This window comes from Phasianus colchicus, chromosome 2 (genome assembly GCF_987193195.1).
Source record: "Phasianus colchicus chromosome 2, bPhaCol1.hap1.1, whole genome shotgun sequence".
NCBI lineage: Eukaryota > Metazoa > Chordata > Aves > Galliformes > Phasianidae > Phasianus > Phasianus colchicus.
In genome coordinates, this window is record NC_143437.1 from 17,748,587 (window position 1) to 17,852,865 (window position 104,279).

General features: G+C 39.5%; 1 protein-coding gene across 8 annotated transcripts; it reads right to left on the reverse strand.

The window, feature by feature from the left end:
- Positions 1-12,690: 12,690 nt before the first annotated feature.
- On the reverse strand, positions 12,691-99,060 carry DISP1 (dispatched RND transporter family member 1). Of its 8 annotated transcripts, none has more exons than XM_090135001.1 (10): positions 97,794-99,060; positions 69,944-70,079; positions 49,412-49,499; positions 45,107-45,643; positions 29,016-29,045; positions 25,850-25,973; positions 24,534-24,661; positions 24,039-24,136; positions 20,775-20,872; positions 12,692-16,411 (listed from the first exon to the last, which is right to left on the reverse strand). In XM_090135001.1, exons 1-10 carry the CDS (start codon positions 98,073-98,075, stop codon positions 12,773-12,775), a joined length of 5,160 nt encoding a protein of 1,719 aa, XP_089991127.1. In that variant the 5' UTR covers positions 98,076-99,060; the 3' UTR covers positions 12,692-12,772. The 8 variants fall into 8 exon arrangements, with proteins under 8 accessions (XP_089991132.1, XP_089991133.1, XP_089991131.1 ...); XM_090135002.1 differs by lacking the exon at positions 97,794-99,060 and adding an exon at positions 97,191-97,521; XM_090135003.1 differs by lacking the exon at positions 97,794-99,060 and adding an exon at positions 74,029-91,813.
- Positions 99,061-104,279: the final 5,219 nt, after the last annotated feature.

Genomic DNA, 104,279 nt, shown 5'->3' on the forward strand with positions numbered 1-104,279 from the left:
AGAGGTAAGGCACAGAGAAACTTAAAAGTACAAGTTGCTGCAGAAGCGAAGGCCAGAATCATAGTCCTTCTGTTTCTTGCTTTAGCCATCTCTTGGGCTATCTAAACACAAAGACTTCTGAAAGAATAATCGAATAGCTTACTTTTTGCTTAATTTAGTCGTTGAAATCAGTTTTTGCCAAGGATTGGGTGGACGCATCAAACACATCAGTGGGAAATCCAATTTTCTCTGATAGCATTTTCACTGTATGACTTCGTGACCTGCCTCTTTATAAGTTCTAAAGCTTTTGCTCCACAGGAAAGAAGGTTTGCTTAGAAAAAAGAAGTCATTTACTGCACAGTTTTCGCTACGCCAAATAACATAAATTATTTTTGTGTGAAAAATAGAAATCAGCAAGTAGAACGAAGCACTACTGGGATAGTCTAAGTTGAGATTAGAAAAGAAGGTAATTGCAAATAGAAATTCAAGAACACACCTGAATCTTGATGAGAATTTAAAATGCCCAAATAACTTCACTGAAACTTGGGCAGACACTAATTTTAGTCAAGTTAGCTGAAAAAGTCAGCGTAGAAGGTGACTTTACCTAGAAGCGACAGATAAACCAGATACCTCAGGCTCTGCCACACAGAGGCGACCATCAGTGTGTGCCTTAAAGCAGTGAAGGTTATGCGGGCAATTTGACACAGGCATACCTGACATTCTTCCCAAATTGGAGTGAAAAGACCAGGCTGTGATTTATACAAAAGGAGACAAAGCTGCACAAAGGCCAGGGGCAGGAAAGAGATCAAAGTTCTTAGACAGAACAAGCTAACCTTATCAGATTGAGGGTTTTTTTCATTTCAGGAACCAGTAAAACATTAATTTCCAGCAAAAATCTGATTGTGAAAATCATCTTCCCATGAAACAAAACATGCTTCAGCTTTCTGGTTTTTTGTTTTGTTTTGTTTTGTTTTTTGTCTAGTTGGTATTTCTTAATCATTTTTTTCTTCTTTCACTTTTTCAGTGGTAAAATAGAGAAGGTTCAGGAAGAGACAAAAAGAGAAAATGTCAAACAGCCACAAAGAAACCTTGACATCTTCGGTAAAAATGTTGGTGAAATATTTTGAATTAATTAATAAAGTGGTTATACTGTTTGCAAAGGTCTTCAAAATTGTGTTTTCTGCTTTTCTCATATCGTTACTTCCCTGCTTCATAAGCACTAAAATAACACTGAGTGTTACAAAACATTTCAAGATTTTCCCAACTGTATTTGAATAAAATTATGGTCATAACAGTTTCAACAACCTTCTGGGAGGAGGTCTGAGTTTCTGAAGCTGGCCATCATTCAGCCATCAGTCTGAAGACCAAGTGGGTAAGAAGACTCTTAGTTTCTTTAGTTTCTTTCTCCAGCTTCTCTCTTTAAGGACATTTACAGGAGCACAGGACTTACTGTGCCTCTTACTCTTACCCACTATTTCATGCTGAATGGCAAGCAGAACAAAACTAGCACTTGCTACTGCCAGTCTATGGCTAGTTACAGCTAAAGATGGTAATTTATAGGTCTGATGAATAGAGATTCTTTCTTTAATGGCTAAATGTAATATATTTGTTCTTTCTTTTAAAATTTGCTAGTTCAGACACTGATCTTAGATTTTCACTTAAGCCTCAGGCCCCTCGAATATCAAGATTCCTGACAGCTCCATGTGCATTCCAGAACTCTGACTCCACTAATTCTCTCCAGGCTGGTGGAAAGACAAAGTAGAAGAGCAGTCAGTCAGAAAGACACATTTATTTTCATCTCTCATGCATCTGATATCTGAGAAGAGCATCTCAGTGAGGCCCTAAGGGCAACAAGGATTTTGATTTACTCCAGAAACTGTTTTCATAGACATGTTGCTTTCTTGGCAAAATTTATAAGAAATTCTTGAACTATAAAGTCTCAGGGAAAGTTCTGACTTCCTGCCTCACTTGAACAAATACTATTTGCACTGTATTTAATATAACCCCTTACAGCAACAGCACTTATATTTTCCCAATGAAATGTCAGTATGTTTCATATTTAAAAACGTCACTGTTCATACTATCAATACTTATTGTACAAACACAATATTGAATAATTTTTTCAAATCTTCATTAACTTCAGGACCAACAGGAAGAGGAAATGAGGGCAGGAAAAACCTGCAATCACTGTTACGCACTGCCTGTAACATCAGGCACATTGCATCAGTGCACCGTTTTCCTTGTTCATTTCTCTCCAGCTCCAGCAGAACCAGCTCAGAGAACAAAAACTGGATTATATATTTGTCTGAATAATATCTAATATTTCAGCAGCTAATGAAAAATGATCAAAGATACCAGCTGTCGTACTTCAGGAGGATAAACCGATTATCAGCTGAGATCAAGAAAAAATAGCTTCCCCACCCTCATCCCTCAACACTTCAACATAATTACAATGGAAACACAATGAGGACTTAAACGTTTTTTGAGGCAGCCACAACTGGGTGCACTGGAAAGACAATAAGAAAGGAAAATGAGACAACTCATTTGCCTTGAAAATTCCTATAGCGGTAAAGAGTAGAGAGAGCAGCAATCCATATCAAGGTGAAAAAAAAAAAAAATTGGCTTTCCTCTTTAAATACTGGCAGATGAACCACATATGGCTGTTTTCTACAATTCATGTCAATGCACTAATGACTGCCCATTAAGGTACTAGTTATTTCCCAGCATATTGTCTGTGTATCCACCAAGGACCCATAATACAGTTCCAGTCATTTTCTGCACACAGTGTTTAATTCTGACTCTTCTAATTACATGTCCTGTAAGGTCAAACTGACACTGTTAACTCAACTCAAAAGCATTAAAGTCTAGTACTCAACAAGACAGTAATATACTCATTTAGAGGCACATACATGACTCACACTCAGCTCATCTGCCTCTACATACGTCCTTTTTATTCCTGTTCAATCAATACTAAAAAACCTCGGAGTAGCAAGTTTGGTCTTTGCTTTATTTACCAGTCAGAAGAAAGATTTATTCATCTACCACTAATGTAGATTTAACCCGTCATCTGACAATTGGACTTACCTATTTCACACAATTTTTTATATGAATAGTCATGAAAATAGTGAAGATGTAATTTATGAGACTGTGCCTACTCCTGGAGCTGTGTAAACTCTGAATCAGGAGTAGTTAATATGTACATTAATTACCTGGTTCTCTTTACTGCTTGTATCTGTGCCTCTCTGGGTAATACACCTGCCTTCCAGAGCTGATCTTATATTTGTGTGTAAAATCTGGAACACACACAAAGAGCTGTAGAAGCAGTGCAGAACTAAAAAAACTGGAGAACAAATCTACCTGCATTATTTTGCACTTTCTTTTACTGTTGTCCTATCCATAAGGTTGCAGAACTCAAGCAGATACCATGTTATGCCTGGCAGTCTTCCCTTCTGGGGAACATTCTTCTGCGCTTGGGGTAAACATGTTAGTAGAGGAAGGACAGGTGGGAGATTTAGAGGTATGAGAACGAAGTTCACAATTTAAGTACCCAAGTATGAAATGGCTTTCTAGGAAAGCTCTGAAATGTATCCACAGAGTGTTCTGATTCTGGATTCATCTGATAACTTCTAAGAGGTTTTTTTATCAGTCATCAAGAGAATGGGTATGCTGAGGCTGAGTGTTTGGCATGGTCCTAGAAGTGTGCAGCAGCTACAGCCAAACACAGATTAATATTCAACTTCTACTGTTGCTGAAGGTTGATCTATGTATTGATTTTAAAACTAGATCAGTACCTTGAATTGGTACTGAAGAGGCAGAGAGCAGGCTTTAGATTCCCACAATGGACGGAAGCCTGGAGAAGAGGAGCAGGCAGCCACATGCTGCCCCACTGACATCTGTGCATCTGCCTGAAATCCAGCTCTGGATATAACAAAGAAGGGCAGCCCCTCTGGTGGTAATGAATGACTTGGGATACTGCAGACAGATCTGTATATGGAAAGAAAGGCCAAATTTTCATAGAAAGCTGGAAGTAAAAGATGGCATTTTTAGAAACTAATGTAAACCTGAGCTTCCTTAAGTAAAGTATGCTGATGTGTTTCAAAGTTTGAACTGCATAAACACTAGAAGTAAATACTGTAAGAGCAGGATTTTTTTTTTTAACAGCCTCACCTTTATGACCTTATCTAACCTTTTAAAAAAGCCAATTTTCTGCTTGCTTACTTATTCTGTATTTTTATACACACATTTAAATCTATACATATGAAGCTAGAACTTCTCAAGAATTGCTTCCCACTGGAAATTACTCACTTTTCTTCATTCTCGGTTACAAGAAAGGTTACAAGGAAGACTGAATTGGAAATACAGCATTTTAGCACACAAGATTTAAAACTTCTTGATTAATACAAATAGCGCACACAAACAAGCATTACCAGGTGCCTTGGGTGAGTGCTGTCTGCTGCCATAGACTAAACTCCACACCTTTTCCTGTTAAAACCTATGCAAACAAACAAATGGGAACAATAGATTAGCCAACTGAATTAAACTTTCCCGAGTGCTGCAACACGTACTGAGTTTAAAGCATCAGCATAGGGAAGATGAGAGAAGAGCTGGGTTAAAAGCACGGGGAGTACTGTAAGCAGTGATAAGCTACCATGAAATAGGTGACCAGTTATCAAGAAGAGAGGGTTCTCTGTCCTTAAAAGACAATTACTACATAATATTGTATAATATGGCCTCAAACAAAATGCAACATTGACTTTGATGTCTTGTGGTGGCAAGGAGAAACAGAGTGAGTATCACAGGATGTCAATCCCTTCCCCTTTGCCTGGTCAAGTAAAAACATTTATGGAAATTAAGTAGCCCATTTATCAAGCTTGCAATCTCAATGAGGGAAGAAAATCTTTCTTTCTCTGCTTTTTCACTTTTTCCACGTTATTCCACACCGGGTTCAACCCACTGATACATCAGTTAACAAGAAAGAAAAAGACTACAATGCACTATTAGCCAGAAAGACAATGCAGTCCTTCAAAACCTTCTGAGGGAGATGTTCCACATCAGGCACAATTCACTGCTCCTAAAATAGGATCCTGGGCTCCTTGGATTGTCACTGGGAAGAGACAAAAGTGCTTCCAGAAGGTTGCACTTGGATCGGAAGTTTGAAGAAGATGGTGGGAGTACACCTCAGATTGCAACTGCACAGTCAGTAGGCTCCTACTTCACTTTCCTTTTTTTTTTTTTTTTAAACAATTGCAACAGAGGGATTTCAGGCATGACCACACAGCCCAGGATGCACACCACTTTCTCAGTGGCAGCAATGAGCTCTAGGTGCTGGTATCTGCTGCACCTCTACTCAAGCGGTCAGGAGCTCTCTGATTTCACTTATACTGAACCATTTCAGTATGTGGCAAAGCTTCCAAGCTGGGAACCAAATCTCAGTTCAGATAATCAATCACAGATCAGCTGGTATCCTGTGGAGAAGGGATGTCAGAGGTTGAGAACAGTAGTCTTTTGGCACTGCTCCAGTTTGTCTTCCCCATTTCCCTTCCGCTGCAGGAGAGGTTACAAATGATCTGCATCTAGTTGGATACACTGGAGATAAGACTTCAGATCCTCTAAAGAAGAAAACAAACCAACCTGAGAGCTGTGATAGCTCTGAGGAAACCCACATGCATTCAGGAACATCTAAATTAAAAATACAAAGAGGCTGTAGCTTCCTTGCTGTCTGGGCTTCCTAAGGAAGGGTGGACCCATTTCCAGATAGCATGGACTTGGGTGGAGAGAAGGAGGAAGACACTAGCAGCAACAACAACATCTGACCCAAATCTTTGCTCTCCTTATCTTAAAATACAATGCAAAACCTGAGCAAGAGTGAATGCTGAAGACTCCAGCAGGGCTGCACATCAATCAGGCTTTTCAGGCTAAAGTGTATCAAAAACCAGGAATAAGACAACAAATGTTAGATGTCAGGACAATGTCTGAGTTCTGGCACAGCCAGAAGACAAAACAGATTGAAATCCATGGCCTTCAGCTTTACAGTCTCCTGAGAAGCTCGTGCTGCCCCTGCTCCATTCCCAGTCCCCAGGTGGCAGAGGAGGTTACAATGCAAACAATAGCTGAATCGGGGCAAGGTCACTTAAATAAATGGGTCCTTCCAGCTTCCTCTGCTGACACGGGGCTCCAACAAGGCCCTGCGTGAGCAAGGGGGGCTCATCCTGCAGCAAGGGCTTTTGGCAGCAAGGATTTCAGGATACAAGCACCAGGAGGGAGTTGCTTGCAGATGCCCAGAGGGGAGGGGAATAACTCGCAGAGCAGCACTGTGTCAACAGACAAAAGGCAAATGCAGACCTAATATCAGAAAGATAAATGGTTGAGAGTTCTCAGGACTTGGGACTAATCCTTGGGGATTGCACAGCCCAGGGTCCCCTGCTGTGTAGGCCATCACACCTGCTTTGCTGCTGGAGATCAATCACTCTCATGCTCAGAGAACAAAGAGATATAATAGCGGGTCTCATTCAAGGTCTGTTTCTGGGAACCTGTATTTAAAAAGCAGGCACACAACAGAATAATTGCAGCCTCTCCAGACTGGTTGTCCCTCTGCATACAACAACCAGCGCTCGTCCATTAGGATGTTCAGACACTGCAAGGAACCAGAGCTGAGCCGGGAAGAACTGAAAGAGAACGAGGGTGGAAGGAGCCCTGAGAGGTGGGCTGGAAAGGTGCATGCTGGACACAGGGCTGTGTACAGAGACCCACTAGAAATGAAGTATATTACGCTTTTGTTTTACTGTTACAGATGAAGTTGTTATTTTTCTGTCCGTTGTTTCCAGCAGTTTTAATGATAACTGTACATACCTTGAATCATCTGTGTGTGCAGGGCCAGCATTTACACTTTTTTTATTTTAAAGACATCATGAAATACAATCATGAAGTACTAAAAATGGTAAATGAAAACAGAGTTTATGTGTCTCTGTAGTGCTGGACTATTAATAAAAATGCTGAAGTAATGACAACAACTTTAAACGTCAGTTTATAACAATAGGAGTTTAAGACTAGGGAATATTATTCTAGACTTAATATACCTAAAATATACATGAACTTAAACATAAGAGCATAGTATTTCTTTGACAGTGCCAGAACAGAAACAGATCAGGTCACTTTTTACATATAACCTGGGTGAAATGAAAAGCTGGACGATCAGTTTGGAAACCAGTAACAGCTATGAAAATCCAGGCATATATTTGGCACACCAAAAATCCAAGCACCTCCACAAAGCTTCAGTTATACAGTCTCATAAGGGCTTCATAAGATGACTTTATCTGCCTTCTGACTTTTCAAACATCTGTGCTAGTCAGCTTCTTTCTTCAGGGGAAAAACACAAGTACAGATTTCAACCTCCCTCCTCTGTTGCTCATAAAAAGTTAGCATCTGGCAGAAGACAAACAGGCAGACTCATGTTTTGCTCTTAAGATTGGTCCCAGTTTTGAACTGATCATTCAGGAGGCAGTTCAGGCTCCATCCAAAGTCCTGACTAGTGACAGTTGAATCTGCTGCACTAAGATGCCTGTGGACCTGCATAATAGATGCCAAGTGGACTATATCGAAGTTATAGTGCTAGAAACTATTTGGAGGCACTGAGTTACAGGTCTTCTTGAACACGCACCAACATTTATTGCAGGTTCACGAAATTTGCTCTTTTAAACCGCCACTGATGTTAAATGCATAGAAGTTTACAGTTCCCTAATTAAACATCAACAACCTTTTACATGCTATTGTTCGCTACTGAGTTGAATGCTTATGAATCTGAGATCATAAGTTTTTAGTTTCAAATGTGGTTTCCATGTATTTTCAAGATATTTAGTCCCTCTGTATTGTGTAGAAGAGTATTTCAATGCAAATAAGGACTTGAGGCATCAATCTCTCCTCAGCTTAGCTGGACTAGTTGAAGCCTGTAGATCTAAGTAAACTCAGTGCACCTACTGAGCTGTCTCAAATTCTCATGTATCTCTCATTTAACATCTATTAGTTCAAGTTCCATGTTGCTTTTCAGCTGCAATTGATGACAATGCCAGACAGAGCAACATCTGAATGATAGTCTCTCCATTAAGACATTTTCTTTTGGTACGGTATCTTTTCCCAGTACTGTTAAAATTATTACACATCATCAAACTTCTCTGGCACGTGACAAGAGATGTCAGAGGAGAGTTTCTTGAATTCTCATTCTACAGCAGCATGCTGTTCATCTGGGACATATTAAGTGAGGTCCTTACAGAACACAGAAAGCAGCAGAGTTCACCTCTTGGCAAGACACTCTAATCTGAGCATTTTTCAATCTTATGATGCTTTGCTTAATACTTCCTGAATTACTTTTATTTTTTTTTTTTTTACAGTGTTTTTGGGTTGTTTTTTGTTTGTTTTGTTTTTTTTTTGCTGTTTGTGTGAAGATAATGTTAAACAAAGAAGGTAAGAATGACCCACTACTTGTCATTTACGTTACAAAGTTCATGCTTTGGAACAGGGACTCAATGCTGCCTTTTTGAAGATTATGTATTTCAGTGCTATACCAAATAAAACCCCCAAGTCATGCAGCTACAAACTGATGTAAGTATTCAAAGTAGTGGCAATGTAACATTGTACTCATTATTTCTGCCCTATTTAGTGGCAAAATACTGCTGTGAACTGTTAGAAAACTGACGCGTTGTGTTCTCCAAATGGAATTATGCATCTCAAATGAGAAAGGATCAGAAACTATGCTACACAAGTTGTATTTCAAGAAGTCTAGAAAAATGTGAGCAAGAGAAGAGGAAGACCTGCTTCTAAATGAAGTTTTATAGCTACAAGAAATACATGGAAAATTACTTACCTTCAGTGTATTTTAATGTCAAAAAGAGCTACGTTTGACACATAACAAATTCAGTACTATGTCAGGAAAAAATTAAGCTACAAGGGCATCCAAGAAAAGGCAATAAATAAAAAAAAATTACTGTCTTAAGGATTTTGAACTCTACCTCTTCATGCTCACTGCAGCCACAGCTGCCCTTGACCTTCACATTCTCCACCAGTCTCCCCTTGTTGGTGAGAATGAGGTTCAGCACAGCACCTCTCCTCAATGGCTCCTCTGTCACCTGGATGAGAAAGTTATCATCAACAGAGGGAATTTATCATCAACCGGCATATTACTGGCAGAAGTGAAATTTAATACAGCTTGCCAGCATGTGGAAAAAATTTAAGGTCCAATTCAATGAAGTCAGTGTGAATTTGGTCTGAATCAGCCATCTGCTACCTATATTAAGCAGCATAATATTGTCTATATAAAGAAATTCTATTTTAATCACGTTTGACATTTCTTACAGTGCTACAACTTTGTCATTTGTCAACTTGCATATTTAGATCTCTCTCAAAATGATTGCTAATACTCCATATGACAAAATTAGAGGTGTTCCTAATCCAAAGCATTTTAAAGGAATACTTCTACATCAATTAATAAAGAACAAATAAAAGCAATTGCGGATTATTGTAAAATTATGGATATTAATTTTCTTAAAAAACACAATGATATAATAACTTTAAAATTCCCTTATATTAGTATAGAAGCTTCCAACCCATCTACAAACACTTTGTAGGAGGTTTCTGCATTCACAGTGATTATATATTAAGCATGGTGTTATATTTTGAAGGGCTTACTTTAAATTATCATACCATTTTAGTTTAAAACCAAAAAAACTAATCAGTCTATTACTCACATTACAAATATGACTGTAATTTGAAATACAGAGCCTATGGGCAACACAGACAACTGAGGTGTCTAATATGTAAAGTAGCTTCCTGAGGTATCAGGTTCAAGATGCAAGTCCTGCTCCCAAGAAGATTCTCATTCAAGGCATTCATTCTTAAAGAAAAGATACAACTAACTTCAGAGACACCAGCAGATTATTATCCTCCTACATGAAGTCTTTCTTTCTTCTCTTCAAATCAAATAGATGTTACTTGGAAGACTCACTGCAGGAGCAAGTTACAGCAAAGCCTTCCCACTGTCAGTCTTTCCTGTAGTCTTCATGTACTAAGCCATGCATCATCACCGCCACAACAATTAGTGAATACCCTGCCCAATTCAGTAGAGTATTGATGTTCATCAGCTTCCCATGGGACATGGCAATCTTTGGCAACTCTTACAAAGGCATGTCTTAGTAGGATACAGTAGTCATTGCTTAGATTTCACAGAGTAGAACAGGATCCCAACCTCTGCTTGTTTGCACCTACAAGCCTATAATAACTTAATATTTCTTTTTCTCTCATGGGTTTTCTAGAGACAGAGTAATGCCTATAGCCTCATTAGCTTTCAACTGTCACTGCAACCAGCCTGTATTCTCTTCTACTCTCCAGGAGTCTCGTGTTGAATGGAATTCTGAAATCTGCGCATTAATTGACAGAGACAATGCCCACACACACATTAATATTAAACTTACTCTCTTTCAATGATTGCTCCTTGTCCAGCTATGTGATTCAGAAAGAATAAAGAGGTTAGCAGGGGGGCAATGGCAAAGTCACATACAACAGCAATAGTGTTTGCTAGCCCATTTCAGTCTTTTCTAAGAGTACACTGCACTACAACTCCTCATCTGCCCATATTTTTTTTACTACATCAGCCCTTAAGAACTTAAAAAATATGAAAATATAAAGCAAGTCTTCATCGCTTACCTCACCATTATTTAATAGCATTTATTAGTAGAAGCAGTAAGGAGTTTCCTTATGCAGTATGCAGTTATGGAAACTGGCTCAGAATAAGTCTCAATTTTGAGCTAACCAGCTCAAAACATCCTATGTTCCGCAGATGTGTTCACTAGGATCCCTCTAAGGCCCATGTCTTAGAGGCACAGCCATGAGTGACAGCTGATATGACAGGCATTATGCAAGTGTTACGTGCTGCTTTGGCAAAGCCTCACTGGAGGTCAACTAAACTATCAAAACATCATTTTTATTTCAGGCTTACTGTTGTCTAACAGATTTATTCCCTAGCATGTTACATACATCCCTCACAGAAATTGTGTTCAGTCAGGTGCAATGGTTAGGAAGAAAGTTGGATAATAACACATGGCAATGGTCCAATTTATTTCTTAACCCTTTTATTTTCTTTAGATTGTCTAGCACTGCATGTCTTAACTCTTTATAATTAATAGCCTTTACAGTGCACAGAAAATCCTTGAGTTGCTTTCATTACAAATGTTTAGAAGGAATCTGGCTCTAAATTGAGTTATGGGTTTTAAAGGACCTAAGAATGAGTTTTATTTTATACCTAGGCTGCTACTCTACTTAAAAGTAACCATGTAAAATCATATTAGCTTCTTCAGTTGAGTTCAGACTCCTACTTGTCACTGGGATATACAAGCACTATCATGGTTACTCCCAGAGAAACCAAAATGGTTTACTATACAATACTCATCTTCTACATCCCTTCAATATGAACATAAGAACAGAAAATGACACGCTTTTCCTCCAGTGATTCCTCCAAGTATATGATTTCACATCAGTCTATGAAATCGATCTTCTGTTAACTACGCCAAATAAATCAACACCATCAGCATAATAAACTACTATCTATAGAGAGATTTGGCATTATGGTACCTACCAATTATGACATACTACACAGTTCCAGCTCTCAAATCCACTTTCTCTGATGCATGAGACCAGCAAGTGTCTCCATAACCAAATCATATCTGTCATTTGACTAAATGCTGCAGTTACACAAATACAGCATCTGAAATCCAGTTTCTCAGTCATAGGGTTTAGGACAATATTTGTACTTACACCTTAGAACTTTTCTGGGTAAGCAAAACACAGAGAATTGTATTTCCATTTATGCCTTTGAGCCTTCTAAATTGACTTCATCTGATCCTACAAGCAGTAAGAACACATGCATTCCCTATGCCTTTCTCTATGATAGTGTTACTTCTCATTTCCATACTATGCTGGGAAAAGTGCAGTATTGCACAGCTCTTTATGGCCGATTTTATATACATCATATTCACAAATTATACCTTTCTTGTCATCACTGAGAAGCAAATAACATCTGCATACTATTGTTTCCCCTTGTATTCTCCAGCATTTAATGCTAAGTCTATACAGTAACTGCCAGAAAGGGCAATTTAAAACATTTTACTACACTACATACATAGATTCGTAACAATGACAGCACAAGTGCTACTAACCTCCACAACAGCATTTCCTTTTTGTTAGGATTTTGTTAGGATTAATAGTTGAAAATACTCCCCAAGCACACTACACTCTCTGCTCTTCCAGACAACACTTAATTAACAGTTACAGTCCTCCCACTGTTTTGAGGCACACACCATTTTCAGAACAGAAGCCTGCTGTGTGGATAAAGGGAAATGATGCACTCAGAAAACGTGGTGGCAAACACACTTACCCCAGACACTGTCAATTCCACAAACCCTGGCTTCAGAAAATGGAGCGTTTCTTTGCAATGCTTTATTTCTGAAGATGATTTATACTGAAAATTCAAGCTCCAGTGCCCTAGGGCAAAAGTTAAATTAAGCATAATCCAGTTTATGAGCTACAGCAAGAAAAAAAAAAAAAAAATCAACCAAAAACATTCTGGACAACATCTGGTTTTACTATGTGTAATAGCTTTATGAAATGTATAAATATTACCCTTCTATAAAATACCCTTCTCATTCTAAAATGCAATTACAATTCATATTTATTCAGGACTTTCTTGTTTAGTGTCTTAAACATACTTCTAAAAAAAAAAAAGACACAGGATGGCCAAATTAAAGATTTATTATAGCGTTTTTATTAACAAACTTTCATTGGAAAGTTCTGGGCGCATTAACATAGGAGGCACATTGGCTTCGATGTTTGGCATTTGACAGTCAACAGAATTGCACTTCACTGCGACAGCTGTGCTACAACAGTGTGAGTTTTCATGGCAACCCTCACAGTGAGCCTCTCCTGCTGACCTATTCAGCAGGTGGTTTTTAGCAGCTTGGTCACCCCTCAAAACCTGGTCATTCTGCAAAGAACACTGATCTATCTTGCTCTCGGCTTTCTTTTTCTGCTTTGATATAGAGGCTTTCTTGCTTTCAACCCCATTGGCTTCTGTGCCACCCTTTCCATCACACTTGTCTGCCTTCTGACAGTGTCCCTTTTGGTTGTTAGATATGCTGTTCTCACACTCAGAGCAATGCACGATTAGAGGCCCTACATTTCGGCACAGAAATTGTGAGGAGCTCATCACCTTTGGAACCGTTCTTATGTTTTCCTCTGGGTTTTGGTGAGCATCTGTCCTGTTTACTCTTTGATGTGCCTGAAACTGTTGCACTGACTGGAGGAAAATATTTTTTGGCAGCGAGTTCTGTGTCATCGTTCTTTTGAGCCTTCCTTGAAGGCAGCTGCAGTGGAGGACATGCTGGACAGGATGCACATAACCTTCAGTAGTTTGCTGTAAAGTATTTATGGGAGTCACAGAGCTTTGGATCTGCACGGCCCCAGGTGAAGGAGAACACTGGTAACAGAAGGGATCGCTTAGCTGTTGACATGAGTGTGGGCTCCACTTTACTGTTACCTGCTTATATGGATCCGGGCAACTGCACTGCCTGTTCTGAGAGAAGAGTGGGCACAGAGCATGTTGGTCAATAGATGACTGTAGCACAGCTGAACTAGCAACATTTTTAATGCTTTTGCTCACTTCGCTATTATACACTGAATGCATAGGCATACATGTGTTCTGGGGCCTGCTGCTGAAGAGTTCCGAGCAGATGTGAGTTTCTTCATAAGTCACTTTCTCTGCAGGGTTACAGATACCTGCTTGTGACGCCAGTGGCTCCAGCTCATAGTGCTCATGCTCCATTTCTGGCTTCTGACCTCTGGAGTCCAGCTGGTATTTGCTAATGGGATGCGATTTATTTTGACCTCTTCCCCCCTGGGCTCCTGAAAAGGTCTGAGAAAAGGCATTACACCGCAGTTTTTTTGGTAGCGGGATCTGGCCACAAGTGCCCTGGGGTCCAAGGCATCGGCACATGCACTGAAAGAAGAATGTTGCAAAAGCCCAACTAATGCACATTATTAGCATCATGAAAGTGCCAAGCTGCGTGTATGCCAACACTGTAGAGGGCATCATCATTGCTCCAGCTACAAACGTTGTCAATGCAGCCATCGCAATAGCAGAACCCATTCGGCTTAGAGAAAAAATCACTTTCCCCTCTCGGTCAGGATCAGGGGCTAAGCGATAAGCTACTCCATAATGAACAGCAAAGTCTACAGACAAGCCGACAGCCACAGAAATAGTGACAGATTCTAATACATTTAGCTCCCATCCAAGAAGAACCAGAGAACCTACAGTGACAAAAATAGTTCCAGCGATTGAAACTATTGCGTAAAGGCTTATAATAATGTTCCAAGTCGTAAGAAGCATTACACTAAATGCAACAGCAACCGAAAGACCCATGGCAATCAGAGTACCATCAGAAAGACTGTCCTGCAGATCATAAAATTCTAAATTACTCACAAACCAACCATTGCTAAGACCTTCAGGAGCTGAACTAAGCTCACTTGAAATCCATGAGTCCACCTCTTTGTAGAACTGATGCATTTTCTCATAAGCCAGTGTGAAGAGGTAGGTGCTTTGGAACTCCAGCACCACTGCCCTGATAGTGTCATTCAGGTCAAAGCGAGGCCCTGGAGTTTTGCTATCCAAATGGTACCCTGTGCTTCTTTCTAGCTCCATTATAGCTCTCTTGATACATAACTCAAAGACTTCTTGTTTGTACGGAAAGCTCCAGTGGCTGCAGCAGGGGTAAAGAGATGGCTCATCACAGTCCTGGTTTTCCATCCACTGCTTAAATGTTTCAATAAAGCAGCTTGTGAAGTCTTGTTCTTCAGTCTGATAAAAGAATGTTTGATTTCTTAGCTTCTGACAGAAGCGTAAAATCCAAACCTGTGAAGCTGGGCTAGCGATATTAAAACTGCTATCTAGTTGCAGCTTCCCTTTACTTTTAGGATTTAAAGGGTCACCATTATCTTCAGGCGTGACACCCCAGATTACCGTAATTGGCATGTGGAGCTCCTCTCCGTGGTGGACACGTTCAAACATGAAAAGCTTTTTGTATTCTGCATCGTATCGTTCAAAGGGATGAGAAGACCTAAATACCTGAAACTCAGAGAGCTCCAATGATGGCAATTTCATCTTTGGATTTATACACACAATATATGCTCCCCCAATTGTTAAGGCAAGGAACCAGAAAAGCCAAATATAACGAAATTTGATAACAATGCATGGCAAAACTTTTTCAAAAAATATCCTGGATGCTTCTGAGACTGCAAAAATAACCTTGTGGAACATTTGGCACAACACAGTCCAGCAGTTTTTGTTGTTGTATACCCTCTGCTGAGGTTTTTTAAAGCAACTGAAAATATTGAGAAGATAACGTTCATGTAACACAACTACAGCAGGTAGCCAAGTAACCATCAAAACATAATTTACCAAGATGGCAGTGCCAGCATAGACACCAAAACATCTGATTGCTGTGATATTGCTGACATAATTAGCATAAAAGGCAGCAGCGGTGGTAAAACTGGTGACAAACATGGAAAGAGCAGCATGCTGCAACGTGATGCTCACTGTCTCAGAAGTTCCAGCGTGAGGTTTATCAAATTTTGTGTAGTTCCAAACGTCACATAAGACAAAAGCATCATCTGCTCCGATCCCAACAAGAATAATTAATGCAGTGAGATTCATGAATGGAAAGAACTCAAAATTAAATACTACTCGATACAGAAAATAAGAAACAATCAAGGAGCTAATTATTGCAAACATAGTCATCAGCGTGATAAACATGGACTTCGTGTACACACACATAACTAATAGAACAATTACAATGGCTATGGCAGGATACACAGTATCCATCAACAGGTAATCTTGAAACAAACTATGTTTTATTCCAAACTCAATTCCTGTGACGGTTGTCACACCATCTGAAGAGTTCCAGTTCTCAAAGTTATCAAGGTAAATACTCATCATGCTTTCTCCCTTCTCAGTTGGAGAGAAGAGCATGCTATATTTTAAAGCTGGTAAGACATAGTCAGCTGTCTTTGGGCTTAGAAAATCCTTGTCCACTAGATAGTGAAGGATCTGGTAAACAGCATTGTACTTGGTACATTTGCGAGGCACATTTGTACACTTGAGTTGGTCCTTCCTTTTGGCATTCATATCCCAGCAGTCTGGCCCCAGGGTTCCATTGTAATAGTATTTGGCACACGTGCGAAGCAGCTTTAGGGTGTGAGAGACGTCTCGTTCTACAATTTTTTGACATGATGACCTGTTGTTTAGGATGGCAATATAGTTGCCCAGTGTCCAGCTGGGACAGCAAGAAGCAGCAGTGGCTCTCTGGCAGAGATCACCAAACTGGGAATGGGATCTGATCTGTATAAAGACAGGCAGGGCAAAAATCCATTTTAAAGTAATAATGTGATTAGAAACATTCACACACAAATCCTGAGGTGATAAAAATTCAGCTTATGATTTTTTTTGTTATCATTTACAAATTCCTCTTTCTTTGCATGTTGTTTTTGATCAGCATCCTCTTACACAAACCAGACTAACCCAGCAGTAACTTAGCAGCCTGACCTGTCAAAGAAGGATAGAACTAGCAGAAGCGTTTAGACTACTGTACTTCTATTGTTAATGTTCTATTATTTGAAGATGATTGACTTTTTTTTTTTTTTTTAACAGACTGAGGACTAATTCTCTTCTATTATCTCATGCTACAGTCCTGAAAACATCCTATACATCAGTGAAGTTCCATTCTGCTTTGAATCACATACTGAAGGTATGTGAGAGAGGCAGGGACTTACATCCAGAAAGAACCAACGTGACATTTTTTACAATGACTTCCACCATTTGACCTCTCTTCTACAATCCTCACTTCACAAGTTTTTTCTTGCTCTGCAGCTGACATGTTTCCTCTCAAACAAGTCAGTCTGCTACACGTCCTGAGTGATACATGGATTTCCAAGGCACAGAATAATGCATCTGTGGCATAAAGCCCCATACAATTAGCCATGTTGCACAGAGATGGCAGTTGTGTCTCTGAATGCTGCACCCACTGTGGGAAGAAGCCCCAAGGCTCAGCACAGGAGCGAAGGAGCAGAGGAAGACGCAGCAGCAGTAAAGCTAGAGGAGTTACAGGGACAAGCAGGCACCACATGCAGACACAGCAGAGAGATCCCAGAATGGAGAACCTCTGTGTCAGCTCAAGTGAATGCACTAAGCCTAGGAACTACTATCAGAGCTTCACGAAAATGATAGCAATTTTAGCATTTTGGTTAAGAATTCCGTTGATAAATGAGCACTACTCCCCTACACAGACACTCTTCTTTCACTTTAAGAATATTTCAGATTTACTTGAAACCACTAAAGTGTAGGACTTCGCTAAATAAGCACAAGGCTCTCTAAGGCGAAATGAAGGCATCTTTAAAGTAGAATTGAAACTGCTAAGTAACAAGATTGTATCATGGAAATTTTCTCATCTTGGCAAAACTCCATCTTGACATGGCACAGAAAACTTAAGTCTTAAAAATTTCATGTCTGCTTCTACACTGGCTTGTATGTGATGATTCACAGAATCACAGAATGGCCAGGGTTGGAAGGGACCTCAAGCATCATGAATCTCCAACCCCCCTGCCACATGCAGGGCCACCAACCTCCTCATTTAATGCGAGACCAGGCTGCCCAGGGCCCCATCCAATCTGGCCTTGAACACTTCCAGGAATGGGGCATCCACAGCCTCTCTGGGCAGCTGCTCCATTACCTCACCACTCTCTCTGTAAAGAATTTCCCCCTGACATCCAATTGATTGAGAATGAACTCTTCAAATATTTAGATACATGTATAATTTCAGTCTTAATCAGGTTGCATATGATGCATATTAATAAAAGTCACTAAATTTATGTGGTCAAGAGTTTATAGGATTGAGACCGGAAATCATTATCCATGTATATTTCAGATCACCTAAATTTAAAACACATTACTTTGCTTTTCTAGCAAAACTGCATGGGTTTATTATTAGCAACCATTCATAATGCAGACAAAACCCTGCACTTGGGAATTCTCAGGACAGTTATAAAAACTTTAACATGGACTTAATTTTGTCAACCAGTTTCTGAACAATAACAAACTGGCATTCCAAAAAAACAGGATAATTCACATTTGATTGTTTCCAGATAGAAACACTTACACATGCAAACTCAGGAAAAACTGAACAACCTTCTAAACAAAAGGAAGCACTGGAATAGCATATCTGTATTTTTTGTGGCATGCCTCCAAGTTTATCTTACGAGGACATAATAGACAAACCCTTGGGTCAAGAAGGCAAACCAGGAGGAAAGGACTGTATTGTCTTCTCTGCATATTCACATCAAAATGGGACAACGAAGTTTATATGCTGTTCTTCAACACTTGCTGCAGGCCATAAACATTTACTTGTAAAGTAACTGTTGCCAAAGATAAAAGTAATATGAGCTAGCAGCTGGAAATTAGAAATTAAAATTCAAAATTTAGCTTGGGATAGCTTATTAAAATACTGTGTAAAATGTTAATATGTTGTAGCATTGGGCTTTGTTAGTGATCCAAAGGTATCACAAAGGCCATTTTGCTGTTGCCAAACTCAGTCTGCTGCTGGCAAGATTTCCATTTACTTTGGAACAACAGAAGAAACCAAGCAGTGCACATGCTCTATTCCACAGGCAGACCTGCCCAAATGGATATACGCAGTGACAAAAAACACAACTATAAGTTTTTTGGGAAGCAGTCTGAGGAGATTGTTTACAGACTTTGAAATTTATAAAATAAATGTTTATGGTTTATAGGAAAAACATCCTGCAATTGCCAGGTGAAAGAAAGGGCTTTTTTTTGTCTCATCCAAGTAGTTAAAAATCAGAACACCTTCTACAGCTATTTTGTATATAATACTTCCATGAACATTGTAGGACTAGCACATGCAGAACAGCTGTAAGATGGAGCCCGTGAGTGTCAGAAAAATATACAGTTAAAGTAGTTACATGCAGATGGGAACATGATTAACACAGGGGATATACTGTTAGCTCATATTTAATGAAATAATAGGTGTGCTTATCATTAGAAAATTGCATAAACTCTATTTCCAGGAAATAGCATCCAATCAACGACAGACAGACAAGAGTCTGTAAGACTGGGAGGTCACACAAGTCATCAGTTTCTTCTGACAACTACAGTGCAAGTTTGCATTCTCTCTAAAGTCTTGTAATTAGCAGTCTTGAACTTAGCATTCAAAACTGGGGCTTATCTCAGCACTTCATGAGCTCTAAAAGGTGTTGTTACAAATGCTCAGAAATTGTTAGAATTGTTTTTAAAAAAAGTTACTTTAAATATGAAACATTAAAAAAAAAAAAAGAAAAAAGCTTAATGTCTTCCCTAATTTTCGCTGTCGCAAAAGGTTATTCTTAACCACATTTCCTGACTCAACCAGTCATTGGATGATTCCCTAGCTCAAATAATTTGAAACGTAGCTGAACTAGTTTAAATACTGGACTTTTTTCTCCTGGCTCATTCTGACTGAAAGAGATAAAGATAAATAACATGAGCCATCATGTCAGAGCAATAATCTCTGATGAGGACATAAGGAATATTTCATAAGCATGTGAGGACAAAACCCACTTATACCAACAGAGGCCAATCAGAACAAAGTGCATGCCAGCAGGCTTCTAGAGAGATTCACTACACAGTGTTTCACTACAGCTCAACATTCTAAGCAAGAAAATGCCATCTGTTAGTGAAAGTACTTTGGGAATCTGGCAAAATAAAGAGAATTGTCTGAGAGGCAGTGATAAACAAATTAAGAATTCAAGTATTCCTCGTGAAAGAAATGTGGTATATTAATTGTTTTTTGTTGTTGTTGTTCTGGACAAGAAAGAAATCAGTATCTCATCAGCAAATCAGTTAATCACTATTAATAGAAGAAAGAAAAACTTATTGCTTAATTTCCATACAAAGTCAGCAGTACAAGTAAGTTTTACAGTTACGAAGATAAAAAGGTACTCATTTTCAGAAAGTGACAAGCTGATAGTTTAGAAGTGTGCCATCTGAACACTTACTTCATTTCAGTCTGTGTCAGCTAATTTCTATCAGCTGAAACTGGACATTGTTTTCAATCACTGTGCTGGATTATCTTCTAATACACATAACAGAAGCCATGGTAGCCAAAATATCTGCTTTCACTTTCTCAAATTTACAGAGAATTTAATGTTACTCTTACAATATCATTATCCAGATGTAATTAATTGGGTTGTTTATCTAGCTACTATATCTGTGTTCTTTCATGTTCAGCTGCCAACATGTTCTCTTTTGACCCCATAAATCTGACAGAGAAAACTGCTTATACTATGAGGGTACCTGATTGGGAAAAAGCAAGGAAATACTCTTATGGAAAACAAGGACAAAAAAACCGTAATAATGTTCAGAGAAGAAACAGCAATTGTTAAGATAGCCCTTTCTGCACAGAAGCTTCTAAAAGCAACCCTCCTCCACCTTATTCTGGATGGCATTAGTAGCAAAACCAAATTTCCCTGTACAATTCTGCAATACAGACAGTTGCTTCTTAGCTTCCTCCATAAGCAGACTGACCACTCTACAAGGGTGCAAAACACATGGAGAATTTGTACATACTGTTGGACAACGGGCAGTAAAATAAACTCTCAAATAAATGCTGCTTATCTGCATGTAAGACAAATTAAACAGCATCTTGACTTACCCTTAGGTTATCTACATTGCACATTGACTTAATTGCATTCAAATTCCATAAATTCTCTCCTTCTGTTGATGTAAACACCACTCGCGAATAGCGATCACCTGAAATTACATGAGAAGGGTTTATGGACTATGTGTGTGTGTCTGATATCAAAAACTGAGACAGAATCCCAGCACTCAAACAACGCCAGTGAGGTCTTTTTCAGTTCATGGGAATCCACCTCATTTTCAAAATGATCTATTTATCTGTAAGACTCAGTCCACATGAAAGTTTCGTTTTACTTAAAGTGCTTATAGTAAATACGTCTTCTTAAATATAATATACCACTTAGAAGCTCTACAGACTTCTATTCAAGTATTCTATCTTCTGAACTATGACAAAAAGAAAAAAATCAGAAGATCTAATCAGCAAACTACAAAATTTTTGGCACTGCATAATGGTAGTGCATAGATAATAGTAATCAAAGGCTAATTTTGTAAGGCATTTTGGAATATAAATAATAATTATAAAGATGTTTCTACAAGACTGTTTTTGCTTTAGAAGCAAATGACTGCAGTAGAAATTTTTGTGATACCCTTAAGGCCATTTAAAATAATTCTACATTTAGACACACAGAGCTTAAATTACAATTAAATTACATTTATTAGAAGACAGCATTTAGGAAAGAAAATCTTTACTTAGTGGCAGCAAAATCTTTATGGATAGCTAATAAAAGAACCATACATACATGCACAAATATATGGCATTATGGTATGTAGTAACACAATATGGTACCCTGGATTAAGGAACTTTATCACATTAATTACAATACCCCAAACCCAAAAGGCTGATTTTTTTTCCTAATGTTGTGAAAATGCAGAGTTGTTGCCTTTCACAGAAATGCAATGAGAAAGACCTGAGGATAGATACTGCTTTATGATCTCTGACTGTGCTTTCAGGATCAAGGAAATGGAAATCCACTGATCCTGGAGAAGACTAAGAAAGATACCAATGATCAGTACGGGTCAAAAGGAAATCAACTGTTTTCTTTACCTAGCTAACTGGCAAACTCCCACAGAAGCACAATTCCTTCACAACTGCCACAACTGAGATGATGCAGAAACAGTAATGGAAAGAATGAGACTATACAGGAACAGCAGGCAGGGTCAAAGTAGCTAATTCTGCTCCAGGTTACAGTTATTGCTTGGTAGTGTTCCTAACAAATTTCCACTTCCTTATCTAATATCTGCTCAATTTAATTTGGTTCTGCTCACAGGCACAGAAATGACAACACTGATCACAGCTTCTCACTTAGATGCAAAGCTTTAATGTAACTGAAAAAAATCATAGATCTGTTATTCACCCATTTTTACTGGTCACTGTTCTCTCAGATCAATAAAATAAATAACTTTACAATTACACTTTCTGTTATCAGTCCTCAAATATAAAAATAGCCACAAAAGAGACCATGTCCCAGGGCACTCTCTAAATAAAGGCAAGTTCTACATCTGTTAATGCATGCTTTCTACCAGAACAGGACTGACCAAAGTGTTGCAGTACGACTTGCAAACAGTTTAATAAAGATTTCTTTTGTCCAATAGTTTAACTTAGACACCTTCATAAGCCTTCATTACTTCTGGGGGACTTTTTTGGTTGATCTGGTTTTGGTTTCTGTTTTGTTGTTTTAAAAAGCACTCTAAATTCTGGGCAGGATATGACCTGTAGTCTTTTAGAAAAGAGACTCATATAAACATACAGAGGAAAACTATTTTTAGTTTTCTTTTAGAATTGATGGCACAGACAAAACATATCTTCACTAGGGTGATTTAAGTACTGTGTCTTCCAACCGGACTTTTGCAAGGTCTTTGATGTGGTCCCCCACCTCATCCTTATCTCTAAATTAGAGAGATATGAATTTGAAGGGTGGACTGTTTGGTGGATAAAGAATTGTTTGGAAGGTCACTGCTAGAGGGCTGTAGTCGATGTCTTTATGTCTAAGTGGAGCTTGGTAACAAGCAGTGTCCCCCAAGGGTTTGTCTTGTGACCAGTGCTCTTTAACAGTGTTATCAAGAACATAGATGATGAGATCGAGTGCACTCTCAGCAAGTTTGTTATGACAGCAAACTAAATGCTGCAGTTGATGCAGCAGAAGGAAGGGATGTCATCCAGAGGGACCTTGATAAACTGGAAATGTGGGCCCTTGTGAACATAATGAGGCTCAACAAAGCAAAGTGCGAGGTTTTGCAGTTGGGTCAAACTAATCCCAGCTACATATACAGACTGAGAGAATAACTCCTTGAGAGTAGCCCTGCTGAGTAGGACTTAAGGGTCCTGGTTGATGAAAAACATAACATGAGCCAGCAGTGTGCACTTGCAGCTCAGAAGACCAATGGTATCCTGGGCTCCCTCAGAAGAGGGGTGGCAAACAGGTGACTGCACCCCTCTACTCTGCTCTCATGAGGCCCAAGCTGGAGTACTTCATCCAGTCTGGGGCCCCCAACATAGGAAGGATGTGGAGCTTTTGGAGAGGGTCCAGAGGAGGGCCACAAATACGATCAAAGGGCTGGAATACCTTTGCTATGAAGATAGGCTGAAGGAACTGGGCTTGTTCAGCCTGGAAAAAAAAGGCTGCAGGGGGACCTCAATTCAGCCTTACAATTTTAAAGGGAGTTAATAAGCATGAGGGAAATCAACTTTTTACAAGGGTAGATAGTAATAGGACAAGGGGGAATGATTTTAAACTTAAGGAAGGGAGATTTAGATTAGATGCCAGAGGGAAGTTTTTTACTGAGAGAGTGGTGAGGTGCTGAAACAGGTTGCCCAGAGAGGTTGTGGATGTCCCATCTCTGGAGGTCTTTAAGGCCAGGTTGGAAGGGGTCCTGAGTAATCTGATCTAGTACTTGACCTAATGGTTGGCAACACTGTCTGTAGCAGACAGGTTGGAACTTGATCATCCTTGAGGTGCCTTCCAACCCAAGCTGTTCTATCATATGGTTCTACAGTATGATATCTATAGGCATATATAAAACATTGCTCTTACAATGGTCAGCATTATCAACAACAGGATATCTGTATGGGAAATGGAACCTCTTTAAGAAACTAACTGCTTCCTAGGAAGAACCAACAGAATATAACATTTTAGAACAATTTCAAAGGCTTCTGTGCATGTAAAGAAGTGTTCGGAAGCAAGTAAAAAATATTTTCCTGATTGGGTATACAAGAGACAGAAGAGCTCAAAAATCATTCAAATGGAGAAGCTTATTTGCCTTAAATAATTTCTCCACTTACTTGGAATATCACAAAAAAAGGTATCCTTGTGAAAGTTCCATTCTGCTTGTCTCTTCTCCCTTTCATAGTGATCATCTGACCATCTGTCATCTTGGTGACTAAAACAGAATAAATGGCTTTAACTCACCTTAGAAAACAAATTGTTAAAAAGTAGTACCTAAACAAGTTACACATCTTAACAACTCTTATGTTACAATGCAACTTTTGTATTCAAGAACGGAAACATTCACTGTATTTTTTGTTATTAGAGACTTCAGAGGATATTTCATTGAGTACAGTACTAAAAATACCTGTGTTTCAGAGAGGACCTAAAATGACAAATCGTTTTAAAGAGTTTATGATAGGAAGTGTCCAGCCCTTGAGAAATGTAGGTGATCAGATCCAATATTTATTGATACATTGGCATTATATACAGTAACTTCCAAGAGCACTACAGCAAGAGTTATGTACACACACACAAAAACAAAACAATAAATCTTTAATACAAATTCTTACCTTTTAGCTTGCTCATCGGCATATTTAAAAGGATAATTCGCTAGTGTTGCTTTGTACCCTGTGTTTTTCACCATGTTGTTCCACGTAACCAATCTCTGTCCTATTGCAGTCCCTCTTGGTTCAAAACCCTAAGAATAAAATCCCATTAATACTTTTCATTTTTTAGCTCAAAAAGAAAGTGTAAGCATGATCAAAATGATGGAAAGTTTCTGTTAGGAATCATCATTACTTCAGGCATCTGCTCTAAAAGGCAAATGCTTTATAATGAGCCAGTCTGACAAAATAGTGACCCATTACATAAACTAAGAAGGGATTATGAATTCTTGCACATATTACTTATCTCCCTGAGAAATGGTGATAATTCAGCCTACCCAAATGTTCAGTTTACATATCAGAGCAGGGGTGCTCATAAACGTCCTGTTCTATATCTTAATTATTAGTCTTTACTGATTAAATATGATTTAAAAATATTCAAATCTATATTTTCTATTTCTCCAAGAATAAGGCAAGTCTTTAATTTCAAAAGTGACGTTGAAATAGGAATTGAATAACTCAATTGTTTTCAGTAAAGAGCCATTACATATGGATCTATACAAATATATACCACAAAAACATATATAACAATAACTTAGCCATATTTGAGGATAATAACTAAAGACAATTTTTCTGTAAGGCTAGTATGGGTAAGATAGCCCAGGAAAAATAAAAAATAAGCACAATATTTAACAGAGCCTGATTAAGACTACTTTCAGTCTTTCAATATGGATATTATTTCATCCCCAGAAGGCACATAGAATACCCTTTCCTTTAATAGATCCTGGCCCCCACTCTTTGAAACTTGATTTAGAACGTATGGCTTGTGTTGCATTGTGCTGTACATCTGAAACTGGGATGAATCTACATTATTCAATGTATAGCAGCTCTGCTGTAAGTCACATGAGATTTGATTAGCAAAATGAAGAAGTAATTGAAACTCTCGGACAATACACTCTGACAGCAACAGCATCTTTGTATTATCAATACTGAAACGTATTACTTTCAGTTGTATTTTCTAGGAATTAACAGGCTCTTGAACATCTCATTTCTTTCATACATCCATTAGACAAAAATTGCTTCTGTTGCCTTACTACTGAATAGAATCTCTCCGAAAGTCAACTCCCAAACAGATTCAAAGTGCAGGGAATCTCTTCTGGCAAACTAAGAGTCAGTGGAATGCACCAGCTGCTGTACTTATATATGATTTTTACTGCTAATATGGAAAAAACAGTAAACCAAAAATACTTATTTGACAGCACAAGTGACTAATATTTACTTACCAGCAATGGATCAGAGAAATCTGGGAGATCTGGAACTAATATTCCAACCAGTGCGCACACCACTATTAACACAGTACACATGCCCAGGACCACCACAGGCCAGTCAGCAATCAGAGCAGCATAGCTGCAGGGAGAGGAGTATGGAAAAAAAAGATGTTACAGAAATTAAAGTCATACACAAAAAAACCCCACTTGCTTTCATATCTCCTCCCAACTGAAACTTCCTATTCACATATAAAAAAGCTTTCCATTTCAGCCACAGGAAAAACAAGGGCTTTAATTTAGATTTCCTTTATGCTGCTACAGAGGTGATAAATTATGGGCTACTGAAAGACAGACTTCTGTTGTTCAGTACGTTAGCAATTAAAACTATCACAGCAATCGTTCATATAACATTTTTACATTAAAAATGCAAAGCAAGCATGTGTGAAATGAAAACTGTTTAAGCCTGGATACAAATTTTCAAGATGAATATTTCTTCCTTAATCTTATACTTAAATTCTGGCATGGATATTATCTAGAAAATGGATGTTTCATTAAAAATTTTAGGACAGAAAACATTACCATTTCTTATTTGAAAGTTTCAGCTTTTTAAAGAAAAATATCAGAGGAAAAACAGATTTTGAAGTAGAACCCCAAAAAACCGTTTTCATTAAATTCAAAACAGTCACTTAAAAGAAATACTCAAAGCCTACATTCTAAATATCCATAAAATCTGTTGTAAATTCAAAGGTGAAAGGGAGTTGCAACATGATACATAAGCTAAGCAGCATTCATTTTTTAGTCTCCTAGAATAATATACATCCTTACATTTCACCTCCCAGCATGTGCTCAACTTCTAGAATACAAAAAATTTTACATAAAAATTTTATTTCCATTATTTTTGGAATATATTTTTATTTCCACTAAGTTGACAAAAGAGCATGAAAACTAAAAATCTTCATTTCTTAATTTTTTTTCTCAAAGCAAAGAGTTAACTCATTCAGGTTATGTTCCAAGGGTAACATTTTCTAATCTGGGGATCAAAGAGCACAGAAAGTCCCACAAAGTTTAAAAGGTATTTAAAAATAATTGTAGGCTATGAATCATTCTGTGCTAATTGTCTCTGTACACACTAAATATTGATCATGAAGATTTATACACCACTTCCTCCTCAACTTGCCTGCAATGTACCATGAAAGTATGTTTATAGCAGTGCTCTCTCCGTACTTACTTCTACTATTTTAACAGATTATGTTTCCTTTTCAGTTTCAGACCAACCCATTACCTAATCACAAGTTGATTATCTGCTGTATAGAAACTTTCCACCCCATTCCTAAGATGAGATGTAATGCCCAGCTCCTTCCTCACTCCAGGAACAGCTTCTCCCTTTTCTAACTGTAATACCAACAGCTGTGAGCAAGTTGTCTTCCTAGCATGTGGAAGTAGGCAGGTATGGTCAAGGGGTCCAAACATAGCATTAAGGAGACAGGAAGTCCAAAGTACGGGGTGTGTCCCAAAGACCTATTAGGGAGATGTGGAATAATTCTACTTTCACCCAAGAGGTTAATTAGCAAAAGCTTGAAAAGCAGTCTGAAGCATTAGTTTTTATTAAAGTGAATCACAGAGGGGCAGCTTGCCAAATGAGCAACTGTACAAAGTAAAAGTAAAGGGAAGTAAATGACCTAATAGAATTTTCCTATTTATAGGATTTAATGTTTTCATAAACACCAAGTGCTATGTTGACTAGCTATTCCAAACATTTGCTCTGAAGTCATAAAATCCTACCTAAATTATTTGTTTTCCTATTCATCACTACTGTAGTGCCAGGTTTAGCCCTTTGGCATCTTGTCTCTTTGCTTCCACTCTCAACAGAGCAGCTCTGAAGTTGCTTAAGTCCTTCAGTCATGACCTGCATCTGAGATGAATTGTTCAGAAACTTGACAAGCCACACTCAGAAGACAGCAAGTGTTTGTTTACGTTTGCACGACTGGTCTGTTTGTCACAGCAGGTACCAACATTCACATTAGCAAAGCTGACCTGAACTAGAACATAACAGCTCTAATCATGCTACATTTTATTTGTGTGAATGTCACTTGGTACTACTGAGGGCTGTGAATCCAGCCAAGTTCCCTAGAGGCAGCTCTGTCAGCTTACTCGAAGTGGCTAAACAGATAGCAGTTTTTTTATTTTTGGCCCATTAAAAAGCCAGAAAACGAGTCTAATTACATTTTCTCAGTGAAAAGTAAGCCACTGTCCTAACTTAGATTCTCTGATAATTTCTGAGTCCAAGAGAAAAGCCTGTTCTAAAGCCATTCTTCAGTTAAGGCACCACTCACGTTCATAAAGTACATCTCTAGTGCTAAGCATGTACTTTAGTATCAGGATAGCACCTCATACTTTTTCACACCTCATTAAAACTACAAGTGTGCAATAAGCTGGGCATATGGCTAAGTTTCCACACCATCCCCCCCCCCCCCAATTATTGAAGCACTATGTGATGAATTTTCAGTGTTTAAGGCACTGACTGGAATCTCTTATTTAAGTCATTTCATCCACTGCTTTCAACATTGTTGTCCTTTTTTTCTTCCCCCCTATGATTTAAAAAATTAAAAATGTTGAGGAGATACAATACAGAAAACAATCTATACCAATTTCACCAATTTGGCGCCACTAAAAACTGGTCTCAAGAAGGCAGTTTCTTAAAAAGAAAAAAGAGAAAAGATAACATCCTGCTTTTCCTTCCATTTTAAGCTAAGGCATAAAATCTGGGTAGCGTCAAACATTTCAGTTCAGCACCTATATGTGGACACATTCAGTTTAACCACTGCCCCAGTCTCACACAGAGAAACAGCACCATGTACAGATTCAGCACAGTAAAGAAGTCATTACAAGCAATGGAATTCACAGATGCCTGAGCAGGGATGTTAAAGGAGCATGACCCTGACTAATCCTTTCAGTGGTTATTTAGGAATCCACTGAAGATGAATTCTTCTAAAAGTTTCCAAAATTCATAACCCATTGTGTAAAGAGACAATTTTTTTAAAAATCTTTTTTCATTTGATTATCTACCATTTTTCTTGAATATCCCCTACTCTTAGGTTGTGTGGTAAATAACAGCTTTGCCATCACCTTATGCCTTTATGATCCTGTAAATGTTTCATGTGACAGTGTTATCATACGTTACCTTTTTGGTAACTTGAATGGTCTGGCTGGCCTGGAAAAGAGAGGGAAAAAAAGAGTAATTGAAAATATATGAAATATACATGCATGTGCCAATTTTTCTTTTAATTCTTCCCAGACAAGGATAAGCAACTAAATCATAAAAAATCAACCATTTTAGAATCTGATTTTTTTTTAAAAAGTCACACAATCACAGCCAATTGAGCCTTTGCAAACATATAATTCAGGGAATAATTATAGCTACAAAGACAGCTGGGTTTTTGAAAGTAAAATTTCATGCAGCTGATTTCTGTGATTACTGTTTAAGTGTCTGTTCCAGTTTTCAACAAAAGAGTTAATAAACAAGATTAAAATTCAATACCATTAAAAATCATGACAACGTTTGCATGTTATGGTAAAGGACAACCAAAACACCATGTTCTAAAACTGCAATTCATGAAACTTTTTAACTGTGCTCTGTAATTCCATTATAAGAAATGGTTTTGGACATAGCTTTTCTTTTGTCACAAGTATAAAGTAACCTGTGCAATTTTCTGTTATGTATTAAAAATCCAATAAAAACAATTTGATGAGGAAACAGCAAATCCAAATGCAAATTATTCATACCTGCAACTATCCAGCAAGCACTTCATTTTGTTATCTATTGATCAGCAAATCCCACATACATTTCACTTTAATTCCCACAAATAATCTGTAAGTCTTTCAAAGAATTTCTAATCTATGAAAGTGATATACAATCAGTATGTACAACATCTAACCATACTTAGGCTTTGGTTAAGTTATGAACTTGTTTTACCACAAAGGATGTATTTAATACTACTTCTTAAGGAAGTAGAGAAAACAATGGATTAAGAAACAGCTGCTTACCTAAAATAGGTCACTCAGTACATCTGCACTGAGGTTTCCAAAGAAGTATTTGTATACTTTCAGACCACTGGATTAACAGCTCAAACTTTGGACCCTTTGTGGGTTGTCTTGAAAGTCTGTAGCCAAATTCAGTGCTCGAGAATGAGATCTGCTGTCATTTAAAAGTAAGATTCACCACGCAGGTTTGAAACTGTAGCCCAAGGGAACAGCCATTCTGGCATAGCTACCTCAAACCAGCTGCAACCACGCCTGTACAAATGACAGTACTGCTCAGACTACGTCTACTTCTAATTCATATAAAAGTGAGCCTTGAAGTCAAAGTCTATTACAGCAAACAAAAAGTATGATCTAAGTAAAACAGCTCCTAACACAGCAACAGGCAGTCTAATTCAGATGCATGTTTTAAGTGTTGTCAAATAACATGACAGCAAAAGGAATGATGAAAATAGAATTGACCGAGAAAAATAAACACTAGCATTCTTATTGTTCCCTTCTTCAGTGGAAAGGATGGATGAAAAAAGCCCTCTTTCACTCTTCACACTCATTCATTGTATGTCTCAGGCAATATGGCACAAATGTAATGGTGACGGAACATTTCATCAAGAAACACAAAGTCTCTCTCTACATATTTCCTCAAGAAATAAAGATCTGTTTTAATTTAACTGTGATATTCTTATCACATAAGAATTATATAAAAAGAGATTTTTCCACTGCAGTGTGGAAATGCTCCAACCCAACAAAGCATTGTAGCAGCTAAAGGGAACAAGAACAGAGCAGCACAATCTCTGCTATCAGCCCCCAGGAGGCTGGAGAAGGAGAGCAGGAGAGGAGATTCAGATTCCCCAGTCCGCAGCTGCAGTAAGTCCAACACTGAGAAAAGGTACAGACAAGAGTTTTCTGTGAAATTTAGCCCCAGAAATGAAGGCTACATTTACAAAATGTTATCAAATTTTAGTTTGTAGTCTTAGTTAAAGAAATACTGAACACACTCATTTTCCAACTAATACCAAAACTTTCCTGGTACTTCTGGTGCCAAGGGAAGAATAGCATACTTGTCAGCTACTACAGATACCCAAATAAACTGATTTCTGAAGTGATTTTTGCAGCAGTAAGCTGCCTGAGGCTGCAAAGAAGCTGTGTGGCAGGCTCAAGAGGCTTCTTGTCATCCCACCTACAGCCTCAGCCACAAAACCACCTTCACACTGGCTAGCACAAACGATAAGAAACTGGGCACTGGGGTCGGAAACCACTGAACTCGAATCTGGAGGGAGTTTTCTATGTGGAGATAAATACTGCAACAGGGAGGCCTTTCATGGACCAATTGAGCACCAAGAGCACAGGCTGAGTCCACACTTCCATGCCCGTATGGAACAGGACAGAGCTTGAGTCAGATAACATGCTTTTGTAATTGCAGCATGTATTCTTGAGATTCTAGATTAAAGAGAAACAATATCCACACATATTTACTGCTAATAGGGTGGTTCAAAAATTTATTTCTAGCTTTTATTTTTAAAGATCTGCATTTCCATACATCCAAGTTACTTGTGAAAGTCAGTCCCTTTCTTAGCTGTGCCATAATGGACCTCACTACAAGCTACACCACTGTACAACTATTTAACACAACAAACAGCCATGCAAGGACAAGTAAAGTACAGGTGGTCATAATTCAGGTCTATACTGATGTGTGTTAAGGTTTGACAATTCCAATTTAATTTATACTGACAGATTAAATTGCCTTCTATGTGCTCAAACTTCATCAATTTTAGTGCCCTCTTTTCCAACAGTGCTAACCTCCATGGTAGAAAAACCAAGCAGGTGCTTTATTTGAGGTCTAACTCCCCCAGAGAGAATGCTTCCCTCTGCCCGGGCTGCAGCACCACTCTCCACACAACAAAACACCATGACCAGTGATCTCCCTGACCCCATAAAGGATTGGCTGCTTCATCTGGAGAGTCATGTCCACACGTCCCCCAGACCTGAGGTTTGCTCAGGCAGTGAGATACAAAACTGCCACAGAATCATACAAGCTCCTAAAAAAGCTAGCAAGACAAAATTTTGTTGGGAAGGACTAATGTGAAATCAATATTGCTCTAGGGATGATGTATGCAGCCTCTCAATGCATCTTATTGCGTACTGTCTTTTTCTGCAGCTCTCTTAGCCCTTTCTGCACAGAAAATCTTTGTAAAAGTGAATGACTTAAATACCTCTTCATCAAAATATACCCTGTATTTCAATTATGTCATTATAACAATTATACAGCAAGTCAGATTTTCTCAGCAGAATTCAAGATTTGTTTAAGATTAAACTTGCAAAATTAACTTTAGCTAATTTATGTACACAGAAAGAATACAAGCACCAGTACATTCGTTTCATACCTTCTCTCTTTACCATCAAAACCAAACTACATTTCCCTCTGTTTCCTCCACCTGCAAAATATATTCAGTGCCGAACAAATGATGATGATTAAGTTCTTCAAAGTTAGGGAGGGTTAAAGGTCACACCTGCTATCATACTGTTTTGTTTCGAAAAGCATGCATTAAAGAAACCTGTGTACACCAGAGTGAATTCCAGCAGTGTAACCAATCCCTTGCAGCTGTTGTGATGACTCTATTATATAAGGCAATAGGAAAAGTTATCCCTGTAAACTATGCACAAAAATTCTTTAGTTATGCTCTAAAATACAGAAATGCATGATAAAACCAGATCTTTCCCACTTAATTAATGCTGCTGTGTCTAATTTTTGGGGCATTATACTCCCATTTAGTCAGTTTAAATAACACCACTAAGCTCTGAAAAAAAAAAAGTCTAGACAGAAAAAAATAATCAGTTTTCATGAGAAAGAAATGGTGAATTCTGCAACTGTGTTGGGACAAAAGCCAAGCTGATGCATGTATCGAATTACCCTTGTAGTTAGTTCTCAGAGATTTGATAGCGGAAAGTGACAATCACTTTTGTTTATGATAGGACCAGCAAAATAAGGGTATTACATTAGTTACAGTCACATTAAAATCCAAGGCACACTGTATTAAGGGGGAAGAAAAGCACAGGTTATACACTACTTCCATTTACTGCAAGCCTTGCCTCTATTCAGCGGATGCTTTGCTTCAAGCTGTCCTTCTCTAATGGCCAGTTTAGACCAAACATCATACAATTAGGAACTACAGAATGAGGAGATAAATAGATTGGTTATAAATCCTTTATATTCCTCAACATGAAATTTGCCTGATTGCCTAGCATGCTTCTGTGCAAAATGGTGAAAAGGAGGAGTGCTGGTTTTGAAAAGCACTGCCATAAGATCAGACAGCTTATGGCAGGTGATGACAAGTAACAAGTAACAGGAGGGAGGACTGGGGCACCAGTTTGGACTGGATGACTACAACACTACTATTCACCTATTCATCCTAAGCAAGCACTTTTCACTCAGCACTTCTATCAATATTTTGAACAGTGTAGAAATAGAAAACATTCACATCCTTGTGTATATATCAGCTTTCAGTGGGCAAATGACAAATACAAAAAAATCAACTGTTTTACATCTTGTTCAACCTGAGAGAGAACACTACAAGTACTCTAGCTTCCTGAAGCAGAACACATAGTGACACATACTGCTTTCTTCTCAGAATGGCCAAAATTCCTTTCAACTGCAGCACTGAAACTGGGTAAAGTTTTCTCATGCAAGTTAGCAGATTGGCATGGGTGTAACAGGAGAGCTTCCTGTCCTCATTTCAAGAACCACTGCAAAAAGGCAAGCTCTTGGAAATTTTAAGTATGATTAAATCTAGTTCTACAGCCTTTACATTACTTGGACATTACATGCCACAAAGCAATGTTTCATGAGCATATTCCCCAACATGTAACTGTTTCAAATGAATTTAACACTTAATAATAAAATTATGGACGGCTTATTGTTTATGCAGTGCATTTGTTTTGCTTATCTACTGCATTTCATGGGAATACAAACTGGAATGTATCAGATGACAATATAAGTACCTACATATTCCAAGACATTCTTTTACAATTTTTCCTCACAAATCTTGATTGTGAAAAAAGCTATCAACTCAAATAACCACTTTCACTTCATAACGCAAATAATCAATAGTAGCTGCCTCATGAGCTGATGCAAGAAATGCTGCAGAAAGGGTGTATGGCATAGAAAATGTGTTGAAAATTGTCCTTTGATGGATACTTAGAAGAGCATTTTCTACCTAATGTGAAACAATCAGTGTTTAAAAATGTGTAGGGGCATAATAAGTTAAAAGATTGAAAAAGATACTAATATGATTTTTAATATAAACATTCCTGCCTACTTGTTTATGTAAGTAGTTTTACTAAGTCAGTTGAAGAGGGTCAATACATTTCAAAACATGCTTTTGTACTAAGTTGGCCAAACAATGTGTTCTTAAAACACCTTAAATCCCTATCACAACTCTAGATATTACCCTGGCTAAATATTTGGATTCTGAATTATTTCATGACACTTAGATGCAATTAATTTCTATTATGCAGTGCACAGATGTAGAGACTGAAGCTCAGACGCAGAAGGGCTTTTCTCCTTTGTTCCATGGAGAAATAAGAAACAAGGTAGGCTTTGAGCTGAAATTTACACTGTGGGGTTTCCAGCCCAGACACAAGGCAGTGCTAAGGCACTGATTGGGATTGCTGTGCCCTATTCTAAGCTATAAGGCAAGAACTCAAAGCACCACAGAGAAATCTGAAAGTATCAATGCAGGTGCATCTTCTGTAAGAGAAGGAAACCCTCTAGCCTTGGCTAAGTGTTGCCATTGCACAGAACCACAGACTGGCTGAGGCTGGCAGGGACCTCTGGGTCCACCAGATCCCTGCTCAAGCAGGGACATTCAGTGCAGGCTGCCCAGGCCCATATACAGTCTCCAAGGAGAAGACTCCATAGCCTCTCTGGGCAACCTGTGCTCTGTCATCTGCACAACACGAAACTGCTGACTGATGTTCAGACAGCTCCAGCTGGAACGAGCACTACCTGAGGATGCTCTGCTCTTCTTTGTGCCAATGTCTGCCAAGAAGTTTACTGCACATTCCCAGATAAATGGAGGATAAGCATCTCAAACACCAGGCTTTGCAACCTCAGTGCAAAAACTGCTCTCAGATGTCAAAGTAATGACTGCTGACAAATTCAGTAAATCCAGCTGGAATCCATGCTCAGCTGCATTTCAGTAGGAACAGTTATACTGGACCATAATTTGAGGGCTCAAACATATGTCCAAGTGTAGAACAGAAAAAAAACACACAGCACATTTGTAAAATAGTGTGCTCTTCAGGACACTAACTATACCTTCTTTTTGGAGCACCTTGTATACCACAGGTGCCTAAAGATAGTGGTTAAAAAAAATAATGACTATAAGGTAATAACATAAAAACTAATTTTGCATTTAATTTACTGATGAGATGTGAATGTTAAATTAACAATAAACAGCTCTACTTACTGGAAAAAATATCAACATAAAGCTTCCTCTGTCCAAGGATTATGAGGTGTTAAACCTCAAAGCTTTGCCATGCCAGAGGGCATGTTGGTAGATCCGGTTGAAAGAAGCGATAAAACAGCTTTTCACCATTATTACACTGAAGGATAAGCTAAATCCCTGCAGGACAGAATGAGATATGCATCTTATTGTACACCTTCCATTAGAACACGCAATATGAAATAAATCCCTGCAGAGAAAGAAAATCCTAGTGTTTTTGGAATGTTATTGACCCATGAGAACAATTTTAATTGCTCTAAAATATCAAGCTAGCTTTTGACACTGTCAGATATAACACCTTTCCTGTGTTATCATTTTAACACTCAAGCAACAAGCAAAGCAATTAAGTTGTAATAAAAAAAAAATAAAAATTGCAAACCTCCAAATTAAATTTTTTGTTCTTGCTCACATAAAATGTCCAAAACAACTCAAAAAGATTTTACTTTTTCTTTCTCTCTAGAATGTCAGGGAGAGATGACCTGAAACTACTGCTATTTCATCCCATCAAAAAGTGTGAAATCTCAACGTTGCACCTTCGATTAACCTTATACTTATGAATTATTTCTACTAAAACTATTCTTATGCATAATTTTAAGCAAAATGAAAGACCTTGTAGCAGAGACCAAAAATCAATAGCTTGCCAATTCACATTTTTATAGCTGAGATACCAAATTTTATAAAGGTTCTTATCTCTTCTTCTTGTATGCTTCCCCATCTTCTCAGTTCCAATTGAGGATTTGTTCTGTTTACAGGAAGTATGAACAAATAATATTATCATTCTCAAAGTAAAAATATAGCAAGGAAGGTGTTATCACTAATAAAATCATTTCCATGTGACACTTAAATTGAAGAATCCTGAGTGAAATATAGCCTAAAAGTGTATCTTCTGTTGGCCTATAGCATGCACAATGGGTAAAAAAAAGACTTTTTTAAAATCAGTGACTTAACTGTGACAAGGTTTTGGTATCTCTCTTTCTGCTCTGAAATTAATATTAAATATTGAAAATAAATATTAACCTACTTTCGAAAAAGTGAAAGGTAGAATTAGCATCTCTCAGTCACAAACTTCCAGCTTATGGCAACATACAACAGATTAACTGAGCAGGAAAATACACTTCTATCATCAGGTCAACATAAATATGGGAAAAGGTCTATGCATCCCATATATGTATTTTAATTTGGAAGTTATTTCAATAAGATTAATATCCCAGTTCATATGTGCTAAAAATGAAATACCAATAAAATTTTAACACACAGATGACTTGAAACTGAAATGCTCCTACAAACACTTCCAAGGTTTTAGGTTCTCAGCGCTTTTTTCCTTTTCTGCTTCATATGAACTGAAACATCACAGGAACCTGTGTTTACTGAAAGCCTTTAGCTTAAGTCAGAACTTCATTTTTGCTAACTTCTGATGTCTTCTTTCACCTTCAAGAACTGACTAAATATTATCAACTGCTAAGAAATGTGGCTCTGTTCCTTAATAGAGTCAAGCCTGTTCACTTGTCTTGAGCAGGAAGTAAGCACCTTCCCTGTAGGAAAATCCAACAGTGTATGAGGGACTTATGTGGTATACACCCTACAATTATTTTTCCTCTTTCCCTCAGAAATTCCTCTCCAATGATTGAAGCCACTTTTATACACCGTTCTCAGAATACAAATAAGAAAATTGTTATTAAGTGTGCCATCAAACACATTTAAAATGGATTGTCCCAATTCTAAATGGCAAAGTTCATACATAATGTCAAGTATATTCTTCTGCAAAAGGTTCATTTGAAGATATATATATAGTCTTTTAATTTCTGAAGCACTGAAGGCAGGGCCACATATAGCACCGCATGGCAAGTTGAACAACAGTGCTGAACTATTCAAAACAATAAAAAAGGCTTAGAAAAATACAACCATGAATCATTATTTGAGAACAAGCCAGCAGCTAATTTGGAGCAGACTAATATTATTGCAAGACCCCTCACAAGCCTAAAACCGTTAGTCTTTTTTCTTTTCTCTATAATTACAGTGAAATTAATAGATACGTTCGGGGATTTAAATGATGATCAGAGTAGTTTTCAGCAGTTTTACTGGCAAAAAGTTCCTTCCTTAGAAATATTTTATTTCAAAGCTGTTTTTATTACACTTCCCAGTTGAATGGAGGAATGCAAGGTCATGGTCACATCTTGTATTTCTCTGACAGACAGGAAATTAATACGACCCAACTAAACAACATACAGAGCACAAAAAGCTTCATCAGATGATACCAAGTGGAATGAGAGAGATGTACAAGAACACCTATTTTTGTAAAGGTATTTCTCCACAAAAACTGTAAACCATGTTCTTATAGGCATTAATGACTATCAACAAGTGTACCTAAGTTTGACTCTGGAATAGGGGGACTTCAGGTGTAATATATGTTACTTCAACAGGCACAGGCTTTGCTCTTCCTTCCTGGACAGATGGAGGAATTTGTGGCTGTAAGTCACCAGAGGGATCATTTTTGCTCACAGAAGCTTAGAAGACCTCCTTTGAACACAAAGCTTTTTTCCAGACAGAATACATTCCCCTCCAGTTTCTTCCAAAATATCAGACTAACTACTGGGACAAATGCTAATTTTAACCTCTCTACGTTTTAACAACTTACAGTACATGAAAATACCATTAATTAGTTTAAATTCAGAAAGGTATTTCACATCAAACAAACATATTGGTGTTATGATCCTGTTCCAACATTTGTGAATTTAGTCACTTAGAGTATCATAATTTTTAAATGATATAAAGCAAATGTATGTTCAACACAACTAAGAGATTAAAAAGGATTTCGTATGCAACTAGAAAAAAAGGCTCTTTAGGATATGGTAACTTCACTGACTAACTGAGCATACATTATGTGGCATCACCTGCTGCATTTCCTGAGAGTAAATCTGTTTTGCTTACTCAGTGGAAAGCAAGCAAAAAAGAAACATTTACAGTACATCTCAATGGTTTCAGTACTGTAGCTAAGATGCCAAAAAAGTATTGCAAGATAAATCAGGACTGTAATACAAATGTAATATAATCAAAACCATCCAGCAAAAGTTCATGACTGAATGGAACTTTTCCTGATCCAGTACAATTATCTATTTTTACTTTGGAAATGAAGTTTTTCTAAAGGGCTCACGGTTTCTGAAATGTGATCAGCTGTAATAGCTTAGAGTTTCTACCTGTAGCTCCAGCTACCTGTACTGATCAATCCATGGTACTATGTAATTTGTATTTTGTATTAACAGCCAAGGCTTTAAGGCATATGTTCATTCAGTAGATAGATAGCCTGATATCATGGGCAGGAACTTCACATCGAACTCAGAGTAACAAAATAAGTGAATCTGCTCAGACACAAGTGCATTATCCTTTTGCACTTCTTTACATGCGTGGTTTTTTTTGGGGGGGTACTTTTTTGTTGTTTTATCTTTTTTGTTTTTGGTGTTGTTTTCACTGTTCAGGCACCACTGAGTACTTAAAAGCACATCCATTGATTATTACTTTCTAGGAGTGGAAGAACACATTGAAATATCAAAGAGGAAGGACAGGTGATTTTGGAACAAGCCACAGCCAATTACAGAAACTTACACACAGCTTTCCAAAGTCAATTACCCTATTGCAGCACATTCTCTGCCACTCAGGAAAGCTGAAAATTTCCAAGAAATATTCAAATCTTCCAAATCTAGTCTCTTTAATAAAGCTGAAAATCAAGTAGCTGGTTATGTTTATTTTTGCTCTTTGTTGAACAGTGTTATTTTGTTTCCCATTTGAAACATACTGCAACCTCCTATTAGGTTAAAGGTACATGAGAAGAACTACACACAGGGAAAGCCCTGGAACAAACTGCTATTATTTTAGCTATACAAATGGTCAGCTTTAATGCTATCTTAACACACAGATTAGTTCTTTTCAAGAATGAACACAGCCAATACTGTTTTTTTTCTCAGTCCATTTAATACAAAAGGAGTCCTCCTATTTTCTTATTGCTTTTCTCTCATTATCAGCTAATTATATCCTCCAAAGACTACAGTCCACAGGCCCAGCAGACTGCTACTCAAGTCCTACTGCTCTGTTGTTCACAGCAAGCTGAGGGATTCAGGGCACAGGAAGTTTGTTTTTCAAGCTTGCAAAACCTGGAGTCTGTAAATGGCAGAGATGAGGGTCCCAGCATCTCCCAGCTGCTCCTTAGCAGAGCACCAACCTGTCATGTCTTCTTTGTTTTCAGATTAATGCTTGACTCAAAGCAGTGTTTTTTCTAGACAAACCTTAATGCTTGATTACTACAATTAAAAGCCTACAAGAATCCCTTGGACTGCCTAATGAAGTAGCTGTGATGCTTTGTTTTTAAGTGCACTTTATTTTTTTCTACATGTGTTACTTTTAATTTGGTTGACCACTGAACTATTAATGACATTTTTAATTCAGATTCTGGTCTCTGTACTCTGTTCTTTGCTTTCAGCTCTGTGCAAGACTAACAAAACGCAGCACGATGGTTGCATAGCTGACAAAGAACAATAATTAGCACCGGAACAGTAAATGGATTAATAAAACCAGAATAAACCTCTTAAACTATCAGTGAGAATAATAACTTAAAACTAAGTAAAATTGAAAAAAAAATGCATAAAATTGAGAAAACACAACTTGGATTGTTGTGTACCATGAAAACAAAATCCAGAGAAAGAATAAGAAACCATTTGTTCGGTCACAGGGAGAGCTCTTCCTGTACACTTGCACAACAGATTATCTGCATTTGGATTCAGATTCAGAACAAAATACAACCATGAAATTGCTATACATTCCTTGTCCATTAATCATTTATATTAAAATCCAAGAATGCCAATGTGCTGCTAATACTGAGGCATGAATGGGAGCACCTAATTTGTGGTTCTCATTCGCCTCCAGCCTCTCCGTTCTGGGAAATCACAGGAAACCAAGAATCCCTATTCTAGCATGGAGTAAATGACTTTAACAAGATTAAAGTCAGAATTTGTATTGTTTCCACATAAATGACCAACAAGCAGCAACTCATGCTCTACAGCATGAATCAGGATATTTGCAACATGTGAAACACTGAATGAAATAGCAGCAGCAGCTTCTGCCTTTCAGCTGAAGGTTCAGAAACAATCTTCAATAATCTAATTTAAAGGAAGGGAATTAAGTTTTTAATTGACCTATAATACAACATTCATATTATACAAAAGACATTAATGCATATTCTGCATAAAAAGTGAAAAGAAAAGCATCCTCTGTGTTAAATATAGCAGAAGCTAACAATTTTCAAAACTGGAAAGCAGATAGGTGGAAAATATTTTGCCTAAAATCTCTACGTAGTTCTTATGAGCAGTTAATGTTGCTGACATAAAAAACTATCCTTAGAACTATTGTATACACATGTATACATATAACTAGCTCTGCAAGCCAGGCCGAATATACTAGATAACAATTATCCTTTTCCTGGAATCAAGCAGGGAGCTGTTTCATAACAAAGTCTTGTTATTAAGACTGGTATTTGGCAAACTTTCCCTTGCTTTTTGAAAAAACAAGAGCTTTTTATTTCTTTCTGGTTCTAATATTTGTGCCAAGTCACTAGAAACAAAATGTAAAATGGGTGAGAGGTGGTTATAATGCACTATCATCACAGCCTTTGCATTTTCATAGAATTCCTTTTTGAAGTATCAAAATGTAAGTACTGAAGTACAGCTGTAATGATGTTCAAACTGTGTGTGGCACACAACTCTGTGAGATACAGCAGAATTCTGAATACCAGAACCATAACATAAATCTGTAGCACAAAACTGCCCTGGCATTTTCCTTATCACCACTTTTGGCAGCTCCCTGACCTCTCCTTCCCTGCCTTCTGTCTCTGAATCCATAGATAGAAGTTTTCTATATTGTATCACAAAAGATAGATTTCAAAAGAGGTAGCATTGAGATTAGTAAGGATACAGGTACTTTTTAACTTGAGTTTTCCCATTAAAAAGTTCACATAGAAGTGTGAGAGAAGCAGTTTAACTGGGACCATATACAGCAGCCACACACATTGTTAACATATGCTTTCCACAAATTAAGACTGAACCTTTTCTGCACATTCTTCCTTCCTCTTCTGTCCCTACTGACATGCCTGCATTCATGTATAAATAACAGATTTTGAAAGATACCAGCAATGTTTTTTAAGAGTTTTCTGATGTTATACTTCCTAAGTGTTTAGCTCTGGTGGAATACGCAACCCAGCACTGTTTATTTTATTTTGCTTTCATCCCATTAAACATGCTGCTGGGCAGCACGTTTTTACACTTCCCTAGTGACTCCTAACTTGGTCCTCCCAGTTGTCAAGCATCAGTCTTCATCACTTGTTAACAACAGATTGTTTGGGTCCTCTTCATTTCTACGGTCTGTCCAGTGAAGGATGCTGATGATGACAGAAGCAGATGGTGGCAAAGGAAGGGCAATAACCACCACCTTCCAGGGGTTCCAAGCCCTACACATTTGTTTATATATAAATGCTTTCAGACACAGACAGTTACTCCAAAATAAGACTTTCAAAGGGACAGGGTGGAAAATCCTCCAGTAATACCTATACAGAAGAACTAATTGTACCATTCAGATTGATCAGTTTAGAAGCTGTCAGAAAGCAAAGTGAGTCCCCTGGACAGTGACATTCTGATGTGGACAGACAGCTGGAATTTCAAAGAAACTGTTTGTGCAGTCAAAATACTCTGTTCACTACAAAAGAGGGATGAACATGTTTGAATGAAATACATCTCAACAGAGTGCACAAAATACCACAAAAACTCTGCTCAATATTCTCTAACCTCAGAAAAATATCTGAAAGTTAGAACCATTATGACCAACAGTTGACCTGCTTTACTAGCTATCATAATAAAGATTTGTTTTGCCACCATCACAGTGTATACCACCAACCACTAAAAAGGTTTTGTTTATGTAAGACGCCTTTCTCATCTAAAAAAATACAGTTCCCCAGGCATTCAACATCATATATAGATGCCATTTCCATAAAATCTTATTTATAAACTTCAAAGCTGAACACTACAAAATTCCAGATCCAGTCAGCTTTAAGAGGATAGGACAAGTGTGGCATTATTTCAATGTCTTCTTTATGCACTCCAATCCACAATGATATTCCAGATCCACATTCCTTTAAACTTAGGTCACTGACAAATGTTAAGCCTTGGGCTTAAAAACCTGACAAAACCTGTCGTGCTGAAACAATTGGTTACCTGCCCAGAGCTGTAAGCATGAGTGATATTTGCAATTTGCAAAAATTGTTCGCCTTCCTCTACTGAATCATTTCCCCCACTAAAAACCCTAACCAATATTCAAATGTGTATTTTTAAATACAAAGGACCTAAAACAAAGCTAGTTTGACTACATTCTGAATTTAATTTATGCAACATAGGAGAACATGCATTTTAAGTAACCCTGTTAAAACATGCACATTTTATAAAACTGGATGATTTCCAATTAGCCTTGTAAGAAAAATGCCTGGAAAAGAAGCTATTCTGCAGATTTCAGGCTCAAAATACAGTAAAATTAAAGTGTGGAACAGTAGTCATTTAAAAATATCTCATGTACAGCATTACTAATCTCTTTAGCACTGCAAAGTAACTACTGATAAACCAGATTGCTGCTTCTTGAGCATACATCTATCCCTGTGCAAGACTATATCCAATTGCATTGTTTTTAACTCCCACCAACATATCTTTGTTGACAATGGTCTCTCTGTATGCTAAACTGGATTCACAATGCAACAAGAGAATATAACATTTAGACATACCTTGTAGACTACTCAGAAAAGTGTGTGGTTCCATGCCGATAACACCAGCTTCTTCAGCATGGCAAGGGACCTAAGTTCTATTTACCCTATTTTTGGCTAAAAATGAGTGATAGCAACTAGAGGCTGGATGGCTTTTAGCAGATGGATGACAATATTTAATTTGCATACCGCAAGCATCTTCTCATTGAGAAAACTCAGTTGCATTAACTACAAGGAATACCAGAAAAGAAACAGTGAACTTTTGATAGGGACATGTAGAGCATGCTAAAAAAGGCAGATGGTTTAAAGGTCAGATTCTATCCTTATTTTGACTACTAACATTCAAACGAACATTTATCAAATTATAATTTATGTAGTAACGTCACAGTGAGGAAGTGCAAGATTAAAAAAAGCATCTTGGCTCAAGATCCTAATCAGAGGAGTTCAAACAAACAAAAAACACCAACACACAGTATTTCCGAAATAGTCTGGGAATCATTATTTATCTGAAAGAAGAACTTTCCAGTGCTCTTACCCAGAGCAAGAACAGAAACCCAGATTATGCATCAAATCTCATTCCCCTCCTCAAGACTATGGGATACAGATGAAGTTTAACAGTCCTGGCTCCAGAGCAAGAAAAACAGCAAAATTAGTGCACCCACTTTGACACTGAAAAGCATGCTTGACTGATTCAGTAACTGTTCACCTCCTGCATACAACATTACATAAAAGTTTTCATCTCTTCTTAACAATTACACAGCTACGGGGTGGAAAAAACAGGTTTGATGGTAAGCTGTTGAACAATTAAGATTTTTACATTTGTAAGAGGAATAATCGGCAGGGAAAGCTGACTTGCACTTTATATTATCCTTATTTTCATCTGCTTTCACCTTAAGGAAAAAAAGCTTTATTCACTTTGACATTTTCCACATTGGATATTTCTCCCAGTCTGATATTCTCAGAAGTTTAACATTAGTTCATTTCAACAAGACAAAATACATACAACTGTCTGAAAATAACTTGTAGCTCCAACTTTTAGAACAAGGATGCAGATGTTGGACAACAGGGAGAAAAGGAGACATTTACTGCCCAGTGAAAAACCATGCAGTTTGGCTCAAGTGCAACTCAGAAAAAAAAAGTAAAAGCTTAGAAGTATGTTATGGCAATAGGGAATTCAAGTTTTAGAAATTGCCTCTTGGACTGACAGCAATATTGACTGCTTGGAACCAGCAGGCTGTAGTAGAATTCCCTTGTGATCACTGCTTCCTGTAGCTTGGATATTGTCATGGAATCTCCAAAAGTAGCAGATAAAGAGGTAAGTGTCTATGAAGTAGAGGGCAGAAAGGATTAAAAACCTGGAGCAATCCGAAATTGCTCAGTCCTAGCACAATATAGAAGATACGCTGAAAACACATGGGGGCAACTCACTGAAACAGATGGTCTGACAAAGAAAAAACAATCAGTACATTTACAGTTGGAGTTACTGAAAATATTTTCCAGTGCATCTTTTTGGGGAAATACGAGTTTTGGTTAAACTATGCAGACATTTCACATTCTTTCAGTGCTCTCTCAGCTATTTCTGCAGTAGTTTGTTTCACATAATGTAGGTGTACATTGTGTCTTGGAAAAGACATAATGGGCTTTCAAACAACCCCCAGGAAGAAAAAGCAGCCTTTTTTTTTTTTTCTAGAAAGAACTAATTTGCTTCAAAAATATTCATGTAGCACAACAAAACTAGGTTCCCAATTTGGACCCTTCTGAGAAAAGTTATGCTGGTAATGCAAAGATCAACTTGTAAGAACACTTGGGAAGAAATATGGTTCATCTCTTCCGGATCTTTTAATTTTGTTGTTGTTGTTGTTAAGATATTTAAATATTTATGAAGTATTTATTAAACAGTTACCCACACTGAAAACTAACAACAATAAAAATAAGCAAACTGCTTACCTTATCCTGGCTATATGCTGTTGCACAGGCTGATGCTGAAAATGGTCAGGCCACTGATGGTGAAGGCAGAAGGATGGGGAAGGCTGAAGACAGCAGGCAGGCTGATATATGGGTGTGTGTTTTCGGCAAATAGATGCTGAATACTCAGTGTGTGGCTGCATGCAGCACGAAGTCATAGGAGATGGTGCTGAGCTGCCAACCACTGAATGACATTCTTGCCTGTTATTATGGCTACTTATAGAATGATGGTATGGGCAAGGGTGGCAGCACTGTGACAACATCTGCTGAGTTCTTTGGTTGTCTAAAGGCAGAAAGGATGGTTTGATTGTACCATTAAATTGCAGGCAGCCATTTGGATTTCCTTTTGCTCTTGGTGTTTCCTTGGATGGGAGCTGCTGGAAAGCAACGTCTCCATCATTAGCCGCAGCAATACCTGGGCTGGTAGCATTTGACAAGATGCTGCCATTGCTCAGGACCACAGACTCACTGACATCACTCATTGCCATGCTCCAAGTTCTTGATAGACGACAGATGTTCCTGAAGAAATAAAAATAGAGAAAAATTTACAGAACTGCCATGTCTTCAGATGCTCAGAGATTACTTTTAAATTAGCAAAGCTTCTCTCATCATCTCACAGACAAATGGAAAGGACTAACATGCCAGGAAAGTTTTGAAGGACCTTCTTGTTCAACAAAAAGTTACATTTTGGTTTAATCGCTTAGCATTTATGTAACTCAAATGACAGACTCTGGGTCACAGCCAACAAGTTATGGCTGAGAAGCAGGGGAACAAGATCATGTTGTGTAAGACTAAGTAACAGCCACTCTTTACGAAAATAGACTTCAGCATAAACTGCGTAACCATCCACACCTTGCACCACAGTTTGCCTGTGTTCTTTGAAAGCCAGCAGAAGAGAGGACCACACAGCATAGATTAATAATCACTGATGTGGTGATTTTGGTAACTCTCCTTCTCATCCTCCCATTTCTACTGAAAATCATGAGTATTCATATTTCTGATGATACTCTTTTAAAAATGCTTTATTTAAATGAATCAAACTTTTGTCAAAATTGTTCTGTGGTAGACCAGGTCTTTAGCAGAAGTGCAAAATGAATTGTTATCAACACTAAAAATTTGTAATACAATCACATGCCTTTCCTAAGCTTAAAAAAAATCCTAGGATTCAATTACTACTGACTGAAAAGCTCATCCATCCCATGACATATCCCAAAGGCAATTAAGAAATGTACTGTATTGAAAATAAAGGATACTAAAGACTTTTTTTTTTTTGGGGGGGGGGGGGGGAAACCTAAATCAGTAAAAGGATTTCCTTGTGTTAATTATAACTGTGCTTTAATGAGACTTGAAAATAAGTTAAATTATATTGATAAGTAACAGGAAAGGCAAAACATCATATTGAGCTAGGAAAGAAATTGCTTCCCAAATAACATAACTTTTTTGGATGGGAAGGGAGGAGAAAAGAGAGAGAACAATAAGGAAAGACAAACACTAACTATATAAATGCTATTTAGAAGAATAACTCAACATTTGCTTAAAAACTAGAAACAGTTCATTACAACCAGTTTGGCTAGTGATGTTAGCTATCTCATACTGAACTTAATCAACAACAATACAAGCGGAAATTACAAGGTTTGCATTATGGACACTGAGCTTTACAGAAAGACAACACAAAGACAGATAAGCAAGAAAGTTTCTAACTTGTTTTCTTCTCTGCTACCTTTGGAGAGTGCTCAGCGCTAAGCCTGCCCAGCCAGCTGAGCTATTTAATTGCCTGAATGCTAATTCTGAGCAGAAAGTGCTTTGCACAGAGGAATGTTGCCCTCAGCAGCCCCCCTGCGCGGGATCTCCCCGAGACATAACTAAATCCTTCACTTCTGAAACGAAAATTAATCCCGGGCTATTTGTTCTAGATCATGAGCAGAGCCAGATTCCCTGGGAAGTCACTTGCATTTAGATAAGCACTCAGAGCAGGAGGTTTTTCCAGAGTCTAATTCCACACATTCCTGCCCTGTACCCCTCCCCACGTCAAGCGCCTTGAGGACTTTTCACAGAACACAGAGAGTAAATTCAAGTGGTCAGCTAAAGTTTGTTTCAGGCTGAAGAGATGCACTGCTAATGTGAAATGCTGCTGTGTTTGAACAGTCGAGTTTGATCAGAACTGCAGGCAGCTTCAAAGACCACTGGATTGGCAGAGCCTTAACAGACAGCAAAGCAGAGAAAGCTCCCACTGAGTGGGTCGGCAGTGTTTTGGGCATTGCTGACTAATTATTTTCTCGTTCACTCATATAACAGTTAGGATGCGCAGTGGTGGGGTTACATTTCTTTCTCTGAATTAGTTTGACACAGCTATATCATCATTTGAAACTGTAATCCAATCAAAGTTACAGCTCCACAAATTATTATTACAACCAAACATCAGGCATGGAGATGCTGCAGCTATCTAGTCCTTCCAGAAGACAAACCACATCCTTTCCACTGTAAGCCCAGGCCATCTGTATGTGCAGTAGTTGAGACAGCACTCCATAACTTTTAGTAGCTGTTTCCCATCACTCTGTGAAGAAAAGCAGGCATTTCTGCAAGAGGTAAATCCACAACACAGGCACAGCATTATAGCTCATGCCCTCAGAACCAGCGCTCTCTGTGCAGGTTTGGGACGACTGTGGTGTCTGCGCCCTGTTGAGCAGCAACATGGGAGCTAGGGCTTCTGCTCCAGCCAGCCCTGCAGCCAACACTTAGTATGATCAAAGATGAAAATCCTTATTTTCAACTGATGTAATATCTACCTGCATATGTTCAGTTTAAACACAATCTTCAGAATGACTCTTCAGAAACCAGAAAATTCAAAGACAAGTCAAAGATCCATCAGCAGAACCACAACATCTGAGCGACATAACTCTGATTCAGTTCTCCTAGTGAACAGATTATACAGCAACTACTCCAAGCTATAAAAATTAATAGACCAAACTCACTCTTTTTCCCTTCACAAGCCTTGAGAAGCACTTGAGCTCTACCCACCTAATTTCACTGAGCCTGAGAAAGCATGGAAGCACCTGCTCACCTTCAAGTTCTCTCCAAGCTGTATTAAAGTCAGCATAACTATTCTGCGTGCCTATGGTAGCCATGTGATGAGGTGCTGTGTTCCATTGCAGCTTAGAACTAAGGCTTACACTAACACTCAAAGTAAAATGAGCTGTGCTGTTTATTTTCATTTGCGTTGGTAGCTTTATTTGGTATTCTTTAATAGAGTGGTGGGTTGTGGTTTTGTTTGGTTGGTCTGGTTTTCTGATTATTTTTTGTTTTGTTTTGTTTCACTGTTATTATCTCAACTCAGAGCTGAAGGCTTGGAAGTGACAGACATTCTGAGCAATACAGTGATGGATATAATACCAGTTTTAGTACACAAAGCCCTAGATAATAGGAGATTAAATGCAATTAGAAAAAATGTTAATCTAGATGTTTAATATGCTACACTTGGTTATCCATCCCTCTTCACCTCTCCAGTTGGACTCAGTATTTTAAAAATAAATGACTGCTTAGAAATCATGCCAGCTGCACTGCTAGAGGAAGAACACCAGAATTATCTTCAATTACCCCACGCCTGATAACAATAACTGCTAAGAAGGCACTTCAGCCATACAGTTTGGAACAGCGTCATATCTGGAAAGTACCACAGTCTGCAGAGGCAATGCTACGCAGTGACAGCTTTATGGAGTAATCTCTTTATTATTTGTAGAGCTAACATCGAACACAGCTTACCCAGCAGACATCTGCCATCTACACTGTAGGCCCTTCAGGAAATAAAGTAATGCAGCACCACACTGAAACTATGTAGGATTTGGTGTTCCCTAACTAGTGTGCTCATTTGAGACTTGGATTAAGTTCACCTGTTCCTTTGGCTTCAATTGAACTGTTTTTTCTTCACTTTAAAGTTTCCTTAAAAAAAAAAAAAAGACTTAAAGAAACATTGGTTCAACAAATCCCATCTGGATTCATAATGCCTGCAACTGAAAATGACAGAAGTGCAAGAGGCAACGATGTTGTGGAAATTTAGTATAACCTGGTATGTTAGCACAGATAATTTATAGATTGTTAGAAGAGCTAGTTTCTGCATTGTTGGGGTTTTAAAAACATTTAACAAAAGATGCTTATGTTCAAAATCTCCATCTTGCACTAAAATAAAGTTAAACTGTTATATAAGCATTTTTATTTTTATTTAAGGTAGGACAAAACTCAAATTTCACTGAAGAGTTACGGAAAGCCTTGCAGCTGCAGTCAGCATCCTACCATTCAGCCAAAGGAACTGCTCCAGGTTTTGCGGTCCTTTCAGACCTGTCCGCTACAAAGCACGATGGTTCGGATGTGAACTTACTGCCTGAAGGGGAAAAAAAAGAAAAAAGAAAAATCTTTTCATGTCAAAAGTTCATCTAAAGCAGTTTAATTCAAAAAGTAGTGCATTCTTGAAATAAGCAACATTTAACAATCCCATAGCTACCTATTAAGTCTCCTTCCAGATGAAATGTTATAATGGACTTACAGTCCCTTAAGAGGCTACAGGTTTTTTCATGTGGCAAATGGGTTATGCGGTTGAAACTGTAAACTTGGATAAATCCTCTCCAGACTTCGTTTGCTGTGCCAGTGAACGCACAGACACTCTAAGGAGGGTTTTCTCCTCCTTCACATCACCAAAATTCTTTGCATCTTTGGTTTTTCTTAGCATTTCCAGAAGTAACAGGTGGTGCCTGGTGTTTGATACTGTTTTTTATGGGAGACGTCTAGTTATCTATCATTGCAGTGTTCTTCAGCAAGACAAACAGCTTTTTAATGTTTTATGGTTGTTGATCTCCATTTTGGCTCTCAGCTGGACATTTTTCAAATTCTCTAGCTCTTATGCATTCATATGTGGTGCTTGGTTTCTCTCAATACCCTGATTCTTGCTTTTCTATTTCAGCTGTTAACCACTAGGTCTTCCCTGAAAAGCTTGCACTTTACAAAACACAGGCACTCTCTAGAAACAAGGATTCCCTGTCCTTTCCACTTGGTTCTCAGGTATTTAAGGTATATTTCAGACAGTTTATCTTCAGGAAAATTCTTTCATGAGCACATGGGTTTATGTGATTAATGCAACTGCCTCACTTTGAGGATCAATATGATTTTCAGTTCCTACTTCTGAGAGCAGTGATTATAGTCAATTTATTTTCTGAGCAGTCTATAAATACTCCCAATTAATGTCTCCCCCATAAGGAGCAGACTTTCAGCAGTCTGTGCACTTCTACCATGCGATAGTAGTTAGAGGACGGTTACGAAGCAGAAGAGATTTGCAGAATGGAAATTTCCCCTCTTTCATTTTGTACCTAGTTTTTCAAAAAAGAAGAAGAAAAGAGCCAATTCTTCCATTCCTCTCAACAGCCTGACCCGCTACGAAGCTGTCCCATCCTGAACCTGAGCCACCATGATTTCATTTCCTGCATCACAGGCTGGCTGAGGAATGGCAATTCATGTGACAGGGAGTTTCCAGATGTCCCTACGCCAGCGCGTAGCTCACGGTGCAGATGGGCACTGGTGAGTCAGTGTTGCCGAGCTGGCACACAGAGCCACTCACCACCACCACCACCACCACCAGCTGTGGGAGCTGGGAAAGGTTGCAGAGGGTGGGAAAGATTGCTCAAGAAATGCAAACATCTATTTTGCTTTTAAGCTAAAGTTACTTTTCTTGGCACAAACAACAGCAGACCATTTACAGAAATCATTTGCCAGGCTTTGCTTAAAGAAATCAATTGCAGTGCTTTAGCTAGAAAGTCAGAGCTCATAATAATTAAGCTAAAAATAGAAGTAACAAGGAGCTCTGAAAATTCTTTTCTAGAAGTTTTGTGCCATGATTCAATTTTATTTTAAAATAAACACATACGCATAGGGAAAATGGAAAAATATATACATAATAAGAAGAGCAGAAAAGAGCTTCACATAACCAGAGTTTTGAAGAGGGAAAGAGAGAGAGATACAGATGGACCTGATGAGAACAAACCATCCTTCAAGAAAAGCATGCCTAGCTCTGGAAGGCACATACACCTCAGTACAGTGTAAGAGCATAGCGATCTCACTGCTTACAGCTGGGAGGGTCTCATCACACCAAATCTTATGTACACAACTTGCTGACTTGCCATTACCATATGAAAGATATCTCATTTTTTGTAGTTGAAAAAATTCTGACTCAAGATAGCTCTAATCCTGCTTACACAGGGGGATCACACACACACACACACACACACAAACACACACACACACACACACACACACACACACACACACACACACACACACCCCAACCCACATCTTTCTTTATCTAAAAGAAGCTACTTGTATTGAAAGTCCAGCAGGCTCATCTTGCAGTGCCATTTACATACTACAGCTGTAAAGGGAGACAAAAAGAAGTGCTCCTAAGGATACAGCCCCAGCTACCCTCCCGCTGTCCTGACCACATCACCACCTCACACTGCAGGTTAAAGAACCTCTTGACAATCTCTTTCAAAACAGGTTTTCTGTCCATATCGGAAAACTACACCGGAAAATCTTTTAAGCATCTGCTGCTAACAACAGCCTTCCCCCGTTCTGAGCAGCAGGGCTCAGACAGGTACAAAGCGCGGAGCCGGCAGAGCGCCCCGGCACCTAGCAGGGCAGCAGTTTCACACCTCCAGCCAGCCCAACAACGAGTCTCTCCGAAAGCGACGCACTCCCGCAGAACCCTTCCGCTTCCCCTCCCGCCGGAGCCTCCCCGTGCCCAGCCGCGCAGGACGGCCCCACGGCCGCCGGTATGACAGCGGATCTGCTCGGACAGCCGGAGCGCGACGCGGGCTGCTTCTCTCTGTTCTCTCGCCTCCCGCAAGCGGAGGGCTCCGCTTAACGCTGCAAAGCAGCGTTTCAGCGTAAATAAACCGAATGCGGGCAGCACTCCTAGCAAGATCTACACCGTAACGCTTTCTTTTCTTTTCCAGCCGGCGCGAGCTCCCCCGGCACTTACCAGGCGCGGGCCGAGCAGATCGCAGCCCCGACCCGAGCGCGGTGCCGGCCGCCCGCTCGAACAATGGCACGGTGCCGAGCAGCGCGCAGCGAGCAGCCGGCGGCGGCGGGGGCCGGGCCGGGGCGGGCGCGGCGGGGCCGGGCCCCCCTGGGGAAGAGCCGCCTCCCCCCGCCTCAGCGAAGCACGGGGAGCGGCCGCGAGGCTCCCGCGCCGAGTCTGGGGGCCTCGGCCCCGCGCTGCCGCCCGTCTTTGATCCTCCTGATGAAAGCCAGTGCGGAGATTAAAGCCATATTCCGCAGCGGCGGGCACCCACTGGGACCGGTGGGTTTCAACCGCCCCGCGCCTCTCTCCTCTCACACACACGCCTGCACAGAAAGGGAAAGTGGAATCAACTCGCCCGCAAACCGCAAGCGAGGGAAATAATCGGGGAAAGCGGGACACGGAATAGCGCCCGGTGTCACTTGGAGCGCTGTCTGAACTTCCTCGCTCCTCGGCAGCTCCCGCTCCCAACATCAGCGCCTACTTCCACCGCGCGGCTGTCAGCCACCTGCAGGGACTGCAAACCCGAGAGCCTGTCTGCTTACACAGGTACCTTACAGTCATAAGGTACCACAAACGAAAAACAGAGATCATAGAATCATTAAGGTTGGAAAAGATCTCTAAGGTCACCTAGTCCAACCATCCACCTACCAAGGATACTACTGCCCACTGACCACGTCCCTCAGTGCCGCATCTCCACAGTGCCTGAACACCTCCAGGCAAAGTGACTCCACCACCCCCCGGGCAGTCTGTGCCACTGCATCACTGCCCTTCTTGAGAACTGTTTCAATTCATAACCACCCTGAACCTCTCCTGTTGCAACTTGAGGCCGTTCCCCCTCATCCTATCACTGCTACCAAAGAGCAGAGGCTGACCCCCACCTGGCCACAACCTCCTTTCAGGCAGTTGTAGAGTTGTACTGATCATCAAAACCACCGAGTCCTGAGGAGACTTGAACCCTGAGTTCAAGGGCCACGAATGCAAAGCAGCACACAGAACAGGAAAGCGCTCACAGTTTGTTATGGTAGGAGACACAGCACTCACTGGATCTGCAGCTGTATTCTGAGGAACTTTAAAAAATACTACTATGGGAAATGCCACAATTTGGTTTCAGCTTGCTCTTACTAGCTCCCAAGCCTTACAAGCCTCATGTTCTGGGAGACAACTCCTGTTTCTTCCTCAGCTCTGAGCATCTCCAATGCAAATCTTAGAACTAGCATCCTTCTGGGGCAGATCTAATCATTCAGCTCACTCCGCTCAGCAGATCCCAGCTCACCTGAGGCTGTCTTTGGTGAAGTGCTCTTTTCTCCCTCCTCTTAAAAAATACGAAGCTCTGATTTCAGGCCAAGTTTTCTGGTAGGGTGAAGAATGCAGTTCTAGTAAAAGGAATTTCTCATTCATGGGCATCTTTACCCTTACCACAAGAACCACTTGGACTCCGTTGCCTCAGTGTTCCCCCAGAAATAGGCATCCTAGCTCTGGACTGAGTTCATGTGCACAACAGCTCCCCCTACTCGTCACAATCTGGCCTTTAACAGATGTTGAAAGATTTCAACACTTAGAAAGGGGAAACTTTTTTTTAAACCAAAGCCTCTGGCCTTTCTTACTTACAAAAAGAATTTTACTGGCGTCAGCAGCCCTTTTTCCCCCCTTCCACACAACATCAGCATCATACCTAGAAGAAAATTTTTCTGACATTAATGGATTCTTTAATAGAAAAAATATTTTCCACTAACGTAGAGCCTTTCACTGCTGGTGATCCAGGACTGCTTTTAGTGAATAAAACACTAATACTGCAAAGCAGATAGCTTTAAACCACAAGACAAAAAATGCAAAGAGGACCACGGTAAGGTATTTACTTTCTGAATATTCAAAATACACAATAAATGCCTAGAAGTGTCACAACAATAACCTCAAAGCTGTTTTTTCAAAACCACAGAACTCTACATATTTTTTTGCAAAACTATTTACTAATGAAGTTTTTAATTACGCAAATACTGCTGCATATCAGTTTACTGCTGATACTGTGCCACATCTACTCGCTAAGCATCCCGAGGCCTGTTAATGTTTTCTCACCACTTTGATATGGGAAGAAGAGCGCTATAAAGATCAAAAGGATTACAGCCTACTAAAGCTCTTGGTATTATATGTACTGCACAGATCAGTGTTACTATATCTTGACTTATCAACTCACCGCAGGTACTTTGTTCCCAAGGATGATAGTAAAGTGAAGATATAATGTATGTTCATAGGTTACACTAATAAAACATTTCCTGTGCAAATTAAATTTAAATACTGTATCATATTTTTGAGTTACAGACCTATTCAATTACTGGCTTTACAGCATCTGAAAGACAAACTCAGCACTGTGAGCAGCTGCAAGAAGAAACGTTTTCCCACATACTATCCTCATAAAGCCTCGATTGTCTGATATCCACGTCAGTGTCCACTTCTGTACTGTATTCAGCTTTTAATGTTGCTACATATCCTGCTGCTCATCTCCAGTGACATCAAATGCTGACTTCATCATTTGTAAATGAACAATCAGGAGATAAAACAGAGCTCTGCACCATGTGGAGTACAGGCACAGGAAAACTGGGGAAGGTAGAGAAGAAGGGATGCATTTAGAAAAATTAAAGACAGATTGAAGATGTCAGATTTGATCTGTGGAAACCTAGACAAGATAAATGAGTAACGCTATGCTATCTACCACCTGGAAACGCATAGACACACAGAACCTACAGGATATTTGCACTCCCAACAAAGCCTTGCTTTAAGTCAGTACCATATTCCCCAATTCAAGAAGTTCTAATCTATGGGTCTATCACGACATTTTACAAGCAACAGCTCCTGCCAAATACCGTAATTTCATAAAGCTTAGCTATGCACAAAATAAAAAAAATGAATTGTTACATCATATTGAATATTAAGTAAACCATAACATCTAAAAATGATAATTTGTGATCAGAACCTCAAGCCTTGGTTAACAGATGGGCTATTCTGGCAAACAGAGGTACTTCGCATGTTCTGATCAAAGAAAAAATCCACTGAACTTAGAAGAATTTGCAAGCCATCATCATAATTCATCATAAGGATGAGTTTATTTCTTCAGAAACAAACAAAAACACTGATTGCAAAATAACATTTTTCATCATATGCTTAACATCAATATAAAACATGCAGTGAAAATAGTAAGATAGCTCCTAGAACTTAAAAAACAAACAAACAAAAAAAACCTGTTTTGAGGAGCACCATAATCAAGATTCAACTGGATTATAATTTCATAGAATCACTAAGGTTCAAAAATACCACTAAGATCACCTAGCCCAACTGTCCACCTACCACCAATGTTGCCCATGTTCCTTATTAAGGCATCTACAATTCTTGACCACCCCCAGGGACAGTGACTCCATGACCTCCCTGGGCAGCCTGTACCACTGCCTCACCACTTCTTCTGAGAATGGTGCTCCTCGTTATTGTTTCCACATTAATACATTTGAGGCATTACTTCCAGAGTGACCTAAAATGAAATGTATTTACAGGTTTGGCTGACACACTGCATTATGGAGTACGAAGTTTGATTAATCTCTATTCAAACAAGGTACAAAGGGCTTGCAGACTTGATCACCATCCTTTTCTGAAAACAACAGGCAATGCCAGCAAGCACCATCCCCTTCTCTTGGCTGGATGCCTTCATGTGACTCTGAGCTTAATATGACATTACTCACAGATAGTTATTGTAGCAGCAGTATCTTTCAGAGACACATATTCAAGAGAGGCTGAAGGACTCTGACAGTGTTAAACTTCAGTAGGAGAGCTGGTGGCTTTTTCTGGGTGCTCTGGGGACAAATTGATGCTAAAGCACTATGTAAGATGTAAGCGCTCAGGAAAAAAAAAACCTTAGAGGTTTTGCAATCCTTGAAGGCCAAACAGAGGACAGCTGAGGCACTGCAGAAATTCTGCTGAATTGCTAATAAATTGGAGAGAATAAGGGACTATGGAATAGGAATAAAGAGCTAATGAGAGGCTAAAAAGACAGCACAAGGACTGTATGTGGCACACATGCTCTGCGAGTACTTTATTACACCTACACTGAATTTCCATTACAATTCCTATCCATCTACAAAACTTCCTCTCTTGGACATGATATTGGTTATTGCAACTCAGATGCTACAGCCTAGGACTGGCAGTGGGCAGTTTAAATCCATCATTGCAGTTACAGAAAAATGCATCAGGGAACCAATCATTTATTACTGTTCATGCTAAAATATATTTTTGTACAACATCTGAAAAAATACTGAGCTAACAGCAGCTACTTGAATTATTCAGAAGCACACACTGGCATTTTCCAGATTACAACAGTAGACAGGAAGATACCAGCAAGCACAGCATTGAGAAGTTAATCAGACAATCAACTTGATCCATCAGGTTACCAGGCCTAATTCAGCTCTAATCCTGTCACACCATACAATTCTGCAGAGAGAACTTAGAGTCTACACAGTACTCCCAAGTGGCCCTGGATCTAGAAATATGTTGTAAAGTCAGATTGATTTATCTGAGGCTGCAGATATACAGATGTGATTCAATGGCTTTAGACCTAAACTGAAGCTGCACGTATGAAGCATCGTTCCTGTGACAGAAACTCAAATCTGGCACTCTGGAGCCTCTGAACAGCCAGAAGAGCTAATTCACAATCTAGGTTACACAGCCACAGATAGAAGAAGAAAATTTAAAAGAATAAGAAAGGCCCCTAGAGTGAAAAATGTACTTAAATGTGTGGGTTTCTCTCTCTGAGATGCAGAACGAAGATGACAAGTGGATGAAACAAAGTACTAAATGTAAGAACTCAAATCCTCTTACACTGGCATTGTTCTATACTTTTTTTCTACCCCCGAGGGGGTAAAGGAGACAAACCTGGACATAAATATAGGTTGCAATATAAGCAAAATGGATTAAGTACCATCATGTCCCTAGCTGAAGCCTTAAGTACTGAGACTCCCACCTGACTGTTAGTCCCATGAAAATGAAATATTGCCTGATCAATGGATGACGTGAATGAAGTAAATTGGCTGTCCTTCTCCAGTTTCCACTCATCCAGACTTCATCACAAGATCTTTCATAATTTATGTCCCTAAAAAAAGCCATGGGTGAAGCAAATGAAGAGACTGAAAAATTTTCAACTCTGCAAAGCAGTCTTCTCCAGCACTAGAATGCAGAAGTGTTAAACACTATTGCTATTCCTGGTCTATTCTGGTGGATTTGGGTTTGGGGTTTCTTTTGGTGGCATTTTGGGGAATTTCTCCCCTCTACCAAATAAACAAAGAATTCCTGGTTCATAATTGGGAAATTTGCACACTAAATTTTATGCAACAGATCAACTTTCTTTTAATATTCTGGAAGCTGGACCTGTGTTACTTCACATGATATGAACTCACAAAGGCAAAGCACACAAATACATTTCTGTGGGCAAAGACTTTCGCTGTCCACATAGTGCCTAGAAAAATATCTTCTCCCTTGTGTAATTAAAAACTCAGGCCAATGATACTGCAAACAAATAAAGCAGAATTCTAAACTATTTTGATTGATTTTCTTTAAATGTTCTTGAAGTATGATAGTGACATTTTGCAGTCCTCTTTTTCTAACTGAAAAATGACTCGCTGAAGTATTTCTTTAACTGTTTTTCATTGAGATTCTGGGTTTTATCACAAATCACTGTATGTTAAGGTTGAGTCTTATGAAATATAAGACTATCTTGTTCAACCTACTTACAGAACAAAAATACAAACATAAGCTGAATGATTTTTTCTGTGAAGATCTAATAGAGGTAAGTCTTAAAAAAAAAACATTCAATCTGCAAAACTGCTTTAATATGTAAAGTTCATGAGTAAGTGTTACTAACATCTGAAAGTTTTCAGACACTGACATGAAGACACCTCATTTAAAAGTATAAGCAAAACTGGAAGCAGAATTGAGCATGTATAATTTTTGATTCATCTTTGGCTCACAACATTTTGGAGAAATTTTTAATCGCTTATCTTCAGTTGTAACAGTTTTATCCGGCAAAGAGAGCTCCAATAATAAGCTACATTAAAATGCAGCTGCATAAACGTGCTTACACAGTTACATTTTCTCATTCACATTCCTTTCTCACAGCTGTACCTTTTCCACTACGAACAAAGTACACTTCAGTGTACCTTATGTGAGCGCATGCATGCAGAATCCACTTATAAAACAGTCAAGAATGAACACAGAGGGAAAAATAACAGAATGCTTTACCTGAACAGAAATAAACAAGTGACATAAAAAGCAGCAATAATTCCATTACTTGGGCAACACCAGTATTACAAGCACCATCCTGATGTATGGTGAAAATTCCTACTGCAGTATGTTTTCCTAAATAAGGGGAGAAATACATTTTACCAACTCTGTTACAGTAATTACTATGTTACGACTAACTTGCCTATAATCAAAGAAATAACAAAACTCTATGTTTTTCCCATCATTTAGAAAAATCCATACAGCAGTAGTCCATAAAATATAACTACTATTTTTAACTGGAAAAAAAGGGGGAAAGTGACTCTCTCTCGCTTTTAACTTGGGGACAATTGTTTTGTGCTTAAATTTCAGGAAATAAAAAATATAACGTTAATACTTATTTCAACTGCAAAAGTACTGCTAACTCAAACACTCAGATTAAAATTATTCATTTCATTATTTCATCTCAGCTAAAGAGAACAGAAAGGTATTGATTCATTTAAGAGCAAATTTTGGTTATTCTGAAATACTTCTACCTATTGAAATTTCAGCTTTCAACCTATATGCAGTTCCCCAGCTTTATAGAAACAACGAGAAAAAACATCCATCCCTTCTTAATTATCAATTGTTTTCTGAAGGAGTTTCAAAAAGTAATGGCCTAAGCCTTCAAACAATGCATGAAAAAGCTCCTACTCTCCTTCTGTGCACAACCTCCATCACACCTTCGCCACTCCTCATTAGGAAAGTGAAATGAGCACTGGCATTTTCTCCTTCAAGAAAAAAAAAGATCTGAGTGTTTTGAGTAAACATTGCTAGAGCCCATAGAGAAGGTTTTATTTGATGTGAGCTTTACTGACACACTAATGAAGGCCTGACAGACAAGGCAAGAGAAAACGTTATTTGAGCACAAACTCAATGTTTGCTCACTAGACCACTTGCCTTTCAGAGGGTTACCCTTACACAACTCAGGCAATGTGATGTCAATCTTTTCTCGCTGTCTCTTGGCAAACAGATGTGAGCCTGGGAACTTCTCCTACTTTCAGATACATGAGGAACCAGACTGTTCGCAGCATCGGCCTTCATACCTTTAGAAGGAGATGTCAGATTTCTCTGGGACTCTCTGATTTCACACTGTTTAGGCTAAACTCCAGTGACTGTCTACCATACATGAGTCACATCAGTTCCATAGCTGCTCTCTGAAGTAAGTTTGAGACATGTCTGTCTGATCTGCTCTTCTAAGCTGAAAAACTTGAGACAAGTCTAAACTATGAAACACCCATGTAACATTTCTCTTTTTTTTTCCTAAAGCTATCAATTCCTTTTATATTACGCCTAAGGATATTGAGATTTATCTTAAAATCTTGATTCTCTGGAGTCACAGTTCTGAGCTGTATTCTCATCAGCAGAAAACCACAATCAATCAGTTCTGAATCTAAAAAACCTCTGGAAAAGCACAGGGTGTATAACAATTGCATTTTGATTGTAAGAAATAAATCAAGAAATACTAGATCATGAAGGACATGAGGCCCATTTAACAAACAATTGCTGCACTGAAGACATCTAGTATGGAAGAGTGGTCTAAGATAATGTACTTGCAGGCTTTTCAAATCCAGTGATAGCTCCTGAGAATTACATTTAAGTAAGCACTGTTGGATAGCTATTTAAAGATCAAACTCAAGATCAGACTTTGATAACTTCTACTACAGTGTCCATGAGGTATGTCACCAATTTCAGTTAGAATATACTGCTTTTTCTAATTAAAATATGCTACCCATTTTATATGTATTAAATATGCCCTGCTTCTAGGAGATTCGACTGAACAGGACTTGGATCTACTTCTTAGATGAACTGTCGTATCAGATTAACTCTCTTCACATAACAATTTAGGAATCTGAAGAGGATTAGCTGCTGAAAGGTATTTACAAGTACAGTTTCTTTGCTGTGATCTGAGGATCATGAAATACTGCAGGACTCTGAAGCAGCAGGAGTGAGTCTGGTTTGGGGCACAAGAAATGAGGGTATGGAAATTAAGAGAAGACCAATAACTTTTGGTCATTACAAAGTAAAACTGTGGAGAGCTTTTTATATATCCTGGCAAACCAGAGTGACTGGGTATATGCCAGCAGCAGTACAGTTGTACAAAGTGCCCCTCCAACCCACCTCCATACCAGACAGACAGAAGCTACCGAAGGCTTCTGGCAGCTGTATGGCAGCAGCTGCAAAACAGTTTCATGGCTATGAGCAGCTTGGTCCTTTTGCAGCTCTTTCCCTTCCAGTCCTCTTAACTGGCACACATACCTGTTTCACAGCATGGTCATTGCTAATTTTAATAAAGGTAACAGATCTGTTTATTACTCGCCATTGAATCTTTATAGCTAGTCTTGAAGTAGTAAAATACAAATTTTTTTTTACAATTTAAAATCTTATTTAACAGAACAGTCTTGTTTAGTCTAGAGCATTTAACAGTCACCAGCCAGATACTAATTTAATGTGAGCAAAGCACGTGTCAGGTATTGATGTTCCCAGCAAGGACTCAGGGCCCAGTCAGCCACTGAGCTGATGAGCAGCAACAAGGTCAATCCATTGGTTGGAAGACATACATCCTTGCACACTATATGCCCTTTCCAAAACAACTTCTGTATAAATCTATCAGGGAGTTTGACAAACTGAGAAAAGTGAACCAAGTTTTTTCTTACTAGTTCATCTGGGTGCACTAAATGTAAATTTCTACTCAAACAGCAAAAAAAACCCACCTCACACTCTCCTAAAGACTTCACTTCAGAGAGAAACTACGATAGCCAGAAAGAAAATAAGTAAATAAAATCAAAAAAAGCATCCCAATCAATTTCAGAAGACTTGTTCTTCATACCTGTATGCCACATCCACTACACTTTTTCTCACATATGAAGTCATTCCTAGGTGTTAGAAAATACCCACCTGCGTTCTTCCTGGCTTTGTGGTATGGCCAAGCATGAGACGTAGGGCAGGACCAGCAGTATTTGTGTATAGAGAATGCAAACAGGTGACCTCAAGTTCCTCAGCTACTAAGCAAGCAGTGAGGGCAAACCATGCATTCCACTGACAGGGAAAGAAGAAAAGAAAGGAGCCCAGAATGCTTGCGCCAGGTTAGAGGACAAGAGGTTTGAATGCTAGGGAACAATTTTATAAAGCCTACCATGTTAACATGCTACATTACCCTCCCACCCTTCCTACTCACAGATTTGTCTTAATCATAGTAAATTCCCCAAATACAACTCACTGCATACCTGCACAAGCACATTTCCTGGTGTAAGGATGGTGACCATATCAGGCAAGAACAAACAGTGGTTATTCTTTCAGTAGCACCAACTTCCCTCAATGGCTTTGATGACTGAGGCCCATTCAGAAGTATAAATGTATGTAGATTGTATATTATAACATATTCAGTAAAAGTGTTTGAGTGTTTGATAGATTTTGCTAAAACTTAAAAATTTTGCTCAAGACAACAAAAATAGAACTGCAAATAGAAGGACTAAGCATAAGCAAGAGGCACAATAACTGGTTGAAAAAAATTCTATAAAACAAGCTACTGCTGAATTAGTTCAGAACTCTCACAGCATAACAAGCCAAAGGGCTGTGTTTCAAATGCTTACACACTGGAGTTCCAGCCCCTGTATGCAGGGATTTCTTTCATTAGGACAAGACAGAGGAGAACTAAATTAACGTTCAAAGCCAATATTAAAAATAATTACAATTTGTAAGGCCACTGAAGGAGTTATTCTTGGGTTTCTTGCTTTGCAATAAACCACCATAATAATTTTATACAAATTTTCATCACAATTGCTGCATTGCCATCTACTAGCATGGCTACCGTAACACCAGTCAGAAGCTTCAGTGCCCTTTAGAATCAGTCAGAGCACAATTAACATGGTCAGGGTTCTTGTTCACAGGGTTCTAAAAGACTGCAGCCATCATGAGCTCATTTGCAAGAGCGGTAAACATGAGAAAGCAACAGCAAGCAAAGCTGTGTTCCATTAGAATGGCAGGGGTAAAAAAATACGGCATTAGTGTGACTTCAGATGGAGGTAATTGAAGAAAAATTCTGTGCCATACAGTATTTAAAAAGCCCCCTACACTTCAAAAATAAAAGAAAAGCTAGGTCCTGTTAAAGTTACTATGCTCCCCCCACCTTATATTTAAGATGGAAAGAAATACTTCCCTCAGGGAAAGGGGCCCAGCTCATAATTTCTGGATTAAACCCATTACTATTAGCTGCAGAGTGAAATTATTAGTGACAGGTTCACTGAATTACCTCTTTACAGAGGTCAGTAGAGCTTCCTAGAAACCTAAAACTGCCATTGTAAATTTAGCTAATAACAAATACGTTTTTTAAACTATCAAAATTAGAAGTAAACACACGAACTTGTTTTAACACTCTAATTATGGTACAATACTTTTCATTTTCTTCACTTCAAAGTTATAAACTCAGAAATACTCGAGTGCTGGCATGCATCACTATTACCTCAACATTTTACGTCCACATCTGTGGATACAGAACTGCTGTTGATTTTCAGTGTGCTCATTCCTCTCTTAAAACTGTAGAGCAGATCAAGAATACTTTCTGACAAGTACACAAGCTGTAGCTTGATCATGCACTTAAAACAGAAGTGACTTTCACTACGCAAAGTTTCTTCACTATGAAATGAAAAAACTGTATATATATCAGGAATCCGGAGGGGAAAAAAAAAGAAACAAGAAACAGCATGTACAAAATCTTACCTTCATTCTGTTTATCAGTGTCATTTTAAAGCTTCACACAATTATTTACAAAACACCTTGGGCAAAAATTGTTCAGTCCATCACTTTACAGGCCCTGCTTAGCTCTGCTTATGCTTCCAAGACTAATAATAAACTCCATGCAATTTCATGTAAAACACACACAATCCTCAAAGTACAGCCTGTGTTTCCTCCTTCCCAGGTAAGTGACCTCAAGGTTGGATTACAAAGCCCCGTTTCCCTTGCTTGCACTCTTCCTCACCACGGACCTGTAAATTTTGCACTCCTAATTGCACAAAGAATGTTCCTGTTCCCAATCCAGGCAAAGCTGAGTAGCTAAGTCTCTGGTCAGAAATCCAAGTTTGAAATCCTTCTGAAGGAAACTCCCCACTCCTTCTTAATCCCCATGCAATGAGCAACTTTTTGCCTGTTTCCCCCCAAGTTCTGGTGGATGTTGTCAGACTTGACCAGGAACCTTAGAAGCAATGACAATAGCTAAAAGCATCTTGAAGTCCCCATTTTTAATTAAACCTCACCTCAAAATGCATGCCATTTTGTATTGCAACAGTGCCATCTTTGTTAGTACTGAACCTATAGAGGTTCTACAGTTCCACATGCCTTACATAGATTTGAAGTGTGTTGCTATAAATGTTTTATTTGCCTCTAAAAAGCTATTGTACAAAGGTATCTGAATCCTACTGACCCCGATCACAAGATCCCTGGAAAGATCACCAAAATCCAACTGGTGTCATATAGACCCTGTCCATGAAATAAACAGGTACCAATTTGCAATTATAAAACCAAACAACCACAGAGTGCAGATTTCATGGTCTAGCTTCAATTTACAGTTGCTTTTATAATGTCCTCTTTTTTTTCCACTCAAGATTTTCAGGGTTTTTGTTTTAACAACTAACACATCTCGTGCAATTACAAAAATACCCAGTAAGAGATAGCGATGCAAAAGGATGAAAAATTACTTTAATAATCAACTCTGAGATTCAGATTGCCTTTTGTGCTTGGCTTCTGAACAGAGTAGGAAAACAGCCTCCTTTGCTGTGCCAGATTCCATATCATAGTGGCAAAGAACATCACATTGTTCATCTACCTTCTGGCACCAGGTTTAGCTCTTCAGATCTCCAAGTTGAGTAAATGGTCTTACTGAAATAAGAATTTCTTTGAGTTGTTCCATTTTCTGGAATTTACTCTAAATTCAATAAGATTCAGGCAAGTACTTAAATAGTAAAGTGTGTCACTCCCACAAACAAAACTAAAATAAAAATCATAAGTAGGTATCTAAGATGCTGAGAAACTCAGGAGAAAACTGAAGTCTTAAGAGTAGTTTAAATTACTCTACAAAAAAATATTTCACAGTAGTTTGCATTCTGTGGGTCTAGCTTCCTTTGCAACAAAAGTCACCTGAATCTGAAGAGAAACTTCTGCTAGTCTTCAAGTCATTAGGTGATCTGAAACTCAACAAACTCCATCAGGGGCTGCAATGAATTACCTACCATCTGGAAACTGTAAAAATCAAAATTATATTAAGAGTAACAAAAAAAATATTGAAGCACGATGGTAAAGTCTGACAGCCTTCCAGGAGAATTAACTGCCTTTTCTGATGCACCATTCCACTAGAGCACTCTGAGTGAAAGCTAAGAGGCAGGAGGCATCAGAGAACGCTACTGAGTAGGCTGTCTCACCTGTGGGCAGCTGTCAGCCAAACCCTTGGAGACAAGCCCTTTTCCTTTCTATACAGATATCTAGCATTCTTTCATTTTAGCTCTGAAATCAGATTGCCTAACAAAAACAAAGAGACAAAAAAAAACCAAACAAACAAGTTTCAGGACATTAAAAATCTTTGCAAAAGTACAGCTACCTTTCTCCAGCCAGCTCTGTACAGTCTCTTCCTGAAAAATATAACATAGTTCAAAATTAAGTCAAAGGATTATTTGGAGTTGTCTCAAAAATCACGAGCCAAATATCAGCTGAAGTTACAGCAAAGGCCTTTATACAGGCTCATAAGTCACATGGCAAATTTTGGCAGAAACAGACTTCAGCCCTTACAACGTGCACATTCAGTTTCTTGAACACAGTGCCAAAACTCTTGCAAAGATAAGTGAAATATACCAGGAAAACTGTTTTTAATATCTACAGAGTTACTCAACCTGAACTGAATTTATCAAGATAAAGAATACATTTTTCTTTCTACTCTGAGGACAGATGAATCTTCTTTCTCAATATCTAACAGTTGCTGCAAACAAGAGATGCTAGAAATTCTCTAGGATTCAACAACAATCTGTTAGGTCCAAAGGGCTTTGTAACTTAAAAAACGAGAATTAGATTTTCTACACCATCATCTTGATTGTACTCGGCTTCATTTATTTCATCCAACGTCACCTAAGTTTGACATTCTCTCATACCTGCAGTTGTTGTCCATAAAATGACTGTGATTCTGTGACTTGTTCATTTTCCATACTGGCCTTAACTCAGCGCAATATTAGTTCCCGCGACCATCATAGAGTAACTGATCAAAAACATGCTCCACTGAGAGGAAAAGCAAAAAAACAATCTGACTAAGAACTAAAAAGGCTGCCCTTTCAAAAAAGATTTCTTGCCTGGGAAATTGTGTGGTCTATTCGACATAGAACAGTTCTGCTTATTCCTTAATCCAAAAATGAAAATCATAACCTTTAACCAATTTACTGAAAAGCTTTTCTTTGTTCCACCCACAATTTAAGCCAAATGCATCTCAGCACTGGATCCCAAGCTTTAATTTCCTTTTACTTCTGCTATTGTTACACCAGCACTTTAAATATTTACCCTTCCCAGATTCCTAAAATGGAAGGAGACATGGCCCTTTTGTAGTGCAGATGATTTGCACAGACCACAAGTAGCGGAGAAATTCTCACGCTTTCATGAGAGGGAATTGGATTTAGAGGACACTTTGTTCATGACAGGGTAAACTACTCTTTAATAAATTTCAATTGAAGGCTCTTTCTAACACAGAGGGATTATGTACACCTTCCTCATATACAACGATAAACACTGAAGGCATCGATAAACATTCCTTAGAGAAATGAAGACTTACATTTTTTCATGAAGAGTAGATGTGAGTCAATTGCATCTATATCTGGAAGCACTTAGCACTAAGCTGTTGAAAAGTTGTTTCACTGTATATGCCACTTCAATTTATCTCCAAAAACATTAAACTGTTACAGTGAAAGATTCAGCAGAAGTAAAAGCTTCACACACATACACCAAAATAAACAAAAAGCCCAACAAGGTTAGAAACAAAACGCAAGGATTGAACCACATGGAAAACAAAACTGCAGTTTCCTGGCTAAGGAGTGCTCTGGAGTGTGCATTGGCAGCTTTGCCACCGCCACCAATGTGGGCAGGCAGCTGTCTGTGCAAAGCCCCAAACATTCAGCACAGCCACCTACAAGATGCATGATCCATGTCCCATTTATCAATCAAAGCTTCTGTTCACTGCTAGATTTGACAAGCTACAGTAAAATCTAAACAAGATGTAAACAAAGGATGCTGTGGTGTAATTGGAGACAAAAATCAGTTTTTTCCTTTTTTTCTTTTGTAGGCACTGAATGACACTCTCCTAGCTTCACAGCAGTCTGTTGCTAAAGCATTTATTCCTCCTGTTGCAGTGTAACAGTACAGGAGACTAACGAAAACCCACTACAGCCATTCCATGAGTCTTAACTGAAGCTGAGAAGTATCAGTATATTATGGTATCCTTCATTTGAAAAAGGTCAAGTTGCATTTTAACTAGAAAGAAAACGTTGGCGCTCCAAGCATCTTCATTTCTTTGCATGTTCATCCCATGGATAAAGGTAGATTCCCCCCTCCCTTACAGGTACTGAAAGCTTGGGGGATAAGAAAATAAATGAGATTGCCATAGACCCAAGAGTTCCCTAAGAATCCATATGCAATGATTGACAGAGGAATATAATAAAACTGAGAATGAGCAGAAGTCTTCTGCAGAGCAGGGAGGTGCAATTTCTCACCATCCAGCTCCAAGCCCTGCTGCTGGCTGCATTCTCTGCGTTGGGAGAAGCATGCATGGCCAAGGCAGAACAGAGAGAAGCAAGCAGAGTGCCAAAACCTGCCTTTCACCTTAATGGAGCAAAATAACTCTGAAAAAAGATCGATTTCTGTAAAATGTGAAAACATACTTAAAAGATAGAGTTGTTAGTACCAAATCCATTTCACACAGCTCTACCACTCTAAAAGGAATGTCTCTTCTTAAGCTCCAGACATGGCAGCATCTCCTTCATTTATAATTTCCTTTGTTTCTTCTTTCTCATTTTCTATTTCTGTGTTTATGTCCTTCATTCCTGGCTTTGCCTAATTACAAAATCTTCTAAGCAGAAACTCTGAAGATTTCTAAAAGCGGCAAGCAGTCTCTAGATAAGGAAGGAAAGCACTCTGAATCTGTCCTGTAGGCAGTCTTAAAATACCTCTCTGCATAAACACTATTTGTCACTGCAAGAAGTTTAGATGTGCAGGACAGCTTTAACCTGCAACTAAGAAGCTTCTGTGGGTTCTGCGGATTCCATTAACCGGTTTTGCCTTTTCATCATTGCAGCATACTGCATTGCAATTGCATCTTCCACAACACTGAAATGGCAGGCATCATAAAGCTCATTTATGAGGCATGTTTTCGCTTTTCCAATTTAGGTTAAAATTATTTGAAAGCAATCTGTCCTACAAGGAAAGAATCGGATGACGAAATAAAATTTTGTTAGAGATTGGAGAGAAACTAATCTTCAAAGAAGTCAGTGTATGGATTATTTTTTTCCTCCCAAATCGACTTCAAAATCATTTTGAAATGATTCTTTTTCAATTGGTTACAATATTCAGCAAGTTAGATTACAACTACACTTGACCAATTTCAAATCAAACTAGGCAGCTACTTTCTACTGTCAGAAGATCACTGAAAAAATGCTAGCTATTCATCACCAAAACTCCTATCACTTTGAAAGAAAATACTGAAAACTAGTAAGCCTTGAAAACACAGAACTTTAAAAATAGCAATAGATGCCATCAAACTATATGTAGACTTTTCTTAATTCATATTTAAAAAGACTTCAAAGCAGACAGATAAGGCAGCTAGCAACACTAGAAAACTGTAATAGCATCAGTTACGTGGAGACACAACAAAGAAATACGCTTGTAGTACTGCATGGTAAGGCACAAAAGTTATCTTGCCTTGACTGAGGCACAGTTCTCAGAGCAGCCAAGGTTAATTTGCATAGTAATGATCAGTCTTAAAGTGAGACATGTTTAGATATAGTTAACAGTTCTGTATATATTTTAAGAAGTAACATCCAGAAACAAGATGAGCCTTTCAGAGCAGTCAGCAAACAGAACAGAAACCTTCCCAACACTCAAGAACTGGAATCACCATATTTCCAGGGGCTGAGCAAGGTCCTTCCCTTCCTTGGCCAGGGAAGAGCGTGACTCTCAGGCAGCAGCTGCCTGCACATTTAAGTCTCTGCTGGAAACCATGCTCACACACAACATCTGATGTACTTCAGGTAACTGAAAAACTTCATTACAGCATTCCAAATATGTTTTCAGGAACAGGGGCACATTGAGTTAGGGACTAAAGAAGTGGAGTTGTCAGTTGTAACTGCATCAGAAAGAAAAACAGGAACACATTTCCTGGGGTTTTTAAAATTACACTTCAAGAGCTATTGTTAGTAATAGTTGCTCCGAGCTGTAAAAACTGCAGCCTTGGAGGGCAAAAGTCAGAGAAACCCTACTGATTTTCCCCGGATTACTCACAGAATTAATAAGATCATTTGAAAGCCAGCCTTGAGGTTATTAGAAATCTCCTCACGTGCCCACAGTATACTTTTGCAGCATTCCTGTTTACAACTCTTTAATGAAGTGCAGCACCAAAGTGGAAATCCTCCTGCCTGCTACTAGACAGTGCTGAAACACAATCTGGATATTTACCTATTTGCAATTGAAAAGTTTACAAAAAAAAATGAAGCAGACAAATCTTTGTTAACTTTTTCCTATGTGGTTCTAAAGCACGTTATAGCAAATCATCACAGAAGCATCAAAACATTATCAATAATATTGATATGAAAATGCAAATGTTCACAATTATTTATGATATAATACACAGTTCAATTTTACAGTGTCATGGAAAATTTTACTTTTAAAAATATTTTTTAAAGCAATTAATCTCAGACAGATAGAAACAATCCAAATAAAAAGCGAGTAGTTTAATTGAGCACTGCTGTTTTGACACAGACTGAGAAATTCTAAAGATCAAGAGAACCGAATGGTGACGTTCAAACATTCCTATCAAGAACAAACCATAGGGTTTATTACAGATATGTCTTTCCTACACTGTGTGTAAGCACATAGAGGATTTCAGCCCAACCAATGCCATCATTTGAGCCCAAGTACCCAATTCTATATAAACACTTGTTTCCATTAGGTTCAGTACTTTCGTACAGAACAGAAAGTAAATCGACTACCACCTTCCAGCATCAAAACATGACTTGCCAGTCAGAAACTCAGACATACACAGCTTGGAATGGGAGGTCAGCAGGGCTCACAACCAGAGCCTGTATGCCAAAAATCACCAGCCACAGGGCAGCCACTCAGTAAGTTGAGAAGAATAAAGCAGAGCTAAGTAGAGATTCACATCAGACAAATAATAAGTAACACATACATGACAAAGCAGGACTCCCACATAGGAGCACCACTGGTGTTCTCACCTTGCAGTGTTCCACTTTCCTCCTCCAGAAGAGGAAGATCTCTTTCTCCTCCAGGATCTCCAGCTTGTTGGCAGTAGGAGATCTCCCTTGGCCAGCTCCACCACTGGTACTGGAACTCTTGGTAGCTTGGTTCAGCCTTTGAGGTGGGAGAGAAGAAACAAAACCCACGGCATCATCAACAGGGACACAGGGTGGGATATTAAGAAAAAATTACTCTCACAGTGGTGATGCACTGGTACAGGCTGCCCAGGGAGGTAGGAGTCACTATCCCTGGAGGCATTTAAGACTTCCGTGGATGTAGGGACATGGTTAGTGGGAATGGTGGGGATGGGCTGACAGTTGGACTAGACGTTTCTAGCTGTCTATTGCAACTTCAATGATTCTATGATTCTCTAGGTGCTCTTGAAGTGAAGCACGCAGCACCGCTGAAAGTGTTACATATTCAGAGAAAAGGTTCCCAGAAGAGCATGAAATGACTTAAAAGACTGAACTGATTTAAGAAGCAGAGTAAGGTTGTAGAACAGCGGAGATTGAACATCATTATCAGGTTGGAATACAAGGATACCTGGCCAAGACGTGCCAGGGAGGAACAACAAGGAACTTCTTTCCCTCCTTCAGAAGAGAGAAAGAAGGGAGAACAACCAAAGCAGCTGGCCACAGGTAACTAAGTACCTTTCTCTGTTACTAATTTACCATAGCTGTGGGAGGATTTTTTGTTCCATCAATGCAACAAATGTTGCAGAACATTAAGATAAGACATTCACTGTTGCAGTCCGGAAAAACATTTCCTGATATTTAACTTTTCTTCCTTCCTGCAACTCCAGCAATACGAAATGGAGCAAGCAGAAAAAAAGCTTTTCTACCAGCTACAGCTGTTTTACTTAAAATAAGTTATTAACAGAACAAAGCCAGCACATCAAGAGACAGAGGTAGCACAGGGATGCACACGTTTAGCATCTGAAACAAAAAGCTCTCTGAATACCAACTGCCTCAAGCTGCGATTCACGGAGTTTTGCCATTCCAAGAAGGGTTTACATGGCAAGAGTTCACCTTTACAACTGTGCAAACCTGGAGGAGACAGATTGCTTTTCTGGTTTTGGTTCTGAGTAGGGTGTTGGTTGTTTTTTGCATCCTGGAACTAGCCTTAAAGCACAGAGACATCCTAAGTCATACATCTTACTGCACGACATGCAGTTTTAGAGTCCCAAGACATTGCTGTCATTTGTTATCTAGGCACTGCTGATTCACTGTTTGCCTGCATGTGTTGAAAAGACTGCTGTCATATGCAACATTCTGCATCCAAGTTCAGCATCTTGTTTGTGTTAGCATGAACTTTTGCCCAGTCTTGACTGATTGTGCTTTTTGCACAGGAAAAGCTTAAGATGGAATTTAGGAATTCCTTTGTCGGAAGATTCTCCCTCCCTTTCCCCTCATGTGTACATATACATATAATCCATTGTATTTTGGGGTGGATAAGGAAGGAGGAACAAAGCTTTCAATTAATTATCAGAACAACAGATAAACATGGCTGCATATACTTTCAGTAAGTCAGACCAGGGGTTACCTACACACTGTACAAAGAGTATTATTCTCCCTGTACTTCAAATCACTTGGCTGGAACAGCACCTCCTTCTGACTTGGAAGAGGCTCACGTCTTCAAGCCCACCCTGAAGAGCAGCTTTTGGCCCTCTTCTCCTATGAAATGAACTTGCCATCTAATGTGCTGCCAGCAGCACGTTTGCCTGCTTGCAGAACATCACTACTTCCAGCTCGCCCAATGTACATTTTACAACTTGTATTTGTTCACTACACTCACATCAGGATACAGCCTTATGAGCAAAACGTAGGGATGACGCAGACAAGTAGTTGGTTACACATTGCACAGAATGTGAAAGACATTCACTTGCCTAGGAGAAGAGTTGTCTAAAGCAGTAAGATTTAAGGATAATTTCCACTGCTTTGACATGACACAACAGTTCCCTTATCTGCCAGCCCTGGCAAATAGGTAAGTTCTCAGACTATGAAAACCAGGCATCTGCCCTGCAGCTGCTGGGACAAACAGAAGGTAGGAAACGATGTTTTAATTTCCCGAAATCCTTATGGCTGGTAGTTTCTGGAGAAAACTCCTAGCTTTCATAGGGTTTGTACACTTGAATTGTTAGAGCACTGGACCCCAAAAACCAGCAGAGCTGTTCTCTGAAGAGTTTGGAGTTGTAGCTGCTCTTTACATACTTCAATGAACCAGTCACATCCATGCAGTCTCAACAGAAAAGTCCTATATTCTTTTTGCTATTTTTAAGCCAACCATAGGGCTACAAGTAACTCCACCCTCCTATCACCCAGAGAGTTCAACTACTACTAGCTCAACAGCTTCAGATCCTTAAAATGAAACAGGACTGCATTTACTCTCTATATTAAGCTTAGATGATACTGCCAAAACAGAGCAACTGCCATCAAGCAGTTATTTAAATACTATTAGAAATCAGAAGAATTTTAAATTAGTTTCTAACCTGAAAACAAGCATTTAGAGCTTACAAGACACTAAAATATACGGGATGCTGAATGGTTCAGTAAGTAACTATACCACATAGAGATTAGGAGAGAGAAATGAAGATCTCCACCATACTAGCTGATAGGCAGCTTCAGGCAGCACACATTAAAAAAAATCAGACAACTTTGTCACTGCTCATGCAAATGGAATGGGCAGCTTAATTTCAGAGCTGACTGTCTCAAAGGGTGAAGAACTTCTAAGCACACACGAAGCTACTTCTACTGCACTTAACCATCAAGCTCATTTTTTTTTAATTAAAAATCTCACTGCTCCTCAATAGATAGCTTTCACTCAGGAGAAATCTCAAGATTCTGGGAAGAGAATAGAAGTGCTCTCAAGACAGCCTGAAGTTGCTTGAGCACATCCTGAAGGTAATCCCTCCACATCAGAAGACCCCCAGGCATATTCCAGCCAAGGCCACCAGCTGCATTTGGTGCAAGGTGCAGAAGGTGCTACATGAATTAAGAGTCTGAGAAACCTGAATCACTCTGCCCTCACCCACAACATGAATACTTACTCTGTACCCAAAATGTAATCAAAACTATAATTTAAATAATCAAAAGGTAAATATTTCTCTGCAAACTGATGGCAAATTCCTAATCCTCTTAAAACTGATTTATGTCAGGAATATGATCTCATGTTTATATGTTCTTTACTTGAGGTGGAAAACTTAGTATGAGCTGTTTGTGAGCATTTGCCAAGACCACATCTCCACAAATGATACTTAGGGCAACAAGATAGGCTCAGAACAAAGCCTCTCATCGTCAGTATCAGAGTTTCATGCCACTTCACTTTTTTTTTTCTACGAAATCCAATTTTTCTTAAAGCTTTGGAATTGAGTTAAAAGAAGTCGTCGTACCTGGCCTGACAATAAACAGAGCTTGAACCTATTAGGCTCACAAGGGCAGGAAGGAATCTCAAGTAAATTTCTCAGTGGAACTCTGCTTGGAATTTCAGCGAGGTAATTAAGCATAGACCACTTCAAAGGGGGACGTGTCTACACTGATCACTATAACGTGCATTGCTGCAGAAGGGAAAAGCTAGTACTTCAAACAGCAACTGAATAAAATATGGATTTTTTTAAAAAAAGCCGCGTAAGAAACACAACACTGACAGACTATTTGAGCAGGCCTGCTTTTCATTTTTTCAATTAACCTTATTTATGCCTATATACAAGTATTTCTTAACAGACAACAGGACTTAGCTGTTAGCTCCAAATACCTTAACGTAATTAGAATGGTTTTAATCATCAGTTATGCCATGGCTCATAATCCTTCTGTGCAGACTGCAGGGTACAGTAAATCCAGTCCATCTTCTCTCTAGTTGACCTCAGGTAGTATCACACCTGAACGAGTCCCATTCAAGTCCACGTGTCTAATGTCTCCAGCTCACATCATACACGCTACGTTTACTGATAAATCACACACACCGACTTCTTGGCTTCTCCCTTCTACTTTGTGGTTTTCTACTCTCAAAATTGAAGCTTTTCGCAGACAACAAGGGGAAAACACTTTTCTGTGCAGTGCACACATACCCTAAACATTGATTATTCCTTCTTCATACTCACTGCCTCCCTCAATAGATCTGCAAGTTGCAGCTCCTCTTCTCAAAAGCCAAGCTGACAAAGCGTTCACTTCTTCCAGTTTGTCTGGAGCAGAAGTTAGACTTGCACCATTGCTTGCCCTCAATCTGCAAGCACGACTGAAAGAAACATTTAAACCACAGCATCAGAGAACAGAATCAGCTGCCAGACTTTAAATTAGTTATTACTTTGCAGCATCAGATAAGTTGTAGGGCAAATGACCACTATTTTGGCTAACAAAAGTTCCCGCTGTTACATAGGATCCGGATTTTTAGAAGAACAAGTAGAAATCTACTTGCCTTTATCCTAAAATAGAAATCTCATTTTCCAAACTATTAAAAAAAAAAAATCTGCAATTCTGAATTTATAGCAACTATATATTTTCATGAAAGGGTGGGTGTTGATGTATATTTTGTGGACTAAGGTGTGGAGGCTCAGTGAGTTGAACCTGTGCCACAGATGACGTCAGTCAGTTGCAAAAAAATGATTCTGGGTATAGCGTTAGAACTGGAAGTACAAGCCAACAGCTCTGGCTCTGTCTCTAGAGATCTCGACACAAGGCAATATTTCATTTGTAGGATGGAATACACAGAAAATAATGTACCTGTCTTCCACAACAGATGGATGACCAAATAGGTCAAGTATCCAAATTACATCAACAAGATACAGGGTGGTGTTCATTTGGCCTTTTTGTTTGTTTTTAATATGCTCTTTTTCAGTCATATTTTGTTCAATGAGCTTCAGATGAAGTATGCCATACTCCCAGATTTCCAAACTTACAACATATGCTAGCACTACACACACCACACTAAAGCACAAGTGTAAAAAAAATGAATGCCACCTCCTCAACAGCATCTCTCCCTGCACATGCATACAGACAGAAGTAGCTGCTGCACTGAATGTCACAGAGCTGAAATGTATTCGAGAAACTCTTCCCTTCCCCAGGCAGGATATTCTCTCATGGACTTCAGCAGCGCTAGGCTGCTTCCTTAATGAAGCTATGAAAGATACCCATAAGGCCTTAAGAAATTTAGCCTTACAAAAATATCGTTTTCTCACTTAACTATTGAGCAACACAGCAACATTCTAAGCATACACGTTGTTTTACAGCACAGCACTAACAAAAACTTGGTTTCTTGCACTGAACCAACGAACAGTGCAATTTGACAGTCAGATCACTAGAAGAGTGGCTGAAAAAAGTCCTGTCTGCAACACTGGCTAATACTGAAAGAACAAGGAGGTGGAGGGATGAGGTAATGGAAACTGAGAAAGCAGTTTATCACTCCTCTCTCCCTGGCTCCCCTTGCAGAGGGGCTTTCATCTGAGCACACAGGAACAGCAGAGGACTACGTTCCTACTTGTGACCCTTCTTTGAAAAAGTGCAGTACGAAGTGTCAAGAAGTAACAGAAGTGCTGGGGAAGATATGAAGAAATCTGGCATTCCAACACTCTCATTCCCAGTTTAAAACTGGGAGGCAGTCCTGCTGCTATTTCACAGTCTGCTGATTTGCTCTACTTTCCACAATCCAAGAATGCTTAAGAAGTTTTAAGCCTAATCTCTGTTTAATGTCTCAGATTAATCATGTTAAAATTCTGTTTCTGGAATTCAATGTCATCAGTGGCACTAGCAGACCTTTTAAAGCTCAATAACAAAACTAACAATTTCCTTGCTTCAGAAGATAATCAGGGACTCCTTTTTCTTGAAGATTCCAATGAAATGCATAAAGCATGCAAAATAAATCTGTGTATGCATACTCAGAGAAATCAAAAATAAATCATTCTGCATACTTGTTTCCAACATTTGTCAGATTATGAGAAACCCTTAGCAATGGTGCTGAAGCATACTTATTTGTGGATTTGAGAAAGCACTGCTCTTCTCTGCAGCTCATAAAATAATTTCTCTTGTAGAAATTAACTCCAATGTCATACTTAATTGTATACGCAATCGTATGTACTTCCAATTTTATGGCTGAAATGCAGGAATGATTGTGCTGAATCAACTCACAAGACAATGGATTTCTCAAAATCTCCAGTGATGACAAAATCAGACTCTTTAGAGCAAAGCATATGACTGCCACAGCACGGGCAGTTTCCCTGTAAGGAATGTTTTCCCCAAGCAGTCTTGGGCCCATAAGTTTCCACCAAGAACTGCAATTTCTGCATTATAAAGCAAGTAGATTTGTAGTAGTAGTTTGCGTGAGAGGCCATTTCTTCCACAGCAGTAGTACTTCGCAATTAAACAATTCGGACTTATGCCGTGCATGAAGTTGTACTAACACTGATGGATGCAGACAGTCATACTTTGTACTTCCAAAGCCCTCAGTAAGAGGCACAAGCCCTTAGTGTTTCTGCAGAAAGGAAAATCTGCAAAAACACTCATTTTTATAAGAAAATAAACAGTGAAATGAAAAAAAAATACATAATTAAAGGGACAAGACTTCAATAACACCCTGATTCTTACCTCCTATTTTTCCAAGCGAAACATATTATCTTAGAACTTCCCATTACTGTGCACACCCTTACTTTGTATCAGAAGGACTCACTTCACTATGGAGTGGTTGCTCAGAGCACTGCTTGGTCAAGTTTTCAATATTTCCTAAAGTGAAGATTTCAGGACCTCTATGAACAATCTGCTCCACTGCTCAATCACAACACACACGAAGTTTTTTCTTTCATTGAAATGGAATTTCCTCAATTTCAGTTTGTGCTTGTTGCCTCTTGCCCTTTCCCTGGACTGGGATGAAAACAGCAGGAGAGCCACAAATGAAAACTGCAAATTAAAAGTGCTGCCAAGCACAGACAGTTGCCAGGTAAGTGAGAGAAAAGATTTTTCTCATCTCAAGGTACTATTGTATTGTTTTGCTTATAAACGTAAATGGGAAATATTTCTAGCCTGCTAATTAGGCATTGCCTGTTTAAATACGTTGTGCTTTCATTTCACTGGGTTCTGTGAACATGGAAGCACAAAAGCACATACAGGCAAGTTATACATGTGAGCACTACTTTACATGCTCTGTCACCTAAAAAAAGCAAACTTATATTTTCCATTCCTGCAGACAAACTGTGCCAGTATCTTCACCCACACAGCTGTATTTTTCCTTTTGCCAAATGCAAAACAGTTACATTCTGAATTTCAAGTAAATATTCCTATAGTCAACACCAGGCTTTCCCCAATTACTTACCCAAGCAATGAAGCAAATAGAAGGTGAAGGGGAAGAAAAAAACAAATCCACAAATCACACAAATTAGATTGCTTCCAAGGACATGCTCAGTGGTTAAGTAAGGCACTGGTACAACTTTAGGCATACCTTCTCTCCTACAGAACCTCACCTGCCACAGCTTCCACTAAACCTCTGTCTCACCAGACATGAATACTCACATGTTCTCACCTCTACAATAGGACATGCTTACATCTGTGTTATTTTAATTGTAAAAGGCTTGGTAAAAGTAACTCTCATTACTTGGCTGCCTTTTAAAACTACTTAATTCAACTTCTCCCCTTCCAGTTCTTCAGATACACATATGGCTCATTTGAACAGCTCTTAGATTCAATTACCGTACTGGCAAAAAGCAGCTGCCACCTAAGATCTCTTTATCTTTGCTCTCATTTGACTCCTCACGCCCTTCAGCATTGTTGCTTCATTCTCCAAGCCTCTGCTTTTGCTCTGCTCTACCAGAATCACCAAGCTGACTTTTTCTGAATCACAAATTTTCCATCTAACCTCCATCACTTAAAGCCTTTCCTTAACAGAGCAGTGCTTTTGCCATCCTGATTATTATATCTTCCTAGAAGACATGAGGAAAAAAATTAAATATCGTAAGACATAAAGCTACAGAAATTGTGAAAAGAAATGGAATATGACACGACAAAAACTAGATAAGTGCACAAAGGAGTTATTCAAAAATAGGTAATTTCATTCCCCATAATCATCTCAAAGAGTTAAAGTTCACACATTTATGATATTTGTATTTTATAGTCTCACCTTACGTTCATTCTCCCTATCAGTTGTCTGCATCCTATGTATTTGCATACACTGCCATTATTTTCTTCCCACATCTTAGAAGCAGGGTACAGCTGGATGAAACCACCAAAGCTGCACTTGGCACAAGGACATCACAAAGCATGACAAAAAACTCAACAACTTATTACAGCCAGATGTTTCTCTTACTGAAGTTCCATGCTAAGGAGTCATTAGAAAGAATATTGCTGCCAACTGTAGCCTAGCAGTGGAGAGAGATGCAAGTTGTCTGCTCATAACGAGGGAACATTCAATAAAACCTAAATTTGGCACTTCGATATCTTTTAAATCAATCAGCATTTAGAATTTAGAATTGCTGCCATGCAATGCTAACCATGAAATACAGAAAGATTTAGTGCTCTGCACATTTCCACAGTTGACAAGAACATTTTAGCTGTTCATAGTGCAAATGCTGACAGTGACTTGGAAGAAAGATACAAGTCTGATGTTTAAGATGTTAAGCTTTGTAAGGCTAAACCCATAACAAATCACTCTCTCTAAGGCAATAAGATTCATGACAGAAAGATTCCAATTCCATACCTACCTGTGGCAGCCCTGGTGCCCATTTGCCCCTGAATTGAGCTGCTTCTGTTGGCAAAGACTGGGGAACATTAGCAAAGACTAGTTGAAGATCATTCTGTTCACCTCAAACAAATACCCTAGGTTGCATTTCTCCCTGTTCGACATGCTTCGACTGCTTCGAAGGTGGATCTGACACATGCCAGAGCTGGTATGCACGCGTGTGAACTTTGCTGCATTGTACTACTTCATCCCAGAAAAGGTAGAGTTTAACTAACGCTGAAACATTTATCTTGCCACTGTCTTTGTACAGAACATTTTAAAGGTGCAAGTCTTTCTCCACTGATCATAAAGGAAGCCTGGATGACTTGTACTCACTAGCTACATAATCTTTCTGGTAGCCAAACTTACCCAAGAGAAGCTCTCTTCTAAGCTGTTAAGGCAAAAAAGCCTCAACAGATTCTCCCCAGCACAGCCCAGCCACAGATATCAGACCCCAGCTAGGGAGCAGCCAGGTGGAATGAGACCGATTCGACTCACCCATTTCTATATTCTTTAAATGCCTTTTTTATTGAAGGCATATCTTATTTTCATAGAATATCCTGAGTTGGAAGGGACCCAAAAGGATCATCAAGTCCAACTCCCAGCTTCTCACAAGACCACCCAAAATCTAAACCCAGTGTCTGAGAGTATTATCCAAACACCCCTTGAACTCCAGCAGCCTGTTCCGTGCCTACTGCCCTCTGGGGCAGAACTTTTCCTTAACCCCCACTTGACACCCCCCCACACACAGCTCCATGCCATCCCCTCGGGCCCAGTCACTGTCACCAGAGTGCTGTTCCTCTGCTCCCTGTGAGGAGATGCAGCTGCCATGAAGCCTTCTCTCAGCTCCTCTGCTCTAGGCTGAAGAGCTCAAGGGAATCCAGCCGCTCCTCATGCATCTTGCCCTCCAGACTCTCTCATCTTTGTAGCCCTCCTCTGGGCACACACAATTGCATTAAGTACCTAAGCTGTGGTGCCCAGACCTGCAGCCAGTGCAGGAGATGAGGCCACACAGCACCAAGCAGAGCAGGACAAGCTCTCCCCTCACCCAGCAGCAGTGCCAGGCCTGAAGCAGCCCAGGGTACAGCTGGCCTTTGTGGTTGCCAGTGCACACTGCTGGCTCAGGTTCAACTTGCTGCCAGCCAGAACCCCCACAGCCCTTTCCCACACAGCTGCTCTTCAGCCTCTTGCCCCTAGCCTGTCCACATACCCAGAGTTGCCCCATATCAGCTGCAGAATCCAACACCTAGTGCTGTTAAACTTCATGCAGTTGGTGATTGCTCAACCCCATAATTTATCAAGATCTCTCTGTAAGACCTCTCTGCACTCAAGGGAGTCTGCAGCTCCTGCCAATTCACTGTTATCCACTAACTTAAATTCTCTCAGTTTCTCTTCTATGTTCTTTCTCTGTTGTTCTTCAACTTGCTTTTTCTTCAGCTTTTCAACTAAGTACTTTTCCCCATATTCTGTTCCTTTTTGCTTGCAAGAAGGATGCTTTTTCTATACACACTGGCATTTCAACAGACCTTATTAAAATCAGGACCTTCTTTTACTCTACTTACTCTGCCAACTTCCCTCAAACTACCAGAGTGTTAAAAGAAAGAACTGAATAAATTGCTATAGCAAAGGAATACCAGACATCTCTCCCGTTATTAATAAAGTTTTTCATACCTTAGGGTAGATTTGATGTTTCCTTTCATGCTAACAACAGCAATATTGGCATCGTGTTAATATTTACTTTTACTACCAAGATTATGGTGCTCCCAAAACAGTACTAAACATTGACTGAGTATTCTCAAGAAATAAAGTTCTAAACTTAATCTACTAAAAATAATATATTTTTTAAATCCTCTAATGACTATTAGAATGGAGAAAGCCATAAAAAACAGAATCTGGCTGAAGAAATTTCAAAGTACCATATTATATGGAAGTTTCTAGCATTTCATGGTCAGAAAATTGAGTTCTTCCTTATACAGAGCTACAAAGAGCTACTCAATCCTCTGGGATTCAGATTCTTCCCATCTGTTGAACAACATGGAACCAGTGCTACCAAAAGTCTCAGGCAACTCAGGCAAGCTATCTCTAGTTTAAACAAAAAAAAATAATCAACTTAAAGATTAGTATTTAAAAAGTCAAATATTAACATATCATTTGCAAAGCCAGGGTGAAAATCCTGACTTTCAGCCACTCACAGTTGACTGCTTGTTTATGATAGGTAGATTTTAATCAGAACATTTTTAGTCAATTACAGCTAAATTATTTCATTACAGTTACACTAAGAAGATGCACCCATCAAAATCTGCATCTGTTCAAACAATTTAGTCATTCCATCTGATTAGGTTTTTTTTTTATGTTGTTGCCGCCAGAAGTACTAGTTTGCTCTAGTGATCAATTTCTAATAGCCTACATGAAGTAATCTTGTCTTACCCTAATTGCCACTTAACCCTAAGTAACATGCAAGAAAAACCCCACAGGCACCAAAACCCAACATCATTTTGGTAGGCACCACCAACAGCATCCTTTGCCAAACACAAGGATTACTTTCATTCTGGTGAAGCAGTCTATGGACACCTGTCTGACTCCTGACACACCGTGGGTAAACAGCAGTACCTGACACAACACCTGCAGCATGACACAGAATAAGCAATCCTCACCTTATGACACTTTAAACAACCTCCAGATTCTCCCATGAATGTAAAGCCACCATTTATTTTAGTTTATTGAAGACTAAGCCTGCATGCTAATTTTTAAATCAGATTTTATTACCATTCTCTCCCAAAAGAAACTCAAGTATTATCCTGAAAAGTATTTTCAAGAATTTTTGTAAGTAATCTAAGTACTTTCCCTTGAAAGCAGGATTTCATTTTGTACATTCAGTTTAAAATAAGAAAAAGCCCATTAAAAAAACCCAAAATACACAAACTCCTTGGTTAGCTTTTGGCTTTTCTTTTTTTTAATTGAAAGTATTGAAGCTTTAAATTGTACACTTTTTTCAGAGAAATGAGAGAGCTCTTTAACAAAGCAGCAACCTGTGCTACAGCATGAATGTTGCCACTGTCTCCTTTTAGCAGATAGCTTCATTTATTTCACCAGTGCCAGTTTTCCTGTAACTATTTCTCCTCTCTCCAAGCTTTCCCGTCCTAACACTACGCAAACTCAACCTCACCCTCTGAAACAGCTTGGAAAAACTGGCACATGGCCAACTTGCAACTGATACCATGGTTTAAATACCTTCCCAGCAAAGTTGCACAAACTTCAAAATACTCTGGGATCAGTCATTAAAATGTTTTTGTTTCAGTTACAACACTAATGAAAACCAAATGTCTACATTTATTTTAGCCAGCTTTACGGCCTAGGGACTTTGCTCAAGAGAGAGGCCTGTATCAATCCTCATTTACCCAGCTGAATAGATTAGTCACAACATTGTACAGAGATATGGAGAATACTTTTAAAAGATTTAATTATAGGAGCGTTTCAGCCACAGATTTAATTAAGGAGGCTCAATTAATTGCCTCTGAAGTCTTCAATTACAGTGCACTTTCAGCTGCAATTTTACAAGGCTCCTTTTGCAAACAGATTGAAGACTCAAAGCTAATGCTACAAGATAAGCTCTTACAAACTGGATGGCTTTACCTATCCAAATAAGGCACACAGTAACAGATCTTGCCTGAAATTTAACTTTCCCCAAAGCATTTGTCTTAAAACCGCAGGAAGATTCACTGCATTATGCAAGTGTATCCCTACATATGCATACGTGACTCGTTCAACAAACAGAAATATTCTAGGTGGGAAATGGAGACCACAAAACAAAATGTTTTGTAAAAATCTGCCTTTCACCCAGATGCTGTGCCATTCTGCTGCTGGTTTAATCTTCACACTCTACAGTTAGGTCAGCAAGTTACATTTTTTCATACATGTTTAGCAGCCTATAGTGAACTGATGCCTCAGCACCATTTACCCCTAAAATTCATTTTAGAATACTTTGTACATAATTCTCTCCAAGGCAAACAATACCAAAGTTCTGATAAAACAAAATCAACACATGCTGACAAATCGCTCTCAAGATTTTTGAAAATGCCTACAAGAACTTTCAACAAGAGCACTATTTACCATCTTCTGCACCTCAAGACACTGGCAACACACACCGCGTGTTTCCAGCTAGCATTCAAACTCTTCAACCTTACAATTAATGACAGCTGCTAAAATGCCTAAAATATCACAGAAAAGGAACAAAAGCTTCACAACCAAGAAGAATTCAGGCAAGCCAGAGTCCCTTACTAAATAAGAGACATTAGAATGCATACAGTACTTGGGTATACTCACACCTCAGTGCTCTCTTCAAGACTACTACAATCCAGAAGCAAACAGTTAATCACATTTTTCAGAAATTAAATTGTCTGTTTTAGAGGTCTGTATGTTTTTGTCCTTCTCCTCTTCCCAGAGATACAAAGAAAAAAATTCTAGTACTAAATATGTGAAATGGTTTCACAGTAATCTCAAAATGAGGAGAAAGGAGTAACGTAACAAAATGGAGACTCAGAACTACTACAGTTACATTTCACAAAAAATATGAAAAGCTATCTGAGGCCTTAGGACTCAGTGCTTTCATCATGACGTTGAGGATTATTGACAATAGTTATCGCATCAAAAGCAAAGAATTTTCTCAAAATTTCAGCTATATCATCTCTGAAAGCAATTGTCAACATGATTTAGTAGCACAGCTATTTAAATGTGAATGAAAAATTATGAGAATTAAGAAATTATTCTTCCCATAAAGTCTATGCACTTATTCCTCACCATTTTAAGAAAAGAGCATTAAGGCAACACTTATTCCATGTATAAGTAATAAGCATCACAAGAGAAGACTGAGCAGTACGAATTCAACTACACCCTTCAAGAAACTGTCTACAAACAATATCATTTCTCAGTACATATTTTCTCAAAAACTGGCAGCCTTACAGAATTGTCACAAACTATCCAGCAAAGATGTCCACCTTTGAAATCTCAGATAGATGCAAAGATGCCTTCATTTATTAAACTGAGCATACCTACAGATCTTAATTTATTTCAGGCACTCGGCACATAAGATTAATAAAAAGCATCTGGACTAAACAAGCAATACCCATAAAGATCAAGAATAACAAATCTCCTCAACACAGCCGGAGAGAAATTCCCCCTAGAAGTGCAAATCACAAGCTTTCAGAGGGCTGCCACATCCTGTCTGTAAGACAGGGAACTTCAGGCAGTTTGAAACTTAGCCTATTGTTTGGGACCAACTTCTCAAAAGCAAATACATCAACCAGCATTCCATGGTCACCCCCGTCCCGTAGGCAAAGAATCACATCAAAAGCAGATTACAGAGAATCAACAATACTGATGAATTAAAATTCAGAATACTAAGGCTTTACAGCCCGTAGAAGCAGCTTGTTTCCTCACACTGGAAACCACCTATGAATGTACTGATGAAAAAATGAATAGTTATTAATTCTTCCTCAGTGGATGAGAATCTAATACTTTGAATAGATCTAGCATTCTCACTTTACAATTTTATTCACTTCTGTAATTGGTTCAAAAGACGCATTATATCACAGTGATAGTTTTGCAACACTAACGTGGAGACAAGCACAGTTCAAGAACATCGTTCTCAGCTTCCTTGCCACCAACATGCTCACAGGACCCATCGCTCCTCTGGAATAAGAACAAGGCATTCAGTTAGCATTTAGGATTTTCTGCTTCCCATGATTCTTTGTATCTGAGGTCCCCCACTGCATGTTAAGGGAAATCTGAGAACAGTTAAGGAACATCGCTCTGTGAATGTTCCCAATTTCTAGGGCTGGTAGCATTAGCTTTGGAAACCAGCTGCTAGAGCTGGCCAAAGGGACTGATGGAAAATGAGGTAATCCAGCAGATGTATGCTGCTCTTTGGGTTTTCTTCCCCTGTCCCTAGCCTAAGTGGCCTTTCTCACTAAAGCACCATTTCCAAGTATGGAAAAACAGACATGTGGGATGATTAGGAAAAAAAAAAACCACAAAAAAGTTTTATCTTGAAATCTGCTTAGAGAGGAAGCCTGAGATTGAATCGCCAAAGCAGCAGATTATCCAAAGTTCCAATTCATATCCACCTTCTTCCCAAAGAAGTTGAGCATTGTCCAAGAAAACTACAGCTTGCTTCACTCTACTGCAAGATAAACCTCTCCCCACATAGTGATTGGGTGCTTGGCTTGGAAGGACTCTTTAATGGCATCTCCAATCTCGTACAGGAAGCACAGAATACACAGGGCAGATTCCTTATGAAAATGGAAGATATTTAATGGCAGTGACTGCTAAGTGGTATTTATCTTGATGAATCACTCAAGATATTTTGCACTACATAGATAAAAGTAAAGCAAGTTCTCTATAAAAGGCACAATCCATAACATATCTCTCTGTAACTATCACTTCAGACAGTCACCTCTGCAGCTATTGCTATGGATACCAAATGCCTAGAACAGGTTTTATCAGCTTGGAAATTCAGCCCAGATGTACCTCACTAAAATTAACACACTAAGGGTGTTTTATTTACACACTGTAAAATACACTAGATGCTCCTTTGTGGAATCATTTCAGTTTTATGATACACACAAGGTACAAGGCAACTATGCTTTTGTCAAAAAACACCTTTAATAAGCTTTACACCCAAAAGGACTTTAAAAGAAGGTCTACAGCTGAATTAATGCGGGAAGGGACTGGTACCCAGCACTGTGCTACACTGGTGACAGAAGACTATGTCCAAGTTTCTGCCCCAAAGACATTTTCCTTTGCATATGAAGTGGGATGGGACAAAGTCATCGTGACAGTGGAGTTCCAGAGTAATAATTTTATTCCTGGCACACACATAAGGCTACATTTGACAAAGAAAACTGCTGCTAACTATTTACCTCATTAAAATGGTTAACTATCTTCCAAAGGTCTATTTCTAACATATGCTCTTCCCAACTCAGCCACGTAAGAACATTCCCATTTTCCACTTCGCATTTTCTTTTTCTCTGGATTGCTTCTTTACTTCAGGCTTCTCTTTCAGCTTTTTCTGACAAGGAAACCAGGCACAAGTCCTGTAGGAATTGTTAGCCACATCCTTAGCACAGCTGAGGATAAGATACTAGCAGTATTCAGTCTACTTGTATCTTCCCTATAAAAAAAGATAGGGTTCATTTTCATCAGGTTTCAAACGTGCCTGACCATGCCTCTACCACTGTGATCCGGGTGCTGAGCAAGTCACCATCTGACTCCTGTTTTCGTCACATGTTTCCCCAGCAGCAGGCTCCAGCATGCTCTGCAGGTAGTTTGCATGGGCTTGGAAGTCAGTGCACTGTGTCTCTGGATCAAAATTTGAGCAGTTACACAAACACATTTATCATCACGATCCTTATTTTGAAACAGGAGAAAAATAAATCTGAAGCAATAGTTAAAAAAAGCAAAGAATAGACGAAAAAGAAACTTTGAGTGTTGTGTTAAGCAGGAAGTCTCTCCCAGGCATTCAATCTATTCACATCTCAAAGTATGCAGGAGATGTGTGCTTTAATTTGCTTGCTATGTCAGCTTTTCACGAGACAAAAATCACCACCTCATTTTTCCACATCACAGGAAATTCTGGACCTTCCCTTGCTTCATGAAGATGCACAAAATTTAGCAGGCATTTTGTATTTAATACAGCAGAGGCAGTACTGCATTCCTCAGTTCCTGAGCTCTCATGTCTACCTATTTAAATGCTGATTGACATGGCTCCAAAGTACTGCAGGGCACACAACAAGCAGGCTCACTTTACCACAGAGGAAAAAAAAAGTTACCTAGAAATACACCTGGACAACTAAAAAGCTAATACAAAATAAAGATACACACAGACAATTCTGCATGAACTCATTCCAGAATGAACTTAATCCATTCTCAAAGCAGACAGCAGAATTAATGCCCAGTGGACAGGTAACTTCTAGTGAGAATAGCATCATTTGGATGCACACCACTAATTTGAAAACAGCTAGCAAGAACCTTCTCTCCTTCATTCCTCTGCAAACAAACATTAAGATCCTGACATATCCATGGCAACTTGTGCTGTGGAAACCAGACTTCAACATAACCTTTTAAAATATGATACCAGTTCTTTCACAGAGAATACATGGACGGAACTATAAACCCTGTAGGGTGACACAGTAATAATAAATCTGAATGCAAACGTCAATAGAGCCCAAACTTAAAACCCACACCTGCAGAAAAAACCCCACAGGGATTTCAGGCTGATGCCATCAGCTTTTAAAAAGGCATTTTGTTGCCCTAAAGACTCCACACACCCTCTCACTCTTCAGCACTGCTGGTTTGTCAAAACAGAATTAAGTCATAGCAGCATGCCCCCTGGCTTCTTAAGGAACTTCAGATTAAAAAAAAATAAATAAATATTGCTGTACCAACACTGCAAGTCACATCAGTTAATTTTGACGCAACCTCCTCACCTAGACAGGCAAGGTGATACAACAGAACTGGGATTCCAATAAAATGCAAGTTCTACAAACTACCTGTGTCGTTACAGAACTTGAAGGAAGTCAAGCAACTGTGCCACACATTGGAACGCTTTGAGAGGAGATTTTCAGCAGTAGTGGGGAGGAACATAGCAAAGGAAGAAAAGAGACTGTACTTTTCCAAACACAAAGGTTAAGAGAAATATGAACAGTAATCCTTCTGTGATGGATAGCCTTAAGCTCCTAAAACGTTGACTATTTTTTCTTCAATCTAAGATACTGTAAAAGAAGAATCCAAACAACTTGGGAATCCAAGAATGAGAAAATGATTGGGCTTACATATTACTTTTAATGCAGAAAAGAGATACGTGTCTGAAGAGTTTTCACATCTGCAGCTATAGACAAAAATTAATCCTTAGAGCGTTACACACTGCGCATGGAAAACAGGGCCAGGAACTAAACATGCCCTTCAGCAAATCATAATTCAGTGCCATATCTAAGATTAAGATGCTGACAATTCTGTCTCCTAATTCCAAGTTCCTGCTGCCAGATTACACTGCCTCTCATTTGTGCATGTTAATTGCTAGTTTTAAGAAAAAAGGCATGCAAGATAAAGGCTGCTAATGAGGGTATGTCTTATTTCATATCTTAATTCTAACTCAGAGTCATAAGCAAAGCAGTCTGAAATCTCAGAGTTTCCTATCAAACTTACCATAGGGGTTTACGAGTGCAATTTCACCCATGTCTCCAAAATTCTGTATGAAGTTGTCAAAGAAAGATTATTCTGGAAGTTTGTAGCCGCTGGTATATGCTTAGCATGTCAATTAGAAGATATTTACAGTCACAAAGTGGAAATGAGCCAGAAGATTCATAAAAGTATTTTTCCCTTGTTATGCAATATTACTTTTCTTTGAAGGGTTGGGAGTGGAAATGAGAGAGTACAGATGTGCTATTTTGATAGCAGACCCATTAGCACGAAATGAGAAAGCGATTAATAACCCAACACTATTAACCATTTTGATATCTCTTTAATTTGTATGGCCCAGCTTTCCAGAAACTATTCTAGGAGTTTCTAGTGCTATAAGTAATGGTTGGAAAGAAGCTCAATAAATCAGCTAATTCAGCCTCTCAGAATGGGATTAGGAAAGCAAGGTCTAGACACAGTTAATCCATGCCTTAAAAGGCATTCTGAAAATGGAAATACCACAGTCTCCCTAACCAATCTGTTCCAGCAATCCACAGTTTTTTCTAGTGTCCATTTTCACATCTCTGTTGCAATTTAATCCCATTACTGATGGTTCTGTCATCAGAACAGCTGTAGCAAACACCTTTTTTTTATATCTTGTTTGAACACAGTAGTTCCTTCTTCCTTTAGTCTTTGTTACTTAAAGGAATTTGTTCTTGTAAAAACATAACATCTTTTAAAAAATAAAAATGGTATTTTCAAGACTATGTTCTCTTTACCTGCATCTATACCCTCTCCAAGTAGTCTAGCACATGTAAATCTAGACTGAAGAACTATCACATTATTCATGGAAAGTCATCCTGCTTGTGTATTTCAGTATGTCTAACTTACCTGCAACATTTCTGTTAACAGAATCTCACCCAGTTTAAGTGCAACATTCCCCAGACCCTTTGCACAAAATTCATTCTATTTTTCCACTGTCCACTTGCGCACACCATCATTAAACAGAGGACATTGAGTCCTGCCCTCAGCTGAAAGGTGTATGAACCCCAGGCTACTTTTCCAGTTTCTTTGAATAATTCAGAACCCTAACCCCATTTTCCAGCACATGTGCACTGCCCCCAACTCAGTACCATCTGTTGCTAACACTGCATTGCCTTTACTTTTCACCCAAGTCAAAAATCAGTGCCAGAACTCTGTAGAGACCATTCAGCCAAGACAACCTTCTGCTCTGACAGTGCAACATGAAACTCTTCTAAAGTTGGTTTTTCACCAACTTTACAGCAGTTAGAGAATCATTTCCTTGCTTTTCCATATAGGCAATATCATTTGAATAAACTCAAACTAAAAACACATTTGATTCTCCCAAAGGCACAAGACTTGATAGTTTATCACGAGAGGAGATTCAACTGCTTGTCAATTTGGCTTTCAGAAAATTTATGTTTATTTACCACCTTTGCACTTTTTTTCCCCACCAGAAAAACTTACAAGATAGTCTGTATTTACTGCAGTGGTTTCACAAACAGTCTCCAGTTCTCCAGTAGCTCTTTACTACCTGGTCTCCTTGCAGGTCAAACATGGTGAACAGATAGAAATGATTCAGTCAATAGTTTATAGAGAAAATCTGCTCACATATGTAACCAGAAAAGTTCATCTAAATTAACTTTTTCCATCAAGGTTCCAGCCAAATAATTCCTTCAAATATTTTCACCACTCAGCTTTACTATTATTTATCTGAACCCTAAGTTAGTAAACACTCAGCATTATGTTCAAGTTATCAATCAATTTGCTACACTGGGAAAACCAAGCCTTAATTTACAAATGGAGGTGATCTAACTGATCGCTGACTAGTTCACCAACAATAAATAAGGCCTTCCACCTCCTGTTCCAGTGAAGCTGTGCCCATCACCCTGCTGTGCATCTGATCACGCATAAAGCTGATTCAACCTGCTAACCAGAAAGCTAACCTAAGCAAGTAAAGCAAGTAGTTTCTTGCTGGCTTAGCAAATTGTACGGCCTTAGGCCATGAGTGTATCAGCATGAAGAATTTGCAAAGCAGGAAGCAAGACCACACTGCTGGGAAATTGTTGAGAAATACAAATTAGAAACTTCTACAAGTGTTGTCTTTGCAACTTAGATCTCACTGTGGTAATGTTCATGGCTGTTGCACGTGGCAGCCATATCTACAACTAAACTAGCTGACCTTTACATTATAGATAAGAGTTTCGGGAAGCTGGTCTAGACAAGGTCAAGTTCACCAAGAAAAAGCAGCAATGAAAAAGAAGAAATGAAGAAGTGGAACAAAACTGCTGCATCCACGTGTTCTCCCCCTTGTAGTGAACATGAGTGCTTGCTTTTGTCCATGTTGTATTATAATAAAAAAAAAGTCATTGCCAAAGACTACCCAGAAGCGTTCACACGAGAGATAAACACTTCTTAAGAACTACCAAAATAAATATTTACTTTGTTTAATCTTTTTGCTTACTGTATTTGTTTTCTCCACCCTGGTCATTCCGATTAGTTAGAGCTGTGACACAATGAAGAAAGTTTGCAACAAAAATCCCAGTACAAGTTTCCAGTAAAAGCAAAGGAGATATCACAGAACATTCTCTTAACTGGGCTCACAAAAGTAGCTGGCATTAAGCCTTGAAGAGAAGGCAGCACATTCATTTCAAGATATCATTCAGACCCAACATTATCAGTCTGCTCAATTTTACCTTGGAAGCTCTGACCACCTACCCCTTCCCTCAAAGGGAGAGGGAAGCGCTGAATAGTGGGGTAGACAGATTGGTGGGCCTTAAATACATAGACCCATTATTACAGCTTCAGATCATGTTTTTTGGTTTTTGTTTGTTTTGGTTTGGTTTTTACAGACTTAGCAGCCTAAGTTACACATACAGCAAGGAACTTGAAATAGTATATTTGAATCACCACCGAAGGTTAGAGGAAAAGATGACAACTTAAGGAAAAACAAAAATACACTTGACACAGGCAAACAGAAGTGAGTTTGTCCTGCTCAGAAAGAAGTAGTTCAAATTTCCAAAAATTAATCCCTGTATCATATATCAGAAAAGCTGTGACAAACGTTGAAGAGCTTCTGCGAAGCATAAGGTTTTGAAAAGTTAAGAGAGGGAGAGACAACCTCCCCCAAAGAGCCACCTTCTAGACACACTGACGATGAAAGTCTGTTCCCAAAGAACCTCCTCAAAACTTCTCCATTTCACTGTAAAGCACTCTGGTTTGTAGGGCTCAATATTCAGAGCAATAACAAACAGCCATGTGACGCTCTCGTGGAAAGGCCATGGAAAAAAAAAATCTGTCTGGAGTTTATGTTGGCTGGGCAGATCAATATACTTAGTCATAACTCGACAGCACCACTCACAAAGCCAGTAATTGTTTTCACACTAATGCCATCTCTACCATTTTTTTTTAAAGAGAGAACAAGTTGCCCAAGTACTGATATGCAGCAGATCTGAAACTGGCTTTGCCTAACAGCAGGTTAAGCAGGGAAAAACAGTTCCTGACCCAGCAGGTCAGCAGCTGCCTGGAAGGGCCAGTTGTAGCACCTGGCCAACCACAACACTGAAACTGGTGATAAAAGTAATGTATTAACATCATCACAAAGCAATACATTTTACAAATACTGTATTTATCTTTAATTCTCCAAAAGCTTTGATGCAAATTCTACTTTTTTTCCTGTTTCCAACCATTAACTTTCAGAGAAAATACATGATGATTAATTCAGGCCTATGAAAGTTCTGTTTTTCAGAGCGCCAGACTTTACTTTCACAGAAGTGAATTCTAAGCTATATTAACAACTTCAGTTTTTATTTTAATGATGATTTGTATGTCACACCGATGCCTTTACAAAAACACAATAGAATTAAAACACTTCACATGATTCAACTTCAAAGAGTTAAGATTAAGTTACCGAATTCTTGCAATACCTGCCAGAGTTTTTTATGGTATTAAAATAGCTATCAACAATAAGTGAGAACACATGTTTCAGACTAGGGTAAAGTTTATTCCAACAGGAAAAAAATTCCCTTCAGCTTTATGTAATTATTTTGAACAGCATATGTAATATTAAAGAAAATATTTTAACTTAGATATTTAAACTAGGTGGCATGGTACTCTGTAATTTTCTAAGCCCAAAACATCATAGCTGTGGCAATTCCTAATTAATTACTCTTGGTTCTCAAAATCCCCCTCCTTCCTTCCTCCCACCCAAAGCTATTTACACAAAACCAAGTTCTCATGTGACCTCAAAAAACTGTTGCCCAGCATGCTATTTCAATATTGGAATACCAGCATGGGTATATTACAATATTAAATGTTTTCATCTTCAGAAACATCTCCCATCAGCCATGTTGCTGAGCACAGTAACCACATTCAGAGAAAAGACATGGGAAAAAATTGTAAAAAAGCCTTCTAGTCTCACTTCAGGTCTAGAAATACCTTGAGCCTCAGTCTACAGGCCTCAGGAACCCACCAAGTCTTACAAATTAACAGGAATGTGTTTAACTCAGAGGAGAACAGATGAGGCCCCACGAAAAAAAAGCTTTAATTCCAGCACTTCCCTGCAGCAAAACTGTAAACTGAGCTGCATCATTCCACTCACATTCCAGGTAGAATGGATTTTGTGTTTACAAAATGCATCTTCTCTAATCTCCCTCTTGATGCTCCATTCTGTACATAAATATTTAATCACAGACAGGCACTTTGTGAAAGGCAGTTTGAACACGGGGAGATCCATTTGCCTCAAGTATTAGCTAAAAAGGGTTAAAAAAAAAAAAGTATTTTGTACACACAGTCAAATACGACACTGGTTCAGAAACTTTAAAAAGATGTTCACAGAAATAACTGATTTCTTATATTAGTCATATTATGTCTGAAATAGTTCTAAAGAACACTCATTGATTAAACATGTACAAGTTATAAGACAATTATAGTGTACTTGTAACATTCAAACTCAAAACAGTGCTCATCAATACTCTCTTCAAATGCCTAGGAAAACTGCAAATGAGGTACTTTGGGAAAGCAAGCAGCAAGAACAGCGTCAGCTATAGCAATAAAGCTGCTTGCCTTTGAGATTTACTCCTTACAGCTCCAACAGGCACACCTTATCACACACACAGGCAGCAGAGGCACGGAGAAATATCAGGAAGCCTACAACAGATGCCTGCTCACAGCCCTTGCCCAACCTTAGTTACATAAAGATAGAAGATGAAGAATTAAAGCTCCAGGAGGCCAGAGATCCTTAGCAACGCAGGGATAACAGCAGCTGAATTTCCAAGCACCGTGGCTCTGTGCAAGAAAGAACTATTGCTTAGAATGCAGACTTGAGTCTGGAACATAAAAGTTTTCAGATGACAAGAATACATTTCCTCCTATTAAAGCTAGAGCTGCCTCCTTACCATCTATCTGCATGTCAGGATCATTAACAAGGAGAGACTGTACAAGAATAAAATACAGCATCCATCTGTTAATAATTAAGGCTTAATTTAGTCATTTTTATTAATTTGTGCTACAAAAGCACAAGAATTGTGTTGTGCTAGAGACAGCACAAGAATGGTTTTATCATGCTGTGCTTGCCTGCCTCTACAAAAACAACTCGGTGCTTTAGATTAAGATACACAGCAAGAACTTTCTTCAGATACTTGCAAACAGAAGGCAAACAATTTCCAGACATCTGCTGAATATACCAGCCAACCAGAACACAAGCTTTTCACCTTTACTACAGAAATATGTGAGGGGAGGAAGAAGAAAATGGAGAGCGGCTGAGGCCGCTGGGTTTGCTGAGCCCAGAGCAGAGGAGCTGAGGGGAGGCCTGATGGCGGCTGCAGCTCCTCACAGGGAGCGGAGGGCAGCGCTGAGCTTTGCTCTGTGTGTCAGCGACAGGGCCCGAGGGAACGGCATGGAGCTGTGTCAGGGGAGAGGCAGCTGGGAGCTGGGGACAGGGCCTGCATCACAGGGCGGTGGGCACGGAACAGGCTGCCCAAGGCAGTGGGCAAAGCCCCAGTGGCAGAGTTCAAGGGGCATTTGGACAGCGCTCTGAGACGTGGGGTTTGGATTTTGGGTGCTGCTGTGTGAAGCCGGGAGATGGACTCGATGATCCTTATGGGTCCCTTCCAACTCGGGATATTCTGTGATTATATATTTATCATCCATCTATCCACCAACCAGCTACTCTGTCTCCCCTCAATGCCACCTTCTCTCCCCACAAACCTGCATTCTTGAGAGCTCTATGCAATCCCACATCTCCACGAGCAGCCTTAAGGGTGATCACCACTTCCCCCATCCCATCCCCAGCACCTATCCTTGCTCCTCTTCACCCTGCTCATCCAGCCTCACCACTTCTGCTTTCAGATCTTCTCCCTCCCACACCACCAACTGACTCCAGTCCTCCTTCCCCACAGTCTACCAGCCAGATTTATTTACCTTAATATTGAATGCAAGAGAATGCCTCAGCGCAAGTTAAGCTGCAAATAATATGCACAGACAGCAGAGGATAAATAGCTTCAAGAATTCACCTTTTATCATCATAAAGTTCCTTCACACACAGGCTTCCTAGCCAAGGCCTCTTCTGTTACTCCTTATGGGTTTTCACCAAGCCAGCTGCACTGTGCGCTTGGCTCGCTGTATGTGGAGTTTCAAAAGTTATTTGACAGATGACAGACAGCCTTTGACAACTGCAAGTCTCAAAATCAAAGTTCAGATGGAAATTTCATCTTGCTGTTCTATTAACATCAGGACTCATTAGTTTATTATACTTCACTTCGGAGAGATCCCTTTAGAAGGGTAAGTTACACAGCTTTCATTTTTAAGAGTTAAGAAGTATTTTGTTTACAACAAAACATGAATCTGACAAGTTTTGATTAAACCCTCAATGTCAAGCAAGGCTATTTTAGCATTACGGTCTCACTAAACATGTAATTTAGAGGTTACAATCCATTCTTACACCACAAAGCAACATTATTTTTTCCTGGGCAGAAAAGCAACCTGTCTTTTCTCTTTTCCTTTAATATCAGAAAGAGCATTTTCACACCCTCCAGGAGTGTTTAATTTTTGTTGCACTTCACACCAGAGCACAGCTGACTTGGTAAGAGCTGCTCAGAGGAAGTCACACTAAACTCAGAAATACCATATGGCTGCTGAACTAGAAAATAGCCATGGTTACCAAACCAAATTAATTCCATTGATCGCTTTGAAGAAAGATAGCGGTGTGCTTGCTAATTATCTGAGGTGCTTATTATGTATTTCAAAGTTTGCAAGTAATTCTATACTTCTATCAAAGCTAATAAATCAATCACCTCTGTTAAAGGCTTAGAGGAAAGCAAAGCTTACGGCTCACATCTATGGTTAACATATGAGAAACATTACTATGAAAGCCATTCAAAAAGACTCCTCATGGGAAAGGGTAACATTATGAGAACTAAGTGTTTTCACATGTTCTTTTTACCTTTGTTCTTTTATGGTCTTATTTTTCACCTCTTCTACAGACAGACTTTTTTGGAGGCTACTAAGCCGAATTCCATCTCTTTCTTCCCAAGGCCCTTTGGGACTGTTCTCCCCATATCAACATCTTTTGTTCCTGCTACAGTAATTCTCTGATCAGTGCAAAACAGCTTCACATGCCTTTCTCCCACAGAGTCGGCAACAGAAACAGGTTCAAAAAGATGAGGAAAAAGTCAAAACAAAAAAAAAATCTACCTTTGTCAGCAATGCGTAAGCGTGTCTGCTAACAATCAATAAATCCAGAGCAAGCTTCTTCCTGAACTCATGTATTGCCTATTAATAATTAGCAGGAGAAGGCAAACAGCTTGAAGCAAAGCCCCTGAACAGGAAAGCCCAAACACAGGCACTGCTCTTCTCCAGCTCCTGCACAGGTGAACAAGCCTTACTGATCACATTGCAACCCACAAGTAACCTTACATCTGCACCAGGGAATTCAAAAGCAGATTAATAAGAAAAACCCAATGGCTGAGTTTTATTGTCCATTTATAGACACTGCACCCAAAAGGGAAAAATTTTCCTGAGTTATGCTACGAGGTCTCAGATCCTAATGTGGTCTTCAACATACTGCATCGCTGTGTATAAGGCCTTAATTTCATCATCCATCTGCTTTTAACTGATGCAACGCATTTAAGCTTCTGGTCCCAAAATAATCATGTTCTCAAACTAGGCTACTATACCACTGCAGGATATTACTCACTTCACTGTGGAAGAGAAAATAAATCTTTTGGCAGGATATGATTCTGCTTTTTATTTAATGATTTCCAAAATACATAATGCAATGTCCATGTTCAGTTTCCAAAACAGAATACCGTCAGCAAAGGCTGCTGTGCTCCGTAAGCTTCCAGTCTAAAGATAATTACTACAACATCAAGATTTTTTTTGTTTTGTTTAGGGTTTTTAATTTGTATCTCAGCTCACTTGTACCATCAGCCCAGCAGCTTCCCAATAGCAGATGTGGTTTATAGGAGCTGCTGAAAAGCTAAAGCACAATTTTTTCCTCCAAGCAAATATTCATAAACATTCTTATTTGTTATGGTCAACAATTTAGTGACCACAAACTAAAGTGCTTGCAGCAAGAGCCTATAAAGGCTGATATTTTAAGTACCTATAGTTTTCTAATAAACATGGGCAGCCTGATCTGGTGGGTGGCAATCCTACCCATGGCAGGGAGCTGGAACTAGATGATCTTTAAGGTCCTCTGCAGCCTAACCCATACTGTAATTTCATGTCCCCAGTCTGAAGATTGTTCCACAATACATTCTTCCACCCCTGCAGGCTGTTTGTTTCAGGTTCTGGTTCTTTTGCCAAGTAAAGGAATTTACTTTCAGGAAGATTCTGCATGCTTATCTGCCCCAGTTGCTTTCTTGTCCCTTGATTCCCCTGCAACTCTACTGACCAACACTTTTATAGCTGACCATGTCTAATAATGAGCCCATTGACAATTAGGATCTCAAGGCCTTGTTACTGATTTACAGGTACATAACAGGGGCTTTTTTCTTCACGCGTCCAAGCCAACAGTTCCATAAGTGTTCTCTCTAGCATGCTACTTGCACTGTGATCAGACAGCTCTGTTCATTTATAACACACCCTGCAGACACATCTTTTGAGCAACTACAGTTCTTTGTGCCCTCCTGAGGAAGAAACAGACCCTATTTTGGGTGGTGAGGCCCTGGCACAGCTGCTCACAGAGCTTGGTACCCCATCCCTGGAGGTGCTCCAAGCCAGGTTGGATAAAGCCCTGAGCAGCCTGAACTGCGGAACCAGCCCTGTCCACGGCTGGGGGTGGGGCTGGGTGGGCTTTGAGATCCTTTCCAACCCAAACCTCTCTGTGATTCTACTCACCAACACAGTTTGAACCATCTCTCCCTCTGCAGAGCCTTACTTTTCATTCTAACCCAGAGGCTGAGAAAACAGCGAGCACCCTACTGCCCTGCACACAGGAGCAATCTCTAGCGAACTTTTAATACCCCCCACCAGAAGAAGGGAAGGAGCCGTCGGGCGCCGTTCCTCACGCCGGAGGCAGCCCGTACACCTCCGTACGTCGCTCCGCCTCAGCGGCTCCTCCAGCCCACCTACAGCACGAGCCGGCGCTGAAGAGACGCGGACCGAGCGCGCCGCCCCAGCGGAGCCCCGCTAACAGCCCGCACCGAGGCCGGGCCCGGAGGGAGGGAGGGACGCGGCGGGGCCGGGCGGAGCGTGGCCGCGCCCCGCAGGACGTCGTTCTCGAGCGGAGCCTCGTCCGAGCGGCCGCGAGCCGGGCGGGGCGCCAGGTGCCCTGCGGGGCCGGCCGCGGCCGTTACCGCCCTCCCGCCGCGGGGCCGCGCACGCACCTCGGCGGCGCCGAGGGACCGCCTCCCCCGGCGGTTCTCCTCGCCTTCCCGCCCCGCACGCCGGGCGAGGAGGGGAGGCGGGAAGCCGGGAAGCCGCCCGCCCCGCGGCGCCTACCTGTGGGCTGCCCGCTGCGGGGTCCCGGAGGCGGCCGCCGCCGCCCTGCCTGAGCCCGTCGTCGCGGCAGGAAGCGAGCAGCCCCCGCGGCGTCTCCGCCGTGGCGCAGTTACCATGGGACGGACGCCCTCTCCCTCCGGAAGTCGGCGCCGGCGACGGGGCGGGGCACGGAGGCGGGGACGCAGCCATCTTGAGCGCGGCGCCGGGCTCGGCAGCTGCCGGCCGCCATCTTGAGTGTGGCGCGGCTCGGGGGACGGCCGCGTCGGTGGTGACCTGGGTCATTTCGGATTAGCGGCGGCTGCAGTAAAGCCCTACGCCACGAGTCCCTGAGGCTGCAGGGGGCCCTCTGTGAAAATACGATCCTAGAATCTTAAGGTTGGAAAAGACGTCTAAGATTATCTAGTCCAACCACCCCCACCATGCCCACTGATCCGTACGTGTGCCACACCTGCACGGTTCCTGAGTGCCTCCATGGACAGCCCGTGCCTCACCGCTCTGAGAATAAACATTTCCTAATGTCCAACACAAAGCTCTGGAAAAGAATTTGACAGCAAAAGGCTGACACAAGAGTTTCCCCGGCAGAGTGGCAAGCATAATCCCCAAAATAGGATCGATGTGCCTTGAGGGATGGGAGGGAAGGCAGTGGGAATGGGGGTTTGTAACAGCCAGGGCAGTTTCTCCCCAAAAAAACACATCTCCACAGGTTCCTTCTCTGCCCGCCCCAACAGGGCAACAGCATCAGGCCGTACACACACTTCCAGAACTGGAAGCCTAGTTTTGTGCATGAAGTCATATAGCAAAGGACATCTAGATAATTAAGTGCTGAAACACCAGGAAAAGCTTGCCTCAGCCATAATTGTGCTGTCTTGCATGTGTGTGTTAGTTTTTAATTGCATGAGCGGATGCCATTTTGTCCCAGAGGATCTCTGCCTCATTTAGCACACAGATTGGGCCAAAACGCAGCTACTCACAGATGTGGCATTGCCTAACTTTTGAGGGCTTGCTTTTACAGCTTGAGTAAAAGTGTGTATTCATTGCTTTTAAAGACCAGAATAAAGCATTCACAGTGAATCCCTCATACACCACAGGCTGCTGCACTTTCACCCCTTTGTGAGGATAACCAGTTCTTTAAAATCATCTCAAAATCATGTGGAAAATCCAGGGTCGAACTGCCCATGGCTGGGAAGTCAGTGGTTGCAGCCTGAGTCTGAAATGTTGATTCGCTCCCTGTCCCTCTTCACTCAACATGGTTTTTATTAAAGGCTCATTATAATTCTGCATTCTGGCTCAGATTCCATCCCAAACACCAGGAATGTGTCTGTTATATTAGCCTGATAACTCATGTTTGATCAGATGAGATCAGAACATGAAATGCTGTGGAAGATGACATTCTTAACTGTTGAGATTTGGGCTGGAGTATCGCTCCAGGAATGCAACAGTAAACAGGAAAGAACATATGAATTTTAGGAGATATCTCCTTTCTGCAAAGCAGCAAGAGCAAATGAAAGAGGAAACTCAGCCCTTCCAGCTCCAGACAATTTTGCCAGCAGGCCTCATCACTTAATACCACACTTTGCCATTTAATCTCTAATTGTGCTAATTTCTTCTCTAGACTCAAGAGACAGCTCAGTCACCTCATCCAGCTCTGTAATTCCACTGACTCTTTCCCTTTTTTTCCACAAAATATATCGACTTATATCAAATAAGTTTTATTTCCACTCCCCAGCTCCTGTCTTTTATTGCCATCTAGTGTTCATCTTTGGAGGTGACGTAACTAATGAAATCCCTCCTCATCAGATCAATTTGCTGTAACTATTTTGGAATTCCAGATTTTGGAAACTGACAGACGGCACAGGTAGGAAGTACCACTATAAAGAAACTATACTTATGTGTAAGACATAGAGATATATCTATTCATATTTCTATAGCACTAAAGTCTCTTACATTATTTAAAATCAGTAACGCTTGTAACTCAGATACAGATTATACATACTAGTTATTTAGTTCTATCCACTCTGCTCTTGGTAACTAATAAAAGCACTTCAAAAAACACTGATTCAAAAAAAAAAAAAAAGAAAACAGTACTGAAATAACCCTATTTTTATGCTCAGGTTCCCCTAAAAGGAGTAGCGCTGTCAGAACGTTACTTGCAAAGTAACCTTGCAAAGTTTGAACAGACAGATCATTCAGTGCAAAGGGTGTTTTTTGAAACACAGGGACAAAAAACAAGGGATTACCCAGAGATCATTTGTCTTCATTTTCTTATCTTTCCTCCTGTGTTGTATTCCTTTGCGGTGACTTCTGGTTCTTGTTCTCAGCTTCCATCCATGATCAGCACACCATTCATAACCATTCAAAGCTCACTTCTCTCTCTTTACTGTTAAATGCATAAACTTATAAAGTTTGCCCATATTTCTATGAAGCGTTCACTGGCTAGTACAGATCATTACCTCTTGAAAATCAAAGATTCTAAATCAAGTTATAAATTCTAAGTGAAAAATACAATAAAAGGTGTACGTACAGAGAATTTCCTACAATATTTTTTTGGCATACTCAGATCCTTACATATGTTTAAGAAACCTATCGTCCACCTAGTCATGAAAGAATCTGAAAGCTGCTATTGTCTGAATTAGTCCAGTTAGGAAGGAGACAAAGCAAGGTGCTTACCTACTTTCATTCCAGTGAAAATTTAATTGAATTAGAGCAATTTCAGATCACATTCCGGGCAGCTGTGTTTATCACACTTTCTTCAAAGGATAGGAATTAGCGTTGACTGACACTAACATCAAAGCTCATTTATTCACCCACCCACATCCTGCCAGCCCTTCTGAGCTTGCCTGTTTATTTAGCACTTTAGTAATGCCACAGTAAATAAGATTTCATTTCAGAGTGCGTGTTTTTTTGTCAAAGCTCTTAGCATAGGCTTCTTATAACATCACATTAGAAGCCATTTTTGTAGGTTTGATGAAGGATCAGCTAGAAGTTTTCCTAAATAGATGTCTTAAATGGTTAGCAAAAGAACAGAGATGTAGACTGGAACCCAGAGTTTGTTTTTCTTTCTGTTTGTCAGCAACTACAAAATCTGGGGGGGATTCCATTAGTCCATCAGCAATGTGGGGGATGTCAGAATTGATCTGTCACCCTTTAAGCTGCTTAAGTCCAAGCCAGGTAGGTCATCATGCCTTTGGACACAAGGTCCTTGGGAAGCTGTGTGGCACCCAAGGCTCAGCTCTCTGTTGCACAGCTGTTGTGTCCTTTCCAGCTCAGCCAGAGGCATTAGTGCCGCCCCTTCACTCACAGTGCATACATAACCTGTTATCATCTCTTGTGAGCTACAGGTAGCTTCCTGCTGGTAAATCATCTTTTATTTCGTGTTTGTGCATCATCTGTCAAAACAGGACTTGATTACCAATTAAAGCTGCTAGAGCACAGGAACAAGGTAGATGCATCACAGCTTTACTGCCTCTTTGGAGACATATAGAGAACTGCTGCCACATCAGACATGACACCTGACACATCAACAACAGTGATCCGCTGCCTGTGTTTCAACCTCAAGCCCCCAGGGTGACAAAAACAAGCAGTTAGACTAGGAGTCTATGTTTTATTCTCCAATCATCAGCAGTAGAGTTGCATATAGTCATGATTGCTCACAGATGGCTAAGAAAATGATGCCACTGGAAAGGATCCTTTCAATTGCTTTAATAAAGAAGTAATCAAACAACTCCATTTTTCAACAAGTGGAACTCAACTGAGCTGGTGTACCAGTTTCACAGCTGAGCAGCCTTACCCTAAAGATTCCCTCCAGGCCTCAGCCACTCGTTTCCTCTTTCTCACTCTTACATGCAGCTTGCCAACACAGATACCATCAGGTACCAAACAGAAGCAGCAAAGAGAGGCAACCTGCCAAAAAGCAAAGAAGGTGGAACAGTGCCTCTTATTTATATTACCTAGGCAGAAATGGCTGCCTGCAAGCATTATTATGCTTCCCTCACTCATGAAAAGCAGGACAAAGCTGGTATGAGCAACTCCCCAACCAAAGATACAATGTGATTGTGAAAATTCTGATGCCTGTCTGTACTTCAGGGCTAGGTGATGCAGAGAGGAGTTACAGTATATGTAGATTTCCTTGGAGATGCTGAAGGGGAAACTTAAATTCATAATCCACTTGATCCTTCCTTGGTTCTCCCAAAAATACAGAGGGCACCTTTTAACCCATTCTACATTCAGTTATTCCCACATTTGTTCCCCTTGGTTTACAGAGAAGCTCTGAGCAGTACTGGAGACAAGTCACTTCAGGATGCCTGCCTGGATTTTCAATGCCAATAGTATATCCCACCCTTCCTTCTGAAATTTCTATACTTGATACTAATTTCAGCTGCTTTGTCACCACTGCAGGTCACAGTATGGTATATGCCGGTGTATTTTAAGAAGACTGGGTGTCTTTATGGGTAACTTTTGCAGTGCAGCTGCTGGACTCTGTGTAGCAAGGACAAGAGCACCCAGAAAAGGGTAAACCTTTTGATCTGCTAGGAGCAGGAACTCTACCAGCCATAATGTTCTGCAGTCAGACATTCCCACAGATCCAAGCCTAATTCACAGGATACAGGGCTGAAGGGAGACCCCTTGCTCTTGTATCAGGCTCTGTAAAGTCCTTGGAATGGTTGAACTTCATTAGCACATTTGCTTATATCTGAAGCTTAGTATAAAAGCAAAAAAAAGAATTTGTTCCTCCAGCATTTTCAAGGCTCTGTATTAGAATCAGAAGCCACAACCACTGCTAGGAGAAATAAAGAAGAAAAAAAAAGAAGAAGAAAAATAGATGAGAGAATGACTAATGGGACTGACAGGAATAAATTCCACTGGTTTGACTGACCACAGCCTTGCACTATAAAATCCTGGGACCTGATGCACAGTAAAGTTATCACAGGACCACAGGCCATGTAATGGAAATCATTTAAATTTCAATATTTCACCCAGTTGCGCAGACAAGGCCTGTGGAGTGTGTCATTTCAGCTGAAATATTTATTGAGGCTGCCCACTGGTTTATACAGCAGGAGTTTAAAGGTTAAGAATTCAACTCTCCAATTCTGAAACTGGGAAGAAACAGAAATGCCGGAGAAAGGAGATACTCAACAGCATATGAGAAAGTGATGGAAAATTCATTGCTTTCAGTCACTTACAGCACTTGTTATGCAGAAATGGGCTGAACTCTTCAGTTTTGCTTGGAAGCTTATGTCATCTCCAATCTTCCCAGTGAGACTCAAGCATGGTTTATCACAGCAATTTGCATGTAGATGAATGGCATCTCTGCTTTCAGTGATTGCATTTCTGAAATTTGGTTTTCACTAGCTCAAAGAAAACAGCTTTAAGGGGGGAAATACAACTCCTTAAAAACCTTTGTGCTCTAAACAACTGCACTCAGCCTAACTTGTTTTTAAAAAGGAAAATTAAGGTGCCAGCAGATACAGAGCACCACAAATTTGAATTTTCAAATTCAACTCAGGCAGCAACTGGAGAATTTTGTTTACTGTGTCATCAGCTAGAAACAGCACAGGCCCATGCAGAAGCAAGTTTTGAATGCAGGTTTTTTTTCCTCAACTACCATGGATCTGTCAGGGAGAAACAATTTAGAAATCCCTTCAAAGTTTTGTCCAGGAAACTCATCCTGCATAGCATTTTTCATAATCCACTCCTCCAGATGTACTTCTCACTTTCCTAAGCACATTGTTGAAGAAGTCCAAGGCCCAGTGGCTTAAGACAGTACTCCGTATCTCATAAGGAGGTTACTGCTGTGGTACATCAACCAAAAAAGATACATTCTTATTTTATTCATTTGGTTGCCAGCTTATCTTCCTATGAATACTGACTGTAGATTGCAAATAAAATACAGAAGCCAGAGAGCAAGAAGAATTCCTGAAATAATGATCATCATTCTGCCGTTTGCTTCATTAAATATTTTAAAAGATAAGTTTTACATGTTTTCAGCCAGCTAAAGGTTTCTTGCTTTTTTTCTTCTCTATTCTGCTGCACTGATGAACAACAAAATATCTGCAGCTGCCCAAAACCAAGCAGGACTTTGCAGGCTGATTTGAATGTACCAGAATATTGAATTGCACCATACTCTCCCGTGCAGCAAGTTTTCAATATTCAGAAGCATCAACTAATGACAGGTCCAAGATTAGTTAAATGGAACCAGATGGCAGAAGCTCCAACCATAGCTTAAATAAAGCAGTCAGTGCCACAGGGGCCACCGCTGCTCACTGAACTCCTTTCTCTCCTCAGTGACTGTGTTGCTTTTTTCACCAACCAAACACTGTAACCATGCTGTGGTTATATTCTGACACCGGAGACATGCTATGCCATAGCCAGCTAATGACTCTTTCATAGCCTACAGATTGCCTTACTCAGAGATATATCAGAATGGCAGCATTCAGTATTAGGTAATCAAGAGATTACATGGGTCATGTTCTGAAACCCCATCAATAT

Coding starts and splice junctions, on each gene's coding strand:
- DISP1 (XM_090135001.1), bottom strand. CDS start 98,075: ATGACCCAGGTCACCACCGACGCGGCCGTCCCCCGAGCCGCGCCACAC. Junction 49,500..69,943: donor GGAAAGTGGAACACTGCAAG/GTGAGAACACCA, acceptor TTTCCCCTTCAG/GCAGTAAGTTCACATCCGAA. Junction 29,046..45,106: donor CAGCATATAGCCAGGATAAG/GTAAGCAGTTTG, acceptor TCTCTTTTCCAG/GCCAGCCAGACCATTCAAGT.